We start from the raw sequence: 142,692 nt of genomic DNA on the forward strand, positions 1-142,692 counted from the left end.
GAAGAGCCCCCAAGTCCTGAGTGCGAACCCATTTGCTCTCATTTTAGACACATTTCAGATGGATGTGGTTCTGTTGAAATGGTATTCCAGCCCGCAGGGTAAGTCAGAGGTAGCAGTTAGGTAAGGGCTGGAGGAAGCACTCACACCATCAAGAAATGACTCTGACAGCCCGGCTGTGAGCAAAAGACTAAAAACAATTAAAAGCAGGTGTAAGAACTCAAGAAGCGTTGCTACACGTCCAAATATTCCCAGATGACGTGCATAGTGCAAAAGTGATGACTATAACGTCACTGAATTATTGACAAAGGTTAACTATGTATGAGGTATTTTTTCCTATGACATAGGCAAGATGCTTACAAGGATAAGATATTTCAGTATGCTTTCCACTAAAATAAAAAAATAAGACAGCACGGGCACGTGAACATAGAAACTCCCATTTGCTGAATCATTATTTTCTGATGGTATCATTCTTTGATGCCAGAAAAATTAGGTATCACTGAATTTAGAACTTGAAAATATGAACTTTTAAAGATATCTTTTATATCTGTTTAGAGTTTTCAATATGTAATTACTGAACAAGTATAAGAAACCCAATTTAAGACACACCTACAATTCCTAGAAGAATATATTATAAAAATACGGGCTGCACTTTTTTTGTATAAAGCCCATCTTAATCACAGAAAATATGTGATAGTTTTCAAACCCCTACTTAAATTCTCCTGTGAAAACCTGGAACTTGCAAGGGACTTGGGCATGCATAAAAATCCACTTTGAATTTCTTGAAAAGACCACAGCGACAATATTGGACGGATCTAACTGAATTAATCGGAGGTCCAAGAGATTTAAGTTATAATGAAAAATAACAAGGGGCTATCTGAAGTAGAATGCCATTGTCACCATAGCGCAGCCAGCTTTCAGCTCACAGAAGTCTAATGCACCCGTGAGAGTTCTGCTCAGGCCTTCGCCTGTTTGCCCAGCTGGGTTTTCCCAGGGGCTCTCCATTGGCAATCACTTCCGGTGCAGAGGTTAATGGCTGACACCGGAGAGCCAGAACACCAGGCCTGTTTTATGTAACTTTTGGACAGAACTCAGGTGATACATGATAACCAAAGTTATGGCCCATAATGGCCAATAACACAGAACTGAATGTAAAATAGTTTTGCAATGACAAGAAGTAAAATACCAGTCACATTATACAGCGGTAGAGTTTTGCAGTGACTTCAAAATGTGTTTCAGATTCACTCTTTAGGGGGGGAAAGCCCACTTAAAATTCAATGTAAACTTTGGTAAGACACATGTTTGTAAAATTAATCAGTATAATACTATACTTATTATTGCCTCAAGATTCATATTTGTCTTAAGTTGGAAAATCACATATACTATAATGCATTTTAGGTAAAATTTCACCACAGCAGTTATAGAAATCTTAACGAATAACTACTACTATCTTTTAATGCTTAAAATACATCAATGACCAAAATAACATTTTTCAGATGCAACAGATAAAATTATTGTGCCTTTCTGTCTTATCCTTACCCTGTAATCATGTTACTATATGGGCTTTTGAATTAAATAACTGAGCTATATAAAACCTGGCCCAACCCTAACTTTATAAATTTTATTATAGCAAAATTATACATAAGCAAAAACATTTTGTTATCCTCTGATTTCTTTGGATTTTTTTTGCTATGAAACTAACATAATTATAATAATGGTTTTAAAATGTCCTTCAGAAATATTTAAAATGCCTTTCTCCCAATTTCTGGTTTAGATGGACAGACTACTTTCTTTCAGTTCAATCGAGAATGCTCAAAAGGTCCAGTTTCTTAATGTTAATTGTTTGTTTTCTTTGCTCCTGTGGGTGGGTTTATTCATGAAGCCCAATTTCAGCCAACTTGGTCCAAGTTGCTGCTGCAGGAAGTAGTTCAGTGGCTGAGGGACCTAGAAGACCACCAGGTTGGCTCTGGGCAGCCACTGCGGCCTTGGGAAGGTCCTCCTATCCTGGGCTTCGTGTCCCTTCGTTTCTAAAACTCAGGGCATTGGAGTTGCTGGTCTGAGGTTGCTCTCGGCTTCACCTTCTGTGACTTGCAGCTCCACTGCCAGAAGTCAGTAGAGGGAGCACTTTTTCTACATCTCAGATTTTGACTCCATTCAAGCACCTTTCAGAAAATTAAGAGATTTATAAAGAACAGCCCTGAAACTAAACATTGATCAACCATCACCCGGGTTGTATCAAACCACAGATCTGATTCGAAATCCGAGCAGAGTCTAGGAACTATTTCTGATCTTGGAATTCCATGGCAAAGTCTCATGACAGTTATTTTACACTAGTTCAGAAGCCAAAATACTCCCAGATAGTAAGTGCCCCTGTGGGAGTGCTTTCCTACAGCAAGGAAGGAGAACCAGCAGACCGCAGCAGACAGACCCATGTCACAGACAAAAAGCGAGAAATCCATCAATCGTGAGAACATCAGCAAAGTGGGTCCAGCGTAAACAAACCACACAAGGGATTGGCAGGATTTTCTTTTGCACTTTTCATTGAGATACATTGGAAATAAGCAGGTAGACACAGCCAGAGCCTGGAAGTTTGCAAGAGTGGAAACGTAGACATCAGGCCAGTGATGGTAAAAGGTCGAATATCTGAGAACCTCGATGCTTTTCATCCCGATTACCACAGATACCTGAAAAACTGGGCATCCATTCTGTCTTTTCAATTATTAGACAATCTCGTATCGTATATTAAAGTTTTTATTCCTTAGTAAGAATTTTTTAAATCACAAAATAGTGTGGCAATATTTAGGTAATAGAACTTATGGAGTGCTGAAAATACTAGAATATAAAGATAATTTCTAGTTTATCTTCACATACTAAACTTTTCTAAACCAGCTGGTTTCTTGCAGACAGTATTTATTTTTTTTTAATAATTTAAGACAGCGTAAGCTTGTACCAAGCATAAGCATTGTAACAAAAGTGCAACTTTTCAGCAAATCCTCCCCAAAAGATATTTTAACTCAAAATATCATTAGCACATATTTTCTCCCTACAAAAATAGCATGTCAGACATCATTAATTGGATGTATTAACAACTATGTACATAAGAGCCACCTTGTAGGCTAAGAGTTTAACGTTGCTTAAACACAGCGTTTGAGGCAAACATTAGCAACAGCAGCAGCAAATGCACCAAACTGACTAAAAGACCCAGATATCTTCTTCACTCACAGTCAGACTGTTGTGTCTCACCCCTTACATAACATTCAAGTGAGATTTCTCACAGTGCTACCTTGGCAACAAACTAAAAATATCTAGACAAGGTCTTGGTTTAAGCCTTATTAAAAAAGCTTTCTTTGTGATTATCTGGTATCTGGTTTGGTCTCCAGAAAATACAGACTTGGAGATAGGAAGGCCACGGAGGGCTTCATTCCACATCTTCACAGCATCCCCACCAAAGCCCGCGGGCTAAAAGCTCTCTTCCACCTTCGCCACTTAGCAGAATCCAGGACAAACCAGTCTGGACTTGTTTTCTGTTTTGTTTTTAGATTCAGTGCACTTTTTTTTTTTTTACAGTAAAGATTACAAAAATTTAGGAACTGATGGATGAAATCATGGCAGTGACGCTAGATGCACTTGAGATAATCTATATGCATATATTTATCTATACACATATAAATCTACGTACATAGATGTAGCCACATCTATGTAGATAGATGGATGGACTCCGAAGAAATTAGGATAAGTCAATTGAGCCACGGTCAATTTCTCAATAAAGTGCTAGCAAAGGGACCAAGGGGCGACCCTGACCGCTTCCCGACTCCGGAAGACGCCCCACACGGCGCGTCCCTCCCTGAACAGGGGCGCGTGACTGAGACCACCGAGGACGAGGTGGCAACCAGAGCCGCGGACTCCCCTCGGCTCTGCGAACACGCATGCCTTCCCAAAAAGCCGAGCGTTACCAAATACTGGAGCGAACACCAATTCCCCAAAAATCCACCTGCCCACCCCACCCCCCCAGCCAGGCGGAGCAGCTCCGAGGCGCGCGCAGCCTGCCGAGACCCTGCCGTGCCCCCTCCCCACCCGGTCGGCGCCGATCGGGGGCGTGGGAGGGGTCCGCGCCGCTCCCCTCCCCCGGTCCCGGGAGCGCACCCGCGCAGCGGGGTTCGCTGGCGCGCGCGCGGCGCGAGACCCCGGGACGAGGCTGGAGAGGAGGCGACGCTTCCTGGGGCGGGGAGGGGGCTTCTCCCGAGAAAAAGCAGGGTGCGCTCTGCCGCAGAGGCGCTCTCCCCGGCCGCGGGGGAGGGAGCTGGGGCGCTGGGGGGGGGGCGTTAGTGTGTGCGGGGCGGGGGCGGCGAGGGGCGAGCAAACGCGCGACTCCCAATGTACACAAAACACCTGCTTGACTGTCAGCCCGGCGTGCGCCTCTGCACACCTCCTCCCTCACGGCGTCAGGGCTGCCGCGACCTCGCACCGGCGGGACTCCGCGGGCGGGCGCTCAGGGGCCGTCCTTGCCGGGCGGCGAGGGCTCTTCCTGAGCGCCGCTGCCGGGGTTCCCGGCCACCGGCAGGTGCGCGCGGCCGTGCGGGTGCAGCGGCCCAGGGGGCGCCACCTCGTGCGGCAGGAGGGTCGCGGCGGCCGCGGCGGCGGCCTTCTCCGGAGGCGGCGACAGCACCGAGGACAGGCAGGGGAAGGCGGCGGCGGCCGCGGCGGCCGCGGCGGCGGCGGCGGCGGCGGCCGGGGCGGGGATGCCGGGGTACAGCAGCGGGAACGGCGCGGCGGCGGCCGCCGCCGGGTACAGATACTTCTCCAGGCCGCTCTTGTCCAGGAAGGGCTGCACGTAGGCGGCGGCGGCCGAGGGCGAGAGGAAGTAGAAGGGCAGGCAGAAGGGGGCCGCGGCGGCCGCCGGCTGCGCGAAGGGCGCTCCCCCGCCTCCGCCGAACGCCACGAGCGAGCTGAGCAGGGCGGCGTCCGGTCTGAGGAGCGCGGCCGCGGCCGGGTCGGGGCCCAGGAGCGCGGCCGCCGCCGCCGCCGCGCCGCCCCCCGGGCCGCCGCCAACGCCAGCGCCGCCGCCGCCGCCGCCGCCGCCGCGGGCATCCAGCTTCAGCCTCTTGGGCGCCGGCGAGTCCTCCCCCGGCGGCTCCTGCTTGATGGTGACGCGGCCGGCGCCCGCCTCACGGTCCGGCCGGGCCTCGGCCTCGCCGCCGTAGCCGCTGTCGGTGTCCGTGTCGTTCTCGGCGGCGAGCTCGGCGCTGGGCTGAGTCCGCTGGATGACCGGCACGCAGTGCGCCGGCGGCTCCAGCTTGTGGCCCGCGGGGCCGGCTGCCGCGGCCGCGCCGGCGCCTTTGCCCAGGGGGACCTGTTGAGTCAACGCCGGCGGGGTGGGCAGGAACTGGGTGGCCACGGCGTGCAAGTGGTTGATGAGCTGGACGCAGCGCGGCTCCCTGGGGGTCCAGCTCTCGAAGCGGGAGAGGTATTGCAAGACTTCTTTGGCGCAGGTTTGAAATCCCGAGTGGAACGCGTCCAGGTCGGACTGAATGGGCGACTTCAGAGACCGCTCCCCTGGGGTGGGCGTGGGGTGGGGGTGCGGGGCAGAGGCATGGAGGGAGGCAAGGAAAACACAGCCGGTGAAGCATCTGCCAGTCACGTGGGCCCTGCGCCGACTGAGGGGACCTGGGCTTCTCCTCCGCCGGCTGCCGGGGGGAGGAGGAGGAGGAGGAGGAGGAGGAGGGCGGCGGGGGTGGCGTGCGGGGAGGCGCGCTGCTCGCAGCCAAGACCCCGAAGTAAGACAGGGCGCAGCCGCCACTGGAATACAACCCGGCGCCTTCCCTAGGGTGATGCACCGGGGAAACGGGCCCCTCCCGGGGACGGCACCGTCTCGGCCACGGAGCCCACGGTAGCGAGCTCGCGGGCCTGGGGAAGGGGTGGGGGCGGGGCGTGCGAAGCCCGCTGCGCCCGGGGCTGCCCTGCAGGCCGGGCTGGCCTCCCCCCACCCCCGGGCCGCGCTTACCATTCTGCAAAGCGAGGATTTTCTGATGCTGCTGTTCGGTTAAGGCTGTTAAAGCTTTCAAGTGTTTCAAAGTTAATTCCAAGACTACGGCTTTCTCCAGATGCCCCAGGGTCTGCAGCGGAGCAAAACAAAAAAGAAGGGGGCACTTGGTTACCTACCCCCCCCCAAAAAAAAAAACCCCACACATCCGGCTTCCTCGGCTGAGCTCCCCCCAGCACAGCAACTCGGGCGCACACTTGGAAGGCGTACGCTTCCTGAGCCTGCGTCCCAGCGGCCAGGTTAGAAATGCCTGCCTGCCTGCCTTAGCTGGGAGCCCTACTCTGAGTCTACGGCACAAGTTGTATGGCAGGCCTGGAATATTTACATTGATTCCTCTCCCTCCGGGAGTCCTCCCAGGCTACCCACACGCCCTTGGAGAGCACCAGAGCGTGGAAATGTGCGTCTTACTGTCAATTTCAGATGTTCAGGCAGTAAATCTTTCAGCTGAGCGATGCACTCATTAATTCGGTCTCTTCTTTTCTTTTCTATCAATCTGTGCGGTAATTTGTAGGTATCCTTAATGTGTGCGAGGCGTGGGAGAGGGAAAAAAAACAGTAAGCTGAATATTCACTTTCTGGGTACAACATCCCCCTACCCCAGCGTCCCCCCCATACTTATGTGATAAACTATGCCCAAGAAATCTCTTTTCTTCTGGACTGTTCTGAAATGCGATTTAAATTCAGGTATGATGTTTGGTATCCCCCTGAGAACAGCCAGTAAGGCTACTTAAAATTCAGTTGGGCAGAGCTTCCCTGTGAAATCAATGGCCCTAATTAACTATCCAGGCAGGTTATGCGAAACATGGGAAACTTAGACTTACCTTGGTGTCGTCTCGTTTCATGCCCCTTTTGGGCTTGCACATATACAAAGAGGAATAGTCCAGTCTGCAAAAACAGAAATCAGCAATCAGGCACCATTCGGGAAGGGGTTCTGCCCTCGCCCGCTCCATACCACTTTCTGGAAAAGCAGCAAAAAAATTTAAAAATTAAAAAAAAAAATCAGACCGAAGCCTAGACAGGGATTCGCAAGGGTGCGTGCACCTTACCCTATAAAATCTCTATGTTCCAGTAACTGTCTCTCTTGCAAATGCGGAATTCCTTCGTCCATGTTCGAGCGGTCCGTGGCCTCGGCTTCGGTTCGGGGGGATCCGCGCGTCTCCAGGCGCTCTCTCGCTCGCTCGCTCTCCCTCTTCAGTGCGGTGTGGAAAGTGTGAAGCAGCGGGCCCCCCCGCGCCGCCCGCCCGCCCGCTCGCACACACGCGCGCACACACGCGCGCACGCACCCTCGCCCGGCCCCGCTGCGCGGCTACTTTGCTCTCACTCCGGGCAGTGTTTGGCCACAGGGCACGCGCGTCGCCGGCCAGACCAGCACCCAGCTCACGTGCGGAACGTACCATCCGCGGTCCAGCCCGGAGGGGGGCGGGCGAGGAGGGGCCGCGCCGGGAGGGGGCGGCGGGACACGGCGGCGGGAGGGGGCGGGGACACCTGACCAGGGCCACCGGAAAGGAAAAACAACTTCGGCCAAGCGCTTCGTCTCCCCGGAGGCGCTGCAGGCGGCGGGGGGGGAGGGGCGGGGAGGGCGCGGGGGGTGCGGGGCGGCCCCGCTTCCCCGGCTCGGAAACGCGACTCTCCCCGTGCGTCCGTCATTACGGTGCAGAAACGTGAACGTGGCTTTTTTTTTTTTTTAATTTTTTATTTTTTTCGCTTTCCACCGACTGTGCCGCTGGCTTGGAGCGGAGAAAGGAAAAGAGAAAGAGCCTTCGCGGCGGGTCCCACTCCAGGCCCGAAAGAAAGCTGCAGACTTTGCGCCCCCGCTCAGCGGCCTGGAAGGGAGGACCCCTGGGCGCTGGGGGCAGGTTCCCCTCACCCCCCGCCCCAGGAAAGGGGGCAACTGGGCATCAGCCCCCGGCCCCCTGAAGGGCTTCAGATGCATGAAAACGCAGTCACTGGGACCGAGTGTCCCTGGGCCACCTAAACTTCCCGCAGCGGCCGGAATTGCGGTGCCACTCATCACAGCCGCAGCTGACGCCGCCCGGGGCCCCGTGGGCTCCCGGAGGAGCGCGGGCGGGGGGCCGGGGCGGGAGGAGGCGGGGGCTCCGGCAGTGCGGCAGTTGCCGCCCGCCAGCCCCCCGCGCCCCGGGCGGCGCCCGCGTGCGATCAGCCACGCCGGGCGTGTGCAGAGCCCACGCATACTACCGCTGGCACCTCCACAGCCTCCCTCCTTAATCCCGTCTCCGGCGGGTACCAGCACAGGGCCAGCAACGTGAGCCGACCTGCCGCGCTGCCACATCACTGCGCGGGGAACCCGTGCGCGCGCGCGCCCTGCAGCCGCGGCGCGGGGCGCGGGGAAGCACGGGCCGCGCCACCTCTCGCCGGAGCCACCCGCGAGCGTGACTCACGGCCAGCGGGAGTCGCCGGGAGACGCGCACTGCCCGCGCCGCGCCGCGCCGCGCCCGGCTGGGGGGCCTTGGAGGCCGCGGAGAGCGCGTCCTGCGGGACTCCCGGGTCTGCGGCCCCGCTGCCGCCAGCTCCTGTCTCATGACGCACGTTCACAGATAACGCTGCTGACAGTTTATGTAGCCATACATATATAAACAAATGTGGATCTCCCGCGGGCTGTTCCTGCGCCCAGCCCAATATTTACACTCTCCCCGGTCATCTGCGAAAACACTGGTGACGGCCAGTGGCACGTGAGCCCCGGGGAGGCGGACGCCGCCTGCACACGCACCGGGGCGCAGCAGGGAAGGGGGCCGTCGCTACGTGTCCCCCGGCCCGCCCCGCCGCGCGCGGGTTCCGGGCGCGGATCTGGGTCGCGGCGAGCGCGAGTCACGTGGCTGCGGGAGTCGCGTCTCCTCCCCGCCTCCGGGAGCCGCCCGGGCCGCGGCCGCGCCGCGCTGCTGCAGTCTCCCGGGTCCGGGGCGGAGACGCGCGCCGCGTCTGGCTTCGTGACTCGCGCGCCGGCGGCCCGGGCTCACCCCGGCGGGAGGAGACGCTCGCGGGCCGCCGGGTTCCCGTGGGAGGCTTCTGGCCGGGCTTCAGCTTCTCCAGCGGGGGACGTGCTCTGCACCAAATAGGCAGCGGAATCAGCATACAAAGTGAAAAGGCATTTAAAAAAAAATGCTGCTTTTATTTCAAAACCCGATCCGCTCTTCCCCCGGTTTCCAAGCGGCTAGATGATTAATTCCCTCTGATGAGGAGGGCAAGTTGGAACCCTAAGAGCGGCTTCTCCCTGCGGCACTGTGTCATTTTTTCCTCTGCTTCTTAACGCACCAAAAAGTGAAAGGGGGGAAGGGCGGGGCGGGGGGGGGGAGGTGAGGTCACTAAAGTGAATAATTGAAAATTCAGGACCCCAGCCCCTTGTAGAGGGGAGTGTGTGTGTGTGTGTGTGTGTGTAAAATTTTGTTCCAGAACGCCACTTCACAAACGATGAATATATAGGGAGAACGCAATGAAGACAGGATCCTTGCATCCTGGCGGGGCCGCTGGAGCAGCGAGACAGCACGCAGGCATCCTGCAGGGCAAATCCGAGGGCCAAGTCCAGGGCTGCCCCACAACTGGTTGGGGCAGGAGGGACCCGGACCGGAGCCCTGAGCATCTAGGGTTCCGTGAGCAGGTGAACGCCCCACGATTTCAAGCAGGCGCTGTGCCCGCAAATGAAGCTTTCACAAAAACTTGTCTTCCCCTGCGTTCCGCTCCAAGCGTCCCTCTTCCCACAGCCAACATTTTTTGTTTTCCTTTTCCACACCTTTCCGCTGCTGATGCAAGCTCGGGCTGTCGACGCGCTCTTTGCCAACGTGTGATCTCCTTCGTTATTCTTGCTGCTCCTTTTCCTCTCTTCTTTTTCATGCTCACCGTTTTACTCATTCCCCCTTTCTTCTGTCTTTTCCTTCCTTTCCTTGTCTTTTTTCTTGTCCTTTATCTGTCTCTCTTTCCTCCCTCACTCCTCTTTTCCCTGACAACCAGGAGGTGGATTCGCAAAGTTAGTGGGAAATGAAATTGAAAGGTAAGACGTTTCTGTTACACAAACATTTGAAACCCATGCATAGTAGGCTTCTTGCATGAACTTTTTAAACACGCCTAGTATATAGCAGGATTAGAGCAGCAGACGCCATTCTAAGCCTCACACGGTGCACACATTCATCCTTTCCACAACCCTATAAGGTAGACGCTGTCACTGTCTCCATTCTAGATGACAAAATGCTTCCCCAGTGAGATTAGGAACCGTGTCCAAGTTCCCAGAGCCAGGTCCATGACCCACTGATGTGAACAGCAGGAGCCAAGGTGTGAGGGCTGAGCACCTGCCGTCACCGTGGTCTTCGGTTGATGCCCACCTTTGTTGCATTGTGCGTGTCAGAATGTGTGGCGTGAGTTTTGCAGGAGAGAGAGAGAAGGGAGAAAGGCTGGCACTGCGCCCGATGGCAGAGGCTGGACCGGTGTGACAAAAAGAAGGGTGGCGATGTTTTTGCCATGCCTGTGAGTCACTTGGCCAGCATCTGGCTCCAACTGTATGGATTTAAATACAAATATCCCAATTGGTTGTCATAATTTCCTACAGACGGACAATAGAGGGCAACTTGGAAGAGACTGATGGCTCACCATCTCCACGGAGCAAACCACACCAAACTCTGCCAAAAGCTTGAGGTCAGCAATGGGAAAAGCTCACCTGTGGTGAGGTTAGAAGGAAGAAAATCTTCACCTGTCTAAGAAAGGCACAGACAGCGGAATGCTCTTTGGAAATGTCTAAAAATAGGTTGAGTCTTATCTTTTTAGGAAGGCTTAAATGCCGTCCTGCTGGAAACCAAGATTCAGGATGAGCGCAAAGCCCCTTTGAGCTTATAATTAAAGAATTTTGGGATGCTTGCTTTGAATGAAAGATACTCATCTTTCTCCTTTTCATGGATCGCGGAGAGCTTCTGCCTTTGCTCTTCTTTGGTTACTCAGGGAAATCACTACCTGTAGAGACTGAAGAAATCGAACATGAAGCTCAGTTTTCCCCTCTGCCTAAATGTTCAGAAGGCCTGCAGTCATCGTACGCACCCTCTAACTTGGAAATATCTTACCCTGTTTGCTTGCAAAGTCTTGGATTTCCAACAGAAACTGAACTCTCCTGAGAATGTTAACATTCCCGTGGACAAAAGAGATTTTCTGGTTTTTTAGGGTTCTACAAGCCCTAACCCTCTCTGGAGAGGTGACTCCAGGGTGTTCTGGGGACCCCAGGTCAGACCCAAACTAACTGTGCATCTCTGATGATGTTAAAGGTCCAAGGTCAGTCCAGGGTGTCAAGCCTCCTGCCTGTGATGCTGTGAACACAGTCCTCAGATGGTGCTAGGATTTGGGTACTAGTCTGATGTTCAATGTTCCCCGGAGGCCCATGTGTTAAAGACTTGGTCCCCACAGTCTCATATTGCTGACACGACAGGAGGGTGGAAATTTAATCCAATTATGGGTGTGGAACCACTGGGAAGTGATTAGATTGGATTAGGTTGTTAGGTTCCAGCCCCCTGAATGAGTCCTGGTGACTTAGTGAGGAAAGACACAGACAGACGGACATGGTCCTTCTTGCCATGGGATGCTTCTGCTAGGCAAGAGTGCTGTCACCACATACTAAGCCATGGCAGCCACTGGAGCTTGGACTGTGAACCTCCAAAACCAGGAGCAAAAATAAACCTTCTCTATTTACTACTCAGTTTTCTCAGATCTCACATTGCAGTGATGACAAGCTACCTCACACAGACAGGCAGATGCTTGTCCTGATCACCTCTCTATGGGACAGTGAACACGAGTTAACAGCCAATTCACATCATTTTATATGAAAAAGAGGACATATAGTCCATAAAAAACTAAAATCGAAGCCTGGAGAGCAGGGGTGGGACGGGATAAGGATCTTTGAAAGCTTCCCCAGGAACTCTTCCTGGCTTGTGCACCTGCTCTCAGGGCAAAGGGCTGATGTTGTCAGGCACACGGCAGGAAGAAGGGTGCCTAGAGAAAGGATCTCAGGAGGGAGGGAAACCCCAGTGCTACTCACTGGGAGCCAAATACGGCTTTAAAATATTGACGATGTTACTTGCTGAAGGTATCAGATTTAAAACCCCAGAATAGAAGGTTAGGCGTTCCAACTGCACACTCAGCAAATCAGCTGAGTGGCACATGGGTCCCCTTTGAACATGTAAAGGAAGTTAGGTCTTTCCACAGACTACAAGTCAATGTGCCTCTGTGGCTGAAGCATGCATGGGATTCACCTCTATGCTTATGTCCTACTACCCAGCACTTGTTTATTTACTCATTGGTCTTTGAGTAGCACCAAGGAGATCACATTAAGCATAGGAAATAAATTTTCTTCCTGCTGGAATCATTTGTATTTCTGTACTTAGGTCACTTTCACAAACATATGATTTAATGTGTTCTTAGTGCTGCTGGGTTATTGACATACAAAAAACACAAAGCAAAGAGCCACACTTGAGGCTGCCACAGGGGAAATCGCCCAACCCAGGACTTTCTGCTCCCAGTCTCCCTGGGCCCCTCCAGCGTCCCTGAGCTTCTCCTGCTGATTGCAGCCGATCAACAATGAGGCAGGATGAGGGTGGGAGGAGCTGACAGACCCCTAAGGACTGGCACTAAGTGGCTCTTACGCTTTGCCAGGATTTTTGGGTCAGTTGGGGAGTGGCACCCAGAAGGGCTGCATGAAGAGGGGGCTTCTTACCTCTGCGTTTCCCATGTTACTACTGATGAAGATTCTCGCAAAACCTTCAAAGGAAAACATATTTATGCAATGTAAAGTACGGTCAACTAGGACAAAAAGACACCACTGTACAGCCACTTCTGTCACTCACCTGCCTGTCCGGTGCTTCGTGACGTCTTGGAATCAGTTGTCAGATGCTGTTCTCAGCACACAGGGCCATCTATCATAGAGGGTGCTCTTTGTAAAGACGAGGGAAAGACGAGGTAAGGATTTTACCCACACTTGGAATTAGGATTTTTAGTGTAAGTCTTATTTAGCAAGATTTTAAATTGAATATTATTAGAGAGAGATGGATAGAGGAAGAAAGAGTGAGTTCCCATCCTCTGATTTATTCCCCAAACCACCCAAGGCTGGGTGGGGCCCAAACAGGGAGCCAGGAATTCAATCTAGGCCTCCTGCTTGGGTGTCAGGGATCCAACTGTCTGAGCCATCAGCTGCTGTCTCCCAGTCTGCACTAGCAGGAAGCTAGAATCGAGACTGAGAGCCAAGACTCAAATCCACAAAGAATGGGACTATCTCGATGGGTGTATTATCTGCTAGGCCGAACACTTGCCCATTAACAGTTAATTTAACACAAGGATTCCTGTGTAGTAATTTCTCCCCCAGAGGTAATATGATTCAAATACTAATTTTAATCTCACTCATAAGGAAAATAATGGAAATCTAGGCTCTATGGGAATATCAGTTAAGTGGTAACTTTGAGCCAAAGTAACAGACGCTTAAACAAATGAGCATTTCTGTTGTGAGCATATAGAAACAAGACCAGAAGCAAGCAGTCCAGAGGGGAGGGAAGTAGCAACAGTGCCACCAGTGTCTCAGACCCCGTCTTCTTGCTCCGCTCTTCTCCGTCCTCCAAACTCAAGATTGCCTCATGGACATAAGATGGCTGCTGGAACACCTGCAGGAAAGGCTATTACACTCCACCCAGTAACTTCTGCTTACAAGTTATCAGTCAATCCTATTGCAAGGAATACAGTTTTACAGCTGAAGCTCCCCAGCATTATAGGGGGGCTTTTTAATAAAGTGGGAGCCAGGAATAGACAGTGAGTTGGCACTTGCCATCCTTGGCTCTTTTTGTCTCTACTATGCCATGAGAGTTGGCATTGTCCCTTTCTTATACCCAGCGACTTCATTCCAATCTCAGAAAAATCTCAGCTGCCCATCTGCAGTTGTGCAAACTTAACACCTCAAGCCCGTGGTCTTCAGCATCTGTATTTTTGCATTATAGGAGGGCATTGTAAGCCCCTGTCCTTCATCCTGTAGATTGCAAATTGCAGACGCGCATTTTCTGGGGCAATGGTTGTCTTTCTTTTGAAGTGGCAGCACCAGCTCCTCTGGCTGTTCTGTCTCTGCAGCTGTGCCTTCGGTCCCTGCCATCTGGGGACACCAACTTCCAGCAGAAAGTCACTCTCTGCGGGCTCCCAGCAGAATGCAGCCAGGACGTGGCACTTCACCCACTTCCAGCACAGCTGTACACCACAGTCTCCACAGGGGCAGGAGGTTTGGGGCAGAGCTTCGTGGTGACGTTTGGTCCTGGGGTAGACGCAGTTGCTTGGACAGGGATGACAGCAGTGATTTTTTTTTTTTTTTGACAGGCAGAGTGGACAGTGAGAGAGAGAGACAGAGAGAAAGGTCTTCCTTTGCCGTTGGTTCACCCTCCAATGGCCGCCGCGGCGGGTGCACCGCACTGATCCGATGGCAGGAGCCAGGTACTTATCCTGGTCTCCCATGGGATGCAGGGCCCAAGCACTTGGGCCATCCTCCACTGAACTCCCGGGCCACAGCAGAGAGCTGGCCTGGAAGAGGGGCAACCGGGACAGAATCCGGTGCCCCGACTGGGACTAGAACCTGGTGTGCTGGCACCGCAAGGCGGAGGATTAGCCTAGTGAGCTGTGGCGCCAGCCTGACAGCAGCAATCTTGCAAACACTGTTTACTTCTCACAATTCTTTGAACTGAGCGCTTTGAACTCTGCTCTACAGATGCACAAACTCAGGTTCCGAGACTTTACCTTGTCGTGCAGTAAAAGACACAGGCAGGGAGGAGAGAACCCAAGACCCGAGGTATGCTCCTGGCTGTTTACCTGTAGGAGTTTCTCCTCTCCCCATCTCGCCTTCCCCCATCCAAACTTGTCACCCCTCTTGTTCTTGGGAGCCACCGCCAGAGGCTCGGTGATTGGAGGGGTCGTCGACAGAGGATGGAGGTGGTGGCAGAGGGTAGTCCCAATGCTCTCTCATAGGAAGCAGCGCTCCTGACACTGGCGTGGAATTCTGGGTGTGCATCCTCAGATGGGCAGGTGCCTCTCAAGTTGTAGTTCGATCACCAGACTTGCCCAGAGACTTGGAGTCTGCAGTTCAACCCTCAGCCTTTAGGCCAATGTTTACGGTGATTATAGACGCAGTGCACTGGGACATCCACTACGGACCCAGTAGTGAACTTTGTCTTCACGGACAGTCCTTGTCTGACAGCTTACGGGGTAGGGGAGCAGACGTCCTGAAGAAGAGAGATCGCTAAGAAAGCTGACTTATTATGCTAAAGCTATTTAAGTTCTCCAAAAAGTCTCCACTTCGGTGCATTTGCGAAACACAACTATGCTGCTCCAGTAATGCACTTTAGAAATGACTCCAGTGTTGTCTGTGGCCTCCGTCCATGGGTGAGCCTTGTCTGCCTGGAGTCAAAAGACCACTGGACAGGAGAGCGCTTTGTACTCTGCTGCCCTGGCCTGCGGAGACTTCGTCACACCCACTCCAGTCCCCCAAATGGCCCTGATGTGGGTAGGGGTGCCCCTTCCACACCCACCCCTCCAGACACACAGCTTTCTCTTGTATCCACCAACCTGGGGTTGACAATTGGCTTACCTCGTTGGGGCTCCATGCCCTCTGTAGGGCCTGGAGGAAGTTCTTCCTTATCCACAGCCCCTCAACCCTGACGGACCCCAGTGGCGTGGGTACTCCCTGGCAGGTGCCTCTCACGGGGGAGATTTAGCCAGGGCTGGATTAGCTAACTGCCTCTGCCCCAGAGCAGGCTGGAGTGCTTCCCAAAAAGAAGGTCATTCCTTCCGATGGCTCATAGCTTCCCAAGTACAGATGTGCACGTCCTGCACAGCTTCCTCGCCGGCCGGTGCTCAACTCGCCCAACTCCGCTCTGGCCTTAGCCATTCACCCTGGAAACGGGCTGCAGGGCTGGCAGCTTGGGACAGCCCAATGTCTACTTCCCTTCCAGCTGCACGGACTGGATAGCAAATTTAGTAAGACAGTCTGACCTTTATCCAAAAATGTGATTCTCACTTCTTTTTTTTTTTTTTTTTTTTTTTTTTTTTTTTTGGTAAAGATTTGTTTCTTTGAAAGTCAGAGAAACAGAAATGGAGAGACGGTGGGGATCAGGGGTGACATTTTCCATCTGCCAATTCACTCCCTAGATGGCTACAACAGCCAGGGTTGGCCCAGGTTGAAGCCAGGAGCCAGGAACTTGTTCCAGGGCTCCCATGTGGATGTCAGAGACCCAAGCACTAGGAGCATCATCCAATGGCGCCCCAGGTGCATTAGCAGGAAACAGGACCAGAAGCAGAGCAGCAGGGACTTGCTGCACCACAATGCCAGCCCCTCTTTGGTCACTGTTAAGCCCTTGCTCTCCTTCATCTCCACCTCCACCACTATGCAATGAATTGCAATGCCGCATGGATTCTGCCTCTGAAGTGTACGTAAAAACATCTGTTTCTTTTCATCTTTGCTGCCTGCCCTCCAGACCAAGCCCTCATAGTCTCTCACCCAAAATACGATTCCTTCTTTATTGCTTTCAGTAGTTGAGGTGTTTTTTTTTTTTTTTTTTTGATAGGCAGAGTGGACAGTGAAAGAGAGAGACAGAGAGAGAAAGGTCTTCCTTTGGTTCACCCTCCAACGGCCACCGTGGCCGGCGTGTTGTGGCCGGCGCACTGTGCTGATCCAAAGGCAGGAGCCAGGTGCTTTTCCTGGTCTCCCATGGGGTGCAGGGCCCAAGCACTTGAGCCATCCTCCACTGCACTCCCTGGCCACAGCAGAGAGCTGGCCTGGAAGAGGGGCAACCGGGACAGAATCCGGCGCCCCGACCGGGACTAGAACCCGGTGTGCCGGCGCCACAAGGTGGAGGATTAGCCTAGTGAGCCGCGGCGCCAGCCAGTAGTTGAGGTTTAATAAGGGAAGCAGACACCATGCCAGATAATTCAAGCAAGAGAGATTTAACAGGATTTTTAAGAAAAAGATTTAAGAGACAGAGAAACAGAGAAATACATCTTCCATCTGCTGGTTTTCTCCCCAAAGTGGCTGCAATGACTGGGGCTGGGCCAGGCTGAAACCAGGAGCCAGGAGCTTCTTCCAGGTCTCTCACGTGAGTGGCAAGGGCCCGAGCACTCGGGCCATTTTCCTCCGATTTCCCAGGCGCTTTAGCAAGGAGATGAATGGGAACAGCCAGGACAAGAACCAGTATCCATATGGGATGCTAGCCCTGCAGATGGTGGCTTAACCTGCTGCACCACAGCGCCAGGCCCCAACGGAGGGGATTAAAGGCATATCTAACCTTTGAAAGGCCGGAGTAACAAAGGGAGGGCTAAATGGGTGCTATTTTTCAGGAAACCCCAACACCCGCGAGGTTCGGGGGCCTGAGCAGGAGCGGCTGACTTGCTGGAGAAAGCCCGCGAGAGCACTGGAAACCTTGCACCTGCACCCAACAACCCTTGCAGAAACACGGTGCAGCCCTTCTCTCCCGCGTCATTCATGACGTCCTCTCTCTGGCAGAACCCAGGGATTCTGGGCAAATGTGGTCCCAAGCTTCTCCCTGTGATGAGGCCAGAGTAGAAAAGCTGAGTTGGCAGGAGTTGACGGTTGCCATCTCACTGTCCACTGCTGCCGCCCACCTTCTCTGTCCAGAACACGGAATCCAATCAGCATGCCGATCAAAACTCCTTAACCGCTTCCTGCTTCCATTAAGTTCAAGTACAAATGGAGACCTCCGTGCCCTGTGGGCTGGCTCCGGCGTGCACGCTGCATGTCCTCTCTCAGCTCGCCTCCCCTCTGCCCTGCGGAATCCCAGCTCTCTGTCACATTTGTTTAATGCCCCTTGCTCTCCAGCCCCCAGGGCCTTTGCACAGGCTGTTCTGATCGGAACCCTCATCCTAGCTCCCTTCTTGTCTTCCTCGTGCTCCTCTTCATGAGAAATCGAGTTCCGAGACCAGGTCTGTCTCCTTCTAGAAGCTTCTGTTGCCCCTGAACTTCTCCCGCATAACACTTGGGCTGTTTGCAAGACAGACTCCTGAGCTGGTTGCGGCCCTGCCCCTGTGCCTAGGAGGAGGATGAGCAGAGAACAGCCCCACCACTGTTTGTCAAACGACTCCTGGGGATGCTCCACCACACTAAAGATGAACTGAAGTGCAGCTGTTCCAGGAATCGCCTAAATGACAAGTCATGGCCAAGTCATCTCATCTCAAGAGTCCTTCCACCTGTCGGGAGCGGGGAACATGAGACCGGCTCCCACCCTCCCGCCCCTGCACAGCTTTCCAAAGCTGGCATGGCTGTCGCCGGCAGGGTCCCGCTCCCTGCGCTGGGGGCGCTGCATGTTTATTCCTTGGCCTGACCGGGCATGTGAACATTAGGAAGCCAGCAGCACGGAGGGTTGGATGCGCACCCAGAACTGCAGGCACCGGGTGGGCTGCAGGGGCTTCAGGGAAGCACTGGGAACCGCTGCTGTCGCTGTGCCAGGTGCGACGTGATCTGCACTCAGAGGTCAGGAAGCCCTGGCAGGGCGCTCCCTAGCAGCCTTGGGAAGCTGGCACTTGTTGCTTGCAGGACTTTCGCTTCCTTTCACTGTATGCCTCAGCGAGGCGGAGAGACCTCAGGGGCTGGAGGGAGGCCAGGCGAGCTCCACAGGTGGTCCAGAGACCACGGCAACCTCCGGGGGCACGGCTTTCCGAGGCTGGGCGCAGGGAGGGGGCGCCGGGGCTTAGCTTGCCGGTCTGCTGGGCCCAGTGGCTCACAGGAGGGGGTCCTGGGGCAAAGCCAAGGAGCTTGGTTACCAGGAGTGCAGAGAGAAACAAGCCCCGTGCCAGGACGTAGGAGTCAAGCCGCAGACTCGGGAACAAAGTGGGAGGGTTGAGAGCCAGTGAAGCCAATCGGTGAGGACGCCAAGCTGGTGGGCGCGGGGGAGGCAGCGGCGAGGGTCAGCGCAGGGGCCGGAGGGCCGGGGGCCGGATGTGGGATGTGGGAGGCCCGAGCAGGTCTGCGAGCGCACTGCGGGCGGGGAAGGAATCTCCTGTCTGCACCCGGGACCCCTCTCCCCACACCCACCTTACACTTGTCAGTCCCAGAGTCCCCTTGCCCTAAGTGCGTTTTCAGAAAGACAGCGTCTCCTGCTCCAGAGGCTGCCACATCAGACCACACTCACCCACACAAGCCAGGGACGGGAAGCCAAAAGCAGGCCCGTGCGAGGCCCGACTCCTTCCACAGGCATGGCTGGCCGGGGCCGCTCTGAGTTGGTTTTGTTGTGGGATAATGGCACTGATGATTTTTCCGGAACCTAGGCTTTTTTTTTTTTTTTTTCATCTTACAAACTGCTGCAGAGGCACTGAAGGCAATGAAGCAGACACGTCACACGTCTCCGTCCGTCCTTGTCTGTTTTCACCTTGCTGCCCAGAGTTCAAGACGAGGAGGACCACGGGTCCAGCGCTGGCTTCCTGGAGGAGCACTGTGACCCTGGGCAACTTCGTAAGGAGTCTGCTTTCTCAAAGGCGACACAGGGAAGGCAGTGCCTCTCACCGACTCGCGGTTGTGACAGTGTGCGGAGGGCACCTGCGACGTGGCAGGTGAACAATCAAAAGTGCCTGCAATTCTCCCCATTGCAGCTGCCCGGTTAAAATTAGACAGATCACAGAAAAATACGACTGTTCGAAAATAACTGAAGAATTGAGTAACATATTTTAAGTTCAAGAAGTAAACCCATTGCTTCCAATGATCCTTTTCTTTTCTAGCAGGTGAATTAACACGAACACAGAAGGCCAGGCCTGTCCATGTGATTTTCCATTAATGAGCTATAAGGCAGGGTCCGCTTTATTCCATGTGCTAGTTGGAAATAGGGCCAGTCCCAAGCTTATGCTTTTAAATCTTATTATTCAGGCCACCCTTCTGAGAGGTCGCACAGTTCCACATGTGTACGACCGTGGCAAGGGGGAAATGCTGCTGGCCTACGCTAGCCGGAAGTTGAAGCCTTGTTTGGTTCTCAAACGAAAGACATGGCTGGACTCAGCTGCAAACTTTGGTAGCGGGTTAGGGAAGAGATTCTGGGTGATGTCTCCTTCACCACAGCAAGTCTAATAATGACAGCAAGCACCTTGTGGCATTTGTTCTGCGCTATGCTCTCTTCCAGTTTTGCAAATATTAACCCATTTAAATGCACATCCGCTAAATGAGTTATTGTGAAAATGACTTGGAGAGAAGGAAGAAACTGAGGCATGCGGCTGAGTCATCGGTCGGCACTGTGTCTGCAGCATCAGTGTCCACAGTCTATACTGCTCTCTCTGCAATGGCCTCCCAAACATCTGGGCGAAAAAGGGAACATTTCTACTCACCTTCTCTGATTTCTGCTGGGAGAAGAGCAGGCTCATGGTGCCAGAAGGAATGGCGGCCTGGAGTGTGAAACCCTGAGCACAAGGTTAAGTTGCCACTGTTTGCCTGACCTTGAACGACAAGGTGCCACCCTTCTCCCAGCCTGCATGTCCTCACTCAGCAAGCGCCTTCCGACATGCAGGAGAGGCCCGGGAAGAAGACGGTACCTCTGAATATATCCCGGCACGCCATAACTCTTGGTGTTTTATTTTCCCCTGAAAAGCAAATTCTCAATTCTGTTGAATTTTTCAGCTTAAAGAAATAGGGTAAAATTGCATGACCAAATTAACAATTGTAGAGCTTCTTCTATGTACAAGTCACTTGCTAAATCAGTGCTGTCTAATGGAACTTTTTGCAATGATGGAAATATTCTATTACGCTACCTGTCCAATATGGTAGCTGCTAGCCACATGCGGTGACCAAACACTTGAACTATGCTTAGTTTAACAGAGGTACTGAATTTTAAATTTTATTTCGTTGTAATGAATTTAAATGTGAAGAGCCACCTGTCACTGGTAGCTATCCTACTGCATAGTGCAAATAGAGATGCTTTAATCAGGTCCAAACACCGAGTGATCAGCAAATCACTCTTTTAAGAAAGCTAGGGCAGTTTCTTAGCCTATTTTTCTCTAGGGAAACTAGGATCCTCATCGTTCGTGTAGGAAGAAAAAAATATTGATTTTCTAGCATAAATTCAGGAAATGTGGAGAAACTATAGCCATCATCCTCTCCAAGTTCTAGGATATTCGACAGATTCATTTTAATTTTACTGGAAACCAAATCATATAACTTACCAACATTTTAAAATACTCAGTGCGAATTTTCTATGATTGTTTTAGTTACATCCCATAGTAAATAGTAATACGCACATTTTGATACCACATATAACATCACGTATACATAACTCAGGCTGAGAGGGAAGTAGTGTGCTAACTGTTTACACAATCCTCTCAGGAAAGTATACGTGTGTGTGATTTATTGTACATTTTATTACTATAAAGGATGCATAGCAAAGCACACATTTGTACATAGCAATGAAATATGCATCACTCCTGTAAATTCATATGGCTAATTGATTCTTGCTGAATGTTTTTATTGATTTTTTTCTAAACCATTTTATTCTTCGCCAACCTATGGTTGCGATGAATTCACAGATATAATTCCAACATGAATGACGATTTATACTTTTATGTTAATGATTAAGGCGAAAGTGAAACAATAAAAACATTGGTTACAGCCCCACTCATTTGTCAATATGAGCAACTTCCTTACTAAGTCAGATAGTAATTTTCACAGACTGGAAAAATGTTTACTCAATCGTTTGTGTTGTTCACAACAGAATGACTGCAGACTACACAAGATAATGATACACTTTTAGATCTAATCAATGTGACTAACCTTTTCTTGGTCACTTTCTCCATCACAATCCACAAAACGTCAATTTCTCGTGGGCAGCATTTGCTGATTTCCATGGTGTCAGTATTGCCACCAGGACCTTGAAAATGGAGTTAGGAAAATGTAAGATACAACCTCAAGAACTTAGCTTAATAGCAGAATAACTAGGAAGTGACTAGTTGTGAGTATTTATCTTTGTTTTTAAAACAATTTACTTAAGTTTATATAGCTTAATTTCTGACACTGTCTGGCCCCAGAATTGTCCTGTGTCCATCATCAGTTTGTGAAATTGATGAAGGATCCGTCTTTGCCAGACTCACTGTGCGTGGGAGAAAGGCCCGTTAGCCTCCGAGCCTTCCTGGGTGTGCTCCGGCTCTCTTCTACCTTCCTCCCGGGAGCATCCTGCCCAGGCTCCCGGCTCCTAAGACCACCTTTATGCTGCCAACTTGCAGGTGCATGTTCCCACCTTTACTCTCCATTACAAGCTCCAGAATCAGCCAGCCAACCTCCCACTTGCTGACTTCCCTCCCAGCCTGCTACATCTTCGACTCTGCACGCCCTCCAGTTTTCATCATTTGCTGTCAGTGATACCACCAGGCACAGGGTGACTGAGCCCCAATTTTGGGGATCACCCTTGGCCTTCTATTTAATTAATCTGACACGGTCAGTCCATCAGCAAGTTCTGTTTCTTCTGTTCTGAAATAGTTCTTGAATGTCTACAATCCTTTCCATTTTATTGCTAAAGACCTGGACAAAACCGCCGTCTTTCATCAAGCCCACTCACAGGCTGTCTGGTCTCCCTGCCTCTACCTTCTCCCCCACAGAAGGAATTCTGCAAACCATAAGCCAGCTCAGGTCTTTTGCTTAACACCCTTCCAGTACTTACTTACCATAACTGGACCAACAGCCATATTTCTTTCTATATACATCATAGGTGGGATAAAGGGGTCCCAAAGATACCCACACCTTAAACCAAGGGTAGTCTGATCCTGCCAAAGCAACTGCAGGTGGAATTTAAAATTCAATAACTCTATAGCAGACTAATTTTTAATTTGATAATTTTGTATGGCCCATGAACAGTGTTATACATATGCAAATGACCCTTGCTGGAAAGACGTCTCCCCAGCTCTCTCTAATCCCTGGAACCAGAGAACAGATCACTTTACATGGCAGCAGGGACTTTGCAGCTATAACTAAAGGAAGGAGCTCGAGCAGCAGGTGTTGTGGCATAGCAAGTCAGGCCTCCTGCAACTCTGGCATCCAAATGAGCACCGGTTCAAATCCCGGCTGCTCCACTTCCACTGCACTTCCCTAATATTATGGCTGGGAAAGCTGCAGAATTTGGCCCAAGTGCTTGGGCCCCTGCCACCCACATGGGAGACCCAGATGGAGGTCCTGGCTCCTGGCTTCAGTCCAGCCCAGCTCTAGCTATTGCAGTTATTTGGGGAGTGATCTAGCAGATGTATCTGTCTCTCTCTGTCTCTCTGTCTCTCTGCCCTTCTGTCACTCTGCCTTTAAAATAAAATAAATACAAAATCTTAAAAAACAAAGAACCAAGAAGCTTGAGAAGACAAGATTACCTGGGGTTATCCAGATGAGCACAACACGGCTCCCTGAACTGAAAGAAAGAGACAGAAGAGAGGTAGAGGGAGATACAGTGGTGCTGGCTTTTGAGAGGCAGAAAGGAACCACCAGTCAATGCCTCAATGAGTTCAGCTTATAGGATGCAGCCTATAAGCTACCTGGGTGCAGGTGCACTTCTTCAGGACCCCAGTGATGAGGACCCTGCTGGCTGGCCACATCCTCCATGCCCTGGCTCTGCCTGCTCTTTGCTGGGGGCCGGCTCATCTCCACCAGAGTGTGATTCTCGAGAGACTCAGCACCTTCCCCAGGTTCTAATCAGGGGACTGACTTCAGGTTATGCTGCGTGGAGCGAATGGAGTAAGATGTGTGTCATGTGTTGTCCCAGGCAGTGCTGGAGGAGACCTGTAGTGATCTGAATAAAACTAGGCAGTGGATGATCCCGTCGAATGTTTTAGAACTGACTTTCTGAGATAGCAGTGAGCAAACGGAATGGACCAACAGGAAGTGCTGCCTTATAGAGTATATGTCAGGGGGCGGGGCAAGCTCTAGTGCCTCTACTTAGCACTTTATGATATTGACATCTTGCATTCTGTAACATTTGAACTCACTTTCACCTTGTTTCAAGCATGGCTTGCCGGAAGCTTATCTACATCAGGTGGAAACACAAAGTCTAAGGTGATGCATTTCTCTTTCTGAAAAAGCTTCCTTTATTATGATGAGCTGCTCTCAGTTGCGCTTCTCTGTGGCATTTCCATTCCGAAATGTCTTCAAAATAAATGAAGACTTCACAGGGATCACGGTGGACAAAAGGCCAGGTCCGTCTGATCACTTCCGGCTAATCTACTACAACTACTCTTCTCATCTGTATGGCCGCACACTCAGACCTGCCGGCATCTCTTGCAAATCCTGGATTTTTTAAAACACAGGAATTCTTATTGTTCCTCATTGAGCATAACTCTTTATTTAAAGCTTGCAACTTGAAACCCTGCACGCCATGTTGGATTTCACACGAATGGCATTTTTCTTCTTTGACATTTATCTTCTGTAGAACAGCATTTCCTGTAAGTTGATGAATATAAGGATTACTCTCCTGACATATAAAAGCTATTTTTAAGTTGGTTATAAGTATGATGAAGTTTGTGCATTCCATCCCTAATGTCCTATGTCTATTTGTTTGTGTTGCTGTATGTATTTGTAAAAATTCAACAAAAGCTGACTTATCCATAATTCTCATGACTGTACATCTATCAGAAGATAATTGGTGACTATAGTGGCACTGCTTATGAACAAGTTATTTTCTAAGTCATCAAATGAAAAACTTTACTCCCCAACAATTTCTTTTCTAAAATTTGTATTACTTATTTGAGTGGTAAAGAGATGGGGGAGGGGAATAGGGGGAGAGAGAGAGAGAGAGAGAGATGGACAAAGAGATAGGGTTCTCATTCTCTGGTTTATCTCCAGATACCCACCATTGGTAGGACAGGCTGGGCAAAAACCAGGAGCCAGGAACTCGATCCAGGTCTCCCCATGGGTGGCAGAAACCCAACTGCTTGAGCCATCACTGCTCCAAAGTCAAGAGGCAGAGCCAGGATTCACATCCAGGTTCTCTGATGAGGGCTAAACGCTCAGCCTCCCTACCACAATGATTTCAATGTTTTGCTTTTGCGTAAAAAAAAATTAGGCTCAAAAGTGGTCTAACAGCAGTGTTGAAGTCCAACTTCACCTTTGTATGACTTTGACCTTGGGCAAGTTACTTACCTTCTTTCAATCTCATCTCTCACTTACTGAAAATCCTGTCTCACTCTTGAGTTTCTCATGAGAATCACACAAGGCCATCCATACACACATTATTACCTCTGAGTACACACTGGCTGCTCTTATCTACAGCTGCAACAATAATAATATGGTGGGAATATTCTCTGTGAGACGTATGTGGTAATTCCACTGGTCAAATAATGAGATGACCCATTCCTCAAGTACGATACCTATTATTATAGTTAATGTGTGTATATGAGCGTGTGCATGCGTGCATTGCCACATACCCCCCACACACATGCACACACTCCCATACAGACTGCATCTGACATTTTAAAGGAAAATTCTAGAATTTAGATCCTTCCGCATTTGTATGCCTGTGTTCTCAAGGTCAGTACTTCCTCATACCCTCTGGAATGTCAGAAGACACATGAGCACATAACTATGCTATATGGTGTGCTGTCTCAAACTTGAAGACAATTCCGGGCAACTGAACACCATTCTAACCCAGGGCACCCATGGTTTATAGCTCCCTCTTGATTGTGTCAGGAAGGGCTCAAGGCCAAGCTCACAGTAGCCATAAGAAAAGCAGCACGTGGGAGAGAGCAGAAACGGACCTGACTCGAGGCGGTGCACGGTGCTCTGTCTTGCCCACACTAGACTCGTGTGCATGGCTTCGCATGAAGCCTGGTGGTGACCTCACACTGCTGAATATGTGATACCGAGCAGCGGACTCGCATCTTTGTGACAATGTCTATATGACACCCTCACAATTATCGCCCATTCACATTTTAACCTCTCAATCAGTTATTGTAACACTGGTTGAATTATATTTTTTATTGAAGCTAATGATTTAATTTTCCCAGGAATGACTACGTTGTTTGTTTGCCCTATACATCTGAGGGGACTTTAAAAAAGTCTATGGAAAAATGGAGTTAGATACAAAGTGTATTTTCTATGAACATTTTGAAGATCCCTTGTACAGCATAAATATACTTCAAAGAGGGCTTATTTACAAGTTTACTTTCAAAAACAAAGTCAAGTACAAGTCTTTTTTTATTTTTGTGCAAATCTTTGTCCATTTTCAATTTGGCGAGCCATCTGCCTATTCTAATCCATCTGACTAGTCGAGGATGTGTTAATGGAGACTCCTGAGGCCCACAGCTGAGGATACCTGGTTATAAAGCAGCAGAAAGCCCGACGCTGGGAGTCCTGATGGATCTGGAAGGAGCCATCGGGTTTCTGAATTTTTAGATCTATCTTAAAACCTGGAGAGGGGGCCTGCGCCGCGGCTCAATAGACTAATCCTCCGCCTGTGGCGCCGGCACACAGGGTTCTAGTCCCAGTCGGGGCACCGGATTCTGTGCCGGTTGCCCCTCTTCCAGGCCAGCTCTCTGTTGTGGCCAGGGAGTGCAGTGGAGGATGGCCCAGGTGCTTGGGCCCTGCACCCACATGGGAGACCAGGAGAAGCACCTGGCTCCCTCCTTCGGATCAGCGCGATGCACCTGCCACAGCGTGCTGGCCGCGGCGGCCATTGGAGGGTGAACCAACGGCAAAAAGGAAAACCTTCGTCTCTCTCTCACTATCCACTCTGCCTGTAAAAAAAAAAAAAAAAAAAAAGAAAAACCTGGAGAGGGATGGTCAGCACTGGTGTTTGTGATGTGCTAGGCGTGAGGATATTTTTGCCTCTGGGAAAGTCAAAGCCAGGCCAAAATCACTCTTGGGATTTTAAAGTCTGAAGTCACTTGTTTGGCTCTGCTCACTAGAATACTCAAGAATGCTATTCATCGGCCAGTGTGAACAGTGGTTGAGAAATGAGTGGCTGTAACCATCACGTCCAGAATTTTTTAATACAGAGAAATTCTTCTACATTGCATTTTAGACACTGAAATGGCAGATCTTGGTGGAGTTTGCAAGTGGGACTTGGAAATAAAAAAGGGGCAAGTATATATTTAATGTGTTGCTGCACTATTAGTCTTTGGAACTTTTTTTTTTTTTTTTGGCTTTTTGGTAAAACAATCACGCTGTAAAGCCAGCATGAGATCGGCTTTTGCCGAAATACCAAGCAAAACCATGAAACATGACTAAATCCTTTGGTGATGCTAGAGAGAACAAGGAGACACAGTGAAAGGCGATGTATTCATTCCAGGATATTTATATTATAGCCACCACCCTTTCCTATTTAGATCTCTTCTCAACCGTGAAAAAACAGGTGCCTATACAGTGTTTATTTTCCTCTTGCTGTTGTCCAGCACAGCGTGCTCGCTCCAGCTTCCCCACATCCCCAGTTGGGTTTCTGAGCTTCTGTCCAAAGCATTCCTTCTTACAAAGCTTCCACTAGTGCAACAGAAAAGCCATCCATCCAGGCAGCACATATTTATGAAATATGTATTGTGTTTCAGGCACTGTTCAAAGTTCCTGCAACGCATGAGCAGCACACAGACAAAGCCCCTGGCCTCCTGGACCTTGTATTGCAGCTGGCACAGAAGATCTGACTCACCTGTGCATGCCACAGGGGGCCCTGCGGTCCAAGGCAGTCCACTGCAGAGTTCTCATATGAAGGCTGCCAACGCGCTCCACTCAGCTATGCAGAAAGCAGGGGAGGACATTTGAGCTAGTACTTAAGGCACCCAAGTCCTGGACCAGAGTATGCACGTTAGCTCTGGCTCCTGACTCCAGCTTCCTGCTAACGCAGATCCTGGGAGGCAGTGGTGATGGCTCAAGTAATTGGTCCCTGCCACCCACATGGGAGACACACATTGAGTTTCCAGCTCCTGGTTTGGGCCTCAGCCCAACCCTAGCAGGTTGCAGGCATTTGAGAATCTCTTTCAAATAAATAAATACTTTTTAAAATCATGTGCAGAAGATAAAGCTATTTTAAATTTTGTTTATACCTAATTTTATCTTCAAAATGAAACAACTAGAGCTGGTGCTGTGGCACAATAGGCTAAGCCTCCGCCTGGGATGCCGGCATCCCATTTGGGTGCCAGTTCACACTCATTTGTTCCTTTTCTGATCCAGCTCTCTGCTAATGGCCTGGGAAAGAAGTGGAAGATGGCCCAAATGCTGTGTCCCTGCACCCACATGGGAGACCCGGAAGCAGCTCCTGGCTCCTGGCTTCAGATCAGCCCAGCTGCAGTCATTGTGGCCATTTGGGAAGTGAACCAGTGGATTGAAGACCTTTCTCTCTGTCTCTCCCTCTCTCTGTCTTTAACTCTAACTCTCAAATAAGTAAATAAAGTTTTTTTTTTTTTAAAAAAGCTATATTTTTTCTTCAACCATTACAATAATTAAACTATTGCTTTGGGATAACGTTTAGTTCCTAGATTGAAAGATTAAAGGGGAACTGGTGATGTCTCAGACAATACTGGAGTAGTCGAAGAATATTTTCTCTGTATACTGTTTTTCATAGTCCAGTGACTATGGACAACACATGTTTCTAAAGTCTAATCTGCATTATTAGCACTTCCCCCCATTATTTAAAAAAAGATTCATTTATTTATTTTGGAACTCAGAGAGAGAGAGACAGACAGAGACAGAGACAGAGAGATTTTCCATCCATTGGTTCACTTTTCAGATGGCTACAAGGCCAGAGCCAGCAGTCAGGAGCTTAATCTGATCTCCCACGTGAATGCAGGAACTCAAAAACTTGGGCCATTTTCTGTTTCTCATCCCTGGACATAAGCAGGCAACTGGATTGGAAGTGGAGCCACCAGGACACGTTCTAGTGCACATATGTGATGCCAGCACTGTAGGAGGCAGCTTTACCCTATATGCCACAAAGCCAACCCCATCCACCATCATTTTCTTAACAGTGAAGACAACAATAATTTCAGCCCTCATGTACAAAGTCTGCCTACTTCTTTGGTGTCAATACTCCTACTGTGGCTGGTTTCAAATTGCCAATGTGACATCATCAAACACAGTAAAACTATGCAACTCACCCTCCTATGGTATCTCCACCAACCAGACATGCCACAATAAACAACCTCAGTGCCAGCAAGAGCAGTACAAACACAGGAAAAGCGAACTCATTAGGAAGTCATACATGCTGCATGCTGTCTCCTCTACTTTTAGTATCGCTTATTCAATTGTGAGTTTATATACTCTAATTGTCATACTGAACATATTTAAGAGCCAGCTTGTAAAATTCCTGAAAATGTAATGATTGGCTCTCTAAGTCACTATGTCAGGTCAAAACCATGGTAACCATAAATTATCTCTTTCTGTTATTGTCCTTCAGTCCAAGAGCAAATTCGGAGTGAATCACTTCCCAATTACATCAAGGTCTCACCACCCGCCTCTCACCTGCCTCCTGCGACCAGTGGCCTCCTAACTGCTCTCCCTGCCTCTACTTCTGTGGTGTCCACACTCCCTCTCGCTCTCCCTCTTTCCTTCTCCCTCCCCCTCCCCTCCCCCTCCCCCTCCATGAGTCATCTTTAAGTGTGTAAAATTTTGAAACTGTATAGAAGGTATCTTCAAACAGCACATGGCAGAGCCTGCGCTGTGGCATTGAGGGTTATGCTATGGCCTGCAGCACCAGCATCCCACATGGGTGCCAATTTGAGTTTCGGCTGCTCCACTTCTGATCCAGCTCCCTGCTGATGCACCTGGGATAGCAACGGAAGATGACCCAAGCGCTTGGGCCCTTGCGCCCACCTGGGAGACCCAGAGGGAGCTCCTGGGTTCCCGCCTGGCCAAGCCCCAGTTGTTGAGGCCATTTGGGTAGTAAACAGCTGATGGAAAATCTCTCTCTCTCTCTCTCTCTGTAACTCTGCCTCTTATAAATAAACAAATCTTTTTTTTTAAAGTACATGGCAAATATGTATTATGAAGAAAACTATACAGATTTCAAAATTTTTTTACCAATATAAACTTGCCATTTTCCACGAACTTTCATAGTACCCTTGTATCATGTCATCTCCCATCTAAACTCTTCAACATTTTCCTGTTGTGCTTAGAAGAAAACCCAAGCTCTAACCACGCCCCATAAGCCTGGTGTCCTGTGGCTGCAGCCTCCCTTCCACGTGCCTGGCCCATTGTCCTACTCAGGCACTTTATTCCAGCCACACTGGCTTCCTCCTTTTCTGAAAACATACCTCTCTTGTAGCTACTGCAGGGCCTTAGCACTTGTTCCCTCTGCCAGGAATCTTCTTCCCCTACAACATTCTGGAGCACTTGTTCTAGTGGTCAATAAGTTGATTAGGCCAGCCACGTCCCACATGAGAGCGCCAGGTTCCATCCCTGGCATCAGCTCCTGAGTCCAGCTTCCTAATGCATATCCTAGCAGGCTGCAGGTGATGGTTCGAGTGTCACAGTAACTGGGTTCCTGGGTTGAGTTCCTAGCTCCTGGCTATAGCTCACCCAGCCCCAGAGGTTGCAGGCATTGGGGAGTGAACCAGCAGTCTCAGACAGAGGTCTCTCTCTGTTTCTCATTCCCTATCTGTCAATCATTCTCTCTCTCTCATCCCCCTCACCCTCAAACAAACAAATAAATACATCGTTTTCTCTGCTTGTTTATTTTCTGTCTCCTCCACCGGATTTGAGCTTCATGAGAGCAGTGACCTTGAATGACTCATGCATTGCTGCACTCCTGCACCTAGAATAGAGTCTGCCACACACTCAGGACTTAAATATTTTTTCAATGAATCCATGTACAACTGAATAAACACAAGAACTGGTGGTGACACCATTCTGCGCCTTGGATTATTTTTAGAAAATATTATCAAGGAGGCATGTAGTCAGCATGATGATAAAGACACAGCCTTATTTATGACGGAGGTGGCACTCCTGCATGCCCGCCACCTGCCAGCGAGGGCTTCCACGAATTCCGGCTACTGCTGTTTCATGAGCACCAAGTAGCTGACGCCCTGGTGGTCTCAATCATCAGGAATCCTGTGGGCTAGACTTAGCTCCAGCGGCAAAGTCTGAGCTGGGAGAAGTTGTAGCTCGTGTTCCCAGTGACAAATGGGCCCCGATGCCGAGGAAGCACGAGCCTGGTATTCCCGAAGCTGCCAGGGAGGCTGGCGCTGCACAATGCCTTTGTTTTCCTTCGGGGAGAGGCCCAGCATTTGGAGGAGCCTCAGGAAGGCTTCCAGCCCCTGCTTTTTAGCCGTTAGGTTTCCAGTGGACACACAGTGAAAACCTCCATTTGAACTGAACTATGCTGAACCGAGCAGTCACTCAAGAAGGGGATGGGGGGCCAGCGCCGTGGCTCACTAGGCTAATCCTCCGCCTTGCGGTGCTGGCACACCGGGTTCTAGTCCCAGTCGGGGCGCCGGATTCTGTCCCGGTTGCCCCTCTTCCAGGCCAGCTCTCTGCTGTGGCCAGGGAGTGCAGTGGAGGATGGCCCAGGTCCTTGGGCCCTGCACCCGCATGGGAGACCAGGAGAAGCACCTGGCTCCTGCCTTCGTATCGGCGTGGTGCGCCGGCCACAGTGCACCAGCCGCGGCGGCCATTGGAGGGTGAACCAACGGTAAAGGAAGACCTTTCTCTCTGTCTCTCTCTCTCGCTGTCCACTCTGCCTGTCAAAAAAAAAAAAAAGAAGGGGATGGGAAATGGCCCGTGGCCTCAGACTTCATTTCTCCCTTAGGTCCCTGATACCTCAAGGCACGGGTGGGTTCCTGGGATTCTCTGCAGCGTGCACTCTGCTGATCTGCACAGACAAGTTTCCTCTCTCTTCAGTGTGTGTTTTGAGGATGTGTTCTGACCCAGTGTATACTGAGTGCTAGCACAGGGCCCAGCCTACAGGTCAGAGACAGGATCTCCATGTTCTGAACATTATCAAAGTAGAGTATGGCTCTGCAATCAGCTCGCAGGGCCTCGGCGAAGCGCTACGAGTGCCAGGGGTTCCCTCCATGCCTTCCTCTGGAGTCCCTCCTGAGGAGGCATGAAACAGAAAGAAGGCAGGCTTGGGGGTCAGAAAGGTGGGGCTGCAGGTCCTGGCACCAGTTACATGAACTTGAGGAAAGACGAGCTAAATGACCTTGAGGAAGTTACTCACCCTTTCTGAGTTCTCTAATTTGTAAACAGGGAATTAAAATGGTACCTCTGAAGACTGGCTGAGAGGGAGTGTGTAAACATTGTAGCCCAGAACCTGGGACCTCCTACGTGTTCAGTTACTGGGACTGCTGGTGTGACTCTGGCAGTGTTTGCTCCTTGTGTATGAGAGCAGGCGAAAGAGGCAGGGGCATGTGCAGAATCCAGGGGCACTTGGTCCAGAGCCTAGGGCCAGTGACCATCCTGGGCCAGAACCGTGCAGGGGAGCAGGGTGTGGGCCCCGCGGCTCGGGCACCATGGTGCTACTGGCATAGAGTAAAGAAGCTGAGCATATGCTGGCGCCGCGGCTCACTAGGCTAATCCTCCGCCTTGCGGTGCCGGCACACCGGGTTCTAGTCCCGGTCGGGGCGCCAGCTTCTGTCCTGGTTGCCCCTCTTCCAGGCCAGCCCTCTGCTGTGGCCAGGGAGTGCAGTGGAGGATGGCCCAAGTGCTTGGGCCCTGCACCCCATGGGAGACCAGGAGAAACACCTGGCTCCTGCCATCAGATCAGCGTGGTGCGCCGGTCGCAGCGCACCGGCGGCGGCCATTGGAGGGTGAACCAACGGCAAAGGAAGACCTTTCTCTCTGTCTCTCTCACTGTCCACTCTGCCTGTCAAAAAAAAAAAAAAAAAAAAAAAAAAAAAAAAAAAAAGCAGCAGCAGCAGCAGCTGAGCATGACAGAGCAACAGCAGACAAAGTCTGGAACCCAAGAACAGGACAGTTCCTTCCTTCCTTCCTTTTTTTTTTTTTTTTTAAAGGTTTATTTGTCGGCCGGCACCGCAGCTCAATAGGCTAATCCTCCGCCTGTGGCGTGGGCACACTGGGTTCTAGTCCCAGTTGGGGCACCAGATTCTGTCCCGGTTGCCCCTCTTCCTGGCCAGCTCTCTGCTGTGGCCCAGGAGTGCAGTGGAGGATGACCCAGGTCCTTGGGCCCTGCATCCGCATGGGAGACCAGGAGAAACACCTGGCTCCTTGCTTCGGATCAGTGCAGTGTGCCGGCCGCAGCGGCCATTGGGGGGTGAACCAACGAAAAAAGGAAGACCTTTCTCTCTTTCTCACTGTCCACTCTGCCTGTTAAAAAAAAGAAAAAAAAGAAAAGGTTTACTTGTTTATTTGAAAGGCAGAGTTACAGACAGAGGAAGAGCAAGCAAGAGAGAGGGGGAGAGGGAGGGAGAGGGAGGGAGAGAAAGAGAGAAAGAGAGAGAGAGATATTCCATTTGCTGGTTCACTCCCCCCAGTGACCCTAATGGCCTGAGCAGGGCCAGGCTGAAGCCAGGAGCCTGGGCCTCCATCTGGGTCTGGCCCGTGGGTGACAGGAGCCCGAGCGCTTGGGCCATCTCGTGCTCCTTTCCCACACACATCAGCAGGGAGCTGGCTCAGACGTGGAACAGCCAGTTCTCCACTCAGCACTCAAATGGGATGCCGGCATCGCAGGTGGCGGCTTAACCTGCCGCGCCCCATGCTGGCCCCAAACCCGGGAATAGGCCACATTGTAGAGGTGGGAAACTGTATTGATAGTGATGGCTATATCTCCACTGAGCCACTGGGGAATCTCTATTCCTCACCAAGGATTTACTTTTTTAGGGTGAAAAAAAATTAAAACCAGGTTCTCTGATCATCAAATCAGAGGAACGTGGCAGTTCCTGATTTAAACTTAAGACCAGTCAAGATACACAGCAAGACCACTGGGAGCATCTGTTTCTTCCTCTATTAGGCAGATGAACTAACAGGAAGTGAATTATGAACTAAACTAACTGGGTGAGTTAGTGGATGAGGTGGTGAACATGAAAGAAGCAGCAGTGATGAACTCAGAAGGGTGGGCGCAGCAGAAAAGGAGAATATGTGTGTATCACAGGCAGAGGGAAATTGAGAGATAACCGATCCTTCAACGTCGTAAAAACGACCTCAGTTTTCTCCCTAAATGGCTACAGTGCACAATCTTGAGCCCTCAAAAGGAATAAAAATATAAACATGGAAGCAAGTGTGCCCCGACATAGCGGTAACAGAATGATGACCTTGAACAGTGTTCTAACACCCGCGTAGGCAAGAGAGTCATTTGGCAGAAAAGGAAAAAGTCCATCTGAAAGAGGAAACGTGAGGTTAGAAGATGAAAGCACATCGTTCATGATGAATGAGAAGGAAAAGGCAAGATTTAAAAACGAATCAGGAAGAGACGGAGAATAGGGCCTGCACTGACCACTGTGTTCTCGGCTTTCTCCACGCACCAGTATCTCAATCATCGCCCCAGCCTGTGAGGTGAGCCCTGTCATTGGCCCCAGCGTCCGGGCAAGTCGCAACATGTTTGGAGTGAGGGAACAGCGAGATCCGAGGTCTGACATTTGAACCCGGGCTCTCTGAGAGCCGAGGTCATGTGCTTCGTCTAAGCGTTCAGCTAAAACGCCCAAAACCCTGAGTGAAGAAGACGAAGAAGAAAGGGAGAGGATCAGGAAGGAAAGATGCACAGAACATCACTTACAGCATGAAAGGAAGACACAGCAAAGAGGAAACAGGAGGAGGTCACACTAACTCAATCAGCAACTGCACACACTCGGCACGCACGTATGCAGCCTCCTTTAGCCACCCAAAAACCCCGTGAAGAAGCTTCGACTTCCGTTTGCACAGATGAGCAGGCTCGAGTTCAGAGAAGTCACTGTTCATCACACAGCTTGCAAATAGCAGGGCCAGGATTAGAACCGAGGCCGAGGCAGCAGCATTAGAAAGCCCACAGTGTTTCCATTCTAACAGCTGCCACAGGCGGGGAAGTGCTGAGCCTGGGCGTGAGAGAGCAGAAACAGCAGCTCCTTCGAGTGGTGGGGCGCGAAATGCAAATACAGCATGACTAGAAAGACAAAAACGGGAAATGAGAAGGGGAGGCCCGCACGGTGGTAACCAGGCTCACGCCACCTGTTTTTCCTTTGGCCAAAGAAGTCCCTGATGGGGGCCCAAAGTGAGAAGCAGAGCAGCTCGGTGGCCCAGACAGGAACTCTTCCTTGGCCATCACAGGCAACGCTCAGGCTTCGGAGAAATGTCAAAAGATGGCAAGAACGGGATTCCAGCCCACGGGCACACTACTGACTGCCGTAGAAGTTTCCTAGCAAACAAGGATTTTCCCAAGGGACGGACACGGGCAGGCACTCAGGTGGTGCACCCTATAAATGCGGTGGGCCGGAAGCTCTGCTACTACAGATACATGGCTCCATGCGAAAAAAGACTGTGGAGCTTATAGGGTAGGTCTCATTGCCCCCACTTTGCATAGGAGGAAATCAAGGGCGGTAGAGTTTGAGGACTTGGCCTGTGGTCCCCGGGTGTTAAGAATCCAGGTGTCTGAGCCTAAACCCAGCGTGCTTAATAACCACCATTTTCCTTTTAAATAGAATTTCTTTCTCGCGGTGAACCCGGGGTCTCAGAGAAAGGGGGACATGGCTCTGAGCAGGTCTCTGCGCCTTGTTCTGCGCAGTAGCTCTTGCTAAACATTCGTTTTATTTTTAGCACAAACAACTCTGCTCTCTTGGTGAACATGCCAATCAGCTAGTCTCTTCAGTGTAGTTTTATGTTAGGGGAGTGTTTTCCAGGTGTGGATTCATATACAGCCCCAACCCTGTACTGGCTAATCATTAACAAAGATGGCTGCTGAGCCCACAGACGCTGCAGGTGCAGGACACGAGGGGTTCAAGGCGAATCTGACGGCCAGCTCAGCAGCTGTCCATCCACCGCACACAGGCGTCTCAACTCCTCCAAAGTGTTTCTGAGCAAAATGCAGTGACTCAACGTCAGCCCATGCAGAGTAAAATCAACTCGTCTTCAGACTCAGAACTTCCCAGTGGATCTATCCACAATTCTCCAGGCCATGCCGAGGCTCTCCAGCTGTTCAGGTCACTAACTTTGCTGCTGCTTTTAAGGAAATCTAGGAAAATGGCTATACACACCCAGATTTCTGTACGAGGATGAATAGAAGGTACTAGAAATCATGATCAAGGTGCCTTTAAGCCTCTACTGAGCACTGTACCCCTTGTTGCAGTAGGATAAGATAAATATTTCCCAGTTATCGATAATATTTAAGTGGCAGTGAGGCAGCTCCAAACAATGGCACAACATCAACGTCTTGGGCTGGGCACTGAGCCTAGTGGCTTAGAGGCCACCTGGGAAGCCCACATCTCATAGCAGAGTGCCTACGTTCACGTCCTGGCTCCATTCCTGGATCCATCTTCCTGATAATGTGTGTCCTGGGAGGTGGCAGGTGTTGGCTCCAGGACGTGGGTCCCTGCTACCCACGTGGGAGTCCCATATTGAGTTTTCTGTTCCTGGCAGCTGTGGAGTGGACCACTGAATGGGAACTCTGTCTGTGTCTCTCTTTAATTGCCTTTCAAATAAAGAAAAACTTAAAAATATCATTGCCATGATCGCTATCTAGGCACTTTCATGATGAAGTCAGCTATTTCCTGAGCCCAAATGGGCAACATGCTTATTTTTCCTTTCAACATATTTCCTTCAGGGCTTTAAGTGTTGTTATCAGAAAAATCACACAAATTTTGTTATCTAACTTCGGACCTGTGCTCAAGTCATCTGAAAGGGAAAGTCACTTTGTCTTTCTCCTCTGCTGAAAATCTCAAACCCAAGACTATGACAAATGAAGAATAGGTTTTATCTTAGAAGGCAGAAAACGGCCAGCACTGTGGCTCACTAGGCTAATCCTCCGCCTGCGGCACCAGCATCCCAGGTTCTAGTCCCGGTCGGGGCGCCGGATTCTGTCCCGGTTGCCCCTCTTCCAGGCCAGCTCTCTGCTATGGCCCGGGACTGCAGTGGAGGATGGCCCGAGTCCTTGGGCCCTGCACCTGCATGGGAGACCAGGGGAAGCACCTGGCTCCTGCCTTCGGATCAGTGCAGTGCGCCGGCCGCAGCGGCCATTGGGGGGTGAACCAACGGCAAAGGAAGACCTTTCTCTCTGTCTCTCTCTCTCACTGTCCACTCTGTCAAAAAAAAAAAAAAAAAAAGGCAGAAAACACGTTGGTTTTAATACTACGAAAGGCCCAAATAGGCTACTAATTACTGTGGCGTGATGAGAGAAAGGAGTTCTAGACTCTTACATGCCAAGCCCTGTGCATCAGTCGGCAACTCCCTGCCTTGCGGTTGTCTCTGTCTCCCTCTCCCTCTCCCTCTCCCTCTCCCTCCTCCTCTCTCCCCACTCCCTTCTTTCTCCCTCTCCCTTCCCTCCCCTCTTTCCTTTTTAAACTCTTTTGTACTTGTAAATCCATGCTGTCTTTCCGCTCTGGACCACCCTTTCCCGTGTAGGAGCTTAACATGGCAAGTTCTATACCCAGACCGAAAAGCTTCCTGGCTACCCCTACCGTCTGCACAGCCTGCTCAGGGTCCAGGAGCTTCCACAGCTTAGCCATGGACTGAACAACAGGGCCCTCCTACGTCTGCAAGAGGTCCCCTGTTGGTGCCAGGTGACTCACACAGGCCCACAGCACTGCTTCTCATAGCCATAAGAGGTAGAAAAGCCAGGACAGAAGGCTTTGCCAGGGCTGAGGCACCCCAGTTTCCACGGCAGACTTGTGGGACCCCCTCCAGGTTCATGGCTAGAATTTGCCACGTGCCCACAGCGGCCTGTCTAGAGCCAGGTGCCAGGAGTCTCAGTAGAACACCTTGCAAGACCAGCCTCGTACCCCGGCATGACATTGAGAATCCCTGTGTGCTTATAGTTCACTGTGTGGTCAAGCTAAAAGGCACAGGGGGTGTTAACTGGTGTCAGGACATCTTCCATTTGACTGACAGGAGCAAGGCAATCTGGCAGGAAGTGGCTTGGGCCACACTCTCTTTTGTTCTGCTGCCTTTAATCAGGACTCCTCGTGGGCACGGCAGCCATGTGACCAACTGTAGGGTCAGGACTGGCTGGGACATAGCTCCTCTCAGCCTTGACCATGCCAGATGGGGAGGGGAGTGTGGATGGGGGGAGTGCAGAACCAGGCCATGGAGTGTGGTAGACAGATAGAGGATAGTGAAGCTGGGGACCTGGCACCTGCCCCGGGCTGAAGAGCAGGAGTGAGGCCCCAAGGTGAACCCTCTTCCCAATGGATTAATTTAGTCTAATGCCCTAGAAACAGCAGGTGGTGGAAATGAGTAAACTGGGATAGGTAGAGAACACACACAGCAGGACATCCAGGCTAATCACGGACCCCCAGGGGGACATCAGGGGAGCCCATGGTGTTCCAGGGGTCTTAGCTGTATGCACTCAGAGGGGAGTCCCAATGGGCAGGTGGAACAGAACAGGGCAGTGCCCAGTAGAGCCCACATTGACCTTATCCTTGTGGATGATGACAGAAGCTATCCCGTGGAGGCTCGTGTTCCAGGAGGTGGAGTCTATTCCACGCCCGTTCATAGGGTGCTCATGTTCTCCAGCACAGACAGAGCTGACGTGTGGCCGCAGTAAGAGACAAGGTCTTTGCGTCTCTCTCAGGAGGACACGTACCAAGTGGAGGCAGAGAGCAGCTGAATTCAAGGTCCCTTTCCAGTCTCCCAGCACCAGGTGCTCCTCAGTGGCAGACAGCACCGTGCCCGGGACGCCAGACCCATTCATCGATGGAATTGGCCGGTCATGAGAAGGCCAGGGCTAAGAAGGGGATGAGCTGTGACATCTGTCCTCACGAGCATTCATGGATGGTTCTGCAGATCGGGGTGGACCTCACCCCTGTGCTCTGTCAGCCGCCGAGAGTACAGTGGGCCACCTCAGCACAGAGGCCCAGGCTGGAACCTGGTGTGCCCCAGGATGGAGCAGGTGCTGTGGAGGGTCTAGGCCACAGAGGGCAGGTGGAATTCCATTTAGAGAGAACTCAATAGCACAGTGCACGTCTTGGGCAGTTCATGATATTCAATATCTGATCAAGATAAAGAAAACCAAGGGCCTTTGTGTACAAAGGGACACTTATTTTATATTTGTCACTTACGCCACCCCACCGCCAAATGGTCTTTCCCTTCCAAATAAGCTTCCAACTTATTTTTTAAGCCAGTTTACCTATGCTGCAGGTCCAAGCCATCACTGCAATCTAAACACACAAATCAACATTGGTGCGCTGGGTTCTAAGAGAAGTTAGTCCGCTCTTCTCCAAAAACTCTCAGTGCTGACTCATCTTTTCATCAATGCTGTCAGTCATTTTGAGAAATTATGCAAGCAGCAGCATTCAATGGAAACAATACAAACTTCCAGGGGTTTATTTTGCGTCTGTGATTAAAGAATGCAGTGTGTGAACTTCTCCTTTGCCAGCAGTTCTTGAGCCCTTTCCCCTACTTCTTCTTCTTCTTCTATTTTTTTAATTTATTTGACAGGTAGAGTTATAGAGAGACAGAGACAGAGAGAGACAGAGACAGACAGAGAGAGAGAGAGAGAGGCAGCTACAGCCAGCGCTGCACGGATCCGAAGCCAGGAGCCAGGTGCTTCCTCCTGGTCTCCCATGCGGGTGCAGGGCCCAAGCACTTGGGCCATCCTCCACTGCCTTCCCAGGCCACAGCAGAGAGCTGGACTGGAAGAGGAACAACCGGGACTAGAACTGGCGCCTATATGGGATGCTGGTGCCACAGGTGGAGGATTAACCAAGTGAGCCATGGCGCTGGCCTCCTCACTTCTTTATAACCTGCAGTCATGTCATGCTGCTCCTTATCGCTGATTATTTCCCGTGCGGCTCCCACCCTGACCAAAGCCACAGCACTGCCCATCTCCTTACAAGAACTTTATGAGGGGCCCTGGCTCCATTGAGCCTAATCTGAGTGAGAGCTTCAAAATCCAAGTGATTAACAACAGGAGTCAGTGTGCACTGACTTCCCACGCAGTACTTCAGTCCTCAAAGAGTTATACATGAGAGTTACGACTAAAACTTGTTCTCAAAGATTGATTTTGTTTTAGTGTAGTAAGTGGAAGACATTCTATGTCTCCTAAGTTTTAGCTATGCCTAAGCATCCAACTCCAGTGCTTGTTTTCTTAGCTGCTTCCTCAGTTAATGATGAAACTTGCTCTCAAGGACTTACTTTCTTTTAGTGTATTAAGTGGAGGATATGCTCATGTCTCATAAGTTACAGTTATTTCTAAGTGCTCAACAAGATGTATCATTCTTGGGTGCTCCTTTAAAGTTAATTAAGTTTCTAAAAAAAAAAAGAAGTGAAATTAACTTCGAGATGCAATGACTTTGAACAGCCCTTGTCTCGACTGTTGAGACACAGTTTTTTTCTTTTTTCATGCAAATTGTTGAACTCTTAGTACAGAGTTGGTCTTCCGTGTACAAAGCTAACTGAAAATGGATCTTAGTGGGGAAGGGGACTGGGAATGGGAGAGGGAGAGGGAGAGGGGGGAGGGAGAGAGGGGGAAGGGCAGGTATGTGGGAAGAATCACTGTATTCCTGAAGTTGTGCTTAGAAAATACATGAAGTTTGTATTCTTTAAAGAAAAGGTTTCTTTGGCCAACAAAAATCAAAGCCAAACTCTCGCTCGACGACCTGATGTGCTGCATTTCCCTCTCACTGACAACGAAAGCCTTCTGACAGACGTGTGCACAGCCCTGCATCATCTGTGCCTGTGCAGCCCACCTCCAGCTCCTCCCCCTCCAGCCCAGTGACACACAGCCTCCTTGCTCTTCCCAGAACCACCGGGTGCCTGTGTCGGGGCCTCGGGCCTCGGCTTTAACTCTTCTCTACCCGGAGAGTTTGCAGTAGCACCCTGTGGGCTCCCTCTATCTCCCCTTTGCTCAAATCCAACTTTGCCACTTAGCAGCACGTTCCCCTGCGTGCCTGGGCCCCTTAATCTGCTCTGCTTTTGTCTGTCTCCCCCATCACTTCTCAACATGCTCTAGGTCTGACTTACTTATGGTGTTCATGGTCATTGCTAACATCCCTCCCATTAGAAGCAAACTGCACAAGGACGGTGATCTCTGTTCCGTCCAAGTCTAGAACAGTAGCCAGCGTGTGGTAGGCACCCAGTCTAGAACAGTAGCCAGCGTGTGGTAGGCACCCAGTCCATACTGCTGGGTGTACGACTGGACACGTGAAGATTCCCGCTGTGTGTTCTGTTACCCAAACCTTGCTTGCTCATCATGTGACATGCTGCTAGCCAGTGCTTTGGGTGGCCTTCTCATTCAGTCTTTGGGTGGCCTTCTCATTCAGTCTTTGGGTGCCTGTTACTATCTCACTTGATCGTCTCATATGCAAATAATGTCAGAAGCTCTTTTTCCTGTTTTCACTTGAGAGAAAACACCACCACATCACCCCTGTAGCTATGCTTTTTTCCCCAAAAATATTTATATATTTATTTATTTATTTATTTGAAAGGCAGAGAGACAGAGACAGGCAGAAAGAGATCTTCCATCTACTGGCTCATTCCCCAAGGGTCCCCAACAGCCAAGGGGCTGGGCCAGGCCAAATCCAGGAGCCAGGAACTCAGCCTGGGTCTCCCAAGGGAGTGCATCCAAGTACCGGAGCCATCATCTGCTGTCCCCAGGGCCTGCTTTAGCAGGAAGCTGGAATCCGAAGTGGAGGCAGGACTCCGTTCCAGGGACTATGGTAGGGGAAATGACATCCTAACCTCTGAGCCAAATGCCCACCCCAGCTACATGTTTTACAGTTTATCCAGCTCAGTAGGACTGCAGATGAATTTCTCAGCCAGCCTTGCTTTTAGGGCACTGAAATTTCAAACCCTGTATCATGTCTGCTCCATCCTTGGTAGATGACTACAGCAAGAATCAAACTTGTAGCTCTCTCGTTTTCATCTAAAACCCTAGTTTCCTACTTCTTCTCTCTAGAAGGCTGACCAGGAAGCAGACAGTTCCTTCTTGAAAGCCTCCTACTCTACTCATTGAAACTCTTCTGGTACATTCACTTTCTTCAGTGGACATCATTTTTATTCCAAAACATGCTACCTTGGCAAATGAGTTCAAAAGGCCACCACCCAAAATATGTGTGCCACAGTGACTTGGCAAATGTAAAAATCCACTACAGCTCAGATGCAAAGTGACAGTGAGCAGGGAGTCTTCATGAGAAAGCACAGGGCAGCCTGAAATAAAGAGTCCTGCTCAGTTAAAACAGCGAAAGGTTCATGATGGACGGAGAAGCACCACTGACAATAATACCATTATTTCAAAATGATCTGATGGTTGGGAAGACAAGTTAATATACTGCCTGCAAAAATACATGACAGAGTAACAGCCAAACAAAGTTGGTACATTGGCAGGCGGCTGTTTAACTGGAGTTGGCAAGAAAAGTTAGCGGAAGAGGGCCAGGCAGATTCAAACACTGCATGCTTTGAGTGTGTGCGTGTGTGTATGCACGCTCTAAGCAAGAGAACAAGAAAGCACGCGCTCCCGACCTCACAGTGTTGTATGCAAATATGGCCCCTGCATCACAGCACAGAGAATCGAAAGCAGTCTTTTCTTAAAGAGGCCAGGTTTAGACCTGCATGGTCTGAAAGCTACGTGTAGCTATTTATTTATTTTGCATTTTGCAGGTGAGTCTGTATTACGATAAAATGGTTTTCAGGATGGGGCAGGCAGCAAACCCAACCCTAAGACTGTGTTGTGGCTGGCACCGTGGCTCACTAGGCTAATCCTCCGCCTTGCGGCGCCGGCACACCGGGTTCTAGTCCCGGTCGGGGTGCCAGAACCTGTCCCAGTTGCCCCTCTTCCAGGCCAGTTCTCTGCTGTGGCCAGGGAGTGCAGTGGAGGATGGCCCAGGTGCTTGGGCCCTGCACCCGCATGGGAGACCAGGAGAAGCACCTGGCTCCTGCCTTCGGATCAGCGTGGTGCGCCGGCCGCGGCGGCCATTGAAGGGTGAACCAACCGCAAAAGGGAAGACCTTTCTCTCTGTCTCTCTCTCTCACTGTCCACTCTGCCTGTAAAAAAAAGAAAAAAGACTGCGTCGTTCTTAGGAAAGCACTGTCCAGGTAATCTGAAATGTCTCTGAAGCCATCAGAGACAGAACAGGCAGAACTGGGTAGGCTTTAGCCCAAGAGTAACTGAGAAAAAAAGCGTTCCGTGTGTCTTTGTGCTGCTATAACAACACACCTGAGACTGGGTAATTCATAAAAACAAACAAACAAACAAACAAAAAAACCACCAGAATTTATCTCTTACAGCCCTGAAAGCTGAGCAGTTCCAAGGGGCCAGCAGCTGGTGAGGGCACTGCTGTTGGATCCTCACGTGGCACAGGGCAGAAGGGCAAGTGCAACCCAGCAAGCTGGTCAAACGGTGTCCAGAGCCAAATTAACAACAGAGAATGGTCGTGGCCTAACCACTCGTCAAGGCCCACTTCTTAAGACTATCACATTAGTAGCCCCTGAATTTTATAGAGGGTGAAGTCGCAACATGAATTTTGGAGGGCACAGAAACTCCAGGCCCTAGCACTTCCGACAGTGATGGTTTGAGTTATTACTGTTGTCCAGAGGTTCCTGTTTCCTTAAATACCAAAATATTTCCCCAGTTTTATACTAAGAAATCAATAACATTGCTTCTAACATACAATAATAAAACTATTATTGAATTCAGCTGCACTAAGCACTAAAGCTACCAGGGTGAACTAAGACAGTCCTTGGTCTCAAGCTTAGGAGACAGAGAGATGTTTAAGTCATAGTTTAAGTCATTCAAACAGTATTTTAATAGCAAGTTACATTTTTAAAGCAATTAAGAAAACACAAGTGGCTGGCCTACACATGGATGTAGTTAATCTTTACTCTCAGGTCCATAAAAGCCCAGCAAGCAGATATACAACTGGAAGTCAGAGCAGCCTCACTGGCCACTGGCACTGCCTCAGACAGTAGACAGAGTCCATGAAATGAGCTGTTCACCACCAAGAGCAGAGCTTCTCAAAGTGTGGGTCAGAGGCCACCATGCTTAGGAATCCTGCTGTGATGAACACTCCTGGATTGCTTCTCAAAAACTTACTGTTTGGGGCTGGCACTGTGGCATAGCGGATAAAGCCACCACCTGCAGTGCCAGCATTCCATATGGGCGCCGGTTCAAGTCCAGCCTGCTCTACTTCCCACCCAGCTCTCTGCTATGGCCTGGGAAAGCAGTAGAAGATGGCCCAAGTCCTTAGGCCCCTGCACCCAAGTGGGAGACCCAGAAAAAGCTCCTGGCTCCAGGCTTCAGATCAGCTCCAGCCATTGCAGCCATTTGGGGAATGAGTCAGAGGATGGAAGATCTCTCTCTGTCTCTATCTCTGCCTCTGCCTCTCTGTAACTCTGCCTTTCAAATAAATAAACAAATCATTAAAGAAAAAAAAAAAAACTTACTGTACCATCCTAGCAGTGCTGGATACTGGAGTCTTCATTTTACAGAAATCTTTCCAGGTTATCCTTAGAGAATGTTTCAGAATCCTGCTGTTGGGGTTTAACACAATGATTTTTATACATCTGAACCTGCGACATGATGGCAAACATGTCCTGAGTTTCTATTAGCTTTCATTACAATTCTAATTCCATTCTGTATGTTGCTTTATGTAAGTTGCTTTATCCACTTCATTGTCAAACGTGAGCCCGAACTCTTCTCAATGGTGTTGAGACCTAGACGCTCCTTTCCCGTATTGCATTTGGATTCTTGGTGGACTTTACTCTTCCTCCTATCGCGTCATCCTAGGTAGTCCCAGTTAAATGCTATCCTGTTTTGTTGTTAACGTCTTCAACGCCATTTTCAGCCCTGCCACACAACTGGGAACCGTCACATGCTTACTGCGGCCATGTTGGATTTCTTTTCCTCTTGCAGTTGCAAAGGAGAAGCTGAGCAGAGCTCCTGCCACCCCTCCTCTGTGGGCCGTTTGCTGTAGAGTCCCGCTCTCCCTGCTGGTGCCTCTCCGTCCCGAGTGCTACTGGCCTGAGTCAGTGGCATTCCCATGGAGAGAAATGGCTGTTGTTGTTTTTTTTTTTTTTTTTTTTTTGGGGGGGGGGATGTAATTAATACACAAATGTCCCAATAAAAAACCTTAGAGTGTGGTGTGGGTATTTAAAGAATAGTTGAACGATATTTTACATACTTTTTTAAAGAATGAATTTCCAATTTTCCTTTTTCTCCAAGATTAAACCACCTACTCATTTGAAAGGCAGGGTGGCAGGAAGGGGTGAACACACACGCACACACACACACACACACGCACACACACACAGATTTTCCATCTGCTTCTTCATTCTGCTAATGGCCTCAACAGCCAGGTCAAGGCCAAGCCAAAGCCAGGAGCCTGGAACTCCATCCTGGTCTCCCACATGGATGGCAGGGGCCTAAGCACTTGGGTCATCTGCTGCTGCTTTCACAGGCACATTAGCAAGGAGCTGGACTGGAAACAGAGTAGCTGGGACTCAAACCAGCACCCTGACACGGGAGGCAAGCATTTGAAGAGGTGGCTCAGCCCGCTGCACCTCAACACCAGCCCAACAAAGAAGTATTTTCTATTTGAAAAATTCTCAACTTCTAGTTTGAATAAAAACATGAAGTGTACCTTAAGTATACCTTACAATTTAAGAATATTTTAGAAAAGTTTGGCAAATGATATAAACTGCCTACAAGTCTTGGGTCTCAAATTCCATCTACAGGGAGCTGGAGAAAGGGTTTTCCTCTTAGAAAGTGCACTGCCCTCCTCGGTCTGGCCAGTCCTCCGGCCTTCAGAATACCTGGCTAATCTGTTTCTTGTGGAATTTGAGAACTGCAGCTCTCACGCTGATATTTTAATGCACCATGTTTTAACTGCTGTCGCCTTGTTTTATGTGCCCTAATTGAATATTTTCGATTTTGTGCTTATGGCCTGGAGCAATTTAATCATCAAGGATGCAATTTAATAAATTGAACAAAAAATGTCAATGTACAGTAATGCGTGGGACTAACTGCCATGGTGCCTCCCTTGGTGGCATGCAAGCAGCCGCTGCTTAATAAATATTAATTTATGATCATGACAGTCCTAGAGGCAGGGCGCATGGCATTTGGAGTTCATTTTCCTTTTCTCTCAATCTGAGAAAGCCACTCTCCTAGCTCAGTTTCACAGTCTACAAAAGGAAATAGGTTTTGGTCGTTATTATTAACCAAGGCCAGTGAAGAAATGCAGAGGAACTAACTTAATCGTTGTCTTTGTATTTGAAGGTGGAAGCTACCAGGTGTTTTCTAGGCTCAAAAGAAGATTAGAATGAACTGGGTTTGATGGAGAAATACTCAGGGTAGATGATGAAACCTTGGAAAGCCCCTTCTGGAGAGCTTTGGACAAGGTTTTTTGTTTGTTTGTTGCCTCTGATGGCCATGGCAGAAGGTTGCTCCAGGTGATGCATATGGCTTTGCCATTCTAAATGGATTTCAAGAAAATGGTTACTGGCCAGTTTGCATGGTCCCTTAAAAATTACGTGGTCTAGTGATCAAGACACTTGGTAAATGTCTGAACTCAGAAATCGATCCAAGAAACATGGCTGAAGGCAACCATCAACATTACCAGCAAGGAACTGGCCAACTGCAGGTCCGTCAGGAGCCATGGACCACTCGTGACCTTTGACTCGGTAATCCCTGGACTCTGGTGCAGGGGTCCGTACACGGCAGGCCTCTGACCTGCTGCCCAGTTTTGCAGTTTGTGAGCTAACAATGGTTTTTACATGTTTAGATTATTGAAACGAACTTGAAAAAAGAACATTTCATGACTCACTGAAGATGAAATAAATTCCAAATTCACGGCACATATACAAAGCACAAGTGCGCGTATTTATCAATGGTTGAACCATCCGAGCAAAGGGCAACTCTTTTTCTGAAGACAGTCAAACAGGATTCTGTGTCCTTGCTGAGAACTTAGGAACTCACACGTGGCCACGGCCTCAGCGGGACTTTTTCCCAAGCACAGTTGATTTGAGAGCTCAGGTCCTGGACCCCTAGCATCCCGCCCTGCCCTGCTCTGAGTAAGGAAAACACCATCTATTACATGACAGCGCAGTCTGCAGAATGAAGTAGCAGCATGCATTGACATTGCTTTCTGAATGCTTCAAGATGCACAAGGATGAAGCTGGGACAGCACGTCTGTAAGATCAAATATGGGACCGGCATGGACCACAAAAGGGAAGGGCATGAGGAAGTTAAGATACAGCAAGAACCCATAGAAAGATGCAGAAGAGGGGCCAGCGCTGTGGCGCAGTGAGGTAAAGCCCAGCCTGAAGCGCCGGCATCCCATATGGGCGCCGGTTCTAGTCCTGGCTGCTCCACTTCCACTCCAGCTCTCTGCTGTGGCCTGGGATAGCAGTACAAGATGGCCCAGGTCCTTGGGTCCCTGCACCCACGTGGGAGACCCAGAAGAAGCTCCTGGCTCCTGGCTTTGGATCAGCACAGCTCCGGCCGTTGCAGCCAACTGGGGAGTGAACCAGCGGATGGAAGACCTCTCTCTCTGTAACTTTCTCTGTAACTCTGTCTTTCAAATAAATAATATAAATCTTTTAAAAAAAGAAAGATGCAGAAAAGAAGTTTATCACCACAACCTCTCACATATTTTATGAACAAACAGAAGAGAGGTGCTGGAGGCTCCACTGAACAACAACAAGGAGAAGGAAATGCCAATCATTCTGATTGGATAAATGTGCATTGTGGCCGGCGCTGTGGCTCACTAGGCTAATCCTCCGCCTTGCGGCGCCGGCACACCGGGTTCTAGTCCCAGTCGGGGTGCCGGATCCTGTCCCGGTTGCCCCTCTTCCAGGCCAGCTCTCTGCTGTGGCCTGGGAAGGCAGTGGAGGATGGCCCAAGTGCTTGGGCCCTGCACCCCATGGGAGACCAGGAGAAGCACCTGGCTCCTGCCATCGGATCAGCGCAGTGCGCTGGCTGCAGCGCGCTGGCCGCGGCGGCCATTGGAGGGTGAACCAATGGCAAAGGAAGACCTTTCTCTCTGTCTCTCTCTCTCACACTGTCCACTCTGTCAAAAAAAAAAAAAAAGTTCATGTGCTTTAAAAAAGAAAAAAAAATAAAAAAACTGTGCAAGGGTTTCAAAAAAAAAAAAAAGTTTGTACCAAATAAACTTATAAAAAAAATGTGCATTGTATACCAGGATATGACTATCACACTGTACCCTATAAATATGTACAGTTGTTAAATGCTCACTTAAAACTTTTTTTTTTTAAAGATTTATTTATTTATTTGAAAGACAGAGTTACAGAGACAGAGGAAGATCTTCTACCTGCTGGTTCACTCCCCCAATGGCAGCAATAGCCGGGGCTGGGCCAGGCCAAAGCCAGGGGCCTGGAACTCGATCCCAGTCTCCTACAAGCACTTGGGTCATCTTGTACTGTTTTCGCAGGTGCATTAGCAGGGAGCTGGATCGGAAGTGAGGCAGCCTGGACTTGAACCAGCTCCCGTAAGGAATGCTGGCATCACAGGCAGTAGCTTTACTCACCATACCACAGCACCAACCTCTAAAAATGTATTTAAAAGAATGTTCATGGATATGGCAATGTTAACTAGCTCGATGGGATCATCTCACATGTTTCAAATTATCATAGTTTTCCCCCGTAAGTATGTACAATTAAAATAATAATGTTTCATAGAAAGGAAAAGAGGTTTAAAAATGTCCTAACTGGGGCATGCATTTGGCCTAGCAATGAAGTGTGCAGTCGGATGCCATATTAGAGTGCCTGGGTTACTACAGCCTCAGCTCCGCTCCAGACGCCCGCTGCCCTAGGAGGCAGCGGTAATGCCATCACATAGGAGATCTGGACTGAGTTCCAGGCCCCTATAGGAATTTGGGGAATGAGCAAGTAGGCGCTTGCTCTGTTGTTTCTTTCTCTCCTTCCTCCCATCCTCTTTCTTCAAGTAAAATAAATAAATAAATAAAACTTTCGGGGTGATCCAGGGAGTGATCCACCCGGCGCAGTGTTCAAAGCTGTCATGTGGTGATGACGCTGTTAGGTGGTGGCCGAACACTGATGGTTATGCCACATGAATGAACAGTGACTGTGCCCCTGGTTCTCTCTGTGTCTGCTGTATCAACGATACTGGGGGTCAGGAAACAACTGAAGATGGTGTTGTGTGCTGTGGTCTGGGCAGTAGGAATAGCACTGTTCTACCAAGACTGTGGTCCAGGTGGCAGAAGCTGGTGAAACAGGAAAGAAGAGTAAGAGGCCCTGAACCACGTGTTGAAGAAAAATCCATGTGATGCACTGACCGGTTAGAGGTGGCCCTTATACAGAAATTTCCCCAAGGGCCAACAGTACCTACCATGTGCGCAAAAAAAGCAGTTTTTAATCAAACTGGGTTAAAGCTGATGGTCATTCTGGGAGACATGTACCATTAATAAGATGAAGCCATGAAGAAAGTAAGTTCATTTTATGTTGCTTGAGAAAGATGATGGGCCTATATTCTTTCAAAAATAATTTAAGGTGGGGCTGGCGTTGTGGTGCAGCGGGTTAAATTCCCCGGCCTACAAAGCCGGCATCCCCTTTGGGCGCTGGTCCGTGTCCCCAGTTGCTCCTTTTCCAATCCAGCTCTCTGCTATGGCCTGGGAAAGCAGTAGAAGATGGCCCAAGTCCTTAGGCCCCTGCACCCATGTGGGAGACCAGGAAGAAGCTCCTGGCTCCTGGCTTCGGCCTTGCAGCCATTCAGGGAGTCAATCAGCAGATGGAAGACCTCTCTTTCTCTCTCTCTACCTCTCTCTGTGACTCTTTCAAACTAATAAAATAAACCTTTAAAAAATAATTTCAGGTAACGGCGGATCATTCCACATCAAATATCTTGTTAGCTGACTAGAATCTCAACCTTCCCATATTCGGCAGGCATTCGTCTCAGTTTGAAACTCCAGGAAAACTGATTTCTGCTTTCCACTAACACCTGTTTTTTGCTATTTTTTCTTCACTTTTTCAAAAACAATAGGAAGGCTCTCAGTTAATATGCAAATCAATGGTGTCCATTAACAAGGCCTGCATTTGGAATAGTAACAGTAACTCATCACAGGGGATATTTTGAAACCTGTTAGTGAGATTTTCTCCGTTCTATTTTCCTTATTTTTCCCTAAGGTCTCATTTGCCTTAACAGGATTTATGAATGCGATAAAAGGAATACAAAAGGCTAGGAAGACTTAGTATTTAGCTTCTGATACCAAAATAGGATTTAAAGAAAGATAATAGTGTTTTAAACCAGATTTTGCTCAGAGACAGTTTTATAAAATTCCTTACCATGAACCCAACAAGACTAAGCTCACATCATGGATTTTCTTTCACAGCGTACACAGCTCTTCCTCTGAAGACAGCTAAGACGTAAGGACAATGAAGGAGAGGGAAAGACAGGACAGAGGTCAGCCCTCCTGACCCACGAGAAGGATGACAGGGAACTGGAGGAAGTCAGATTCCCCAGTTCTCACCCCTATGTCCCATGTGAGCTTGAAACTCAGCAGTTAGGGTTTCACGAACATCCAGAGAGGTGTGTGGAAGCTGAAGGGCCCGTGGACCGGTGGCAGGTGCAGAAGTGTGGAAGAGACTCTGACCCCCAGGAAAACTCCAGCTTCTGGCCTGATGCACCCCAAGATGGTGTGAGGGAGATGGCACGAGGGGAGCAGCACAGGGTGGACAGAAGTGGGCAACACTGCCTCCTATCATCCACAGGTGTCTCACTGAGGGGGTCCCAGGGTGCAGAGGGAGGCAATTTCTGATTGGCTGAGCATCCACGCAAAAGCTGTGTCATGCGAACAGACAATTCAGTGATGGGTCAGGACTGGCATCCTGAGGTTCAACAGATGTGCAAGCAGGGCCACGCCGCACCCCAGATCTCCACAATGCAGGGCTCCCAAGGAACACTGAGAAGTTTTAGGAGATAAAGGAGCTGCGATGCTTTATACATCGGAGTGTGTACAAGGAGAGCGACTGCCCTGAAACACAAGAAAGAGCAGGAGCTGCATGAGGATTAACTACGATAAATTAGCCCGGGTTCTCAGGGTGACCATCCATCTAGAAGGAAGCTGAACTAAGACATGTGTCTTCAAATGCACGGCATTAGTTCCAACTGCTCTAAGTAAGAACTGTCCCAAGCCATGAATAGATCATCTTCTTCCAATGACATTAAAGCTGATTTCAGAATACAGTGCTATTTTAAGATTCTTCAAGTATTTATGGAGATACAAACAAGTAGACTGATTACCACTACTGAAATTCTTTGGAAGTAACAAAGCACTATAAAAATCCATGCAAACACCCTTGAATAGTGGGCTTCACCTCCTGTTCCTTGTTCACCTATTGCCATTACTCTAATTTCCCCCTGTGACCCATGATTTGCTAAATCCAAGGAAATTAGAAGAAATTCGCTTCAATTCAGAATCTGACATCTTGTTGTGGAATTCATTGAATAATTACTTATGAAGAAAATTCCTCTTCTGTTTGTATTTTTTTTTTCTGTTTTTTGCTTCTATCCTTTTAGTCAGATGGAGGAGATCAAGTGTACAGTGGCATTGCACATTCAATAATAGAAGTAAATGTAAAGGCTCATCCTTTGGTAAGTCCTGTGTGTAAATGTTATTGCTTTATATCCTTTATTGCATTTCATCATTACAGTAACTTTACAAGCGGGCATTGTCTTCACCTTTATTTTACAGATGAGAAAATGTAAGACTTACATGAAGTCACTCCATCAAAACTGATACAGCTAACAAATGACAGAGTTGAGCTTCACACCGTTTTGTTGAACTGGCCAGCCCCTTCTCAGCCATGTCTCTGGACTCTGCTTCTGGTCACCCTACTTTTTCATCAGTGTCCTGCAATCACACTGCGGTCTCTTAGTTGCTGTGGTCCACTTCTGAGTTTCATCCATTTATTCCACCTTGTTGAGTCTTTCCTAGGTATCTTGTATTGTGCCAGGCACCAGGCAGAGTAGAACATAGCAAATGTATGGTTTAGTGGGTGATGTGGATTGGTCAGCAACAACTATACATACATAAAACTAGGACCCACTGAGGTTCAACGAACAAATCTGGAAACGACAGTAAAGATGATTGGATTCTGACTGGGCAGGCAGTCATGGAAGCTTCCTGAAGAGAGTCTTAAAGGAGACAAGGGAAGAAAACAAAGAGAGATGGCCAAGTCAATGATACGGCCAAGAGAATGGTTCATCCAGTGCGTTTGAGAGTAAGCAGGAAGATTCATTCATGGGCAAATCATGAGAGGTCTTTTCTGGAGGCTATGGTAAGCCACTGAAGGTCTGAGGCTGGGAGCTACTGAAGCCAGAATTGCTGAGAAAGTTGTGACTGAAGCAACCTTCTCAGTAGCGGTTTATTCAATACGCTTTACTGGCAGTCCTGGCCCTGATGCAGAGGCAGGACTTGAATCTGTGCATTCTGATAGGGATGGTCGATGTCCCAAGCAGCGTCTGAACTGCTGTGCCAAATGCCCACCCCCAAAACTCTGTTCTTCATAAGACATTACGTGCCTTTTAATTTGTACAGTGGAATTTTGCAGAAGCTATTGGATGGGTTCTATCAAAGACAGCTATCTTCTATCAATCTTGAGATTGACAAATATTTTAAACAGACATGTATATTATCTTTATGGACTAACAATCTTGTTTTTAAAGTGACTTATTATATATTCATTGATAAATATTTAAACTTAAATTAGTTGATAAATATTGATAAAATTGGAGTTTGGGCTTTCATGAAGTATCAGCAGAGGCAGTCCACATAACCGAGATGGCTTTAGGTTCCTTAATCATTTGCTAGAGTACAAAGAAGCCCCAAGGATGACTGACAAGAAAGGGTACTGGAGCCGGTATCAGCAGATTCTCACTGAGTCTTTACTCCACCACGTGGTCCCTATGTGACAGAGGAAGCCACCTAAACACACAAGCCTAAGGCTCTACTGTTCCTCTCAAAACGCTTCTTTAAGCATTGATAAACAAGCTACTGTATGTTCAAATTTTATATTTCAAGGAATTTGGAAAGTGAACATCAGTGCATGAAGCTGTATTGCCCTTATAATTTTTCCTATTTCTTTTTGTTATTTTGTTAACTGTGGCTTGAGTATATGGACGATTAAATTTATATGGTATCTTTAAAGATGAATAAAGAAATGAAGATTTATTTCAATAATATCATAAAACTTGTAAGCAAGGAAAAATTCACTTGTAGCCATCTCAAAAGCCCAAATGAAATATGTGATGCCTGTAATTTCTGTGTTATGTTCATAAGCTGTTTCTCAGTGGAACATTCTAGAACATGGCAGGCAGAACCCTGTGGTTAAAGAGTGTCCTAGGAAGAAATGGCCAGGCTTTCACTGGTCACCAGTAAGGTAGCTCTGCCTGTGTACAGTCTAGTCAAGAGGAAATTAAGGGGCCGGAGCTGTGACGCAGTGGGTTAACGCCCTCGCCTGAAGCGCCGGCATCCCAAATGGATACCAGTTCAAGACCCGGCTGTTCCACTTCTGATCCAGCTCTCTGCTATGGCCTGGGAAAGCAGTGGAAGACAGCCCAAGTCCTTGGGCCCCTGCACCCACATAGGAGACCTGGAAGAAGCTCCTGGCTCCTGGCTTTGGATTGGTGCAGCTCCAGCCTTTGTGGCCAACTGGGGAGTGAACCATCAGATGGAAGACCTCTCTCTCACTCTGCCTCTCCTCTCTCTGTGTAACTCTTTCAAATAAATAAATAAATCTTTTAAAAAAAAAGAGGAAATTAAAATCAGAAAACTTCCTTGCTGTAGCTATGAAAAATGTGGGCATCATCTGAAAATCAAACTCCTATTTTTAAGGCATCATCACTAAGTTATTATACACACTTGATCTCTAAATGCCATCTTGGTTCAATACTGATCATTCTACAGGCACCACTTCAACTACAAATCCTGACCATGTCTACCCTATTCTCTCATTAACAACTTTATTGAGATATGGCTGATATAAACTGCACAATTTGATGCATTTTGATAGCCAATACTTCCAAAAGTTCCTGTGTCCCTTAGAAACCCCTCCTTTCTTCCCCACCTGGGAAACCACTGCTCTGCTTCCAGTCCCTAGCGATTAGCTTGCACTCTCTAGGATTTCACAGATAAGGAATCACCACACACACTCTTCTTCTTCTCCTTTTCTTTTTTTTTTGACAGGCAGAGTGGACAGTGAGAGAGAGAGAGACAGAGAGAAAGGTCTTCCTTTGCCGTTGGTTCACCCTCCAATGGCCGCCGCCGATGTGCTGCGGCCGGCACACCATGCTAATCCGAAGGCAGGAGCCAGGTACTTCTCCTGGTCTCCCATGGGGTGCAGGGCCCAAGCACTTGGGCCATCCTCCACTGCCTTCCTAGGCCACAGCAGAGAGCTGGCCTGGAAGAGGGGCAACCGGGACAGAATCTGGCGCCCCAACCAGGACTGGAACCCAGTGTGCCGGCGCCACAAGGCAGAGGATTAGCCCAGTGAGCCACAGCGCTGGCCACACACTCTTCTTGTCTGGCTTCTTTCTCCAGAAGAATTATTTTACAGTGCAGCCACGTACTTGTCTCCCCACCAGGCCTCTTGCAAAGAGTGCTGTGATGAACTACACATGTCTCTGTGTAGACACTGGCTTGCATTTCTCCGGGGCTGGGTCACAGCTTCTTAAGACACTGTTTTCCCAGTGGTACCAGTTTTCATGCCTACCAGCAGTGTATAAGAATTCCTGCTCATCTACATGTTTCCCATCATTGGAACACCCCATCCTTTTCACTACGCCTATTCTAGTTCATGTGCAGCGGCATCTCGTGGTTTTAATTTGCATTTCCCTGATGAGGAATGCTTCTGTGCCTCTTGTCAGGTGCTTATTTGCCACGTATCTTCCTCTGTGATGTGTCTGCCCAAACCTTTTGCTCATTTTCTATTGCGCAATTTGGTTTCTTACTACTGAGTTTGAGAGTTCTTTATATAATCTCGGTTCAAGGTTTGAATCACTATGTGATTTGCAAATATTTTCTTCTAGACTGTGGCTTGTCTTTGCATTTTCTTACCACCTAGCTAATTTTACTTTTTTTGTGTGGTTTTATGGGCATTTTATAAAAACAATGATGACAATTATATTTGTAAGTAGCTTCTGCAGGAATTCAGCCATCGTAGAGAATGTTGTAGAAAGGCTGAGATGACAACAAAATTTTAGCTCAATTAACTCATCTAAGAGGCAGTTTATATAAACTGTTCAATGTGACTCTAAAGTGGGGAATTCAGTTCTCTGTAATTCACAGACCTTATTTCCAAAAATTAAAACATTTAAAAAATAATTTTGTTGCATTTTTAAAAGTGAATTATATTCTAAATGTAAATAATTTACTTAAATTATAAAACTATTTCAGATGTAGAAATTCTTTTCTATCTCTCTCTCGCGCGGCGCTGGCCTCTCTCCCCTTTCTTCTCTTCATTTAAGTATTTTAATCTGAATTATTCTAATGAGATAATTTATTCAGTTTCTATGTCTTTTAACCTTTTATACACAGAAGACTCATAATCATCAGATTGGCCACAGAATATGATTATGTGACTCACATTCAGTAATAAATGAAAGGGGAGACTATGTGCAATGCCGTAAACCTTTTACAAGGCTCTCTCAATTCTTACGATGCTATCAAAGTTCTGTCAAATTCGTCTTGGAATTAAGACAAATAGATGAGAATGTTTAAGCAGTGTGCAAACATACTAAAGCGGGAATCCTAGACTTGGCCACACCTTCTACACACAATGGGAAGCTCAATGTTGCTATACAACCCTCTTCAATAGATTCACCACTAAAAATCTTCTCTGCTTCTCATATCCCCAAGTGCTTGTGCCTATTAAATGTAGTCCCCCAAACATAGCTGAGCTCGCAAGGTCTAGATATTCTTTCCAAGTAGTTGCTTTGTTCTCCTGCCATGGAAACACTGCCCTGATTCTGTACCCTCCCCACAAAACCCACCCCGGTTACTCAAGCCAAACAGATACAAGGTGTGCTGCTTTATTCCTCTCTCAGTTTCAGTTCTACTGCCCTGTGCAGCCACCACTGTGTCCCCGCTGACACCCCACCTCCATTCTTTGCTTCTGTCTGTCCATCACCCACAATGTAGCCAGGTGACATCTTCAAAATAGAAATCCAAACACATTACTTTGCTGCTCACATACCTGCCATAGCTTTTTATTACTTTAGCAATAAAGTCCAGGGGACAGGCATTGTGGTACAACAGGCTAAGCCACTGACTGGGGAGCCCACAGCCCCTATCAGAGTGCTCGTTCCAGTCCTAGCAGCTCCACCTTCTACCCAGCATCCTTCTTAGGCATCCTGAAAGCCAACAGTTGACGGCTCAGTTACTTGGGCCCCTATCACTCACATGGGAGATCTGGATTGAGTTCCAGGCTCCTGGCTTTGACCTGGCCCAGCTTTGGCTGCTGTGGTCATTTGGGGAATAAACCAATGGATGGAAAATCTTTGCCTGTCTAGCTCTTCAAGAAGATGAAAAATAAACAAACATTTAAAAATAAATACCTCATTCATAAGAATAAAGTTAAAATTACTTAATGTGACTTTCAAGACTCTCCACATGGGGCTTTATTTTTTAAGATTTATTTATTGATTTGAGAGGCAGAATTACAGAGAGAGGGAGAGACAGAAAGGTCTTCCATGTGCTGGTTCACTCCCCAAATGTCTACAATGGCTGGGGCTGAGCTGATCCGAAGCCAGAAGCCAGCAGCTTCTTCCAGGTCTCCCATGTGGGTACAGTGGCCTGAGCACTTAGGCTGTCTTCCACTGCTTTCCCAGGCCATAGCAGAGAGCTGGATCAGAAGTGGAGCAATCGGAATTCAAACCAGCACCCATATTGGATGCTGGCACTGCAGGTGGAGGCTTAGCCCACTATGCCACAACACCAGCCCCTGGATTTTATTCTTAAGGCAACAAGAATACAAGAAGAAAGGGAGACAGAATCACAAAAGATTCATAATATAAAACTAGCAAATCTCAGCGGCTGAATAGATATTAGGTTGTGGTGTGCATCCAATGAGAAGATTTAAGTAAAAGGGCGTTGTGAGACACACAAAAAACCCCATTAGTTTACTGCCATTATCAGGTTATTATTATTCATATGTGCCTCTCAGTAGATCTCTGAGAATAACTGAAGACTAAAACTTCACTTAAAAAAAAAAAAGCCACACACTTATTTCAAATGTTTTAAAGAGAGAAAGGGAGATATCCCATCCACTGGTTCTTTCCCCAAATGTCTGCAACAGCGGGACTGGGCCAGGTCAAAGTAGGGGCCCAGAACTCAACCCAAGTCTCCCATGTGGGATTCAGGGACTCAACTACTTGAGCCATTACTGCAGCCTCAGAATATAGATGAACAGGAAGCTTGAACCAGAAGCAGAGCTAGAACTCAAATCCAGGCCCTCCCATATGGGATGTGGGCACCCCAAGCGGCATGTTAACCCTAGGCCAAATGCTCATCCCCAGAATTTCATTTTTAAGTGGGTTGCTATTGCAGCCTAAGCTCATGAAACCCTTGATATGGCTTTGGGTGCTACATGGTCTGGATAATCCGATAAATACTGGACCACTGGACATCTTCATTTGCATCTCCATCCCTTAGACTTGATCTACATTGGACAGTCATCCTGCAAGTGGCTATCCACTGGGGAGGAACTGTGAAGGTGACGGAAGCTCCCCAGGGCTTACCCATGACTGACACCTACTTAGCACAACCCGCAGCTTCCCGCGTCTTCCTCCCCTTCTGCCTACGTGCTCTACTCCTTGGCTTCACCACTTCTCTGCTCACCGACCTTGAAGAAGACCCAACATAAGCGCTGATCTAGTTCTATTTATGGCTGCTTCAAGGAGTTCGTGGAAAATGGAATTCCAACATGAGTTTATTTTTAGTGCAAACTTTTTGAAATTCATACCTAGTTTTTTCATACTAGACACTTCCACAACTTTTTGACATACTCTTGGATGCGGTATCCATCATGACTGGTCACTTCTAGTAGGCCTAGCTGCTCACTTCCACTCCCAGATTTTCCTAATATGATTGATCCAAACAGGCATTTGAGCAGGACCCCAACTGTTAACTCACTGGTTATCACTGGATCAGGTCCCTAGGGCCAACTACTCAGAGGCTGCCCAATTACTTGATGCCACAACACACAAAGTCACAAGCTTTGATGCTCACTGAGTAGGCATTAAGAGTGAGAATTCTTTGAGAAAATAGTCAGTTAGAGCAAGATCATTCACAACAACCGGCATTTGTGAGGCATCAGAAGCATTATCATATAATCCTTAAGAGTATGGATTCTGGAGCCAAGCACACTAGGGTGAACTCCTGGCTCTAACTGGTAACCTTGGGCAAGGTGACTTAACTTCTTTGTCAAAATGGAATAACAATAGTCCTCTTATAGTGCTGTGAAAACTAAGTGTGTGTGTGTGTGTGTGTGTGCAGGCTGCAAGCACTTTTGCATGCATGGTATAAGATTTACAATCAGGGCTGGCCGTTTAGTCTTGCGAAGGCATCATTTACAATGCTCATAACCCACATCACACTGCCCGGGGTTCCACTCCTGGCTCTAGCTCCTGACTCTAGCTTCCTGCTAATGTAGATCCCAGTAGGCAGCAGTTATGGCTCAAGTAATTGTGTTCTTGCCACATGGGAGACTGGGATTGGGTTCCTGGCTCCCACTTTCAGACTGGTCCAATCCTGGTTGCTGCATGATGGGAGTGAACCAGCAAATAGGAGTGTGCTCTCTTACTCTGTCTCACTCTGTCTCACTCTGTCTCTCTCTCTCTCTCTCTCTCTCTATATATATATATATATACACACACAAACACACAAATATATATATATTTCATGTGTATAAATATATATAAATTTACATATATAAATAAGCAAACACGAATTGTAAAAAAGTAAAAGAAATATTGGTTTTCTCTGTGGCCTTGGCTCCAAATGCCTCCTAAGAGGCCCGCCAAAATGATGCCAGCAGGGGTTGGCACTGTGGCATTGTGGGTAAAGCTGTTGCCTGCGATGCCAGCATCTGATATGAGTGCTGGTTCATATCCTGGGTACTCCACTTTCAATTCAACTATCTGCTAATAGCCTGGGAAACGCAGCAGAAGATGGTCCAAGTAGTTGGGCCCCTACCACCCACATGGGAGACCCTGATGAAGCTCCTGGCTCCTGGCTTTGGCCTGGAGCAGTCCTGGCCATTGCAGACATTTAGGGAGTGAAGCAGTGGATGGAAGATCTCTCTGTCTCTGTCTCTGTCACTCTCTCTGTCTGCCCCTCTCTCTGTAACTTTGTCTTTCCAATAAATAAATAAATAAATCTTAAAAAAAAAAAAAAGCAAGAAGACTATAGCAAAGTCATTACAAATAAGTAAAATGCCATGCCTCTTAGTGTCTGGCTACATGTAAAAAGACCGGATTCAGCTGTGTATTGTTCAGAAGTTTCTTTACACCTGCCACGAGCCATGTCACATGTATAGTCTAGTCTCTCCAGGGATGCTCGTCACTTAGGTCACTGAAACCCTCGGTTGATGGGTCCCTAGCTCTGCAGCATAGCAATCATTGTGAAATATTTCCTTAGGCGGCTGCCTCTGCGTAACAAGGATGGAGCGTCGGCCCTGACTCGAGGATGGGTGCCAGGAAATGCTTACTGATGGCTCTGCCCAAAGCCGTGCTCCTGAGCCCTCCCAGCCCCCCTGCCACTCGTCGGGGCCCAGGGGTGCTGCAGGACTGAGGATGAAGTCGGGAAAGGCTGATCAATGTATGTTCATCTTCCGCTTCCACTTCTTCTCCTGGAGGTGTGAACGCATAACGAAGCTGCTGAAAAGAAAGGCAGCCCGACAGAAAGAGGCCGCACATTTGGCCCTCGAAAATTCAAAATCTAGATCATTAGGCGCAGATCTGAGTTGGAGGTGCTGAATATTCATTCACACGATCGTGTGCACAGCGGCGCGATTTCTGTTCTCCACGTGGTGAACAGTGTCCTGACACCTTCAGGCTTACGGGCGCAGGCGACAAGGAGGAGGGGGACTCCCACTCCCCACCCACACCACCCCAAAAAGTCCGGCCACGGGACAAAATTACACACACAGCCTCACGCGACAAAATGCACACTAACCACTGCACGGTTAAGAGCTCTACTCCACCCCCACCCCCAACTGTGCCCTGCACTTCCTGAGCACACAGCATATTTTTCTCCAATCTACAATTTAGCTTTAAAGTTCACGGTTTAATAACTAAGCAATTCAAGGCAAGAGATCCGTTCCGAGGTATAAGAAACATTATTTGAAGATACAAAAAAATTTGAAAGGCACCGAGATTTTTGGAGAGGAAATCAAGATATTTGTGTCCGCCCTCTTCGCCGGAATCAGACAGCATCCCCAGCTAGCTAGGGACTCAACAACTGTTGAAGAAGCGTCCTAAGGTAAAGCAGCCACGGGACATGCTTGGTATGAGTAATGCATAGGGAGGATCAGCAAAACCTTGGAGGGACATTTCCCGCAGGGCACGGAGCCGTGAAGGGAAGATTTAGAATCTCCGAGGGAGCGGTGGGTGTGAAGGCCGGTGGTTATATGCTGCCACGCAGGAGGCCCGCATCCCACATCAGAGCTGCCTGGGCAGGGGTCCCGGCTGTGCCTCTGATCCCAGGGTCCGACCAAGGAGCGCCCTGAGGCAGTGGTGGTGGCTCCAGTAGTAGGGCCCCAGCCATCCACATGGGAGGCCTGGATTGCATCTCTAGCTGCTGGCTTCAGCCTGGCCCAGCCCCAGCTCTTGTGGGCATTCGTGGGATGAACCAGAGGATGGGAGATGTATTTCTGCTCTCTCTATCTGTTGGTCTATCCATCTGTCTTGGAAAAAAAAAAAAATCCAGGACAGACACAAGCCCTCCTGTGTACAGTGCAAGCAGAGGTACGCACTGGCCGGCGCACCTGTCAGCTTGGCCTTGGCACCGCAAAACACCCGACACGGGCGCTTAGGAGGAAAGGTTCCTTAGCGCAATTTTGGAAGCGCAAGTGCATGGTGCCTGTCTTGGCTCAGTTCTGGTGAGGACCACGTAGCGGATGGCAAGAGAGCACACTCAGGCCTTTGTAACAATCTGCTCAGGGGTTCCAAGAACCAGCTCCTGAGGACACGCCCCCAGTGGCCAAAGGACCTCCCAGTGGGCCTCACCCCTTCAACATCCCCGCCTCCTCCCCCTAGCACTGTGCTGGGGACCACACCCCCGATCACATGTGCCCTTGAGCATGCCAGGCCAGAGCATCACGTGCCTCCTCCACCGGGCTGGCCTCCAGGGGAGATGTTGTTAGAGAACCAGAAGCCCGTGTTAAGGAAAGCAGACGAATTCTCTAAACTGTGCAGACCCTCAAGTCCTCTGCACTGTGTGTTGGAGGAGACCCGTTTTCCTGCCGACCCGGGTCGTGTCAGTAAAGCAAAGTGATCTCCGGACATCCTCTATGTCAGATGTTTAGTACTCACTTTCTCCCTTTCTTCTGAAGAAGCTGCTCGCAATGAAGTTACTCAGTGTAGCCGGGAAAACTTGCACTTGATCCACTTCTTGATCAGAATTCTGGGTTAGCTTCTACTGGAAGACACGAAGCAGGAAAAATACGTTGTCAAACCCCGTGAGTACTCAGGGCTGAGTCAGGTAACTTTCTGATCACTGAACAGCAGTTGTGCAACAACGGCAGCCCTCTTGGTGCTGCATTATTTTCAAGAACACGTAGTACAGTGGGGCCAGTGCTATGGCATAGTGGGTAAAGCTGTCGCCTGCAGTGCTGGCATCCCATATAGGCACAGGTTCGAGTCCCGGCTGCTCCACTTCCAATCCAGCTCTCTACTATGGCATGTGACAACAGTAGAAGATGGCCCAGGTCCTTGGGCCCCTGAACCCATGTGGGAGACCCAGAAGAAGCTCCTGGTTCTTGACTTCAGATCTGCACAGCTCCGACCATTGTTGCCATCTGGGGAGTGAACCAGTGGATGGAAGACTCTCTTTCTCCCTCCCTCCCTCCCTCTCCCTCACCCCCCTTAACTATTTCAAATAAATAAACCTTTTAAAAAAAATGACACATAGTACTATAGTTCTTGTATCAGCGATGGCTTAACAAGGGAATGTAAGAGAATGCGTCCTTTTATTTTTAAGATTGTATTTTTATTTATTTATTTGCAAGGTAGAGTTATAGACAGATAGAGGAAGAGGCATCCCTTCCATTGGTTTACTCCCCAGATGTCTGGAGCTGGGCTAATCCAAAGCTAGGAGCCATGAGCTTCCTCCTGGTCTCCCACACAGGTACAGGGGCCAAGCACTTGAGCCATCTTCCACTGCTTTCCCAGGTCATAGCAGGGAGCTGAACTGGAAGAGGAGCAGCCAGGACTAGACCTGGTGTCCATAGGGGATGCCAGTGCCGCAGGCTGAGGCTTAGCCCACTATGCCACAGCGCCGGCCTTGACAGAACGTGTTCTAAAACTACAATTTCTCTTGGTACTGCAGCTCAGTTTGCAAACTGGAAATAGGTAGGCAGTGTTATCTCCAAAGTCTGATTGTGCAAACAGACACCAGTTGTAGGTCAAAGTTCTGTACTTTTTTTTTTTTTTTTTTTTTTTTTTTGCCTTGTAGGATGATCTGAGCTAAGCTCATCTAGTGAGATAATTACCCGACTGACAACAGGAGGCTAATGAGGGCACTGTGGTGTCTGCAGTACTTCCCAGTGACAGACGAAGCTGTGAAACATAGACAATCGGAGACATGGGACAGGCACTAGGCCTGGCAGTTAATCCGTTGCCGGGGATACGCACACCCCACAGCAGAGTCCCTGGGGTCCAGCCCTGGCTCTACTGCAAACTCCAGCTTCCTGCTAATGCGCACCTGGGGAGGCAGCCAGTGACGGCTCCAGCCCTGGGGTCCCTGCCAGCCATGTGGGAGATCCAGACTGGGTTCTGGGCTCCTAGCTTCAGGCTGGTCCAGCCCAGGTACTGCAGGCCTGTGGGGAGTAACCAGTACACAGAAGATCTCTGCCTTTGAAATAAATAAGAAAGGAAAAGGAAGAAGAGAAGAAAGCCAAGGGGAAGGCGTTGGGCACAGCGGAGTAAGCCGCCACTGGGGATGTCTGTCTTCCTTTGGCAAGTCTGGCTGCTCGACTTCCCATCTACCTTCCTGCTTATGTTCATCCTGAGTGGCAGCAGGTGCCAGCTCAATACCCGTGTCCCTGCCACCCACAGGGGAGAACCAGACAGAGTTCCAGGCTCCTGGGTCTATCCAGGCCCAGGCTTGGTGGCTGCAGACATCTGGGAACCAACCAGCATTTGGAAGACATCTGTCTCTGTGGCTCTGACTTTCAAATAAGCATGAGTCAATAAAAATTAGAAAAGAAAGAAAACAAAGACTTATCTGAAGAGACTAGAACTCAGTCTGTGGAAACAGGCACTGTCCCTTTCCAAGCAGCCGCTCTGGGAGTGCGGCCCCCACGCAGTGCTGCTGCTGCCCCAAGCGTTTCTGTTAGTGACTTGTTGAGCGCCGTGCTCTAACTCTGCAGGACACGTTATTTCTGTTACTCAGTATGGGAGCTGCCAGTTTTCTCAGGGGATGGATTTCACTGCTGGGACAGTGGACAGTTGTTTGGAGGGAGAAAAGCTTATGCACGGGAGAGGAGTTGAGCACCAGGCATGCGCTCACATGGACTAGAGTCCAGCATGGCCACAGTGAGCAGTGGGACGTGGGGCCCGTGAGCTGCTCGCCTGAGCCTTGTCGGCAGCCGAGCCACTCACTGTCCGTCCATCTTCAGCAGAGGCGTATGAACCGCGAACCTGTCCACAGACCACCGCTGGGCAAGATGCTGACAACCGAGGGGGACATCAGCTTCTCTTCTCAGTGAGCGCCCACAGAGGCAAGACTGTTGTGCAAATAAGTAAATAAGGAGGAAGCATCGCATCTCGCTGAGAGAAAGAGAGCAGAGATGCAGCCTGTGGAACAACCGCAGTGAGTTTCTTTTGAAAAGTAAGGGTCTGTTTTTCCTTCTAACACCGTCATGTCATGTCCGCTTCAGAAGCTGACAGAAAAACAGAACGAAGAGCAAAATGTCACACAGGTCCCACTGCCCCCAAGCAACCATTTTTAACATCTCGAGGAGGTTTTTTTTGGTAGGTGCTAGTTTCATTTTTATTACACTTCAAGCAACTTGCTTCAGTAAACATCTCACACACCCTGCCTCTGCTTCTCCTGTGTTGCTTGCCCTGCTGTCTCTAAACAGCATACACAAGAAGATGAACTTATTTTGATTTAAAATATGGATTCTTTAGGGCTTTCAGGAACAGGATTGAAAATCATGCGTGACATTGAAAAAAATGCCCCTTCCCCAAATGTGCATGATACAGTATGCGTCGATTGTGGATTGCTTTGGGACAAAAACATTATGAAGTAAAAATAAGTGTTGAAGAAGGGTGCAAAGGATTGACAAGTGCAGGGCTCCCAGCTCTGGCCAGACCTCGCGTCTTCCATGGTTAGAGCCGCCAACAGGGGGCTGTCCTTCCCGGGGCTCAAAATAGGGCTGGGTCTTGAGAGGCACTCAGCCCCTGCTGCATTCCCACTGCACCTGTCCTGATCTGATCCCAGCCACACACTGAATCACAACATTTTGGCCATCAACCAACCATATAGACAGTGGTGGTCCCGTGAGATTACAACAGGCCTGAAAAATTCATCTCCCCGCAAATGTTTATTGTCCCTTTTCTATGATCACACGCACACATGCTTAGCCTTGCGTTACTGTTGCCGACAGTATTCAGCAGAGAACCTTGCTGCACAGGTTGGTAGCCTCTGAGCAGTAGGCTAGACCATGTAGCCTGGGTGTGCTGCAGGCTAGACCATCTAGGTTTGCAAAAGGCGACAATGGTGTTCACCTGGTGATGAAGCCACCAGCAAGGACACGTTTCTCACAATGTGTCCTCGTCACCAAGCACCACCCAGCCATGCACCCTTCTGAGCCTGAGGCAGAGCAAAAGAAGTGAAGTGGAAAGAATCAAGTTCCTTGGCCAAGAGCAGGCAGAGAGCTGCAGGCTGGGTGGAGAGGTGAGGTTGATCTCAGATAAACGTCCTGGCTGAACCGGCAGTTCTGAGCTGGCACGGTGCAGAGTCACCTCCGAGACGCAGAACTGGAGGTGTGAATGACCACTGTTGCACGCCAGGTGCTGAGTCATGAGGTGCCCGCGTGTTTCCCACTGTGGTCTCTGGGCCTGCGATTGTGACACCACAGGCTAACCTTGACCTTCATGCCTTTCTGCGCCTGACACTCAGTCTGTCCTCACGTGTAGAAGACTTTGTTACTCTCCTAGGATTATGTGTCTGCCTCTCTCCCATTAAAAGCGAGCTCCTAGGTGGTCAGGAACCTGCCTTTGGATCTCCAGTGCCTACTGGGTTGCTTGGCAACATTAGGCACTCAATGAATACTTATTGATGGACCAAACCAAGAAAGCTGCGCAGGCCACCCACTACTGGGGGAAAAAATATAAGCAAACTTCAGTAAGTTTGTGGAAAATGGAATCAAAGATAAGATGAATTTGGTGCAAATAAAATAGAAATCTTTGGATACAAGGTGTCTCCATAAAGTCCATCAGGGAGTGGGCAGTTAGCCTAGTGGCAAAGATCCCCATGTCCCATATTCGAGTACCTGGGCTTAATACCTGACTTGCTCTTGATTCCAGTCTCCTACTATTGCAGACCCTGAGAGGCAGTGGTGATGGGTCCCAGCCACCCCACATGGGAGACCTGGGCTGAACTCCTAACCTTCAGCTGCAGCAGGGCCAAGTCCTAACCACTGTGGGCATCCGAGGAGTGAGCCAGTGGACAGCTGCTCTGTCTGTCTCTCGGACAACGGGCAGTGAGATCCAACACACTGGGTGGGTTATTTTAGGGAGAACAATATTTGAGAGATGTGAACTTTTTTCTTCCAAGACTTGGTTAAATCTAGCCTAATAGATTATCAATGCACTGTTTTTGGAGTACCCACCGCTCAGTAACATCAGTGACATAATTTGAAGTCAATCGAGAAAACCAAGTGCGAGGATCCTGCTTGCTCTAATGACACCTTCAGAAGGTACACAGCAAAAGATGAGGAACAGGGGCGGGCGCCGTGGCTCACTTGGTTAATCCTCTGCCTGCGGTGCCCGCATCCCATATGGGCGGCCGGGTTCTAGTCCCGGTTGCTCCTCTTCCAATCCAGCTCTCTGCTGTGGCTCGGGAAGGCAGTGAAGGACGGCCCAAGTGCTTGGGCCCCTGCACCTGCATGGGAGACCAAGAGGAAACACCTGGCTCCTGGCTTCAGATCGGCGCAACATGCTGGCTGTAGCGGCCATTTGTGGGGTGAACCAACGGAAGGAAGACCTTTCTCTCTGTCTCTCTCTCTCACTGTCTAACTCTAGCTGTCAAAAAAAAAAAGTGTTAAAAAAAAAAGATGAGGAACACAGCGGTAGAGCTCTTGTAATTGGCTGGAGTGGATAACAGGCGGCACTGGAGGGTGGTCACTTCCTTGCAAGTGGTTGGTAGCATCCAAGGTGGGGCTGGGGTGGGGGGGGGCGCTTTAAAGAAACAGAAACACTATAGAAGAAGGAGGGGATGGGGATGGGAATCGTCTTCCTGCAGAGGGCATTCTGGAAAAGTCTCAGTGAAGCAGATGGTTGAGAATACAGAGGCTGACGGTGGGGAAGACAGCGTACGCTGTGGTGAGCACCAAGCCAACAGGGAGATAGCAGGTGAGCCTAAGAGGAGGCAGAAGCACTGAACTCTTAGGGGAGGGTGTAGGTAGGCAAATAATGAGGACAAGATTGGCAAAGAGAGTGCACAGAAAGAGGACGCAGAGGAAGGCAAACGTGACTTTAAACAATGAAGGGCAGCGCCAGGAGAATAATGAAGCATGACCGCTTACTTACTGCAAGTTGATGCATCATGGATACCAGAAGCCGTTCTCTGTGTCTTCCTCAGCTGTTGGCCTTCCACCGCACAGCAAGCTTCTGAGATGAGCGCTTTCAGAATTCACTGAGTTCTCGAGTGGTAATGGAAGGCGCCCACAGCCACGCAGCTGGGAAGAGTTAGAACAGAGACCAGGCCCGCTTACCAATGAGACGCTCAGAGCCCACCTGGGGGCCAGCAAGGGTTTGTTCTGCCACCAGAGGTGTCGTTCAAGGTGGTGATGACTGAGACGGAGCCAAACGCAGCGGGGGCAGGCCAGGGAAAGAGGCCCATCATAAAGGCGACCCCAGAAGAGAACCCAGCCAGTCTGACCAAGGAGCAGGACTCGTGGTCCAAGGGAAAACCTCACAGCTTGCGCTGCGTGGAGCACACGGGCTACCCCAGTGACCGAGAGGGGTTGTTAGCGCTGTAATTTAGAACACCTGATTGCAATTCAGCCACAGTGTCTCGGCTGGGGTGTTCCCAAAGACAACGTTTCAGAATGGACTAAGTATGCAATTCCAAGGTTTTAAGGAAGTGTTTATGTCCTAGGTATCTCAAGCCACACAACTCTTCATTTACTCTAGAATTTATAAATATTTCTTAAGAACACAGGACGTCGGGACCGGCGCCGTGGCTCACTTGGCAAATTCTCTGCCTGTGGCGCCAGCATCCTATATGGGTGCCGGGTTCTAGTCCCAGTTGCTCCTCTTCCAGTCCAGCTCTCTGCTGTGGCCCGGGAAGGCAGTGGAGGATGGCCCAAGTGCTTGGGCCCTGCACCCGCATGGGAGACCAGGAGGAAGCACCTGGCTCCTGGCTTCGGATCGGCGTAGCACGCCGGCCATGGTGGCCATTTGTGGGGGGTGGACCAATGGAAGGAAGACCTTTCTGTCTCTCTCTCACTGTCTAACTCTAGTTGTGAAAAGGAAAAGGAAAAGGAAGAAAGAAAGAAACATAGGACATCCTTTGCAGTGCGCTGGGTCCTTTGGGGCCGATGGTGATGAAGAAAGTGTGGTATCTGCTCACCTGGGCTTCTGCCTGAGTCACCACACACCTGTGCTCACGGCCCCACTGCGAGGCAGGGTTACGTGGGCACAGAGCGCTGTATTCCCTTAAAAATGTCTAACTCCCTCTAAATGCAGTGCATGGACTCACTGTTTCTGTACAGTTACAAACGCGAGTCATTCAGCTAAAATAGAAATGGAAAAAGCACTGAATTTAGAGCAAGATGGCCTAGGTTAAAAGGAAAAAACTCAGTCTGGAGCAAGGGACTTAGGCACTCTGAAGAAATTCCCATTTGGAAGGGTTTTGGTTAAATTTAAAGAGACCATATGTGTACTAGGAGTACTTTGTACCCTATGAAAACATACAATATACCACGTATTATTATTTACATGACATCATAGTTTTGCCTAGCTTTGAGAAACTTTGCAGAAAATGATAGTTTCATTAACATTTATCTATACTTATGAAAAATTGCAATACAACATGTTGTGGGCAGGATATGGAAGGAGAATGGCTCCACAGTTAGATCCGCATCCCTTAGGAGAGAACTCCTTGGTTGTGCGCCCGAAGGCAAGGACTCTGCCAAGGGTCCTCCTGTACCTCTGAGGGGGTGGCTCCCTTCTGTCTGCTCTCCCAGTTCTCCCACCTAGAGGACCTTGTCTCATCACTGTCCTCTCCCCCTGGCGAGGCTACCACCTTCTTCCCCAATTCGCAAACACGTTCGTGTGGCTTCCATTAAACAGTGACGGGGCAGGGTGGATGTTTGGCCCTGCGGTTGATGTCTGCAATGCACACTGGAGTACCTGGGTTTGAGCTCCAGCTCTGACTGCTGACTCCAGCTCCTGCTACTGCAGACCCCAGGAGGCAGCAGTGATGGTCAAGCAGCGGGGTCACACGGGAAGGAATCAGCGATGAGTGAGATCCTCCTGCTTCCGCCAAGCCTGCGGTCTCCAGTCTTTCAGCGGAGACGCCAAGAAGCAAACCATCCCAGCTGTGCCCTGTTTCAATATGTGACCAAGGAGGAACCATGAAATAATAAATAATTATTATAGTTGCAAAACCATGAAGTTTTAAGAGTTATTTATAATGCAGTAAGAGATAATTGAGACAGAGGACCCAGAAAGTCAGGAGAAAAATTAGGAGAGTTTAGTAAGATCATTTACACTTACCGATCTTACACGATGAGTTTTGACAGCTGTTTGCACCCATGTGACTGCTGCTCATGAACAGGACACTCCCCTCGCCTCTGCTGCTCCTGTTGACTCAATTCTCTTCCCAACTCCACAGCCACTTCTTTTTTTTTTTTTTTTTTTTTTTTTTTTTTTTGACAGGCAGAGTGGATAGTGAGAGAGAGAGAGACAGAGAGAAAGGTCTTCCTTTTTTTTTGCCGTTGGTTCACCCTCCAATGGCCGGTGCGCTGCGACCGGCACATCGCGCTGATCCGAAGCCAGGAGCCAGGTGCTTCTCCTGGTCTCCCATGGGGTGCAGGGCCCAAGCACTTGGGCCATCCTCCACTGCACTCCCGGGCCTCAGCAGAGAGCTGGCCTGGAAAAGGGGCAACCGGGACAGAATCCGGCACCCCGACCGGGACTAGAACCCGGTGTGCCGGCACCGCAAGGTGGAGGATTAGCCTAGTGAGCTGCGGCACCGGCCAGCCACTTCTTAAATTCTATCACCATTGATTAGTTTTGCTTCTCATAAAAACATTTTTTTTTTTAAATGGGACAGGCATCGTGGCAGAGCTGGTTAAGCAGCCGCTTGGGATACATGGCTCAAGTACTTGAGATTTTATCATACAAGTAGGAGAGCTGGATGGAGTTCCTGGCTCTTGGCTTCAGCTTGGCCCAGCTCTGGCTATTGTGGGCATTTGGGGAGTGAACCAGTAGATAGAAGATGGATCTCTCTCTCTCTCTCTCTCTCTCTCTCTCTGTCACTCTCCATCTCTCTCTGTTGTGCTGCCTTTCAAATAAATACAATATTTTTAAAAAATTGGTATATAAATGAAATTATGTGTATGCTTTGTTGTGGTTCCAATTTCACTCAGTCAGCCCCCAAGAGTGAGATTCATGTAAGACACTGCCTGTAGCAGTAGTTCATTTCCTTCTATGGCAGGGAATTGTCCATTTTGTGAACAGACATCATTTGTTCATCCATTCCTCTCCCTGTAGTTCCTGTTTAAACTAGATTTTTCTACTTTATCCTGTTTATATCATAAACATCAAAATTACACAAACAAAAATATATATTGAGAAGTCCAATACTACAAAAAGCATCTTGCAATAGGTGAAATGTATAATGAAATGAATGACAGCTACCATCTGTATCGAATCTCTATAGAACAGGAAAGTTCCCAGCCCTCCGTTGACCATAAAGAATACATCACTCATATGACATTAACCTGAAAATACAAACTGCTATGCAAAAATTATAAACGCGTCAATTCTTTTGAGGGGAAACATTGAGCCGAAAGACAGATTTAGAGTTAATGACACAGAAATAAGAAAACAGAAATAAGCACAGGGGATGTCTTTGATTGGTGCATATACACACGTACACACACACATGCGTACACACTCATACACACACAGAACTGCGGATCCCCAACATCTCAAGAGTAATTTTAGGTGTGGAGGTGAGTGAGACATCTGGGGACTCTTGTGCTGCATATTACAGACGAGTTTCCAGTTCTCTGTAGAGTATCTGATTCTTCTTTACCTAAAATCAAATTGGGTGTAATTACCTATTAAAGAGACTTGATACACTCCATATAACTGTAATAACTTGTCTTTTTTTAAAAAAAAGTTTTAAAAAATCTTTTTGAAAGGCAGAGTTTCAGAGAGAGAGAGAGAAATTGATTTTCCATCCACTGGTTCACTCTCCAAATGGATGCAACAGCTAGGGCTGGGCCAGGCTAAAGCCAGGATCCCGGAACTCCCACAGGGTCTCCCACTTGGGTGGCAGGGACCCAAGAACTGGGGTCTTCCTCCACTGCTTTCCGAAGCGCACTAGCAGGGAGCTGGGTGGTAAATGGAGCAGGCAGGACCAGAACGGGCACCCATATGGGATGCTGGTGTTGCAGGTGGCAAATAACTTTTCTATGAAGCATGTTTTCTTGTCCTTAGCCAATCTGTAAGCATGTGTTCAGAAATATGTTGGTTTAGATTCTTTTCAGAAGCATAAATACTTCAAAATAATATTAAACTTGAGATAGACAGTAAAAATAAAGATCTGCAGCTTGATTTTTTTTTCTCTCCAGAGGATCAAAATAGTCTCAACCTGTATGTTAACCATTCTCGTGATGTCTCATTCACACTCTCCATCAGTTCTGAGTCAGGGGAGCAGCCAAGAGTGTCCAAAAACATTTGTTTGTACTTGGCACTGTTTTCCCAATAATATAAATAACCGAAGAGGTTACTGCTTACGCTGTAGTGGTGATATCACTGTTCACCAGTACTTAAATGCCTGCTTCTCCTCTGCGAGCCCGAGTTCCACGCTGGAAAAGGTGACTGTGCACTGAGGAAAGCCAAGTGTGCGGGAGAGGAGGAGGGGCTTCCTTGGATTCTTGGACAGTCCTCTCAGCTCAGCTGGGCTCACTCCTATCACTACCGCTGGATGGGTTTTCTCACCCTCATTGTTTCTAGTTTTCCATATCAATTAAGGGAGATTAGCATCCCATCACCATCATCTCCTGACATCGCCCAGACCAGGCTGGAAATCTGAGCAGGTGCGAGGCTCCCTGCATGGCCTTCTTCGCCTTCTTCTCTGGAGGCTGAAAATGGAAGCAGCCAGGTGTAGTCAGACCGGCAGGGTTACAGTGTGTCTAGGAGGTTGTTCACTGCTCCTGCTTTCATTTGTCACTGGTCTCAGCTAAGCAATTAAAACGAAGCTTTTGTTACAGGAATACAGCCATCTCCCCTTATCTGCCATTTCACTTTCTGAAAAAGATTCAGTGGGAAAACTCCAAAAATAAACAGTTCGTAGGTTTGTAAATAACTTCTACTACTGTACTTTAAAAGACTTATTCTATTTTATTATTGTTAACCCTTTCCTGTGTCTAATGTATGAATCAATTTTATCATAGCTTTGTATGTGCAGGGAAAACATGGTCTATACAGCGCTGAGCCCTATGGAAGATTCCAGATATCCACCGGAGGATCTGGAGCACATTCCCCAGGGCTAATGGGGCGACTGCTATTGGCACAACTGTTAAACAACCAAGAAACACCCTACTTCTGAAATGTAGGTGCCTATAGAATTTTCCTCTTCTCTTGCTCAACTATTCTCAACTACATTCAACTCAAAATTTTAAAGAAAAGGCTAGTCATATTTTATCCCTCACTAAATAAGAACCCAGCCTTATGGTCAACAAACAGCCTACATCCGGGTTACACATTAAGAATCATGGGAACCATGGTCTCCGTCTACTCGTACATTAGGGTGGTGAACCCGGATGGGCTGGAGTACCAACAGTAGTTAATTCTGCAGTAGAGACACTATCACCACGATAACTGCTTACAATTACAGATTCAACAACAGCCCACCCGTGTGTTTGCTGCAGGTAATCCACATTCACACCTGGAGTCCCTCGCCCCCAGCCCCAGTGAGGGGAGGACCGCCATCGTGTGGCGACTCAGCAATTCTGAGACTCAGTGGTGTCCTCCTTTAAAAGCAGAAATCATAGCTACAAGACAGTTGTAAGAAGTGACACTGGAGTATATGAAACACCAAGCGTGTGCTTCTTCAGAGCAGATATCACTGGGAATTGTACTATTAAAAATAATGGGGGGAGGGGGATCGGCGCTGTGGCTCACTTGGTTAATCCTCCGCCTGTGACGCCAGAATCCCATATGGGCACCGGGTTCTAGCCCCTGTTGCTCCTCTTCCAGTCCAGCTTTCTGCTGTGGCCCGGGAGGGCAGTGGGGGATGGCCCAAGTGCTTGGGCCCTGAACCCACATGGAAGACCAGGAGAAGCACCTGGCTCCTGGCTCCAGATCAGGGTAGCACCAGCCATAGCGGCCATTTTGGGGTGAACCAATGGAAGGAAGACCTTTCTCTCTGTCTCTCTCTCTCTCTCTCACTATCTAACTCTAGCTGTCAAATAAAAAAAAAAAGTAACTGAGGGGCCAGCGCTGTGGCATAATGGGTAAAGCTGGCCACCTGCAGTGCTGGCATCCCATATGGGCGCCAGTTCAAGTCCCGGCTGCTCCACTTCTCATCCAGCTCTCTGCTATGGCCTGGGAGGGCAGTACAGGATGGCTCAAGTCCTTGGGTCCCTGCACCCACGTGGGAGACCTGGAGGAAGCTCTTAGTTCCTGGCTTCGGATCGGCACAGCTCCGGCTGTTGCTGCCAACTGGGGAGTGAAACAGCAGAGGAAAGACCTCTCTCTCTCTCTCTTTCTCTGCCTCTCCTTCTCTCTCTGTGTAACTGACTTTCAAATAAATAAGTAACTCTTTAAAAACAATTGATTCTAGGTAGTCGATTGGCTGTCTATAAATGTTTACTGTCTTTACACAGAAAAGCCGCTCACTTTTCCGCTCCGTCATTTGGACTGCTCTCAGTCAGGCCCAAGTGAAGCTGGCATCTTGGTGCCAGGCCAGCTCTTGTTTGTCTGTTCACACTAGAAACCCTGAGGGGGAGCTGGCCCCACAGTGGACATGACCTTGCTCGGCCTCTCCGCTCCTCCCCTGAGAGTGGTTTGGACTCAGCTGCCCAACTAGGGCCTTTCTTGCATGGATCACGTTTTTCTCACCGGCCCGGAGGGAGGGCACGTGCAGAACACTCAGGCCCAGTGGGTGAGGACTACTTTGTCTTCCAGCAGGCCTTTGTGGGCATGTGACAGCCTATAAGCAGGGCGGAAGATGGTTAAATGTAATTCCAGGGAGACAGAGCAGGTGGAGTTCCTTTGACTCAGCTGATAGCAGAGAGAGCAAACCCCCAGCAGTAGCCCTCAGCTACCCTAACCTCCAGGCAGCCTGGGTTATTTTTGAACACAGCTTTCTACATGTTAAAATGAGCACGTCACACGGGACAGAAACACGACAACGGGACCCTTCCTCAGTGGCTTCCCTGAGATTTGACCTAAGCACTACGAAATGGAAGGGGTGGGAAAATCAGTTATTGATTTGCTTTCTAACTTTGGGCCAGGGACCGGTCTCTCTCCATCTGAACACTCTGAAATTCCAGCACACTGCAGGTGGCTTAGAAAGAACTCCGGAATGTCCCCGGAGTAAAACCACCCATCTCTAGGCTGGATAGCCTTCCCTCCCCCCAGGCATGGCTGTGATCAGCGAATTCCACCTGGCAACCCCTTTAAACCCCATTGAAGCGGCTTTTAAAACCAAGGACGTGAGAGAGAGTTTACCACTAGCACAGCACCTCTGTAAACAGTTATTTCAGAAGCAAGTACCTCGGTGGGAAAATTGCCTTTATCTGTCAGTTGGATTCCAGAAGTTAAAAAGAAAGGGAAGCACGTATGCCTCTTGGAAAACACGACCAATTTAACTTCTGGAAATGACTTCACAGCTTGGAGCCCAGCAATGCCTATTTCAGATTAAATTGTGCATTAATTAAACGCAAATGATTTCAGCATTCATCACCTTGCATTGCACCTCCCAGAAAAACCAAAACAAATCCTGGGGTTTTGAGCAGAGCGGGTACAAGCTCGTGCACACACGCGCGCGCACACGCACACGCACACGCGCACACATACACACCCACACAGCGGATCGGAAGGGCGCAGGCTTTAGGAGGCCAAAGCCCTCACGCACTTGGCAGCCTGGGCCCTGGCCCGGCGGGCGATGCGTCCCGGCGCGTTGGCAGTAGGCGACCCCCCTCGAATCCCCCCTCTGCTGCGAGCTCCCCGCGGCCCGGGAGGCTCCCGGCGCCTCCAAATGTTTTCCATATTTGTTCAGCCTCCGTAATTCGAATACCAGGGCAGGCTCGGCCCGCCCCGCGCCGCGCTCCAGCGCCCAGGGCGCCGCACACACGCGCCCACCCAGCCACCCGGCCACCAGCCGCCATGGGCAAGGACAGGCAGCCCCGCGGGCAGCAGAGGCAGGGGGACGCCGCCGGGCCCGACGACCCGGGGCCGAAGAAAGGCGCCGGGACCCGCGAGCAGCGCGGGGAGGAGGAGGCCCAGACGTGCTGCGGCTGCCGCTTCCCGCTGCTGCTCGCGCTGCTGCAGCTGGCCCTGGGCGTCGCCGTGACCGTGGTGGGCTTCCTCATGGCGAGCGTCAGCTCCTCCCTGCTAGTCAGAGCCACTCCATATTGGGCTGGGATCATTGTAAGCATCAAGTCTGTTTTGCCTTAAGCGCGGTTGCCAACCCGGAATGCGAAGCCGCGTGGTCGAGTGGAGACTAACCCAGCTGCATGCGCCCGCCCTGCCCCTCTAACTCGCGCCCTGCTTGGTGACCAAGGCGGGGCACACGGCTCCCCCGGGGGGCCTCGCGGCCCTGCTCCCGCTGGTCGCTCCCGCCGCTGCAGCTGGCCAGGCCAACCCAAAGGCAGCTGCTCAGGGCCAAACGGAACAGCCTCCATAACCAAGCGGCTTCACTCTGGCCTTGGCCCTCCCCTACTCCCCCACCCCCCACCCCTGCCTCCACCCTTGTCCCTAAATAAGTAGCCGAAAGTGCAGGAAGTTCATCTGGCCCAGGCAAAAGAAACGCCGGGCCTTGGAGTTGCTACATCGGGCGGTGTTCAGTTTATTTGTTTGAACAGAGACTCCATTAGTAGGTTTTAGGAAATCATGTTCTAAGGCAGGAAATGGGAACGAAGGGAGCACAGCCTTAATCCACCGGAGTCTACAGTGGGAAAACCCAGCGTGCTGGCCACGGCAGAAGTCAGCCTGGGGCCCAGCTAAGGGATGCCCTGTTCCCAGCCGAACAGGGCCCCGTTGTTGGGAGTGTACTGACACAGGTACACACCGTGCTCCATTAAATGAATGTCTGAATGTCAACTGGGTGCCATTATTGAACGCCTACTGTGTGCCTGCCCAGCTAGAAGGTTTACATGTGTTGTTTCCCCTTATGGGGTAGTTGTTCTCACTGGCATCTCTCAAAATGGACCCAGGACAGAGTCACCCAGGACCAGGAGTTGCGAAGCATTCGGCCAGGTTGAGTTCTTTGCACACCAAAGGCCACTTGCATTTTCCTCCTTGAGGCACCTGACCGCCACGTGGGGTTTGTAATTTTCAGGGGACATCGTATCACAGGGCGGTGGCTTACTAAACTCTTTCCTGTGCGTCGCTTCATTTGACCCGTGAAACACTTGTCACTTCTTGGGCTGAGGGAAGTGAACGGGGAGAGACCCCATGGCCTCTGCCATGACGTCACTGCTGTTTCTGACCACAGCAACGGAACCGTGTGTAACCATCCTCGGAATGATCTCGTATCAGGGCCAGATGGTAAAAACACCTGATAAATATACATGGAGAAAGGAATTTCTCATTAAGAGTATTTGCCTTCGCAGACTCTGGTGGAGTAATTTAAAACTTTTAATTTGTGTACTAAGAATTCCCGTGAAATTACTGTGATGGGAGTTTTCTCAATCAAGTGAATTTAAAAATAGCAGTTCAGGGAGATACTCTGGATCCTTGAGTGGCCTCAGCAACTGTCACCTTATTCGGAGGGAAACGCGTCTGTCTGTCCAGGCGAGGTGAATTAAAGGGACGAGCAATGGCAAGGAATTCCCTATTCTTTGCTTCTTCCAGCTTTACATGGCCCAGTACCAAAGAAGCAGATCCGATGGGGAGAAAACTGGCTTTTAGTAGTTGAGGCACAAACGTAGAAACTGCACCACTCTGAAATGTCCTGAGCCCAGACTGCTGTGGGATATGACGTCGGTCATCACTCCCGGAGTGTGACCCCAAGGGGGTGACATGGAGCCAGGCTCTGCCCTTCTGGTTTGCTTTGTTGGAATCCAGGCCTCATTGGAAGCCTGCTCCTAGTGTGATAGCTATAATCTCGCTCCTTCTTTCAGCAGAGAATCTGGGTGGAGCAGAGCAGGTGGCAGAGGTGCCCCGAGACCAGCGAGCAGGGTGTCTGAGAAGCCAGGCCCGAGCTGAGGCAACGTGTCACCATGCCGCACAGATACGGTGCTTGTCCTCGCCGTGCTGTGTGTGGCTGCTCTCCGGGGGGACGCGTCCAAGTTCCTGGGGGAAGGTGCAAGACAGTGAGGCTACTGGAGAGGTGCAGATGTGTGCTGGCTGTCCCTGGTGTGGAGCGTGGCCATTCTCTGCCGAACAGTTCCTTCACCTCTCTGGGTTTTCCTTTCTTCACTGCTATCAGAATGGCAGTAATAATGCCAACCTCTTAGAGTTGGCCTGAGGATTAAATAAGGTAATACAAGTAAAGAATTTTGAACAGCATTGGCTGAGGTGAGCATTCAGTGAGTTAGCTCTTCCTATTGACTCTTGGTGAGACAGCCACTAGTAGTAGTGGCTCTGTTTCATCCAGCCTTTCAGAATGAGATTTATTTGAAAGGCAGAGAAAGAGAGAGAGCAAGCTCCCAGCCACTGGGTCACTCCCCAAATGCCTGCAATGGCCAAGGCCGGGTCAGGCTGAAGCTAAGAGCCAGGAACTCCATCTGGGTCTTACACGTAGGTGGCAGGGACCTAACCACGTATACCATTACCTGCTGCCTTCCAGGTACTCATTAGTAGAAAGCTGGAGTTGGGAATGGAGCTGAGACTTGAACCCAGACCTTCTGATATGAGATTTGAGTGTTCCAAGTGGCATCTTAAGCACTGTACTAAACACCTGCTCGGTACAGTCATTTTTAACTCTGTAAACTTTTCATAACAGTTCTATATTTAATTTTATTTATTTAATGTTATTTGAAAACTAGAGAAAGAGAGATCCATTCACTGATCCACTCCCAGCTGAAGCCAGGAACCGGGTCTCCAACATGGGTGGCAGGGACTCAAGTACTTGAGTCATCGCCTCCTGGCTTCCAGAATGGGCATTAGCAGGAAGCTGGAGTCAGTAGTGGAGCTGGGAGTGAACCCCAGGCACTCGAATATGGAGTGCCTGTGTCCCAAAGGGCAGTGGCTTAACCCACTGCCCCACACTGCTTTGCCTCTCCTGCACCGCTTTGAATCCTGAAGCTGACATCAGTTTGTCCATCTCACCTCTCTCGATTTCCAGCCAAATGATTACTTGCGATCTCAGTGATGTTAGACTAGTCCAGCGCTTTCTGAATCTCTCTGGAGGTTTATTGAAAAGGAACTAAAAGCAGAGAGGTTCATCTTCCCTCAGTAATACACCGGGATTCTGGGCTGGTATATCCTGTGGGGAATACTGGAAAAGTTTTCCCTCTTCAGTAGACTCACTAGACCGAAGTACAGGTTCATCCATGGGGCTGAAGGAGAGTCAAACCCACACACAGGGAGCAGGCTGAATTCAGACTGACGCACGCACCCACCTGTGGCTTCACATGCCTCCCTCAGCCGTGTCTCTGTGTGCTGGCTGTCTCTTTGCAGCTGTCATCACCTCATTTTACAAGGGTGGCTAGCCCACTGACTTGGGATTTGGGGAAGCTGGTTAAACAGTACACTCTCTTCACCGACTTTTGTTGACCTGTGCCTGGGTGATGTGATGAATATTCATTGAGGGGACAAAGCCTGAAGAAGCCCTTGGAGATGTATGATCGGATATTAAGTCCAGTGGCATTTGGGGAAAACACATTGGTTATTTCTTGCCTACTCATAAATGCGACTCTGCTTGCCCTCAGAGAGGTGACTGAAGTCTTTTATTTCAGTTACAGAATAGTCTGATAAAGGAAAAGGAACTCTCTTCCCCAAATCCTTTATAGATGGTTTGATGGGTGTAGGTCACACCGTAACGACAACACAAAGTGATACAGGATCTTTGAGGATGAATTTGGCCAGGCGCAGGAAATCCTAGGAAATAATTTGTTTTGCATTTTCTTCTTTGACTTGAGTGGCTGGGTCAGATGGGATTCAGATCTGCTCATCATTCTGGAATCCTTACTGGTAAAATAAAGACTGTGTATGGATGGAAGGAATCTATGACCCTTAGGGTCTTTCCCCATTTCCTTCCCAGATGAACAAAGCTTTGGTTTAGGTGAAGCATTGTGTGTTTGAACTTGGACTTGTTTGCTGCCACTCAGTACTGTTTGTTGAGGTTGTCTGCCACACTAGGCACTGGTCTAAAAATAATGACTCATGTACACTTGTAGGAGATTTCCAGATGTGGATGGACATGTTCCCTTATTATATCTGACAGTCACGAATACTTCCAATTAGAAAATTTAACCTGCACAAAAATTGTTAAAGCCCATTTACCTTTCAAAGTAATTCATTTGCAGTGATTTATTTCGTTGGTATCCGAGCTCTGAAGTCAATCTCAGAGCAGATCTCCCATCTCCAGTGGGGATGTTTAGTCATCACTGCCCTCTTGGCCTCTGTAGGGAACATTCCCATGGAAAGTGGGACTTTGCCTTATTGTGCTTTTGAACTTCCTCCACTCTGTCTGCACGGGTCCCATATCCCATCCACTGGAATAAGAGCCTTGAAGAAATACCACATTGATAACATTAGAAAGTTTAAAACGAGGTCTTAAAAGAAAGAGATGCATGGTTCCTTTATTTAATGTCATTGGTAGAACTCATCGCATTAATCTGGAATGATTAAAAGTCCTGTCAGATATTTCAATAACAGTTTTCATATGGTAACTCCCCCTAAGGAATTTAACATTCAGATTTTAAATGTTTAAGTCAACTTAATTGTATGCTTATTTATTTTAAAACAGAATACTGCAGAATACAGTATGCACATGACAAATAGCAGGCAAGGAATAGTTAGGGTCAATATCCATATTTTTTAGAGAAGCACATAATAGTTTGGCTAAATCATTTGATCATGGTTATAAAGAGAAATGGGAAGAGAGAAAACTTTGGCAATGGGATCTTGGATGGAACCTTCAACAAGTGGAAGGCAGAAGTATTGATAATTTTCTATGTAGAAGCACTGATGTTTGAGAACTTTGATGTGCAATTATCTTGTTAAGGGTACATATAGTGCATAGTAATATAAGGGATCTTGAGGAAGTGTATGGAAAATACATATGAAAAAACTATGCCTGAATTTCAGAATTTTTTTTGCACCAAGATAAACCTAACTTTCAATTCCATTTTTCCACAAAATTTTGCAATACTCTTGCACTGTGTCCACTTTCAGTTTGGTCCGAGAAAATGGGTGTTTTCTAGACTTTGTTTTGGTGTTAGCCTTGTCCGTGACATTGCTGTGAAGGGTGCTATTTAATTAGATCCGCTCACTTGCGTGGCACCCTGAAGGGTTTGCATCAACATTAAAGGGTGCACCCAAGGCAAGCCAGGCGTTCAGCCTGCGAGTGTCTGTGTGCCTGTGGGTCAGGGACAGAATCTTGCCATTAAATTTTAATTAGGCAGCATTTCACTGCCAAACTCACTTTGTTTTTAGGGCTTACCTCCTGGAAAACTAAAAAAGTGCTAGTCAGAATCCAGGGCTGGATGGGACCATAGGCTATCAGACTCCCGCCTTGTCCTTACCACTTGCTGTGAGTGTTTGGATCTGGGTTGTATGACGAGTTCATGAGCTGCTGCTGAACTTCTTTCAACAAATAGCCGTTAGGAATGGGACTCATGGCATGAGCGTACGACAGCCTAGCTCAGAGGCACACCCTCTTTCAGATGGCTTGGATGCAGCCTCACATCTGCATGTACTGAGATACAGACTTGGCAGGAGCAGCCGTCAGATGCCTGAGTGAGGCAGCCACTCAATTGCCTTGGTTAATTTTAAAATTCATATGTGTGCACCTACACATATGGTATTCACTAAAATCCATGTTTCTTTCTGTCTTAGTCCGTTCATGCTGCCATAATGAAATACCGTAGACTGGGTGGTTTGAGCAACAGACACGTTTTCTTACCGTTCTGGAGGCTGCAAGGCCAGGGCCTTACATGTTGTGTCTCATGTGGCCTTTGCTCTCTCCGTGCGGGTGCAGGAAGGGAAGAGTTATCTCTCTCTCTTCTCCTTTAAACAAAGCCACCAGTCCTACTGGATTAGATCCTTGCCCTCAAGACCTTGTTTAACCCAAATTACCTCCTAAAAACTGTCTGCAAATATAGCCACTTTGGGGATAGGGCTTCCACATAAGAATCTGGGGTGCACACGGTTCAGGCCATAGCACTCTTGGTGAGGTCTATACATTGGACAGCCACATCCGGGATTCCTCAGCTCATTTCACAGATAATTCATGAAAGCCCCGGAGCGTTCTGGGAACAGCCAGACATCTGAATGGGTGCCGCAATGGCCTGAGCCACAGAGCCGGCACGTGGTGCTAGGACTGGTGCAGTGCTCTGTGCTCACAGCAGCACTGACAGTAGGAAGTCGCTTTCATTGCATTTCTAGAGTGCTGCCTTTGTCAAATGTCTGCAGAAGCAAGGTCAAGTAAATCTGGCGACCTATCCAAATACACCTCTGAAGAGAGCTTGTGCACTTCACGTGCCACAGTGGTTCCTTGAGGCTTTGGAGCCACCTTTCCTGCTCCAGAGTGTAACTGAGGGTCAAGAAGTCGCTGAGTGCCACCTCTGTTGGTTCTCTAGGGGCACTGCTGGAGGCTGCCCGTACTGTGGCAGCTAGCAGAGCCCGCTGTCCCACGAGGGGCAGTGCCCTCACCATGGGGGTTTCTGGGCCTCTCCGCTATGCGTGTGTCTGTTTCCCACTGCGCTGCAGCAAATCAGATAGATGCTCAGTTCTGTAGAACAAGTCAGGGTACGACCATGGGGCGTCCCCACCGTGGGCCCCACTCCTTGATACTTAGTTCTCGGCCCGGCTGTATCACCTCGGTGGTTCCCCGCTCAGACCATGTCAGGGCTTCTCCGAGGGTCTTCTTTGTCCAGCTTATGTGTTCCTTTTATTTTTTTTTTCCTAAGAGTTATTATTTGGGAGGCAGAGTTACAGACAGAGAGAGGGATAGACAGACACAGAGATTTTCCATCTGCTGGTTCACTCCCCAAATGGCCCCAACAGCCAGAGCTGAGCCAGACTGGAGCCAGGAGCCAGGTGCTTCTTCCACATCTCCCATGTGGGTGCAGGGGCCCAAACATTTGGGCCATCTTCCACTGCTTTCCCAGACCGTAAACAGACAGCTGGATCTGAAGTAGAGCAGCTGGGACTGGAACCAGCACCCATATGGGCTGCTGGTGCTGCAGGTGGAGGCTTAACCTACCACTGCTGCAGTGCTGGCCCCAAGCTTAGGCATTCCTAACTGGGTTCTGCATTCCCTCTCCACAGGGCCACGTGAGACAGACTAACCTTTCAGAAGGACCGGTCCAATCTCAGGCCCAAAATGGAAAGCTGGCAATAGGAGCCGCCAGTGTCAAGCTCCAGCCAGCCCCATCCTGCAGCCCCTTCCTGGTGCCCCCCTGAGCATCCCAGTGCTATGTTTCCTGGGGGCTGGCAACGGACCAGAAAGTACCCAGACCACCGAAGGCAAAGGCTTTGCTCACAGATGCGGTTCCGGGGGCCTTGCTCCCGCCCCTGCATGTCTGAGCCGTTCTCTCCTGGCTGGGAGGGGCAGGGAGGAGCCCTGAGAATGCTCTCTTAGTGGTAACCCCCACCACCCCCCCTCCACACTCTTGTTTATAAAGTGTTTAGCTCAGCACTCACTAAAGGAGCCATTTAGAGGCCCTTTTAAGATAAAGTATCAAGACCTGGTTCTTGGATGGGAGGTAAGGACAGCAGACAAGAAAAGAGGAGAGTTGCTAATGTGTTGACTGGATCTTGACTAGGGAAAGAATTTTAGCTTTATTCTTACTACATGGGGGTGGGGAGGGGGGCCAATAACACTCGCCTGCCGTCTGGGAGTATCTCAGGCTATTGGGACAGGCTGGGCCTCACCTGCCTGGTAAGGCCAGGAAAGCCACACGGGAGGCCTGTTCCAAGGGGGCCGAAAGCATTCCCTCTGCAACCTTCCCAGTGGCAGGTGAGGGAGCAGAGAGTAGGGTGCTTGTGGCTACCTTAGGGGGACAGTGGGGACACCCAAGCCAGCGCACTGTGCCACCTGGGACTGCAGGTGGGCACAGATTGGAATAAAGGGAGCAGAACTCTTCAGACCTTGGAATTCCCAAGGGCCCTCTCCCCAGCCCTCTTCTCAAAGGGCCAGACCCAGCAGGCTGCCTTCCTCCTGGGGGATGCCTGCTGCGAGGTTTCACTCTGTGCAGGGCTCTGAGCCCACCTGTCCTTTGACACATGGCCCTGGAGTGTGTTCTAGAACCCTCAGTACCTCACTGTCCCTCCAGCACCAAATCAAGTGCGTCGCAAACGCTTCCAGCGCGAGACCTCCCCTCTCCCTCCCTCGCTGCCCGCTGCTGTCCTCACACTCACATCACAAAAAGCTCAGTGTCTCGACAAACCATGTTGCCATGGCAGACCAGGGGCGGCAGGGACGGCTGGGGCTACCTGGGGCGCTGCCCTCCTCCTCGTGGCAAGAACACAGGACTTCCCAAGTTTGTGCTCCCCGGTAGCCTGTCGGGTTTTTAAAAGTTACTCCCGATGACAGAAACCACTTGACAATCGTTTGTAAAGGGCTGAACAAGGCGGTTCTCCCACTGCCACTGCTGTTCTGGTGGTGAGGAGTGGCATTTATTTTTATGTACTGCACAATTTCTATTGGCTGTGCTGTTCAATATATTGCCATTGATTGCCCCATCGCGCATATATGAGCCCCGGGGGGGAGGCAACGTACAGTCTTTTCTGCTGTCATATGTTAAGTGGGACTTGATTTGAGAACCTATTTATTACACCCGAGTAGTGTAGACCAGACTCCGAGGAGACTATGGCGGGGTTTTATAAAGGAAAACAAATCAACTCTAAGTTGCTATTTCTTGACCACACACGTGACAGCTCCCCCACCCCCACCCCCCACCTGTGCCCTCTTGTGGATTCATAAGAAATGCTCGGACATATTTCTCTCTCTTCCCTTTGGAAGTGGGTACTTCTGCAAAACGTGGAACTTGCTGGTGATTCGCGTCTGGTAATCGCTACAAGAGTGAGCCAGGTGGTTGATAAGCAACACAGCAGAGGCCTATCAGAGAGAGTGCTTTCCAATCAGACAGCAACTTCTGGTTAGCCACCCTCCCTCTGTGTTCGCAGACCCCAGGCCGGCGCCCACCTGCAGCCTAGTGTCTGGCGGAGGAGACTCACGCACTACAATCACAATGTAGTTGGAAAAACCAAGTGTCTCGGTGGAGCTTGAACAACACGCAGGGGTGGCACAGAGAGGGTGGAACGAGCCCAGCCTGGGAGGATCAGAAAAGGCAAGGGGCTGGGTGTTTGACCCGGTGCTTAAGATGCTGGTTAACAGTGCCTGGGTTCAGGCTCCTGGACTCCAGGTTCCTGCTAATGCAGGCCCAGGGATGCGTCACATGATTCCTGGGCTCCGGCCACCCACATGGGCCCTGGCTCAGCTCTGGCTGTAGCAGGCATCTGTAGAGTGAACCAGCAGATGGGAGTGACGTGTATCATGTATTTGTCTATCATCTACCTGTCTAAGGAATAATAAAGAAAAAGTTTTTTTACAATTACAATTTTGCATTAGATATTCAAAGTTTCTCTAAGGCATCATCCTAGAAGTTGAACTATTAGTTCATAAGATATAGGCATCTAACTAGATATTGCCATATCACTATCACACATCCATGGCTGTGCTAATTTATACTTCTACCAATACTAAGCAGGTTTTTTTAACCTATCTTATTTGTGTGCAATAGCATCTTTTTAATTCACATTTTTCTGATTACTATTGGAATAGAATATATTTTATGTTGATTGGCATTTTATTTTGTTTTCTGTCATTGATTTAGTAAAAAATTTCTATGGGTTGTTTCTTAATGATCTGTAGGGCTTGTAACTTTTGTTAATTTTCTTGATGTCATGTCTTTTGGTTATGCTTCTTTGTTATGAAAAAAGCTAAGTGTAATAATTTATACTTATCAGTTCTTTTTATGGTATTGCTTCCATTTTTATTTGTTTTAAAGAAGTTTCTTCAAGGTCAAAAAGCTATTCTTCTATTTTGTTTTTTTAAAATGTTAAAGATTTGCTTCTTTGTATTTATATCTCTAAGCCATCTACTGAGTGTGTACAGTGGGAAGTGGGGTCTATATTTTTTCTCATTGTTCCAGCACCATTTAGTGCATTACGCATCTTTTCCACACTGATATAAGGATTTATCATCTAAGTTTCCATGTTAGATTGAAATTGTGCTTCTTGTTAGTCTCATTATTGTGTGTCTCCCTGTGCCAATACCACATTGTCTAAATTAAAATAACACTGGAATGCATCTTGTTAGAAACCTGTCAGGAGAAGCAGTCTTTTTCTTCAACTCTGTCTTGGTGATCTTAGCCATTTTCTCTCCCATATAAAAGCAGTCTTCAAAAATTTCATAGAATATGCCTTCTATGAAAAAACTATGCATGGATCTCAATTTTTTTTTTTTTTTGCAGTAAACTGATCCTTTAATTTTACTTTTCCCAGGACTCTCTGAAGTATCCCCTGTACACTTTATAATCGGCTTTTCAAGTTCCCTGAAAAATACTCCTGGTATTTTCAAGGAATTTATACCTTCTATACATGAGCAAAGAAAATCCCAGCACTTATTTTGGTATTTTGGTACTCTGATGCCTTTATCTTTTGATTATCGACTTCAACTTCATTACTTAGTGCTTGGTTCATTTTTCATCATATCAATTTTTTATATTTGATGAGATTTACTTTGTGGCTACTGTTTTTTTAAAGACTTACTTTATTTGGCAGAGATACATAGAGAGAGAGAGGGACAGAAAAAGATCTTCCATCCGCTGGTTTGCTCCCCAAATGGCTGCAACAGTCAGAGCTGAGCCAGACTGAAGCCAGGAGCCATGGAGCTTCTTCCCAGTCTCCCACATGGGTACAGGGGTCCAAGCACTTGGGCCATCCTCTGCTGCTTTCCCAGGTACATTAGCAGGGAGCTAGGTTGAAGTGTAGCAGGCGGAACATGAACCCCTGCCCATATGGGATGCTGGCATCACAGGCAGCAGCTTAATCTGTTATGACACAATGCCAGCCCCCAGCTACTATTTTTTAAAATTCATATATGCTTGAAAAAAATGTGGGTTTTCTCATTTCGGGGTTTAGGGTTCTATATGAAATTTTAAAATGAACTTGTTAGTCATGTTTAATCTTCTACATCTTACTGATTTTTTCTTTTTTGGACTAGATCTACAGGTTACTGAGAAATGTACCTCCTTAAATTTCTCTAAATCATGTAGATTTATTTATTTCTCCTTATAACTCTCATTTTAATTTTTTAGTGTACTTAATAGCTACATAAAATATAATATAAAACATTCCTCTAGTCCTAGGTGGACAACTGTTTTTTTTCTTACTTGTTTGAAAATGTGATTCCACTATCTTTGGACTTCAATTGTTTCTGTTTAAAAGTCTGCTCACCATCTCCTTGTTCCTTCATAGATAGCACATTCTTTGTGTCTGATGGCTTTTAAGATTTTCTCCTTGTTTTTGGTGCCTGGTAGTTTAGCTATAATGTGTCTTAATGCTCATTCTGTTTTTTGTTTATACCACCAGCGGCTTGTCATGGTTCCTTAATCTGAGATCTTTGTGTCTTTCCTCAATTCTAAAAAGCCTTCAACCATTTCCATGTCCCCTTCCCCCAAAACACATCATCTCCCCCTTAGAGTCCCTTTGTCTAGAGTTCCTATCAGCTGGGTGCTTGGTACCTGCATGTTCTGTCTTCCTGTTCTAGTCCATTTTGTGTTGCCACCACAGAATATGTGAGCAGCGTCTTTATAAAGAAAAGAGGCTTAGTGGCTCACAGTTCTGCCGGTTGCACAGCATGGCACCGGCATCTGCTGGGCTCTGGTGAGGGCCTCCTGGTGGTGCACATCACAATGGCTGGAGCATGAGCAGCGCTTGTAGATGAGGGAAACAGGCGAGCAGGCACAACCCAGTGCTGAAGCGGGAGAGTGGGTCACAGGGAGCAAGACATATCCAGAGCAGGTGGCAGCCTTCCTAAGAACAGCCCCCTCTTGGGACATCCCTTGAGAGTGAGAATGCGCTCCCCTGAGAAGAGCATGACCCAAGTGTTGGCCTTCACCAGGAAATCAATTCTTCAGATGTTTGCCAATTTTGGTTCCTGAGTTCATCTCCCAAGAAACTTTATGTGTGACAATTCTGTGTGGCCAGTTTCAGGATGTAGCCCTTCCAAGTGGTTTTATCTTGCCTTGTCTCCCAATGGCATCATAGGCCTAGAGCCAGTTTCTTCCCCTAACCTATTTATTATGGAAAGCTTCAAGCAGACAAAGTAGATAAAATTATATAATGAGCCTCTGTGTTCCCATCACCCGGTCTCAATAATTATTAACTCATGACCAGTCTCGTCTCATGTGTATGTTCTTTTGCTTCCTCCTCACCCGCACACCACACACAGGCTGTTTGGATATACACCCCAGACTTGTAGGCATTTCATCCTGAAGTCTTTCACTATGACATTCCAACGATGAAGATTATCAAGTAACCAAAACAGCAGTATCACATCTAGCAAGTTAAATTCTCAATAGTATCAAGTCAGTGTTCAACTATCGGTAATTAACTCATGAATATTTCTTGTTTGTCAAAACCACTCTCACAATAGAATCTGTATATTTCAATTCATTCATATATTTATGTTTATCTTATCGGCAAATCTGGCCTTTCTCTGTTCTTTCCATTCCCTTTTTCTCTTCCTACCCCTTTTATAATTTATTTGCTCAGATAAAGCTTTTTTTTTTTTTTCCACACTTTCATTTTACCTCCTGCTAATGAGTTCCAGGTCTGTGCACGCAACAGGAAAACTTCAAAACCCCTGCGCCATCAGCTGAGACGGAACAGCTTTCTTGATGGTTCATTATTTTCTAGTCCTGTAAGGCTACAGCCATTTAACGGGCCACCTTTATGCCAAAGTATGGGTCCCACCTCTTTTCCTGGAGATGTTCGGGGCATGCACTGTTGACCCACGTGGCTATTATTAAAACCAAACCCTTCTGGTGCTGAGTCTGCCCAGTGTTCTTCCCTCCTCTCTTTGGTTTTTGCCCTGGTCAGTTTCTTTTATTGTCTTGCTAGCTCTGATATTAATATAAAGGATATTTGCTACATTTTATCCAGCATTTAGAGTACTTGATAGGGAGAGCGTTTTCATATGATGTAGTATTTTATATAATGCAGATATAGAATCTCTTGATGCTTTTAAAAATCTTTTTTATAGATCAACGTGCAAGTTTCTTAACCTCCCTGAACCACAATTTTTCATAAAATAGAGCAATACTTTTTGCTTATTGAATTGTTTTGGGAAATAAGTGAGATAATGTCTACAAAGTAAGTAAAAGGTACCACTTGCGGCTAGCAGGGTTTGACGAATGAGCGTGACTGGATTCAAGAATGTTGAAGGGGGGGGAGGGTGCCGTCCCTGTAGATAAGGAAGAAGGGCCTTGTAGGGCAAAGGTCTAAGTCATGTCCTTTTTAACTGTAGCCCTGTTTTCCTCCATAACCGGCTTCATAGCATCACAATTCTGTTTGCCCTTTTTCAGCCTTTTGAGGTTGTAACTGCACAAATTCCCAGCAGTGCCTGCAAAATCTGAATTTTCTCCTAGATACAAAGCAGTGTTATCATACTGAAATGAAACCCAAACCTTCGGGATCTACTTGGAGCCCTGGGTGAACAGTCACACACTGGGACGGCTGTCAGATTTCCCGTCTCAGTTTTCCCTGAGTTGATGAAATGTCCAGCTGTGGGATTCATTGATTTAAAATGAGGAGCTCTTTGCAATCATTTTCAAGCAGGTTTTCGGAGCTCATGAATCGTGCTAACGTGGTGCTGACACGTCTCTCACAGATCCTCCTGGCGGCTCCAGCCTCCCTTTGGAAGGGACATCAAGGAAAACACACTGTATCCGCAGGATTTGGGGGGGATTCACACTCCCCGCATCCAGCTGCTGGGCACAGGTTCCAGCTCATGTTTATCAGTTCCCCAAGGTGCTGTTCTAATATCTGTAAAGCAACATCTGAGACACAGGGGAACATCTGCAAAGCACACTGTGTGCTTGGGAACAGAGCAGACATTGAACAAGCACATTTTTCTTCCCACTCTTCCTGGGCTTGTACAACAGATCTGGTGAAACGACACCACAGTGCAAATTACAATGCAACACTGGTGGGAAAGAAACTGGAGAGAGAGAAAATCCTGGTTCTGGGCCAGTTCCAAATGGTGATGAAACCCACCACTTTGAACTAGAAAGGATGTATCCAACCATACTAAGACTTGAGCCTGGTCCATAAGCACTCCTTAGGACGCGTAGGTCTTTACCAAGCTTTTGTCACGATGCAGCAGGTGACTCCTCTCTCACGGCTGGCAACTGCATGAGAAACAATTTGCTTTAAATCACCTTGGGAACTCTTAGCAACGCTTTTACAATTTATTTTCCAGGGAGATCAAGATCCCGCAAGGTTGTAGGTGAGGATAAGCCTGCTTTAGTGTTTCAATTTAATTAACCAGCACACTCATCATTTTTTTTTGAATTTGCATGTTTTTGCATACTCATGTATGAAGATGCTTTTATAGCAATAGCATTTTAGAAACAGACCTGTCAGGTGTCAGCTTCTCAGCCAGGAGGACTATTTTATGATAATGGAGCAAGATAAAGATGGAGCAGATGTTACAGATGGGCTCAATTTAAGTGTGACTGAGCGAGTGTCTTTTTTCCTTAGCCCTTGAGGAGATACTTTCTCATGATAGAGTTTATCACCCAGAGTGGTCTTCTCTCTGAGAAATTTGAACCTAAACCTCTAATATTTGCTTCTTTAAAAAAAAAAACTCACGATTCATCCTTATAAAGAAATATTTTTATGAATAAATGCTAATTGTTTCCCCCAAGTCCCAGAAAAGATATGGAAATTAATTAGTGAGGATGTTGAAGCCAAAGCCAAAGCCTTCATGCACAAGCAGAACTTAGTGCTTCGATAAGAGAGGGTCTCTGTGCTACAACTTTCCATTGGCAAATTTCACTCTCACGAAAAAATTTAACAAGAATAAAACCAGTGACGCTCTGGGGGTGCAGGTTGCTAAGGCAGATGGAAAGACACGGAGTATCTTCCTGAGAGATCACAGGCCAAATAAAACATTCTTCAGCGGAAGTACCCAGCTCTAAAAAGTTGTTCGTAGCTATAGTTTTGTTCATAGTAGAGAAGAAGCTGCTAGCGAGAGCTTGATTTTACAGAACCGAGATTATCAGTAGCGCTCCGAGTTTTAACCTCTGTACATTCGCACTCAGTGGCAACTTGTGACAATGTTCCCCGCATCTTGATCAACCCTGCCCTAAACCCTGCGGCTGATTTTCAGTCTTCACCTGTAATTCTTATCACTTCCATGATTTGCTCTGAGTATCTGCATTAAGTTTCGTTTAAATAAGTGTGTGTGTGTGTGTGTGTGTGTGTGTATGTTTTAAGCAATACAAAGTTTGGGTTTGGTATGGACAGAAAAGACTTTTAGCTGAAAATAATTTTTTCAGAAATTAAATGCTCGTCTTCATAAAACCACAGCAATGTAATCAGAGAAACATATAGAGGTCGGCATGGTCACTAAGATTGGCATTTCCTCGGTAGTTGATAATAAATTAGGTTTGCAGCAGAAATAAAAAGGAGCAGAAAAAGAAGTTGAATAATTTTAGTGTTTGCAAACTATTTATGTCAACGTTGTTGGAAAGATTTTGAAGAGTGGGCCCTTGTTACAAAAGCGAAACTGGCCCAAGTGACTAAACAAATGGATTAACTAATTCATTTGGCAAATACGTATTGCCCTGCTCGGATGTGCTGCGTATTTTGCTAAACCTTTTCTGTGTGCTGCCTCATTTCATCCGTATGGCATCTTACGAGGGAGGCCTGATCGTGACCACCCCAGAGGCGGTGGGATGGAGGCTCAGGAGGTCGCCTTGTTGCGGGTCAAACAGCTAGAACGTAGTAGAAGCAGCTTTTGAACCCGTGTCTGTCCGAACCAGCTGAGATGGACTGTGCTGGTCTCTGTCTCAGGTGTGTGGCCCATTTGGGTGTGAAACTTTCTTGGAATTAGCCCTTTTGTCTTTTCTTTGGAGATATGCATATGTGGCACATGGATCCTGTGAGGCCTTGGATAACAGATAGTAGATGCACAGTGTTGAAATAACAAAGCCAGCAAGGTTCTCCTAAGAAACAACTAGGAGTCTGCCTTATTTTTTAATCAATATATAAACAGGGAAATGCATGTCTATAAAGACGTATTATTTGTATTTTGCTAATTGCTCCCTGTCATGTTTGCTGGACAAAGAAACTGTGGTGACAACTGCTGTGTCTGCCATCGCTCTGCTCGACAGCTGATGTCGATTCATGTACCTGCTGTGGGCTGCCTCTCTGCTTTAAAACATAAACCCCATCAAGGCGGGGATTTTTGCGTCTCCTGTTCACTGTGGTACTGCCAAGCCTCAAAGAGCACCTGGCACGTGGTGGGTACACAACGATTATTAGTTAAATGAGCAGAATGAGAATATTTCTAGAGTGTTTATATTTACATATATTATTCATTTTCAGAGTAAGTTACACCGGCACAGTGAGAGGTCATATGAGATGGAAAAATAATAATACCTACTACCATTCCAGGCACATTATCTATGATCCTAAAAACAAATTGTAAAGTAAGTATCGCTTCCTCTGTTTGGTAGGGACTCTGAGTCTCAGCGAGGAGGTCGTGGTCCCTGGTGCCGGCGTCATTTGGATCTCAGAGACTTTCTTCTTCGGGCTCTGCCTTGGGAATGCTGCTTCAGCCACGCAGGAGAGCGGCAGATGACAGCGTGTTCTCCGGCTCTCTGCAGTTCTGGTTGCTAGTGCTGTCAGGCTCCCTCCAGAGAGGTGGCCAGGCCTTCTAGGTGGCCAGGCCCCATAGCGGTTGAGATCCGGGCTCTGTCCTCTGACAGGCACAGCTGTCGACTCTGACAGATGTCTGATATGTGAAGGGAGCAAAAGCCTTTCCGAGCTTCCGTTTCGCATCTATGAAGTGGGACTTGGTTTCAACGTGGCCTCTCGCTCTGACACAGCGCTTGTGTTCAGGGAACCCTGATTCTACCAGCAGTGCTCCCCCCCGCCAGCGTGAGGATCATGGTAACAGAGATAATGCTCCAACAGTGTCCTTTCAGGAATATTTGACTTCACTATCAGTTACTGTTTTTAGCCCCTTACTGCGCCTCATTGATACATTAGACTTTATCATGGGTATGTATGTATAGGAAAACACAGGGCACGTCAGGCTGGGGTACTGTCTGTGGCTTCAGGCATCCACTGGTGGTCTTGGAATGGATCCCCTCTGGATAAAAGGAACTATAGCACTGGGATTTCTCCCCCGCACCTTTGTACTGATTCTGTCAGCTGATGGCAGGGATGCCAACCAATTAGTAAAGAGCAATGTGGCAAACATACTTACAAACCAATCCCACTTGGTCACCAGCTGCTCCTGTCCAAGAAGGGACGTGGAGGAGGCAGAGGCGGGAATGAGCCAAAACACTTCCGGCGATCATGCAAAAGCTGATGCTACACATCTCGTCCTAATTCTGCTCTGTGACTTCACTTTGGTAGAAGAATTCACACCATGGAAATGAGCAAATGCTACCATTTGCCCTGCCCCGGAGGTTGAACATCTGCCATCACACCACCATCGAGGTGGTGGCTCTGGAGGCGATGGCTTTGCTTTGGGTTGGAAAGGTTGTGCCCATTGCTGATGTGCAGAGAGCCACAGTTCCTTCACAGAGGATTTAGAGACATTCCCCAGATCACCACGCAGGTGCCCTGAGCCTGCCAGCTCTGGAATGAGCTTCTATTTAAGTAGCAAGAAGACAGGATTTTTGTTCCCAATTTTAAGGACTTCTGTCATAGCAAAGACGAAATTTTGGGGAGGAGGGAACAATGGAGACAATACTTCTATTACTATTATTCATTTTATTATTATTATTTATACACATGTGGGATCTTCAAGAACTTCATGGAAATGCATTTATGTAAAAAGTATACAGGATGTCAAGAAGTTTTTGTACCAAAATAGACTTGTTGAATTCCATCACCATGAACTATCTAATGTATTTCCGTATATTCTTAATATAAAAAATCAGGTGTAATACATGTATACCTAAGCTTTTACATTTCTGTAACCTTAGGGTTTTTTTTCCCTTGTAAAATGTATTCCTTATTCAGAGTCATTTGTTCACTTATTCGAAAAATAGTGAGGACAGCAAGAAAGCAAGAGCAAGCAAGAGAACCCTCCCATCCTCTGGTGCACCCACTCTCCAAATGCTAGGGCTGGGCCAGGCCAAACCAGGAGGCAGGAACTCTATCTGGGTCTCCCATGTGGGCAGCAGGGACCCAACCACTTGAGTTACCATCTCGCAGAGAGTGGACTAGCAGGAAGCGGGATGGGAAGGAGAGGCAGGACTTGATCCCAGCACTCTGATAGGGAAGCAGGCTTCAGTCTGAAGTGGCAGCTTAACCTGCTGTACAGTAAAATGCCTTCTTGAGATGATGAGAGTAGGAATGGGTTAATCCTTTCAAAGATGTAGATATTTGCTTATCACTTACCAAAAACAGCTCTGTATAGGAAACTCCACTAGTCAGCTATCACTCTGGACCCCATCCCTAACCCTTCTGATAACTCCCACGGGATGCATCAGCATTTAAAAGGCTGCATCCATAGCTTTGACCCCTGGTTCTCAGGAGAGTGGCCCCCGCCTAGCAGCAGCAATGTTACCTGGAATTTGTTAGAAAAGTGCATCTGCAGTCCCCAGCCAGAACTTGGACCAACAGCTCTGAGGGTCGGACCAGTTCTTAGCAAGCCCACCAACAAGGCCATATAGTGATTCGGAACTCCCGGACTTGTCTGACCATCAGGCAGTGGCAATCAGAATCCAGTAAAAATACTTGAGGCTAAAATGTTCTCTCCAAGCCTTCTGAAATCTTGATCCAATCAACAGCCCTTAATAGGACCTCATGAAATGCTCTGTTTCTTATTACGTAATTTTCTGGTGCATTATGTGTTAATTCTCCTGGGAAGACTGCACTGTTAAAAGGCAATGGCATATTTATCATGTGTTGGACACGGACTCTGAGAGCTCACCTTAAGGTATGTTCAGTGGATGAAAATCCATGGACGTTCTCTTAAGAAATTCCCAGAGACATTTACAGTTCTGCTGCTTCCCTTGTTGATCAACTGACTGAGCAAACACAAGAGGAGAGTTCATCTTGTTACTATATTGATTGAATTAAAGCACCTTAATTATAGGGGTGAGAGTTGATTGACTTACAGGGTTGAGTCACATTTCAGGGATGCGAATGAAAGTGGGGGTGGGGAAGGCTGGCGCGTGGGAGGAGAAGAAATGGTTGGGAGGCATTTGCCAGGGCAGGCTGTCTTCCCCCAGGCAGCCCTGTCAAGCGGCTCCGTCAACAGCAAAGAGAAGAACACAAATAAATTGGAGGTTGTGTGAGCGTCACAAGACCAGAATACAAATACACATGACATGGGGAGAAGTAAAGACAGTGCTTCTGATTCTCAAAATATGCTTTAAGTAAGGGACACCTTCTAGCCATGACAGAGGAAAAGGAAAAAAGATAATATGCAAGAAAATCAATACGCTGGTCCAGCATCTACCATGTATTCATAATACAAACACGTAAAAGGCACCGTTGCAGGCACAGGAGGCCAGATGACGAAAGCGAAGACAGGGTGTGACAGGACAGGGGAGATGGACATCTAGAAGTGGACTTAGCATTCAGGCAACACTGAACTGTCGAACTTCCTAGAGAGAGGCGGACTTCTCTCTGGACAGATAAAGGACTTAGGAGTTTTTTTCTTTATGCTCAACAAATGATAGAAACAAACTTCCCAAAGTAGCTGAACATGACAATTGTCTTTTCATTTTCTCCCAAAGAAAAATCACTTCAAGGCTTCCCAGTCAGCATCATTGCCCAGCTGCACAAGGCTGGGTTTGACCAAGCTCCCCCCTGCTGGTTTTCCACCTGGCTTGTCATTGGCTTTGAGCTGTGAGTCAGGCCTCAGTGTCTGCTTGGGCAAGTGCCTTCTGGGAAATCCTACGTCGCTGCCTCCTTCCTGCTCTGTGGCCTCACCCCACCGTATCTGATGGGAGCTCTGTCTGGACCCCGGGACTGTTCCAGAAAGGCCTGCTGCACCTCCCTGCCCATTCACACGCGCTCCCCGCTCCTCGCCTGGGAAGCCAGAACACTGTGTCTCCCTGGTGCGTCCACAACCTGCCAGCTCAGGAAATAAGACTCTTCGTCTGGCATGAGCGATCTCTCTTTCTGTCCACTGGCCGGGAGCCTTGAGTAACTGCTCTTCTAGAACGTGCTTACACTCCACACCAGGAAAGTCCGGTGAAGAAATGTGAGCAAGGAACTGGAAGCCCTCTTACCCCTCCTAAAACCCATCCAGCCCTCTGGGAAGGCCAGGCCTTAGAGCAAATACCCCATAGAAGGAACTCAAAGGGACGCTCTCAAAAATCGAAACGATGATTGGTTTCTCAATTCTTGGCTATCTGTGACGTGCAGCCAAAGTTACAAGCAGTGTTTTTAAAGTATTTTCTGTTTGAAAGATGCAGATTCTTCATACATGGGCAGCTTCATGGTGCCTGTTCTCACCAGACTCCCTGGACGTGCCAGCCCATCCCAGGATCTCAGTGGCTTCACGCTCACAGATAACCAGCAAATCCCACTCCTGGGCTCAGCCCTCCTTCCTGAGCCCGAAGCCCGCCAGGCTGAGTGTGCCTCCGTGTGAGTTCGTTATTGCCCACTGCTCTTGGGTCCCTCCTCCCCGTCTCAATCAATGGCGAGAGCCCCCCCGCTGGCAGCTCAAGTCAGGAAGGCATCTGAGGACCTCTCAGCCCCCACTCCCCCCACCCCGTCTCCTTCTTCGGCCCTCATCAGTGTGGGGAGCCTCTAGACTCCGATTCCTCACTGTCACTCAAACACAGCCACTCTCCACCCTACCTGTCCCTGGGCTCAGGCACCCAGCTGTTCTCTGTGGGCAAAGTGCAGTCCTCACCGGCCTCCTCTTCCCAACACTGCCCCATCCAATCCCCTCTTCCCAGCCAGAAGCACCGTTGTAAAAGCAAAGGCGAGCAAGCCCTTAAGGTCTACTGTTTCTCCATGCATTTGCACCTGCGGGGCTCTCTGCCCAGCATCTTCCTCTTTGTAGCCTCCATGCTTGTCCTTCAAAACCCCACCTTTCCCCTCCCCTCGGTTCGTTACCCCTCTCATGGTTCTAGTACTTCCACGACGGTACACCCTACCCTCCTGTCTTTCCCCAGTGGAGTAGGAACTCCTTGGAGGCCAAAGTGTCCTTGGAGTAAGGAACTATGTTTGTCTACCTCTTAATTCCTGGAGTCACGCAGCAGCACAGGGTCTGGCTGTTTATTCTAAGTCCTCAGGAACGTGCTGCCAAGCAAGTAAGTGGAAATGCTGGAGAATGAGGTTACGTGCTCCTGTGCTGGAAACCAGCTGCTTTGGAAATGGGACATTTTCTTCAAGAAAAGGCCCCACTGAGGTTGCTAAGATGCTAGTCTGTTGGTTCTGGTTGTTGGGATGTGTGTTTTGCAAACAGGAAGAGGAAAGTCTGAGCCATTGCCAACCTGAGTACAGCAGCCTTTAGGGACAGACAGTTGGGAGGGAGTGAGGCTCCCCCGTGCACCTGCTGACGCAGACTGGCCAGGGGCACATGCGTGTGCTTAGCGATGTAACAAGCCCCGTGACATCACGGGGAGAAGCCTCCACCTGGTTTGCCACCAATACACAAAAAGTAGGTCTGTCCTTGCTCTTTCCGTCCTGGAAGATCTTAATGTGAGACTAGATAGTAGACCCCTACAGGCTTTAACAGATCCATCCTCAGTTTCCTTTTTGTTAACAAGAGCTTTTCAAAAACAACGCCACCCTGGCTTGGAAATGACAGCCACAGTACGGTGCTATGTCACTCTCACGGAGATGACATCACCTGCTGTTAGGTCATGGAGCCCATCCTAATGATGGGCAGCTCCGCAAAGAGCCAGGGCTCAAAGAATGTGTGGGGTTTTGGCTTTGTACCCTCAACTAGGAGCCTACGAGGACCCAAGCAGATGTGGATCGTGGAACCAAGGGGAGAGTAAGACAGAACTATTCCCTTCGAAGGGGAAGCGGGCAGTGTGAGCAAACAGCTCTACCACCGCCCCCCCCCCCGCCCGCCATGGGGACAGTGTGGGTTTGAAGCTGCCATAAGGGTAGTTAGGTACAGATTATGACTATTACCGAGCCCCTTGTTTAGTGATTTGCTAGGTGAGTTACCCACCCTCTCAACAACCAGCTCTAGGAAAACTGTGCTTAGCAGAAAATGCGATTTTTTTTGTTTTCCATCTTAAAGTGTAGAACTTTATCCGCATTTTAAGCTTTCCAAAAGTAAATGTGCTTATATATGCTTCAATTAGAAATGCTAAATCATAGGTTTAAAGCTCTAGCTCAGGCATTTGGCCCAGCAGGTAAGGTATCCCACGTCCCATATCCGAGCACCTGGTTCAAGTATGGGCTCCACCTCTGATCGACCTTCCTGCTGATGCATCCTGGGAATGATGGCCGAAGTTCTTGGGCGCCTGCCACCCATGCGGAAGACCCAGATGGAGTTCTAGGCTCCTGGTTTCACCCTGGCCCAGCCCTGACTATTGAAGGCATTTGGGAAGTAAATCAGCAGATGGGAGATTCTCTCTCTCTCTCTCTCTCTCTCTCTCTCTCTCTGCCTTTCAAGCAGATGAAAATAAACTTTTTTTTTAAAAAAGATAAGCTTATTTTTGTGGGAAAAATTTAAATCATCATAATAAGCATTTTCATGAGCTGTTTGAAGACCCTCCTCACGTGTGGGGCTTTCAAAAACATTTTGCACCAAAGTAAACTTACCTTTAAATTCTATTTTCCATGAATGTTTTCAGGCGCATGGGTATGTTTTGGCTATGTCTTCCGTTTCCTGCCACCATCTGACTCTGGCCCATTTGATAGAGTAGTCCTGCTCAGATTAGGAAAACACTATCCTGTTCTCACTGTAAATCCCTCAACTCCTCTGCCTGGAAACGTGTCTCCAGTTGTGTCATTCCCCTGCTTGCGAATTCTCAAGGGAGCTCCTAGATCCTTACCTTCCTATCTTCCAGCTCTGAAATTTGTTATTTCAAATATAGGTGTGTGTTTTCTATTCTTTTTAAAAAATAATTTAATTGTGGGGAGGGGGAGAGCACCAGATAGACAGCCAGAGCTCCCGTTTGCTGGTTCACTTCCCAAGTGCTCACAACAGCTGGGACTGGGCTGGGCTGCAGCCAGGAGCCAGGAACTCAGTGCAGGTCTCCCACAAGGGTGGCGAGGCCTTGGACCATCACCACCGCCTCCCATGGTCTAGGAGAAAACTGGAGTGAGGACTTGGAGCTGGGTACTGAACGCAGGCACTGTCACAGAGGTCTTGGGCATCTTAACCACAAGGCCTAAGATGCACCCCCAACTTTCCTGTTCTTCCAGCACACTCGGTACAGCCCTGTGTGCACCACACTACACTGTCTACACACAGCAGCTCTCCACCCAAGCTTCCTGGCTAGAATCCTGGTCCCATTATTCACTATCTTACTCCTCTGCTTCCTCATTACGAGGATCACAACAGCACCTACTTTCCAGGGTTTCAGATGATTACATGAGATATGCACATGTTCTTCCAAAAATTTGGGGAAAAACAAAATTAAAAGGTTAATTCTGGTGCAAAAGTATTTCCAGATCCATGCCAAGTTTTTCCACAATACAGTTTCCATGCATTTTTGCACACGCCTTGTGTATACATGATAATCAACCCTGCTGCCTCTTTCAAGGATCATTACAATCCACCTCTTGTGTGAAGCCTTTTATCATGTCCAACTCAAAGAAATTTCTTCCTCTTTTTGTACTTCTCTGAGTAGCATTTGACATATAGTGCCCTGAGACTACGGAATGTATGCATGTATTTTTGGTCTCACTTGGGCTATAAACTGATTAAGGTTGAGGACGTTCTATTCATCACTGTATACACTGCGGGACCTTGCGGAGCACCTGGCACACCAAAGGGGTGTACTAAATACTGGCTAAACGGGAAAAAAAAAAAAAAAGAATGGAGTTCACTGTTTTAAAAACTGGCTCCACAAATTGGGCGGGAAACACAGCACAAAGATAAGGAAACGAAATGAACAGCTGAACAGCTCGGCCACACGGACGTGACTGGTCAAAGGCACCGACTAGATGTCGTTAGGACCTTGACCTGCCTGCTAACTTGCCTTATTCCATGTTCCCCACTGCAGGTCTGCGTGGTGGCCTATCTTGGCTTGTTTATGCTTTGTGTCTCGTACCAAGTTGATGAACGGACGTGTATCCAGTTTTCTATGAAAGTAAGTTGTGATTTTTTCTTTCTCTTTTATCACTGCATAGAAAGAAACTCGAGTACAAAATAAAGGAGTGCTTTCTAAGGGGTTGTATGCTCATATCTGATGAGTCTAGAAATTGCATTTTTAAGGCAGGCCAAAAAATGTTTTATGAGGGCATGGATCCAGACCCCAAGGTAATACTGGTTTTTTTTTTTTTTTAAGTCTTCATTTCCGTGGACGGGGTTGGCCCTGGAGCATGTGAAGTGTGTCCTTCGGTGTCCTTAAAAGGAATATTGAGAACTCGACAGTACAACAAAACACTTGGCCAGTGAAAAGTGTCTCTATCAGCACCCACTTCCGTCTCTCCGGGGTTATTTGGAATATTTTAATAATGAAGCAGTCTGAGAGTATTTCCTTTTGTAGGTGGGACCACTGAGACAGAAAAAGTACACTGGGTGCATCCAAACGCCCCGTGCCAGGAATCTCAGGACAAGGGGGGAAGGCCGAGATGCGCATGGCTTGGCAAGCGTGCGTGTCTTTCACTGGCATGTGATTTTTTTCTCTGTAAGCACAGTGCATTTGGTGGGATCCAAGTACGCAGCATTTTCACTACGCAGTAGAATTTATCCCAGAATGAAACCTACATATTCCCTTCCAGAGTTCAAGGATAGAAACACCAAATCCAGCAATCAGAGCTAGGAGAAATCAAATCCCTACATTTTCTCTCAACTATGTGGTAGAAAGAGAATAAAAAGCTTTCTGTGTTATTATTTTTTTGTCCATGCAATCGTTTGCTTTTTTTATATAAGAAAACATAAACAATTGGATATCTGAGGAAGGCACTGTGGCACAGCGGCTTCATCTGCTAATTGGGACACCCACATTCAAGTCCAGTCCCCACTTCCAACCCAGCTTTCTGCTAAAGTGCAAGGGAGGCAGCAGACTGAGTCTCAAATATTTGGGCTTCTGACACCTACGTGGGAGACGTGGATGGAGTTCCTTGCCACTGGCTTTGGTCTGAATAGAACATCCCTAGTTACTGTCAGCACACAAGGAGTGCACCAGGGAGTGGAAGATGGATCTCTGTCTCTCCCTCTGTCCCTCTAGCCTCCAAATAAATGAGTCATTTCTAAAAGACTGGGTACACTGTTGATAACTCCAACAAGAAAACTTAAGAAATAAGAGTAAAAACTTGCCAATATTACTTGGAAATTATCAAGATGAAAAAATAAAACGTGTTAGAATATTCTCAAATCATTGAAGCTATTGACAAAAGAAGTGCTGATCCTTTAAAAAAAATCATGCTGTGAAGAACTAATTAATGGATTTTTAAAAAAGGTTTATTTATTTGAAAGACAGAGACACGGAGAGGCAGAGGCAGAGAGAGAGAGAGAGAGGTCTTCCATCAACTGGCTCACTCCCCAAATGGCTTCAATGGCTGGGGCTGGGCCAGACTGAAGCCAGGAGCTTCCTCCAGGTTTCACACGCGTGGCCAGGGGCCCAAGGACTTGGGTCATCCTCTTCTGCTCTCCCAGGCCATAGCAGAGAGCTGGATCAGAAGTGGAGCAGCCAGGACCTGAACCAGCTTCACCTACTATGCCACAGCTCCAGCCCCAATTAACAGATTTTAAAAGTTCACATTGTATGAATTAATTTTAAAAGCTGTTGAGATAAAACATATGTACAGAAGAAAAGCTATCTTTTATTGTGTATAGAAGAAATCGTTAGGGCCAGCATTTTAGCATAGCTAGTAAAGCCACTGCTGTGACACCACCATCCCATATGGGCACTGAGTCAAACCCCAGCTGCTCCAGTTCCGAGCGAGCTCCCTGCTAATGGCCTGGGAAAACAGTGGAAGATGGGCCAAGTGCTTGGGCCCCTGACACCCATACGGGAGACCTGGATGAAGCTCCCGACTCCTGGCTTCAGTCTGATGCAGCCGTGGCCATTGTGTTATCTGGAGAGTAAACCAGTAGATGGGAGATCTCTCTCTCTCTGTCTCTCCCCCTCTCTAACTCCCACTTTCAGTAAATAAATAAATCTTAAAATAAAAAGAACTATTTACCTAAGAGTGGTAACAGCTACAGGTTATTTTAAAAAATAGAGTTAGGTTTTGAGTGGATAGGCCTGCATTTGGAGTTTTATTTTTCTGTCTGACAACCTTCTTTAAAAGAAAGTTTAGGGGTTTTTTTGCTTGTTGTTGAGCAAGGCTTGGTTAAAAAAGAAAAAATAAAAAGATCTGATGAAGACTTGGTGGAAAAAAAGAAGCCAGAAAACTTGGTAAGAAATGGGCTCTTAAATTACAGGAACTTCATTCAGTTGATGAAAAACACTATAAACTAGATTTTCATCAACTTTCCCCTTTCCCTCCAGCTAACCCCAGTAAACAGCAGAAGCCAAAGCTTCAGAGAGGCTCCAAGCCCACCTCACCATCAGCACCTTGGTTCAAATAAAGAGCAAGAGCAAAAAAAAAAAAAAAAAAAAATAGAAACATAAAAAAAAAAATAAAGGGTTGGAAAGAAAGTGGGGCAAAGTCACTGCCAACGGCAGGCTGAGCAGTCCCCACTTGGGAGCTCACACTGGCCGCCGTGTTTCCTCCCTGCGATGCCGCTGACAGATGTGGGGGCTCTGCTCTCGCCGAGCGTGACCCTTCCTGATGCTCTCTGTATCATCTCCAGGCCGGGCATGAGCTCCAGCCAATCTCTGGGCTCTCCACTGCCTCAGGAGGCCACGGCTGACTCCCTCTGTGCTTCCCATGGTATTTCGGGGTTTTGGGGGGCTGCGGATGGATCACATCTTCATAAAGGCCACTCACCAGCGTAACGGCCACTTAGTGTCTCCCAGAGTGACCACTGGCTTCAGCTTTGTCTGGGAGCTCATTCCGGTCCCCTTCAGTTCCCAGAGAGCAAGCACCCTGCCCATGCGACCGTCTGGGCCTTATCTTCTGTGTGCACACATGCACATATATTGTTTTTAAAGATACATTTTTTGAGATTTATTTTTATTAGTAAAGGTCTATTTTTATTTCTTTCTGAAAGGGAGAGAGAGATTCTCCATCCGTTGGCTCACTCCCAAATGGCCTCATTGTCTGGGGCTGGACCCAGCCAAAGCTAGGAATCTGGAACTCCAGTGGGGTCTCCTACCTGGGTGGCAGGGGCCCAGGCACTTGGGCCATCTTCCTCTGCCTTTCCTGGTGCATTAGCAGGGAGCTCAGGGGAAGCAGAGCACCCAGGACTTGAAGCAGTCCTCATAGGTGATGCGGTATCACAGGCGGCATCTCAGCTCGGTGCACCACACACTGATGTTAGTGCACATGTGTGGTTTTGCTGGCTTCTAGCATGTTGAAGAGGCTCAGTTACAACTAGCAGTCGCTGTGTTTGTGTATGTGTTTACATCCTTCCTACTAGCCAAACACCTCTCACTACTCCCCCACGTCCACGAATAAGACACAGCTGGCAGGGCTGATGTCCTGAGAATTAGCATTCTTCCCATGTCTACTAACTTGTTTATTTCACAAATATTTAATTGGGGCTACTGTGTCCCCGACGCTGTTCTAAGCCCTGAACAGATACCACCTCTTTCGATGCTACAAAGTAGGTGCCTTTCTGATCGGCACTTCAGGTTTCCCGATGCAGAAATACAGGTGCACATGGATCGATCGATTTGCCCAAGGACCTTGACTAGTGAGGGGAGAAGCAGGTGCTCACCCAGGCAGCTGGGCTCCCTGGTTCATGCTCTTAACCATCACACAGTACCTCTGTGCACTTGTGAAATGGCCTGAAACGGCCTTGTGCAAATCTTTTCATCTCTTAGCCTAAAGGTCATCCCTTTAAAAATAGACAAAATTCCCATTTCAGCCAATGGGCTTTTCCCATATGAACGTTGCAGAAATCTGCTTGCTACAAATGTGTTTGTGTGTAGAACTGGAAGTAGCAGGGACAGTACAGGAAATCTCTCTCTCCTGTTCACATTCACTGGTGACAAAGCGTGCAGGGGGCCCAGGCGGGAAAGTATCACTTTAACATGGGCCTTCCTTGTTGGCGTCATGGTTGTACTGATGTTCCCAGAGCAGAGAGTCCCCTGCTCTCCGTGGGCTACAACAGAGATGCACGCAGTGGGTGTAGGCACACAGCATGGCCAGCACAATTTGGCTGTTGGCACCAAGGGCTTGACTAAATCATCAAGCCTCAATATTCTAGAACAACCCGGAATATTTCGAATATTCTGTCCCATCAGCCCTGCAAAATAACCCCCTCTTTTTTTTTAAACCAGTATAAACACTCCAGTTTTTGTTTGTTTGTTTGTTTGTTTGTTTGTTTTGATAGGCAGAGTGGACAGTGAGAGAGAGAGACAGAGAGAAAGGTCTTCCTTTTGCCGTTGGTTCACCCTCCAATGGCCGCCGCGGCTGGCGCGCTGCGGCCGGCGCACCACACTGATCCAAAGCCAGGAGCCAGGTGCTTCTCCTTGTCTCCCATGGGGTGCAGGGCCCAAGCACTTGGGCCATCCTCCACTGCACTCCCGGGCCACAGCAGAGAGCTGGCCTGGAAGAGGGGCAACCTGGACAGAATCCGGCGCCACGACCAGGACTAGAACCTGGTGTGCCGGCGCCGCAAGGCGGAGGATTAGCCTAGTGAGCCGCAGCGCCGACCTTAAACACTCCAGTTTTACATAAAATGTAATCGGAATATATTAGAGACAACATCAAGGCACTGCCTCAGTATCACAAATTAAATTTTCCTTTAACATTTTATATTTCTTGGGCAAGAGTTGGCACTACAGTTAAGACACCACTTGGGGCCTCTGCATGCCACAGTGCAGTCCCAGCTACACTTCCAAGTCCAGCTTCTTGCTACTGCACACCCTGGGAGGCAGCAGATGATGGCTCAAGTACTAGGGTTCCTACCACCCATGTGGGAGACCCGGAATGAGTTCCTGGCTCCTGGATTTGACCTGGCCTGCCATTGGATGGCTGTTGTGGGCATTTGCGGGAGTGAACCAGTGGTTGGGAGACCTCTGGGTGATATTTAAAAAGAGCAAATAAAAAAAAAAGAAAGCCTTAATAATGCTGCCACTTTTATCCGTCTGGTTCTCTGGTTCCACAATATTACACATGTTGGGTGTGAGCTGCTCTTGGGGTCGTGAGATACACCACATTTCTATAAACTGCTTCACAGATAGAGAAACACAGGTCATCTCTGAAAATCCTTCCAGTTATCTGAAAAACCGTGTGTGTGTGTGTGTGTGTGTGTGTGTGTGTTTTCAAAGTAGCATTGTGAGAAGGTCCACAGATCCCCTCCACTGCCTTGGTAAAGACGTATTAAGATGTATTAAAACACAAATGGCTTTGACTAATTCCATGCTCTCCCAGAGACCCAGACACACGGCACAGGTGCATACGATTCTGCAGGCTCCCTCACAGGCAAATCAGACACTGCCTGGGGCACAGCACCCTCCTCCCCACTCTGAGGGAAGAGAAACAAAATTTTAAGTATTTCACATTGAACACTTAAAGTTGTCATTGTGTGAAAATCACTCATTTGGAGGACTTGCATTCACATATTTCATAGTTTCTTACATACGTTTTGATTTTTGAATTACATATAATTGGAAGTGGGAAGACAGCATATTCTTGGCTTGAGCTACTTTGATCTGAACTTGGCAATGACTGGAACTAATCTTACTTTAGGGAGTTTTCACTCAACAGAATTGTTCCTTGTAAAGAGGAACTTAAAATATTTTTAGAAAAAAAAATATTTGAGAGGTAGAGTCAGAGAGAGAGAGAGAGAGAGAGAGAGAGAGAGAGAGAAACAAGTGAGTGAGTGCAGTTCTATCCACTGGTTCACTCCCCACATGCTCACATTAGCCACAGCGGGGCTAGCCAAAGCCAGGAGCCAGGGACGGAATCCAGGGCTCCCACATGGGTGGCATGAACCCACCACTTGAACCCGCTGCTGCCTCCCAGGGTGCACATTAGCAGGAAGCTGGAATTGGGAGCAGAGGCAGGACTCAAACCCAGGCCCTCTGATATGGGATGGGGCTTCTTCACCAGCGGGCTACGCGCTGAGCCCGGGGAGCACCTTGTGACTGTCAGGATACAAATCTTGCACCAAACACAGGGGCCCCTGCCGCTCACCTGGCCCTCAGCAGGAGGACATTGAGAGGAACGTGGCCAGCATGTGAGTCCAACCACAGGAACATTTCTTGTTCTGCACCCTGGACTGCAGTTTGCTCTCATCCATGAGATCGTGGGATCTCTATCAGTTATTTCACGTGTAAGCCGAAGGGCTGAAATGTTTGGCAATTCCGACGTTCTTTAGCGGCACCGAGAGAACTGGGGCCAGACTTTGTCGATCCGCAGCTAACGTGGAGGCCAACGGCACCGAGGACCTGGGTGGCCGAGGGGCCGCTGCTCAGGAACCACGTCTCGGTGCCGTGTACGAGGGCACAGCTCCCGTGTCAGGCGTGCGCTGATTCGCTTCGTGAGTCGGCATCCGTGGTCTTTGTAACCCAGAGAACTTTCCTCCGGCTTTTCTTTCAGCTGCTGTACTTCGTGCTGAGCGCCCTGGGGCTGGTGGTGTGCGTGCTGGCCGTGGCCTTCGCCGCCCACCACTACTCGCTGCTCACGCACCTGACCTGTGAGAACGCCCCCGACTCCTGCCAGTGCAAGCTGCCGTCCTCGGAGCCGCTGAGCCGGACCTTCGTGTACCGGGATGTGACTGACTGTACCAGCATCACGGGCACCTTCCAGGTGTTCCTGCTCGTCCAGATGGTTCTGAACTTGGTCTGTGGCCTTGTGTGCTTGGTGGCCTGCTTTGTGATGTGGAAACACAGGTATCAGGTCTTTTATGTGGGGGTCAGGATGTGCCCCCTGTCGGCTTCCGAAGGCCAGCAGCAGAAGGTGTAGGAATCTTGCTCAGAATTGGGAGAGAAAATGGCACACTGGCTAGCTGAGGTTAAAAAGAAAAATTATTTTTAAGGAGAAAGAGAGAAAACTTTTGCCAATATTTACTGCTCTAAATGAATATTTTTTATATTTTTCAAGAAACAAAAGAGCATTTCTTCAGGTTTCTATTGTATTTTTAAACATTCGTATAGGTTCAACAAGATACACATTGATTTGCGGGATATTCAAAGTCAAAAGCACACCAAACTGGGAAGCAATGGCACAGAACTGTCCTCACAGTCTGGGGTTTACTCTTCATGCTCACTTTCGCCACCACTGACGTACGGCTTTCTGGTTAATACGGTCTAAGGTTTGTAGTGGCTGCCCCAGGTCCTTCCCGCCTCCTACCACAATCCCCCACTGCGTCTTAGAGAAAGGCAAGGTGTGGAGAAGTCACTGGGCAACCAGGTGGAATCTCTTCATTTCCCCTACTGCGGATGTTGTCAAGGCCCAAAACATGAGCGAACTTCAAAAACCTCATGGGAAGTGGAGTTCGAAGTTTATTTTGCTGCCAAAAAATTAAGATCCACACATATATAGGGATCTTCAGAAAGTTCACAGAAAATGCATAATATGGGGAAAAAAAAGATTCACGGATTTCAGAATTTTGTTTGGACCAAACTAAAGTTATCTTTTAATGCCATTTCTGAAGTGCCCTCATAGCTTGGAAAGCCAAGCAGAAAAGAGGCTTTGCAAAAATACAAGTAATTATAAACACCTGGGCCAGGGCGGCTGTCTCAGCTGCCTTCGCTTGGCTCTGTACGTAGATCACTCGCGCGGGGCTTGGCAGGGCTCTCTGCTTCTCAATAATTGAAATATGGTGGTAGTTGTATTCTTAATGATGTAGAAGGTTTAAAAATAATTACATTACGCTTCCATTCTATCATCTACAACAAATCATTCAACCTAATTTCTAGCTAATTGTTAATTATAATTATGCTCAGAAGTCTATTTAATGAGCTCTGGCTGTACTTAGGCAGCTCTGCCAGTGTAAAGAGAAATTATTCTCGTAAGAGAAGAGGCCTAAAGATTCTTTCTTCTGAAAGTCAAGCGTTATAAGGGAAAACTTTTTTTTTAATTAATAGCTCAGGATAAAAACACCAATTTAAACAAAAACAAGAGCATTTATAATAGGAAGTACTTGTACAAATAGCACGTTTGTGGCACATTGCAGAGTGTCTCTCTTTGCAGCTAAATAGCTTTGAAGAAGGCTGGCGAGTGCAGATGTATTCTGTGCACAAAACTGTATTTGGCTCATAACCCTATTATTGATTCGTAGGCACAGTCCAGCCAGCAGCTCACAATTCTGCTTTCAAGTCCTTATTTAAGCACTACGTCCTTTGATTAGAGGGTAGTTTTTGCTTTGTTTTGAAGTGGCGTGACTTCAAGCCCAAGTCCCCTGTGATGGGAAACTCCTGAACAATATCGATGTACAAAAGGAGCTCAAAACAGAATTTCCTGCAGTTTCAATGTTGTCAAGAACTTTCTCTATCAGTGTACTCAACTGAAAGCAGAAATCCAAGACAGCAGTTGGGCTGCCTCTGCCTCTCCGCACTGCCCATCGATACACTTTGCTAACAGTGAAATTCTGTAGTTAAGAGAAAGGCATTTTCTTGTTTGCCCTGGAAGGCAGATGAGTGATTCCGCTGATGGTGATAGTGGTGCCAATCTGTACACCACAGAACTCTCCAAACTGAAAGCAAAATGGTCAGTCGGTCAGCTGGGGGACTGCACGTACCTTGCATGTCTTCCAGGTTAAGGACTTGATTAACAAATGTCACAGCCTTCCTAGGCTGTGACTTGTTGATTGGCAGCTCAGCAGATCAGCTCTGGAGTAGGAATGATCACACCCAGAAACTCCATCGACAGGACACCATGCCTCCTGGTGAGGACCCAAAAATGCTTTGTGCCAATCACTGAATCCATTCAGCTCTCTGAGGAGTTTCCTACGTAAGAAGAATATGAGAGAGAGTAAGCCATGTTGCAGGCTGTCCCCCAAAGAGTAGGAAAGCAGAGTTTTAATGCTGGCTACCAGAAGCACATCCTTAACACTTTCAACCTACAGCTTTTTATAACGGACACTGCAGGTTTTTAACATGAGAAAATCAAAGACTCCCCCCACCCTTATGGTGCTCTATGCTTTCCAAGTGATTCACAGAATATTTCAAATGGTAGAATAATTTTAACTGATAGGCTTCTGTTTTCCAAGGAATGCCACCAATAAGAGCTGACTTTGATGTTAGTATAATAGAGTATGGGGTTTTGCTATTGATTGATAGAATTATCCTTGAATCACCAAAGAGAGAGAGAGAAAAGGATTATAAATGGATGGAAGGAACAAGAAAGAAAGAAGGAAGGAAGAGAGGAAGGAAGGGAGGAAGGAAGGGAGGAAGGGAGAAAATCGTCCTTTGCTGCAAGCTCCTGGTAAACTGACATGTGTAAGAGTTGGGTTTCATGAATAACAAACTGCTTTGGGCTGGATTTGAAGTATTCTGATGTTATGTTTTGCAAATATTGAAGTTACAATAACGACAACAGAAAAGGAACAGACACACAGCTTTACACTTAGCAAAATGTTACATTTAAAACCTGACAAGGAGCCAAGATGGTGAGTGTCTCCCCCAAACCATAACACAGTCAGAATTGCGCAATCCTCCTCCTCTCCCACCGCCTTCGGGAGAAGTAAGTGAATCAAGGCTCTGGAAGGCGGAGGAACAGCCGGGACTTGGCAGCGCTTGAAATGGGAGGAATACAGCAGCCCAAATGTACAGACTTTGCAAGAGAGCGGCCCGATCGGGCTGTGCTCTCACGTGACAGCCATCTGTACCTCCCTGGCTCGGTCCAAACGTGCGTAGGCCGCTCCTTGGAGCCAGGCCTAAAAATATAGCTGCACCAGGGCCCTAGAAACTGTAGTCAAGTAACAGGCCAAACTTCCCCCCTTTTTGGATGAGAAATGTGTATGCTCTCTTCTGAGACTTTTCCAGCTGCACACATCTGTGTATTGTTCTGACAGGGAGGACCCGTTATATATGTGTTTTCCTTTCATGTCCAGCACATGAGAGTCTTTTCATGTTCTTGCATGCAGCATCTCTGGAAAATGTTGATCGACTTTTAGTGACGGGTGGGATGGAGGGTGATGGGGGGGACGCTGAGGACAGCGGCACCGTGTTATTGAGGGAAAATCGCAGAAATGAGCTTGGACGTCGCCTTGCAGAACCAATCACGTCCCGTCACAAAACAGACTTTCACATCGTCTAGCGACTGCTCAGAACTACTGCTACGTAGCCATACATTTCTGTAAATCGGGCTGGCTAGCATTCCTCACCAGACTCAAAACTCTATCTAATGTTTTAGATGACACCGTGTCCAGGGTAGCGTTCAAAAGAACTGATGGCCAGATATTTTGACCACAGTGGAAACATTCGTTTGGATGAAGACTTCGTGGTTTAGCCTTTGAAATGGATACCCTGGTTCACGTCTTCTGATTTTCTAGTACTCTATTATCTTGAATGGCGATTCTCCCCCTCGAAACTGTTGGTCGGGATTTTGGTGTTGTGGTTCCATCTCTCTGGCATTGATCAACTAGCGAGGGGAAAACAAAGTATTTTGACATGTTTGAGGTGGTTGTGTTTCAAGAGGATGTGGATAGCGCAGATTTTATTAATAAAATACTTGTAATCCCTGAAAACACGGTGTTTGGATGTGCTTTCAAGTGACTGTGCGTTGTGCATGAAATATCTCAGGTGGGTGTTTACTTCAAACATCTGATTTTGGAATAGACAAGAACTCAGTCATTCAGGCTCCTCTGTGGTTCCAGCCCCTATTTCTATGTTCATTCTGAAACCATCATAGAAGACCACGGTGGCAACTGCTGAGCAGGCAAAAAAATTTTCGAGCTGGAAAAATCACGTGCGTGATACCTGGAAGGCGGGGCTGTGATTTGTATCTGTTAATGTCAAATAAAGCATGGCCCAAAGAAAGGATGCCCGTTGGGTGCTCCACATTCAATCCTGTTCTACAACTGATTATACGGAAAAACACAAAGCCTTTCCCATCTCCAGCCTGAATTCCAGGCCCTCTTCTTCCCAACTCCGAGGCACTTTAGATCATTCATTATACTCGAAAATGCAGTGGTTGTTTCTGTTTCATTAGAAGAGCTTGTGGAAGACAGAAGAAAGCGGTCATGATTCCACACACGTGCTCTGAGCTGGACTTCCCACCCTCGGTGCTGAGGGTGCAGGTCCTCCTGGGTCTGGAAGTCTGGCTGTGTGAATTTGGGTCAAACCATTCAGCCTGCAGTGATAGGCGATCCGCAGAGAAAAACAGAGCTGCTCTGAGCATCACGGGCGAGGTAGTGCTCCGCAGAGCAATGGGCTCAGAGAAGGGGCTTAGTGCGTGTCGGTTTCTTCCTTCCTTCCAGCGTGTTCTGTGTAGCCTGTGACCCGATCCTCACGGTGCAGGCAGCTGTCCTCTCATCACTCTAGAATAGTAGCTCTGCTTTGCTGTCTCCTTCTGAGACTTTCTTTTCTTAAACCAGAAACATCATGCAATGGGCCTCACACAGAGATCCTGCATTTACAATTAGATAGGCCCAAGTGTTGTTGCCAGACATTCAGTACATGGAATTATGTGCAGGTGGGATCCCTCCTGGTTGATCTGTACATGTGGTAGTGTTTGAATGGGGCCATTTTGTCAGTTCTTTTTCCAGGCAGAAGTAGAACCCAAGGCACTTCTGCTTTTCACAAAACTTCTAATTTCCTATCATAGAAGCATGTTTAACCCAAACTTTTAAAAACAAATCTTTACTGAGCGTTTATACACTGTCAGTCCACTGCCTATTAGGCTGTAATGTACAGTCCAACATTTTTTTTTTTTTTTTTTTTTTTGACAGGCTGAGTGGACAGTGAGAGAGAGAGAGAGACAGAGAGAAAGGTCTTCCTTTGCCGTTGGTTCACCCTCCAATGGCTGCCGCGGCTGGCGCACCGCGCTGATCCGATGGCAGGAGCCAGGAGCCAGGTGCTTCTCCTGGTCTCCCATGGGGTGCAGGGCCCAAGCACCTGGGCCATCCTCCACTGCACTCCCGGGCCACAGCAGAGAGCTGGCCTGGAAGAGGGGCAACCAGGACAGAATCCGGCGCCCCGACCGGGACTAGAACCCGGTGTGCCGGCGCCGCTAGGTGGAGGATTAGCCTAGTGAGCCGCGGCACCGGCCACGTCCAACATTTGTTTAACACCAACCACCTCTGATAGACTTGACTCTGTGGGACATTAATTCTCATTCAAGAATCCGTAAAAGGTTTTCTCTCTTGAGTGAAGTCAGAAAATACCTAACGGAGCTCCATTCTCCAATCTGGACATAAACACATCAGTCATAGATTTTTACATTTACATTAAATTGAATTATTGAAATTTTACAGCCAGTCACCTGCTTTTTCCCTTGACATATTCTCTCAATCTTCATAGGTCATGAGAAGTTATTATTTTTTATGTGTTACCTCTATATCTTTTTTTTTTTTTTTTTTTTGGACAGGCAGAGTGGACAGTGAGAGAGAGACAGAGAGAAAGGTCTTCCTTTTGCCGTTGGTTCACCCTCCAATGGCCACCGCGGCTGGCGTGCTGCGGCTGGCGCACCGTGCTGATCCGATGGCAGGAGCCAGGTACTTCTCCTGGTCTCCCATGGGGTGCAGGGCCCAAGCACCTGGGCCATCCTCCACTGCACTCCCTGGCCACAGCAAAGAGCTGGCCTGGAAGAGGGGCAACCAGACCGAATCCGCTGCCCCGACCTGGACTAGAACCCGGTGTGCCGGTGCCGCAAGGCGGAGGATTAGCCTAGTGAGCCGTGGTGCTGGCCACCTCTATGTCTTTTAATAAGCCTTTAAGACATGTAGGACTAACATGAGACACTATATTACTGTTTTAAAAATTCTGATTATAGTTAAGAGAAAATAAAACTACCAGGTGGGAATGCCAGCTTGGAAACAACTCATTCACTTCTTTCCAACAAATATGTACCTATGCTTACTGATCCTTTCCAAAGCTCGGGTGCATACAGGGAGTCTGCTTTGCTGAAGAAGGTGTGAAGGAAGATCTGTTAATCAAAGGAATGGGGGCCATACACACAGACCCTAACCCTAACCCTAACCCCTAACCCTAACCCCTAACCCTAACCCTAACCCTAACCCCTAACCCTAACCCTAACCCTAACCCTAACCCTAACCCCTAACCCTAACCCTAACCCTAACCCTAACCCTAACCCTACAGCAGAAATCTAATACACAGATTTCAGCTGAGATACGCAGTCTGCCATTTGGCAAGGTGCTCTCTGCAGTGAGGGGACAAGGGCGCTTGCGGTTTCCTGCAGGACACACAGGCTGATACTGCTGCTTCCACAAGGAAGCTGTCAGAGAGGGAGGCAGGGGCTCAGGCCCACCGGATGCTGCCTGGAACTGTGGAGGAGGCCTGGATACCTTCGGACAAGGGGACGGCACCGGGAGACGCCGGTGGCCATGTTGGAACTCCCAAACCTGGAGACTCTGGGCCACCTCTTCTTCTGGACGGGACGTGACTTCCACCCAGACCCTGCTCCTCCGACACCTCACTGTGCAGCCTTTGCCCAACCCCGCGTGGCTGCAGAGAGCAAAGCCCTCCCAACAACCGCAGAGCATGGGACGCTGTGACCAAGCAAGCGACGGCAAGCTTGTGAGGTCTGCCCCCAGTCGGTCTCCCTCCAGCTTCCTACACACAGGACCATTTGACCACTGGCTCCCCAGGGCTGTGCCAGCCACAGTGAATTGTCAAAAACACAGGAGTCAGTGTGCAAAGTGTGTGACTGAACTTGTCACGAACCTCAGGGGTCTGGAAGGCTTTCACTCCGGATCGAATTTAAGGACTCAGAAAGCGGGCAGTGTGGCTTCAGATGCTTTTCCAGCAAGAGTGGACTTGATTCTTTTTTCTTCTCCTGGATTGCAACAAAGTATAAATTTTGAAAATGAGAGAGAGAGAGAGAGAGAGAGCGCGAGCGAGAGCGCGAGCCAGCTTACTTCCTTCTGATACAAGGAAGCTTAGGAGCTGAGACACAGCTGGGCCACTTAGCCCATGGCTAGAACTCTGATAAATGCAAGGTGCGGCGTCGCAGGGTGACCTGGGGCGGAGCCGGGCACGCTTCAACCCCTACTCCCAGATTCTAAAGCCGCCTTGGGGAAACTACCCCAGGAGGCCGCCTCCAAAACTACACCAGGAGGCTGCCTCCACTTCTGGATTTAGGTCTCTTCCTCCACTCCTGGGCTCCCACTGCTCTTCTGGAGAACAGGGCCCCTCCCCCACTCTGGCCACGGCCACAGCTGCCTCTTCTTCCTCCCTTGTCCCATTCCTACGAGACTCTACCAAGGTTCTGGTAAGCTAAGTGCACCTGGCTAACACCGAGGCACCCATAAAGATCGCTTTTGCTTCAAGGCTGTATCCCTGCAGGGCTGAAAACCAGTCAGACCCAGAGAAACGAAGCCTGAAGCCAGGGAGCGGAGCCCTCAGCTCAACAGCGTGGGTAGCCACCCTACGGCCTGACCTGAGCCAGCACACAGCTCAGAGAGCGGTCAGCCCCGGCTCTGACACCCTTCTGCAGCTACGCGGGCTGCTGGCTCCACCCGGCCAGATCTCTGCATGGGGGAGGCATCCAGGCAAAGTCCCCGGCCGGGGATTTTTCCTCCCAGGACTTCATGGGGAGGGCATTTGATGGTGAAAGGCAGGATGAGGAAGGGGCAAGAATTCCCGCAGAACCTCCTTGCCCCCCGTGCCTGGCTCCCCGGATGCTCCTTGGGACGACCTGGCGAGGGTGAGCAACCCCCGGCTTCCCTGCGCTCCCCCCACAGAACACCCTCAGACGCTGGGTGGGGGTGGGGGCTCACCCTGCTGCCCGGAGGAGGCCCTGTCAGCCAAGAAGTGGGAGAAATGCTCGTTTCTTGTTGGAAAAATCCCCACACTGTAACTTCACAGGGTGATTTTTCTTTTTTTTTTTTTTAATTTCCAAAATGTGTTTTTCCCCAGAGTCCTTGAGCACAGCCCTGTGGCTTTCTCCCTCCCGGTTTTACAGTCCATGTGCCTGGAGCCAAGAGACTTGGCTCGGCTCCTCCCTGAGTCAGAGTCTCGGCTGGTAGCTGAACCCAGGAAGCCCTGGCCCCACGTCTCTCCCTGGAACCACCAGACCACACAGCCTCCTGTGCTCCACCCTTTGGCTGCGTGTCCTGCCTCCTCTTTGTTTGGAAAGAGATGTCTTACGTAACTCCACAACCTACTAAATGCTCCATTGTCTTCCACTTGGGAGAGCTCAGAATAACCCATTAGTGACTTAGGACTTATCTCAGAGACAGAATCTCTTACTCACACGTATGCACAGCCCCCCGTGGAGCCAGCCTCACCTATCTCACTGCGGTTGATAATCAACAATGAGACTTAACGATTGTGGTCCTGCGGGAATTCCAAGTTCAGCACAAGGTGCAGGAAACACACAGGCTGGTTCATCCATGGGTCACAGTTCTTTGCTCAAGCAGCACATGAAAGTCATTTGCAATGCAAGATTGAGATAGGCATGAACAGTTCTGATCTGATTATTCTCCTACTAATCTGATTTTGATCAACACCTGATGAAAGGGGAGGTGTGTGCCATCAGAGAGAGATACCCAGGCAGTGAAATCAGTGTCTCTTATCACACCGAGCGGGGATTTATTTCAAGACTCCTATTAATAGTCCAAAGTACAAAGACCGGTTGATCTCTGCCCTGGACTGCGAGACCTTCTGAGCGGAGTGACAGAAACCTGTGTGGGCAACGTCTTCTCCTCCGTCTTGATTTTCTATGAATCTTGATCGGCCCTGTTGGGATTTTTAGTAATTACTTTTAGCTGAGACCTCCAGAAAAAAAAAATATATACCGCTTAGGATTCAATTAAAAATGAGAGGAAGCTCTGCGTGGTGTTGCCTGGGAGCCTTCACGGCAGGAGGGATGGGGACCAGGAGGAGTGAAAAGCCGCACCTGGCTCTGCTGCCACGGCAGCCCTGGGGAGAGGCGCGGGAGACGGCGGGGCCAGCCTGCTGCAGCCTCTGCTCTCTCTTCCCCTGAGACCGCACCGTCTGGCGAGGATCCCTGGGGCCCCTACTGGTTTCTTCCTGCCGCAGAGGCTATCTCATCTGGGACTAGCAACGCAACATGGTTCAGGTGGAGGCACAGTGCTTTCCCCTGCTCGGTGACAGAGAGTCCTCCTCCAAGCTTCCAGAAAGCGTCCCTGAACCTGGTGCCGGGCAACCCTCTGCACCTGCCTTGTGAAGCCTCTGGGCAACACCAGGAGGAGACGTGAGAGGCTGTGCATCCCAGGCCCCACAAGGCTACCGCGTCATGCACCACGCCACCAAGTTCCAAGCCTGGCTCTCAGGACAGCAGGTGCCAAACCAAGAAAGCAAGGCATGTTGCTGTGCTGAGTTTCGGGTGCGAAGGTGGCTCGGGTCTCACTACAGACTCTCCACTGGGGTTCAGAAAGCTGAGCACGGAGGGGCCTCCCAGTCTGGCTTGAAACAAGGGGTCTCCTCGAGGATCTCTGCAGACGCCTACGGCATCTCCGCTCCAGGGTCAGGCGGGAGCTACTTGTTCACTTCCCAGGACTGATCTGGGGGCCATGCAGTTTGAAAATCCCACCGGCTTTAAAATACTGTGACAACACCTCTACTTCCTTTGATTTCTTCTTCTTGGGAAACAAGGTGAAGTTCAAGGTCATCTCAAACGGAAACACTGGACGGCTTCCGTTTTATTTTGCTATACTCTGCATCCCAGATGGGTGCAGAATACTCTGCAAAAGGCAGGGCAGGTGATTGGCACAGCAATTAAGACCTCCCTTGGGATGCTCAACTCCCACATCAGAGGACTTGGGTTCGATCGCCAGCTCCACGCCTAATGTCAGCTTCCTGCTAACATGCACCCTGGCAGGCAGTGGTACTGTCAAGGAGTTGGGTCCCCACCATCCAGCTAGGACACCTGGATTCAGTTCCTGGCTCGGCTTTTTGGGTTGGCACTGCCCTGGCTACTATAGGCATTTGGGGAGTGAACCAGCAGATGGGAAGGCGCTCTCTCTCTCTCTCTCTCTCTCTCTCTCTTTCTCCTTTTCAAATAAAAATGAAAAGTGAAAAGGGCAATAACTCAAAGGGCAGTGCTCTCAACAGAGCTCAATAAATCGTTACAAATTCACATTCTTCAATGCTACCTGGCCACATAAGAAGGATCTAGAATAGAATTAGAAAGAAATTTCTTAATAGGAATGTGTATGATATGCAAGAAATTGGCAAGGGAACTTGTAGAATCTCGATTGCTACAAAATATGAAACAATTTTCTTCAACAATTTCAAAAAAAGCTGCAAACAATTCCCTTTCTAGAATGGCTGCACTGAAATCTACCCAGAAACTGTAAGAAAAACCTCCCACATGGGAATTTACCAAACCACACAGACTTCCAGTGGTGTCACTGAACCTCCTTACTTGTCCCCCGGCTCCTTCTGTCTCAAAAATACTACTGGTTTAAAGAATCTTGGAGACACAGTTAAAAATTAGGGAAGTTCAAGACCTGGGTAAAGGAGTAGGACTGAAGTGTCAAAAATGATCACTTCAAGGTCATAATAAAAATGAAATTTAAGGTAAAAAATTCTTAATAGTTTATGTGTTAAAAAATATATATATGATGAAAATAACATGTGAAAGTACAGTCTTCTTTAACTAGTCTTAGGGAATCCCAGAAGGGCGTTTTAAGGAGATCTTGAATTCAGCATCTGTAGGTAGAGAGGCCCTATTTTATGCTCATGAACCAGACTGCTTGGGGTTGAGCGCCAATGTAGCCTGAATCTGCGCGCCTCCCTGCCTCAGTTCCCTCACTGAGATCTGCTAGTCAGTGTTTTTGAGAAGAATGAATGAATTATACGTAACAGATTTAGAACAGTGTCTGTGGTCACCACTATGTGAGTGCTGGGTGGTGCTGGGGGGGATCAGAACCACTCAATGCATAGAACTTCATGGGCACATCGGAAACTGGAGAGAGCGGGGACACTCTCAGTAGGACAGCAAAGCAGTGTGCAGAAACCAGCAAGGTGATGGTTTCTGTCTTACGGAGCCAAGACCAGCACTGCAAGCATGGGAAGGTGGTTGTCTTGTGTTTGTGTTTTTCAGCCATAATCTCTACTCTGGGCAAACGGGTCAAAGTGCCGGCACGCGGAAGCCCCAAGGCTCAATCCCCCGGAACACGCCAGGGCCAGAATTCAATTCTTGGAGCCCAGAACCATCCTGTACATGTCTCCCCGCTCCTGCCTAGAATCACTTCCTCGCCTTTAAAGGAATAAGAAGGAACAGACGCCCTGAGTAATGGGTGGTGCACAGTGGGAAGGGCTACCCCACCACCTTTTCTCTGGAGACCCCGACAGGTTTATGAATGAACCGTTTGCACAGACACACATGACTGCTTCCTTCAAAGCCAACAGGCAGAGGGATTGATTGTCCTGCTCATCCGATAGCTCTGTCTCAGTCACTCAGGTTCCACCCAGAGGCAGGGCCTTGGAAAAGCCCCACTAAGAATCTTTATGTGGCAATGAGATGGCTATTGGCAAAGTGGGATTCTAGAATTTTACCGATCTATGTCGCAGCTGCCAAGGTCAACCCTGTCCGAGGAGTATCTTCAGAGTCTTTTTCCAAAGAGCTGGAAGAGTTGTCACCAGGCCAGACTGCCTGCCCAGAGGCCCCATGGGGTGGTGCCATCATCTCTTACTATTGCTCAAACCTAAATGTGAAATTCTATAAATTGACATCTTGGGGACTCCAAGGAGCTAAGACAGATGGGCTTTGGATTCACAGAATGCCTGTGAATTAAAAATAGACATAAAATACAGCTGTGGCCAAACTCTACTTTTGGGGGAGAGATGCCTTCCTTGCCTCTTAGGGCAGTGCCATGGATGCAGCCCCTGCCGCGAGCAGGTGCACCCAGCCCCAGCCGCTGCTCCAGTGGTGATAGATCCCTGCGGTTCTACACTTGACCCTGAGCCACCTCCCCTCCTGCTGCTGTGGTGACTCTTCCCCAGCTCTCTTTCCCCAGAGAAAGCAGAACCAAAACCAGGTCAGGGACCAAGGCGGGGCAGCATGACAGCTCCTGGCTATCTGCCTGCAGGGCTTTGTACGGGGTCCTCCCATCAGAAGGGCAGTTTCTGAGTGACAAGGAGTTGGAGGTCAGAGTGAGTGACCACGAAGGAGGAAGGTGTGGGAGTAAAAACAGAAGTGGTTGTGACAGCCATGGAGGACCCAGAACAGCACCGGGGCTCCAGCCGTGCTCTACGCACAGCTCGGATCGGCACAGATTCTTGCACCCTTGTCTAAGAGCAGCTGGGCCCCGCCTGGTGTTTTTAAGAAATGAAAAGATTTTAATGCAATTTTTTAGGGATAGCATTTCTCTTCTGTTACTGCCAGGTAGCACTTCCATCTACACTGGACAAGAGACTCTCTAACATTAGTGGAAAATGTATGTTATGAAAAGCTCTGGATGGATTTCAAGAATCTTTTGGCATCAAAACAAACTTATGTTTTAATTTCATTTTTCCACAAACTTTTGAAGTCACCTTGTCTGTCTGGGCCTTGTTCCCCAAGTACAGTGCTGAGCCTTGACATAAAGCAAACGAAGAAATCTTGCGCTGCTCTTGTGTTTTAAATTTTGGGCCTTGTTACTTAGAGTCAAAAAATTACAATATTTGTTCTAGTATAATAAGAAAAACTATTAAAAGGGCAAAGAAAATGCAATTGTAACCATTTTCCATTTTCCCCCACATTTTTCTCCTTAAGTTACTTCTGATCTTAAAATCACTGTGTATGGCCGGCGCCGCGGCTCACTAGGCTAATCCTCCGCCTTGCAGCTCCAGCACACCGGGTTCTAGTCCAGGTCGGGGTGCCGGATTCTGTCCTGGTTGCCCCTCTTCCAGGCCAGCTCTCTGCTGTGGCCCGGGAGTGCAGTGGAGGATGGCCCAAGTGCTTGGGCCCTGCACCGAATGGGAGACCAGGAGAAGCACCTGGCTCCAGGCTTCAGATCAGCGCGGTGCGCCGGCCGCGGTGGCCATTGGAGGGTGAACCAAAGGCAAAGGAAGACCTTTCTCTCTGTCTCTCTCTCTCTCACTGTCCACTCTGCCTGTCAAATAAATAAATAAATAAATAAATCACTGTGTTACAGCTCACAGGAATCCTTCTAGTCGAACTTGCATGTTTTACAGAAAAGAAAACTAAGGCTGGACAAGGTCTCTTTCTCTCTTGCTTAACTTGAACTTGTGGCTTAAAACAGACATACATTTTCCACTTTCCACTTCATTTTAAAGGCAGAGAGACAGACAGGCAAAGATCTTCCATTCACTGGTTCATTCCCCAAATGCCCGCGACAGCCGGGGCAGAGACAGGTCAAAGCCAGGGGTTCAGAGCTCAATCCAGATCTCTCATGTGGGTGGCAGGGACTCAACCCCTTGAACCATCACCTGCCTCCCAGGGTGCACCTTGACAGGAGCTGGATCAGAAGCAGAGGAGCTGGGACTAAGGAATGCAGGATATGGGAACATCAACAGGTACTTTATAGCTGTACTAAACACCTGCCCTCCTTATGACTTCTTACTTCTTGCAATATGAATTTGAAAACTTTACTGTTTGAAAAACACTCTGACTTCCAAGTTTGAATTCCTGCCTGACATTCTCAAGCAGGCTAGGCGAAAACTCATTTTTAGGAAGAGGGGGTGAAACTGCTGTGTAATTTTGTTACAAGGTCCCTGGAAGTTGCTACTGCATTTTTTTTCTAGAATAAAAGAAAGTGAAATAAAATGTAAATCATCTTCTCCCAACCTCAATGAGAAGAGAAAAGGTGTTTCGGGGTGAGGGTCCCAAGCACCCATTTGAAGAGGGGCCACTGCCAGTGTGACACCAAGGAGCAGACCAAAGAACCTGCGTCTGTGAGAACATGCCTTGGTGTTGCTTCCACAACACGGGCTGCACACCCTGAGGGCTCAACGTGACTCCGTGGTTAAACACAATCCCCTGACCGGTCAGGCAGCCTGGCATCCAAGCCTAGGTTTAGTTACCCATTTCCTAGCTACCAGGCTAACTCAAAAAGTTCATGGAAAATGGAATTAAAGATGTTTATCGTGGTGCAAGGAACTGTTGAAATCTATGTGCATGTAACCTATTCATGAAAATTGACTATTATGAAAACATGCACGTTTCAACACATTTTTCTTCTGCAGAACGATAAACGTATCTTTTAGTTCCATATTTCCATGAACTTTTGGAAGTATCCTTGTGTAGACACTGGGACAAATCCCTAAACTCCTCCATCCCTAAATCCCTTGCCCATAAAATGGGAGTAAAAAGCGCACCTACGCCGTGGCGTGGTGGGGCTTAGGCCAGCCGGGGTCTCTAATATGCTGGTACTGAGGCCTGGAAGATTCCAAGACTCCCAGGGCTCCAACTCTGCCCAGAAACTTCACGATTTGTTATCAATCCTGCTTCCCAGCTCAACCCTGAGTCTGAAAATACCAGCCAGAGAGGGAAGACAAGGGGAATAATCTCGTGAGGTTGAGATAATGTGAGAATGAGGGACCCTTTGTTCTATGCCTGAACCCAGCTTAAGCCAAGAAGACCTACGTATGTGCTTGTGACTCACGTTCAGATTAGAGAGGCATTTTCAGAACACGCCATCTTACTCACAGAAATCCCTGGCAGATTTCAGACTTCTCAAAGCTGGTTTTCGCTCACGTGAGAAGCCCTCTTGGAGACTGGTGTGCTGGGGCTTTGTGTGGCACATCAGCACCAGGGAATGACCACCCCACCAACTCCAAGTGTCATGAGTAGGACAGGCCTCTCGATTCTGTTCCCAAATCCCCAACTTCCAACAAGCATTGGCTACTTCTGCCAGTCACTGCCTGTGTCAGAGTCCACGGAAAAGTCTGGAGGGCGGGAAGGGAGACAGCTCCTCAGCCCTGCGGTGCCGGGTCAGTCCTCTGGCGGTCAGATCTGTCTCCGTGGACAGCTCAGGAAGTATCCCATAATTACCAGCACATAAGGAGAAAGCATGGAGGATCTAATGAGAACTTCCAGGGGTGATTAACTGACCTGACACCAACAGAGGCCGAAGGTCATTCTGTGCTGGAGAGAGAAACGGGGGTCTGGGAGACCCTGAACCTGCACGTGGAATCGTGCTGCCAGAAAACCTAGTGCCACTCCTGAGATTCTGTACGTGTCTGTCATGGGTCCACCACGGCAAACACATGGTGCTCATAATGTATGAAGAACCTGGTCAGTTGTGTAAACTCCTCCCAAAACAGTCAGGCCTTACCCTGTCCCCCTGTTTGCGAGAGAGACCAAATACACAACTTAGAGCTGACAGACAGGGAGGCAACAGGTAGAGCAGAAATGAGCACCGTCCTTGGTCATGCGGCCGCGACAGTCGGGAACAGTCTCCACCTGCTGAACTGGAAGAGTGCCCGGCTCCTGCTCCTCTCAGGACGTGACTAACGTGACATGAGGCTGCGAAGGCTCCCCGTGGCCTCAGAGCATCCTCTGTAGGCCCCCCCCCGCACCCCCGGGGAACACACCAGCAGACCTGGAGAAGCTGGGCAAGGCCAGCCCAAGAAGAAAAGAATGGCACGAAATTCAGCATCATTGCCCAGGCTTCTTGTCTTTAACTTTAAATTATCTCAATTTCTGGACCTCTGAATTCCTACTGAAAGGAGAAAAAAAAAAAAAAAAAAAAAAAAAAACAAGACTAGAGAAGATCATCTGTCCCCTTCTGACCTAACAGCAACTGGGCAGTAACATAATTCAGGCAGAGACAAGACCAGCCCAGGAAGAATACTTGGCCCCCTGCTCTCTGTTCTGGTCTTGTCTGAGCCCTCGCCTGGAGGGAGTCACCAACCTAGCCCTTCCAGGCTGTAGGGGGCTGTGGGGGTGAGTGCCGTCTCCCGCCTTGCTTGCCCATGCTGGGCCTGTTGTACCATGATTAGAAATGGCTGATCACCACCAGGTGATTAAGTGACTTATATGCCCTGTCTTCCAAGTGTATGCTGGGGAAGAAGTGAACCAGATGCTACTTAGCCCAGCTAGACCAGTGAAGACTGGGATGGGTGGGTAGATTGTGGGGGGGCTGAGGGAGGCATTGACTCTTACCCCAAGTCCCCAAGTACTCAGCAAGACCCCAGCTCACCAATCTTCTGCGGGGAGGCGCCCTTTCTTAGAACTGGACCTATGGATCTCTGAGAGCCCTGAGCGTCTCCTCTTGGTTACAGGAGAAACAGGGAGGGCAGGAGGGAAAGCAATGGGGAAGCGTCCACACTTGATTAATGTTTACTGAGAACCTGCTTTGTGCTGGTCCGTGTTCCAGGAGCTTGAGGTATAGAGAACAATGAAACGGGCTTCCATTCAGTTGGGAGAGGCAGACCAGGACAAGAGAGGCGCCCGCAGCGGCAGCCTTTGACAGCAGGCAGGCTGAGTGAGGCCCACGGAGTCCCAGGGGAGACAGTGAAGGGCAGGGCAGCACGGAAGGCCCTTGCACGACTTGCCGTGTGATCTGGACCCTGGGTAACAGGAGAGAGCCAGGCAGTGATGGGAACAGGGAATGTAAACACGCAGGGGCGAGGCAAGGCCGTCAGAGATGCAGGGAGAAGTTGAGGTTCCTTGCTCACCGCGTGTGAGGGCCAGGCTGCCCCAGAGGGGAGGGAAGCAGTGGAGCGTGAGCAGGTCACAGCCACACTTGTGGGCCGTGGCAAGGAGGGCAGGAGCCACGGGAGAGCTCACAAGCAGCGGAGTGATGTGCAGATCACAGCCTCTGCTTGCTGCTCACAGGTGAAACATACACACACATGCACCCCCCCACACACACACACACACCAGGGGAGAAATGGATTTTATATTGTGAAAATATTCTCTGTAATAACTGTTCCGGGGGCAGGCGTTGTGGCACAGCAGGTTAAGCCATCACCTGGGACACCAGCACCCCATACGGAGAGCCAGATCGAGTCCCTGCCATCTGCTTCCAGTCCAGTTTCCTGCTCCAGTGCCTGGGTAGCACCAAACGATGGCTCAAGCACTCAACTCCCTGTCACCATGTGGGACACGTAGATGGAGTTTTGGTTCCTGCTTTTGGCCTGGACCAGCTGTGGATGGATGATTCTCTCTCTCCCTCTCTTTCTCTCTCTCTCTCTCTCTCTCTCTCTCTCTCTCTCTTACTCTGCCTTTTAAATAAATAGATCTTAAAAAGTCATCACTGGAGCTAACACTGCAGTGTAGTAGTGTCTGTGGCACTGGCATCCCACATGGGCACCGGTCCATGTCCCAGCTGCTCCTCTTTGAATCCGGCTCCCTGTTAATGGCCTAAGGAAGCAGCGGATGGCCCAAGTGCTTAGGCCTCTGCACTCACTTGAGAGACCCAGAAGAAGCTCCTGGCTCCTGGCTCCTGGCTTCAGACCACCTCAGCTTCGGCTGTTGTGGCCATTTGGGAAGTGAACCAGCAGATGGAAGACCTCTCTGTCTGTAACTCTACCTCTCAAATAAATGACTGCATCTTTAAAAAATACAATCATTGACTCTTACTTCAAAGTTGATATTTGGAAGGATGAGTGGTTTCTCAGAAGTATGAAAGAAAGGAGTAGATTGGGGTAGAAGACAAATATTTCTTTGAGATTCTTGTGTAAAATGAATACCTGAAATGGAAGAGCACTGCCCAGACACATCACGTAGGATGCCGGCCTCTGAGACACGGTCAGGGCCAGGCGGCCGTAACGCAGCAGGGAGAGAAAGGCTGGACGGCTCGCTCACGGAGCCCCCGGGCTCCCACGTCCACGCGAGGACGCACAGCTCGCTTGAAGGAACTCAGGACCAGTCATTCACAAGTGCCGTGGTTTATCCCTATTTGCACGGGGCCACAGGCCTCCCTCTGAGACCCAGACAAGAACCTTCAGTCTGGCCCATCTGTGTAACCACAGCGGTCTCTGTGTCCCGGGACGCTGGCACCGTCTGGGAGGCCGTGCGCATGAAAGGACGTGGGGAGAGCCAGGGTACGGGAGCTCCACCTGGGACACGGCTCCTGGTGCTGCCTTCCTGTGGCACTTCCCTCCCTCCCCCCTCCCCCCTCCTTCCCTCCCCTCCCTTCCCCTTCCTTCTTCCTTTGTCTGTATTTCCTTCTTTCTTTTTTCCTTTCCTTTCAAGAACTGTAAGAGCAGAGCAGAAGCCGAGAGAAAAGGAGGAGGAGTTTCTGATCATGAGCCCTGGCCGAGGTCCAGCGTGACCAAGAGTGCCTGGCATTCTCCTTGCAAAGGAGGGAGCCTGCAGCACCTGGAGATCCGAGGCATCCGCTCAGACCACACGTAAACGGACTGCACAGCCACACAGCTGCTCCTTTAAAGCGCACATGTGCAGAGGGTAAACAAGCAGTTTATTTTTTTAATGTCTGAGGAAGATTGTGCTGGACTTGAATTGGGTAGTTATTAAGAAAGAAGACATGAAACCATGAATTACTTATTTTTTTAAACTTAGTTCACCATATTTACCCCTTGTCAGTTGAAACTAAAGACAAAATGAAACGTTAAAAAGTAACAAAAGGGGCCAGTGCTGTGGCGTAGCGGGTAAGACCTCTGTCTGCAGTGCCAGCATCCCCTATGGGCGCCAGTTCGAGACCCGGCTGCTCCACTTCCAATCCAGCTCTCTGCTACGGCCTGGGAAAGCAGTGGAAGATGTCCCAAGTGCTTAGGCCCCTGAACCTGCATGGGAGACCTGGAAGAAGCTCCTGGCTCCTGGCTTCAAATAGGTGCAGCTCCAGCTGTTGCAGCCAATTGGGGAGTGAACCAGCAGATGGAAGACTCTCTCTCTCTCTGCCTCTCCTTCTCTCTGTGTATAACTTTGATTTTCAAATAAATAAATAAATATTTTTAAAAAATAAAATAAAAAGTAACACAAGGATACTAATAGAGTATAACAGTAAGAGAAGATGCTATCAATAGGCAAGACCACTAACCCTGCAAAATGTGGACACTTCTCACCTTGTATTTCACTTTCCTGGTGTTTCTTGAATGCAAAATAAATTAGATTTTAAAATTTCTTTTTCACTTCAGAGTGATTTCCTCCCTTTGGACAAACACTGGAAGCTAGCTCAGTGATTGAAAGAAGAAAAGTGTGGTAACTTAACTATTGGCCCCCCAAGGATGCCCGCGTTCTCATTCCTGTATCCTTTAGCTGTCACAGCGGGGTACAGGATAGACATGATTAAGTGCAGCATCGGTAGATGGGCCAGTCGTCCCGGCTTATCAGGGTGGGCCCCAAATGCCACCTCAAGTGTGATTCTGATGGACACTGTGGGAGGCTGGCAGAGAAGAGGGGAAATCCATGCGACCGCAGACTGGGAAGTCAACCTGGGGCTTTCTGGGAAGTATGTAGAGACTTTCCCACTCTACTTATCGCCAAGATAAACCAACGATAGTCATGAAAAGGACATTTCCCGGGAAAATTCTGTCAGTGTGACAGCCACAAATTGGTGCAGATCATGAGGGAAAGGGCCAGTTTTTATGTCAGCTGCTCCTAAGGCTATTTACTTCTTTTTATTTAAAACACAGACAGACTCTCAGACAAGGACAGGGTATTCCCATCTCTTAGTTCACTTCCCAAATGCCTGCAACAGCTGGGGCTGAGCTAGGTCAAAGCCAGGCCCAGGAACTCAGTCAGGTCCCCCACATAGCCCCAGGAACCCTCCTACAGAGCCCTCATGGCCAGCTCCCAGCGTCTGCGTGAGCAGCAATGCAGAATTGGGAGCAGAGTTGGGACTTGAACCCAGGCATTCTGGTATGGGATTTGGGTATCCAAATGCCTTCCCCAAATACTCCTGAATTTTCATCCTACTTCCCCCGATGTGCTCTCAGGAGAGCATAAGCAAATGATTAAATGATTAAAGGTAAGTAACTAACGTTCCAGAGTCCAGCATCCTTATCTTTAAAATGAGGATAGTAGGACATGGATGACAATTTTAAATACGGCAAACTGAATAAGGCAGTGATGGGGTACATGGAATATGGTGCATTGGACAGGGTGCATGGTTTATTGTGCTAGTAACTCTAAATGGAGCCGTAATCTCTGGGCATGAGACAGTACATGATTCACGGAGCAAAGTAAACTCTAACTAAATGGGAGCCATAATTTTGTTAGTCAAGCCTTGTAGCTAATCACCCTTTCAGTGTTTAACTCACCCATTCAAAGAGAATTACATACCTTTAACTTGAATATAAATTATATAAGAAAAAACCTGTCAAATTTAAGTGTCCAGGAGCTGGCATTGTGACACAGGGGGTTAAGTCACTGCCTGTGATGCAGGCATGCCATATGGGTGCTGGTTTGAGTCCCAGATGCCCCACTTCTGATCCAGCTCCCTGCTAATTCACCTGGGAAAGCAGCAGAGGACGGCCCGAGTGCTTGGGTCTCTGCACCCATGTGGGAGACCAGAGAGAAGCTCCTGGCTCCTGGCTCCTGGCTCCTGGCTCCTGACTCCTGACTCCTGGCTTTGGCTTGGCACAGCCCTGGTTGTTGTTACCATTTGAGGAGTGAATGAGTGAATAGAATCTGTCTCTCTCCCCTTCCATGTAATTCTACCTTTCAAATACATGTAAATGTCCAGTTTAACCAATAACTGAAAAATGGATGTACAAACACACAATTTTTTAAAAAATTACTTTGCCTGCAGCTAGAAGCCATCACTGTCCCCACCCCTTTATTTCCTTCTACCTTAAGGGTAATTACCATTTAATTTTCAGTTTTCTCAATTTACGTGATTAATAATTTCTCATTTTGCTTTCTGTTTTATCATCTAAAGAGAAATAACTCTAGCAAGACTTCAATAACCTAGGAGTTGTCCAAGGAAGTTTGGTAGATTTATTTCCTATTTCTTGGGAGAAACAATGTACAGACCCTGTATAGAAACTAATAAAGTGATTTACTGTTTGCTTTCCAGTGGCTTCTAGGGATGAAAAATAAAGTCATGCGCTCGGCTTCTGGCCTACCTGATGCCCTCCTGCCACTTTCCCGTGGAGTATCACAATATTTACTGGAAGGAAAAGCAATACTAGAAATCGCTCTTTCTAGAACTGTTTTCAAAGCCAACTTTGTACTCACACCCCAAGATATGAAGAGGAGATGGGAAGGGACTTAACTTTTATTGAGCACCTTCCTCACGCCTGGCAGTGTGCTGAAGTTTTTCCATCGTATTTATTGTTACAACCATCTAACATGATAGTATGGGACAGAAAAATAAGTTTTTCTCTGCCCAGAACAATTCTTAGCTGGGATTCTATATTTAAAAAAAAAGAGATTAGCAAGAGAAAAAAAATATGTTTATAAATAGGCATGTCTTATGCATACATGGAGGAAATAGACAGAAATTAGTAAAAACCTCTAGAGTGTATCTCAAAGAGTTTGAACATCAGGAATAAATATCATCAGTTTCATAAAGAAAGAAAGAAGGTGTAGGGAAAAGCCAAGTTAAGATGAGATGGCTAGGTAAAGGATTATTAGACAAAGATAAGGATTGTTCCAGAGACTGGAGCTGATACCTTCTCCAGGGTGTAAGTCTAACACTTTAGTGTCCTTCTCTTGGAGAGAGAGAGGGAAGGAGAGAGGGAGACAGAGACAGAGAGAGATGGGGGGAGGGAGAGAGGGAGAGAGAGACAGAGACAGAAAGACAGAGAGAGAGACTTACAAAGAAAGGTTTCCTTCTGCAGATACAAATTTCTTCTTTCATAGATGTTAACTTTAGGTGGTATATTGTGGTCTCCTGTAGTCATATTTTGGGGATGCTGTGTCCTGAGTTCCATTAGTTTTGCTTGTGAGGGAGTGGAAGCAATGGCTAAGAAGTTGAGACAAAGCAATCTTAAAAATGGAAAATGATGACTTCCGTGTCACTGTATCAGGAAGATATAATAATTACAAATGCAAATGTTCCTAACAAATAAAGCCCCAAAGTGCATGAAAAAAATCTAACAGAGTTGAAAGAGAATTATTCAACAACTATAGCTGGAGATTTCTATTCTCAACAGCTGAGGTTAATACTAGGCCAAGTATTAGCAAGAACACAGGAAAACTGACCACATTATCAACCAACTCAACCTAACTACCATACAGACATGCTCCACACAATGACTACAGGGTGCACTTTCTTCCCAAGTACAAGTGATGACACCATGATAGGCCACATGCCTATCTAAAACACATCCCACTATATTCACAAAGATACAGATCATAACAAAGCACTCTCTACAATCATGGCGGAACAAGAACTCAACAACAGAAAGAGACCTGAGAATGCCCAGATATTAGGAAATCAAGCAACACATTTCTAAATAATCTAGAGTTCAAAGAAGAAATCACAAGGAAAATTAGAGAAGATTTAGCCAAATGAAACCAAAATATAAAATACCAAATGTTATGGATGCAACTAAAGCGGTGGTAAGTTTATCATTTTAAATGCCTATGTCAGGAAGGAAGATTCAAATCAATAACTCAAGTTAGAAATGTGCCAGGGGATTCTAATACAATCCCATCAAGGTTGCATGTACCAATGCCATCTCACTAGTCCAAGTAATCAATTTCAGTTCACAATTGATCACACTGATAGGTCTAAGAGTCAAAGGGATCACACAAACAAGACTAGTGTCTGCAAATACTAACTGTTAGAATAAAAAAGGGAAAGAACGATCCAACATGGGAAGTGGGATACACAGCAGACTCATAGAATGGCAGATGTCCTAAGGAGCACTATAGCCTCAGAATCAGCCCTTAAGGCATTCGGATATGGCTGAAGAGCCCATGAGAGTATTTTAGGCATGGAAAGCCAAGGCACTCTGGAAAAAAAAAAAAAAAAAGAGAGAGAGAGAGAAAGAGAGAGAACCTAAATGAAAGATCTCTGTGAGTGAGATCCCAGTGGAAAGAACGGGGCCATCAAAGAAGGAAGTACCTTTCTCTGAAGAGAGGAGAGAACTTCCACTTTGACTATGACCCTGTCTGAATAAGATCGAAGTTGGCGAACTCAAAAGGCTTCCATAGCCTTGGCAACTCATGACTAGAGCCTAAAGAGATTACTGACGCCATAAATGAGAGTGTCAAATTGTTAAGTCAACAACAGGAGTCACTGTGTACTTAATCCTCATGTGGGATCTCTGTCCTTAATGTGTTGTCCAATGTGAATTAATGCTATAACTAGTACTCAAGCAGTATTTTACACTTTATGTTCTGTGTGGGTGCAAACTGATGAAATCAACATATACTAAATCGATCTTCTGTATATAAAGAAAATTGAAAATGAATCTTTTTTTTTTTTTTTTGACAGGCAGAGTGGACAGTGAGAGAGAGAGACAGAGAGAAAGGTCTTCCTTTGCCGTTGGTTCACCCTCCAATGGCTGCCGCGGCCGGAGTGCTGCAACCAGCTCACTGCACTGATCAGAAGGCAGGAACCAGGTACTTATCCTGGTCTCCCATGCGGTGCAGGGCCCAAGCACTTGGGCCATCCTCCACTGCACTCCCTGGCCACAGCAGAGAGCTGGCCTGGAAGAGGGGCAACCGGGACAGAATCCGGCACCCCGACCGGGACTAGAACCCGGTGTGCCAGCGCCGCAAGGTGGAGGATTAGCCTACTGAGCCACGGTGCCGGCCTTGAAAATCAATCTTGATGTGAATGAAATGGGAGAGGGAGCGGGAGATGGGAGGGGTGCAGGTGGGAGGGAAGTTATGGGGGCGGGGAAAGCCATTGTAATCCATAAACTGTACTTTGGAAATTTGTATTACTAAATAAAAGTTAAAAAATTTAAAAAAGAAACTAGAAAAAGAGAATAAACTTGGTGTATTAATAAATATTCAGCTAGACTGACCCAGGGAAAAAAAGAAAGAAGATAAAATCAGGAAATAAATAGGAGACATTACCACCAACCCTACAGAAATTTAAAGAATTATATGCTGACATTATGAATAACAGTATGCCAAGCACTTAAACAACTTACATGAAATTAGCAAGTTAACAAAAAGTCACAAGTCACTGACTGTGACTCAGAGAGAAACAGAAGATATGAGTAGACCTATAACAAATACATTAGTAATTAGAAACCTTCCCCCAAGGCAAAGCCCAGGCCCAGACTGCTTCACTGGTGAATTTTATCTAATATTTTAAAAAGTATTACGAGTTGGAGCTGGCGCTTTGGCATAGTGTGAAAAGCCACTGCATGCCATGCCAGCATCCCATATGGGTGCCGGTTCGAGTGTCAGCTGTTCTACTTCTGATCCAACTCCCTGCTATGGCCTGGGAAAGCCCCTGCACCCACATGGGAGACCCGGAAGAAGCTCCTGGCTCCTGGCTTCAGATCAGCACAGCTCTGGCCAGTATGGTCATCTGGGGAGTGAACCAGCAGATGGAAGACTCTCTCCTCTCCTTCTCTCTCTGTATAACTCTGACTTTTAAGTAAATAAATAGGGTCGGTGCCGTGGCTCATTTGGCTAATCCTCCTCCTGTGGCGCCAGCATCCCATATGGGCACCGGGTTCTGGTCCTGGTTGTTTCTCTTCCAATCCAGCTCTCTGCTGTGGCCTGGGAAGGCAGTGGAGGATGGCTCAAGTGCTTGGGCCCCTGCACCCGCATGGGAGACCAGGAGGAAGCACCTGGCTCCTGACTTCAAATCGGCGCAGCACCGCTGGCCATAACGGCCATTTGAGGAGTGAACCAATGGAAGGAAGACCTTTCTCTCTGTCTCTCTCTCTCACTGTCTATAACTAGCTGTCAAATAAAAAAAAGTAAATAAATCTTTTTTAAAAAAAGTAATACAAGTCTTCCACCAGTCATTTCAGAAAGTAGAGGAAGGAACAGTTTCCAACTCATTATATGAAGCCCACATTACTTAAAAATACCAAAATCCAAACAAACATGTCCAAGAAAAGAAAATTACAGATCAATGACCTTCCTGAACACAGAAAAAAAAATCACTACCACAAAATTAGCAAGTTAAATCCAACCATATGTAAAATGAATTATGCACAAAGTAGGATTTATCCCAGGAGTGTAAAGTTGAGTTAAGATCTGAAAATAGGGGTATGGGTGTGGCACAGCATCTTAAGCCACCTCCTGAAATGCATGCATCCCATGTGAGTGCCAGTTTGAGGTCCAGCTGCTCCATTTCTGACCCAGCTCCCTGCTAAAGCTCCCATGAAAGTAGCAGAAAATGGCCCAAGTACCTGGTCCCCTGCCACCCAGGTGGAACACCTAGATGGCTCCTGGCTTTGGCCTGGCCCAGCTCCAGCCCTTGCAGCCATTTGGGGAGTGAACTAGTGGATGCAAGATAGATCCATCTCACCCCCACCCCCTTCTCTCTAACTCTGCCTCTCAAATCCATAAAAATAAATTTTTAAAAATAAATCTATGGGACCAGAGCTGTGGTGTAATGGGTAAATTTGCCACCTGCATTGCCAGCATCCCATATGGGCGTCAGTTTGAGTCCCGACTGCTCCATTTCCAATCCGGCTCTCTGCTATGGCCTGGGAAAGCAGCATAAGATGGCCCAAGTGATTAAGCCTCTGCACTCTGGAGACCCAGAAGAAGCTCCTGGCTCCTGGCTTCAGACCACCTTAGCTCCAGCCATTGCGGCCATTTGGGGAGTGAACCAGCAGTTGGAAGACCTCTCCTCTCTCTCTCTCTCTCTCTGCCACTCTGTAACTCTGCCTTTCAAATAAATTAATTAATTTAAAAAATAAAAAAGAAAAGAAAATCTGAAAATAAGGGACAGGTGTTTGGCTGACAGGTTAAGATTCTTGTATACCGGGTCTAGTATTGTGGCACAATAGTTTAAGCCACAGCCTGTTGCACTGGCATCCCATATGTGCACCGGTTCAAATTCTGGCTGCTCTACTTCCATTCTAGCTCCTTGCTAATGTGCCTGGGAAAGCATCGGAAGATAGCCCAAGTGCTTGGTCCCCTGCATCCACATGGGAGACCCAGAAGAAGCACCTGGTTCCTGGCTGCAGCCTGGCCCAGCTCCAACTCTTGTGGTCATTTGGGGACTGAAACAGTGCATGGAAGACCTCTCTATGTCTTTCTCTGTAACTCTGCCTTTCAAATAAATAAAACAAAACTTTACAAAAATTAGCTTAAGAAAAGGTTCTTGCATTCCACATCAAATCTATTTATGATTAAAAACTGTCAACAAATTCAGAATAGAAGGGAATTCCTTCAACCCGTGAATTTGATGGTGCTTGCACAATTCTCTAAAGTCACTATAATTATTTGATTGAATCTATACAAGTAAATTTTATTGTATATAAACTGTACTTGGGTGTAGCTAATTTACAAGATGACAAGCGGCTAAGGTGCTTTAATTCTTATCAGTAGAAACTTTCATAAGCGAGAAGTGCATCTTTATTACGTTCTCTTTGGAGCATGGATCATTAGGTTTGCTCAGTTTTTCATAAATTACTCAATTGAGCTTCTAAAAAAACCAACCGTGATCCATGGCATTCGAGTTACCACAGGCCCTTGCCACAGCTAATTATCATTTTTTTCTTTTTTAAAAAGATTTATTCATTAGTTTGAAAGGCAGAGTTAGAGAGAGGCAGAGGCAGAGAGAGAGAGAGAGAAGTCTTCCATCCACTGGTTCACTCCCCAGATGGCTGCGACAGCTGGAGCTGCACCAACTGAAGGTCAGGAGCCAGGAGCTTCTTCTGGTCTCCTGCGTGGGTGCAGGGGCCCAATGACTTGGGCCATCTTCCACTGCTTTCCCAGGCCACAGCGGAGAGCTGGATCAGAAGCGAAGCAGCCGGGACTCGAACTGGCGTCCACATGGGATACTGGCACTGCAGGCAGCGGCCTTACCCCCTACGCCACAGCGTCGGCCCCACTAATTCTCTTTTAACTGCCCTGTGTTTCTCAAAGCAGCTTTGTGTGCCCTCTTCTCTTGTACCCTGGCTCATACCCTATTGAACCCTTCGCCACTAGGTGGTACGTTCAGTGTGTGCAGCTTGGTTGCAGTCCAGAACAACTCCAGGGTAGTCTGAGAGAGGAAGATACATGATGTGACATAAACAGGACATCTGTCATGAGGCAGTCACAAGCTGCGGAGGGCCTTTATCAGACAGAAGTAGACAGTGTAACTCACATTCAGAGTGTATCTCAGAGGGGCTGGCGCTGTGGCACATCGGGTTAACGCCTTGGCCTGAAGTGCCAGCATCTTGTATGGGCGCCAGTTCAAGACCCGGCTGCTCCACTTCCAATCCAGCTCTCTGCTATGGCCTGGGAAAGCAGTAGAAGATGGCCCAAGTCCTTGGGCCCCTGCACCAGGGAGACCTGGAAGAAGCTCCTGGCTCCTGGCTTCAGATCGGCACAGCTCTGGCTGTTGCAGCCAATTGGGGAGTGAACCAGCAGATGGAAGACCTCTCTCTCTCTCTCTCTCTCTCTCTCTCTGTCTCTCCTCTCTCTGTGTAACTCTGACTCTCAAATAAATAAATAAATAAATCTAAAAACACACACAGAGTGTATCTCAGTTCTCTTCCTCAGCAGAAGCTGACTAAAGGATTCACGTTTCCAAGTTTTCTGCAAGCATGGGTTCTTCATGCTCTTAGAAGCGCCCTGCAGCTCTGTTCCTGAATTCTCCCAGCCACGTTTATTCAGTACTTGTTCTGTGCCGGATACTGGAGATACAAGCACAGCCCCGCCCTCACCGGGCTCACTGTGTAGATGGAGGAGAAATAAACAGGAAATGAACCAGTGGTGATATTCAGGCTGTGAGGGCCTACACAAGCCCTGAATCCCAGCAGGGGAAAGGAATGGTGGAGGTGACAGCTGCTATGAGATGGGGAGTGGACATGCAAGACGACACTTGTGGGTGTCCAGAGGAGATGAGGGAGGAATCTGCCACTGACACGGGAAAAAGCAACTCAGGCAGAGGGAGGAGACACCAGACTGTAGGCAGGAACGGTCTTGGGGTACTGAAGCCGGACTCGAACTAATACTCACGGAATGCAGGTGTCATAGTGGTGCCTCACCTCGCCGAGCCACTGCTCTGGTCCTTCTTGCAAGGAATTTTAATGCCTTTGGATTTTACTTTGAGTGAGATGCAAGGTGTTGAGGGATTCTGAGCAAAGGAGTGACCTTGCCTGACTCTTGTTTTAAAGAGATTTCTCGCGGTGGCGTTGCTGTGGCCTCTAGTAGGAAGAGGCAGAAGCAGCAAGACCAGGAAAGATACGATTGCGGCAATCCAGGCAACAGGTGATGGCGGCTCAGACCAGGGTGTCAGCATTGGCGGAGGCCAGAAGTGATGATATTTTGTATATATTTCAGAGGAAGAGCCAACAGATTAGCTGGTAATTAGATACAGGGTGTGAGAGAAAGAGAAGAGCCAAAGATGAGTATTTATTTTAATCATTTAAGTAAAGTTTATGTAGTACTAATTATATGCCAGGCACTGTTCCAAGTTTTTGACAAATATTGACTCACTTAATCTTTGCAATAGCCGTATGAGATAGGTACTATTTTGATCCTCATTTTTCTGCCTCCAAGGTTTTGGCTCTGAGAAGCTGCAGGATGAAATGGTTATTAGTTAGAGAGGGGAGAGGATGTGAAGAGGAGGGTCAAGGTGATACCTGAGGGCTGATGTTACACTTGAGATGACTGAGGACAACTGCCTGGAGATGTCAAGCCAGCACTTGGCTGGAGTTGGAGTCTGGAGTGAAGGAGGCTGTTCTAGGCTAGGGATACACATTTGGTGATTCTCTATGAGAAGATGCTACTGGAAGTGCTGACACTGGATGGAATATCTAAAGAAGCCCAAAATGAAAGAGGACCAAGAACCAAGCCTTAAGGTCAGTATTAACTAAGTGGACAAATTATCAAAGAAGATGAAGGAACAGCCACAGAGCGGAGCATCCTGGAAGCTGGGGGACGAGGTGGAGGTGAGGAACTGTGTTAAATGCTACAGATTGTTCAAGCAGAGTTTGTTTCCTTTGAACAGAGCTGCTCTGTTGAATGGTGGAGTTGAAACTTTGAAGAAATGCGAGAACAGGAGACGCAGGATAAAGATGACACATTTGAAGTGTTTTCTACAAAAATAAATAAAGCAATATGGCAGCCAAAGACTGCCAGAGACTCAAGGGAGAGGTTTTTGGCTTCTTTATTGGCTGGTGAAATGATAACTTACTTGAATGCTGATGGAAATGATCCATCAGAAAAGAAAAGAAAAAAAAATACTGCCATAAGAGAGAGGAGATTAGATGATGGTGGTAAGCAGCAGAGACAGGATGCCCAAGCAGTGCACTTGGATTTAGAAATAAAGAGAATTTGTCCTTAACAAGTGGACAGAAGACTGGCTATATAGAGATACAGTCACACGAGAACATACGGCTGACACTCATGGAAGGTCTTCACTGGATTCTGTCTTCTCAGTGACGCTGGGTAAGAGTGCTAAGCTGCACTGAAGCTCGGAAGCACTGGAGTTGGAGGACAGAGGCATGGAATGAACATCTAGAAAAAGCAGGACAATCACCCAAACCATTAGCCAACCACAAGACATTCCATCATTCCAGTCCCATTACTTGGGTCTAGAAAAGTCTGGTTTGTAAATAGAAAGAACCCCCGGTGCCTTTCATCTGGTTCACTCGAGCAGCACGTTTGCATTAGAGAACATCTGAGCCGCGAGACAGCTGACAGCAAGACACCTCAGGTCACGAAGCTTTGACCAAGACTTTTTCTGGGAAATGTCAATTTCACTTCCTTTTTTTTTTGCAAGAAAAGTTATTAAATGTAGAATTAAGTATAATTCATTTCAAACACTTTGCAAGATTTAATCTAATTAAATCCACATATCAGAAAAATAATTCATCACACCACTTGACCCATTTTTCCCCCTATAGAGAAATAAGATGTAAGTCTAGTTCCATGGTGGGAATCCAGGAAGAGGACTAGGGGAGACGCTTGTTCCTACAAAGCAAATAAGAACTCTCTGCAAACCAATAATATCTACTGTGGGTGCTCTCTGGGTCCATCCAACTCGAGTATGTATCATTTTATGAATCTCCTCTTCCAAATCAATACGTCCTGAAGAGCAACACACTGACTTATCCTTTCTTTTATTGTTATAAATTTCTTTTTTAAATATACATGAGGGTAGGGGGATATGTGTGGCAGTCATCTGGTGCTGCAGTCAAGACACTGTTGGGGATGCCCACAATCCATATCAGAGTGTGTGGAAGTGGCTCCGCTTCCAATTCCAGCTTCTTGCTAATGTGCACCCGGGCAGGCAACAGGAAATGGCTCAAGTACGTGGGTCTCTGAAACCAACATGGGAGGCCTGGACTGGGTTTTGGGCTCCTGCCTTTGGCCTGACCCAATGCTCACTGTTCCAGGCATCTGAGGAGTAAACCAGTGGACCAGAGCTCTGTGTTTATCTGTCCATCATCCATGTAATTGTTTTCTAATACCTGTTTGGGTCGCCTCTAAGCTGACCATAGGGTTCTGTGCCTCTGATGTACCTACCAAGCTTGAGTTAGAATCCCAGTTCCACCCCATGCTAACTTGTGATATTGGGAACGTCCCATGCTCATAGAGTTTCCTCTTGTTTAAATCAGGAGCTACTGATGCGAAATGAATTGAAGCAGCATGTCATAGGAGATGTGCGGTCTGTGGCTGGCACAGTGGAAAGACAACTGGCTGGTGACATAATTCTACCTGGAGGGACACCTAGAGCTCCCTCTAAGAATTTCTGTGGCACTGTATCATGAAAACTGTTTTCACCAGGCTCTTCTTCACTCAATACTTCAATTCTGATCAACAAAATTAATGCACGTCTTCTTTCCTACACCAAGCAAGTCTCTACTTCTCTGTGGTCAGCAACAGAGTGTCTTAACATTCAATATAATTCTGACACTAACCAGACTCAGCACAGACCCCACAGGTCAAGGGCTCTGTCTCACAAGACTGCCCCCACTTGAGAAACCTTCTGCAAGCAGTAGATCTCCAGGTTACCCACAACTTCTATCTTCATTGGCCACAAATCAGAGGTTCTCATGGCTCCCCTTCTGGGGTTGGGTAATGTGGTGGAGTGGCTCACAGACCCCAGGAAAGCAGTTTAGTTACTAGGTTGCCAGCATTACAAATGCTGTATAACAGGACACCAGTCAACAGCCAGCTCAACAGACACACAGGCCGAGGCATGGGAGAAGTGCCACGGGGCTCCCATGTCCTTGCCCTGCACCGCCCTCCCAGCCCCTGGGAAGCTTTGCAAACCCCATCCCTTGGGGATTTTACAGAAGTTTCATTCTGTAGGCATAGTCCACTGGTGATCAGCTCCACCTCCAACCCCATCCCTTCCTGGAAGCTGGGGTGGAGTCTGAAAGTTCCAACCCTCTAACCACAGGAATGGTTCCCCTGGAAACAAGTCCCCTACCACCCCCATCCTCAGGGGCTTTCCAAAAATGACCTCATTAATGCAAATTCTGGTGGGGATGAAAAGGGTTTATAATGAATAATAAAAGACCTTTATTCCTCTTATCACTTAGGAAATTCTAAGAGTTTTAGGAGCTCTGGCTAGGAACCATGGACAAAGACCAAAAATATGTATTTCTTAATATGTCGTAATATCACAGTATGGACTCCGAAGACCTAAATGCCACCAGACAGGAGTAAAGAAGAGTTGGAAGATGGGGGATGCACGCGCTGTGTTTCTAATTGTCTCCTTGGTGATGTAAACATGTCACGGACTGCCATATATTTTGTTCGTCTCTAGCTTGCCTAAGACTCCAGGAACCCAACTGATGAGGAGGAGTTCTTCGTCTGCCCTAACATTTTAAAAGTTCCAGAAGGGTGGAGACCATGTGTCTGACTGAACTCAGTAGGGCTGCTTAATAACTCATGAATGAAGGAAACAATCCAGCAACAGTGTGTTGGGTGCCTTTGCTCAGTAGGTGAGTCTCTAAGGACAGCAGCCACGAGGTCTGTCTCCCACTGGCTTGACCCTGGGAAGTGCAAGGGTGCGTTGGCGGCTGCACTTGAAGCTGGAGTTAATGATGCCCTCCGACAACGGCACCCTTTGCTGATGTTACTGCTTTAATCTTGCAGCTGTTTTGCTCTTTGCATTTTCATGGCTGTCACTGTTTAAAATGAACACAGCGGGGAAACTCGTTGGAGCCACCTATGCAGCCTCCATGAGCAGAGTGTCCGCTACTGAGGGTGCTTGGGGAGCAAGAGGCGCAAGGCTGGGTGTGGGTGTGTGAACTCTGTATCAGTCAGCCCAGATGCCAGACACGTTAGCCTCTACAAAGGGTTAGGGCCCTGGGACAGGCCCACCAGACAAAGTCCTGGCTGATAACACGACTGTTACTCATTAACCAGACCAGGTGGCAAGGAGACAGTTTGTGCCTGCCACCCCAGTTTACAGGCCACAGCCATCGGGCCATATGTCTTTTACAACCAGCTGCGGTGTGGGGCCACTCTCATGCCTGTCACCTGGCTCTTTTCTCTCCTGGCAGGTGACTGTTTACTCCTCTTTCAAGTCGTCCAGAATCTGGGCCAAGGCTATCAGTGCAGGTTGTAGGTTATGCTGTGCAAGGGTTTTTAGAGGCTTTATTTAGCCACGGAACCTCCTGTGCCAATAAAGTCTCATGCCAAAGCCCTGTATTTAAAACAGTTAACTTTGGAAGTATTTGGCAAGAAGCAGAAGTGGATGATCCAAAGCTGGCCACGTCCACTCCACAAATCCATCACACACACACACACACACACATTTGTTAAGGCACACCTAAAGAATTTCTAGTATTTATGCAAAGAGAGTTTGAACCCCTACCCCGCAGTAGTCTTACCCTTTCCTTTTGTATTTGAGAAAGCAAGTATGGTCTTCCCCATCCATTATGGTAGCCAATGGTCCCATGTAGTCACTTTGCGTTGGACACGGCTGGTCTGAACTGAACAGCATGCTATAAGTAAAACCAGGCAGAATTTCAAAAGAACTTCAGTCTTGGTATTAAAACAAAAAAGGGTGGGCATTTGGCAGTTTTGGTTAGGATACTGCATAGGATGCCCCCATCCCATGTCAGAGTATGTGGGCTCAAGTCCTGGCTCTACTTCTGACCCACTGTCTGCTGATGGGGGTGATGGCTGATGTACTTAGGTTCCTGCAACCCATGTGGGAGATCTGGATTGATTTCTGTGCTCCTGGCTTCAGCCTGGCTGAGCTCTGACTGCTGTAGGAATTTAGAGAAAGAACTAGCAGATGGAAGATCTTTCCCTCTGTCCATCTCTGTCTCTCAAATAAAATAAATATTAAATTTTAAAAGAATGTGAGTTATCTCATTAATATGTTTTTAAGCTGAGGACAAGTTAAAATGATACTATTTTGGTTTAGAAACTGTATTTTAAAATCTAATGCCACCTGCTTCGTTTTACTTTTATAATGTGACAGCTGGAAAATTCACAAGTACACAGTTGGCTCAGAGTTGTGGCTGCATTGCAATCCTATTGGACAGCACCGGTCTAGACTGTTCTGCTGAATGTTTTGCTCAAAGCTGCCGAGATCAGTGGAAGCAGGTCAGGACCCAGGACTCCCAAGCCAAGGCTCTCTTCACCCCTCCCTTCCCACTTGGCTCATTTACATGGAGACATAATTGACAGAGAGTTTACAGCGACATCTGGGGCGGTTCCACTTACTATGATGGATAGAGGAAAGAATTTGCAGATGAAGGTCAAGGTGGGGTCGGACTAAGCCCACGGATGGCCTGCCCAGACATATACATTTGTTAGGCATCTAAGAGGCACCGACTTAGGATCACTGATTCACAAATAGAAGGGCAGAGTCTAGACCCTTTGAGTGCCACGCTCTCTCCGGTGCCACCAACCATCTTGGGTCTCATTCTTATCTAAAGAGAAGTTGACAGTGCCTGAAGTTCTCTTCTAGCTCTAGAATTCTGTGATTTTCTTCTTCTTTTTTTTTTTATTCACCTGTACTCTTCCCTGCTAGCAGGTATTTATTTTCCTTTCTTCATAGCCTCCTTCTCTTAAAAGCCAACACCAGCAGAGTGAAGTTGAAGGGCAACTCCACACCAGTTCTCTTCACCCTTGACCCTGACAGCAATGGAAGTTTAGCTGTGTGCTCCCACCTCTTACCTCCAACGCAGTGAAGGAGGACCAGCAGGAGCGAGAGGTTGAGGACGGGATGAAGAGGAGGAGAAAGCAGAAGGCGGCTGGGGAAGAGAAGGGAAGAATAAGAAGGAAATGGGTGGGGGCTGGTGCTGTGGTGCAGCAGGTGAAAGCCCTGGCCTGAAGCGCCGGCATCCCATATGGGCACTGGTTCAAGTACTGGCTGCTCTACTTCCAATTCATCTCTCTGTTATGGCCTGGGAAAGCGGGAGAAGATGACACAAGTCCTTGGGCCCCTGCACCACGTGGGAGACCCGGAAGAACTCCTAGCTCCTGACTTTGAATTGGCTCAGCTCCAGCCATCGCAGCCATTTGGGGAGTGAACCCACGGATGGAAGACCTCTCTCTCTGTGTCTCTACCTCTCTCTGTAACTCTTTCAAATAGATAAAAATAGATCTTTAAAAAAGAAGAAGAAGAAGGAATGGGTTTTGGCACTGCATACCTAAAAGGGTTAGTGTTCTATCTGGACACCGTGGTTTATAATCTCCCAGAAAGCGTGGCCTATGCTCTGTAATTTGGGGCGGAAAGGGGAGGGAGGCGGCAGCGGAGCACGCTACTGTGCAATGGCCGTCAGATCCGACACAATCACTTCCTTTAGCTCTTGGCGTTTGCAGAGAGCCCCTGCCTGTTATATCTGGCACAGTTATCACAGGTGTGACTACAAAGGTGCAGGAAACACAAAGGGACCCAGACGGAGACAAGTCAAATCCAGCAACCAACTCATTACACTTTTCACCCTCCTTCCGAGCCCCCAGGAAGCAGCAAACACCCAGACATTGTTGTAAGTCAGGGAGTTTCCAACCTTGCAACTGATCTCCCTGGCAGAGGGCCAGGCCCTCTGTCAGCGTGTGGGAGGGCACGGTGTTCTCAGGGCTGTGCTGGAAGTCCCAAGCAGCACACGGGGCATTTATGGCACGGTTGAGCTGGCACCCACGGATCAGGGAGAGCGGTTCCCCCTAAAACACTCCTGATCGCTACATTGCCACATGAGCTAAGAGGCTGCGTGTTCTCTCTTGTCTTCTCTATCCCTCTCTCCGTAAAGTTTTATCTCAGATGAAATTATGAGACTGGCAGCTTCTCTTCGGTCTCCCCTGCACCTGAGGGAAGAGAGGCGTGGAGGGAGGCAGCTCTGAGGAACTGTCCTGAGAGGTGGGCCCACAGGGCTTCCTTGTCCTTGTCTTCCAGGGCAGACCCTGGGTAGCTGGGAGAGGAAGCGGCACAGCTCTGAAAGGCAACTTGAACTCCACCTCTTTTGCCCATGCCAGGGACACCAACTGTTGGAGTTAGTCCAGCCAGGAACCAAACAGCATTTAATTAAAATAATTTTCTAGAGAGGAAACCCAAAGTGGACTATCTAGTTAAAATACTGGATTTCTGGAAGGTTAGAGGAGGGCAAAACTGGAGCAATGGAGACAGGAGGGGTGGTGGTGGCCCGGGCAGAATCCCCCATGGGTGTTTATTTCCCTGCAGGTCCTGGGGTCCACTACCCGCACCAGGGAAGAGAGAGCACGCGACTCGGCTCTGCCCGAGCTGAGAGGGAAGTATGTGAGCTGTGAGCCGAAGGCTTTGTGGAAGTACCCGAGGCCCTCTTGGCCAAAGCACGTGATAGGTTTCCCTCGGTATTCTCCAGGTAGATGGATAAAGCACTCCTCTGCTAGTCTCTCACCTGCACAGGAGCTGATGGGGTCTAAGGTGGGGCACTGCTCGCCCCTCCCACCCAGCTTGGCCGTGCTCTGTCCCCAGGGAGCTGGCTAGAAGGCCCTGCAGTGGGTCTCGAGGTTGTGCGTCCTTCCTGGACTCTTGCAGGTCTCTCCAGGGCCGATCGGCCTTTGCTTTTGTCTCAGAGACTCAGGCACTCAGCGTGCATGTCTCCCTTCGTCCTCAGGGAGAGTCCTGGGTGCAGGGAGACCTCTCCTTCTGCACAGCCCTGCGTGTCTCTGAGAACCATGCCAAAAATGGGCAGGTGTGAGGCACAGAGAAAAGCCAAGAGCTCCAAATGTGGGG

The 142,692-nt window shown here is 48.3% G+C and overlaps 2 protein-coding genes and 2 long non-coding RNA genes across 12 annotated transcripts; 2 read left to right on the plus strand and 2 right to left on the minus strand.

Annotated features, from left to right (window-relative positions):
* Positions 1-2,730: 2,730 nt before the first annotated feature.
* BHLHE41 (basic helix-loop-helix family member e41) lies at positions 2,731-7,509 on the minus strand. Its single transcript, XM_051850356.3, has 5 exons — positions 7,083-7,509; positions 6,858-6,921; positions 6,446-6,553; positions 5,999-6,110; positions 2,731-5,550 (listed from the first exon to the last, which is right to left on the minus strand). Exons 1-5 carry the CDS (start codon positions 7,142-7,144, stop codon positions 4,487-4,489), a joined length of 1,410 nt encoding a protein of 469 aa, XP_051706316.1. The 5' UTR covers positions 7,145-7,509; the 3' UTR covers positions 2,731-4,486.
* Positions 7,510-9,142: 1,633 nt separating this feature from the next.
* Positions 9,143-73,138, minus strand: LOC108176986 (uncharacterized). 8 transcript variants are annotated; one of them, XR_001793695.4, is made up of 7 exons: positions 68,832-69,169; positions 67,005-67,153; positions 61,560-61,665; positions 21,800-21,896; positions 12,867-12,952; positions 12,737-12,780; positions 9,143-10,998 (listed from the first exon to the last, which is right to left on the minus strand). It is a non-coding gene; the product is annotated as an uncharacterized LOC108176986 (long non-coding RNA). The 8 variants fall into 8 exon arrangements; XR_016213596.1 differs by lacking the exons at positions 9,143-10,998; positions 12,737-12,780; positions 12,867-12,952 and adding exons at positions 18,311-20,334; positions 69,198-69,313 and having other exon boundaries at positions 61,560-61,662; positions 68,832-69,026; XR_016213601.1 differs by lacking the exons at positions 9,143-10,998; positions 12,737-12,780; positions 12,867-12,952; positions 21,800-21,896 and adding exons at positions 24,304-24,439; positions 69,198-73,138 and having other exon boundaries at positions 61,560-61,662; positions 68,832-69,026.
* Positions 18,328-24,607, plus strand: LOC149124754 (uncharacterized). The gene is made up of 2 exons (XR_016213619.1): positions 18,328-18,526; positions 19,360-24,607. It is a non-coding gene; the product is annotated as an uncharacterized LOC149124754 (long non-coding RNA).
* Positions 73,139-74,959: 1,821 nt separating the features above from the next.
* SSPN (sarcospan) lies at positions 74,960-107,744 on the plus strand. Of its 2 annotated transcripts, none has more exons than XM_089303257.1 (3): positions 74,960-75,311; positions 99,464-99,550; positions 99,749-100,296. In XM_089303257.1, the coding sequence occupies exons 1-3, from the start codon at positions 75,048-75,050 to the stop codon at positions 99,809-99,811; spliced, it is 414 nt and encodes a 137-aa protein (XP_089159383.1). In that variant the 5' UTR covers positions 74,960-75,047; the 3' UTR covers positions 99,812-100,296.
* The last annotated feature ends 34,948 nt before the right edge of the window (positions 107,745-142,692 follow it).

Source organism: Oryctolagus cuniculus, chromosome 9 (genome assembly GCF_051225735.1).
Source record: "Oryctolagus cuniculus isolate XC-2025 breed Fujian yellow rabbit chromosome 9, ASM5122573v1, whole genome shotgun sequence".
In the NCBI taxonomy this organism is placed as follows: domain Eukaryota; kingdom Metazoa; phylum Chordata; class Mammalia; order Lagomorpha; family Leporidae; genus Oryctolagus; species Oryctolagus cuniculus.

Excerpts from the sequence above, each read along its gene's own strand:
- BHLHE41 (XM_051850356.3), bottom strand. The coding sequence starts at position 7,144 with ATGGACGAAGGAATTCCGCATTTGCAAGAGAGACAGTTACTGGAACAT. Across the intron at positions 6,922-7,082 it reads GAACATAGAGATTTTATAGG|ACTGGACTATTCCTCTTTGT; the intron begins GTAAGGTGCACG and ends CTGTTTTTGCAG. Across the intron at positions 6,554-6,857 it reads TGAAACGAGACGACACCAAG|GATACCTACAAATTACCGCA; the intron begins GTAAGTCTAAGT and ends GCACACATTAAG.
- SSPN (XM_089303257.1), top strand. The coding sequence starts at position 75,048 with ATGGGCAAGGACAGGCAGCCCCGCGGGCAGCAGAGGCAGGGGGACGCC. Across the intron at positions 75,312-99,463 it reads CATATTGGGCTGGGATCATT|GTCTGCGTGGTGGCCTATCT; the intron begins GTAAGCATCAAG and ends TCCCCACTGCAG. Across the intron at positions 99,551-99,748 it reads GTATCCAGTTTTCTATGAAA|TCTTCATTTCCGTGGACGGG; the intron begins GTAAGTTGTGAT and ends TTTTTTTTTAAG.